Source organism: Ambystoma mexicanum, chromosome 3p, assembly GCF_040938575.1.
Source record: "Ambystoma mexicanum isolate Mex_15411 chromosome 3p, UKY_AmexF1_1, whole genome shotgun sequence".
Taxonomy (NCBI): domain Eukaryota; kingdom Metazoa; phylum Chordata; class Amphibia; order Caudata; family Ambystomatidae; genus Ambystoma; species Ambystoma mexicanum.
The window spans coordinates 279,013,630-279,157,808 of NC_090925.1; the positions used below are offsets into that span (position 1 = coordinate 279,013,630).

At 44.5% G+C, this 144,179-nt stretch overlaps 1 protein-coding gene across 1 annotated transcript; it reads left to right on the forward strand.

Moving 5' to 3' along the window:
• Nucleotides 1-30,485: 30,485 nt before the first annotated feature.
• Nucleotides 30,486-93,107, forward strand: BIRC7 (baculoviral IAP repeat containing 7). Its single transcript, XM_069650785.1, has 8 exons — nucleotides 30,486-30,554; nucleotides 43,527-44,224; nucleotides 52,895-52,994; nucleotides 53,863-53,944; nucleotides 54,442-54,484; nucleotides 86,229-86,519; nucleotides 87,212-87,271; nucleotides 92,465-93,107. Exons 2-8 carry the CDS (start codon nucleotides 43,591-43,593, stop codon nucleotides 92,662-92,664), a joined length of 1,410 nt encoding a protein of 469 aa, XP_069506886.1. The 5' UTR covers nucleotides 30,486-30,554; nucleotides 43,527-43,590; the 3' UTR covers nucleotides 92,665-93,107.
• Nucleotides 93,108-144,179: the final 51,072 nt, after the last annotated feature.

Here is a 144,179-nt window from a genome sequence, read left to right on the forward strand (position 1 = left end):
AGAATATTCAGCGATTTGCATTTGTCTTTGTTGTCGATCCGCAAAAGTTCATGTTGAGCCACGCGATGTTCCTTTGCGGTACAGAGGGTGTTAGATCAGCTTAGAACACAGTGCGCCACAATTCGGAATATGAAACTGTGGTTTAAAAGTAAACAGCAGGATTGTACATTTGGTAAAGTACATTTATTTCACATGAAATGTTTAGTGAATATTCAGCGATTTGCAATTGTCTCTGCTGTCGATCAGCAAAAGTTTATTTTGAGCCACGCGCTGTTCCTTTTGGTTTATGATAAAAGCAGTAAATGGTTGCACTGATAATCGGAAGGTTGGTCCAACAAGGAGGCATTAGACCACCATAATGGTTGGTATGTTGCTTCTAGCCGCTAGTACTGCGTAAGGGCATATTGGTCCTTGGCGATTGTCCCATAAAATGGTGAGGGTCATGAAGTTGCTTACATGGAGCTGCACCTGGCAGTTGAAATATCCATCCGCTGGAGTCTGAAAATCGTGACATTGGCAAAATGGGGCAACATACCTGTTTTACAGCAGGATTGTACATTTGGTAAAGTACATTTATTTCACATGAAATGTTTAGTGAATATTCAGCGATTTGCAATTGTCTCTGCTGTCGATCAGCAAAAGTTTATTTTGAGCCACGCGCTGTTCCTTTTGGTTTATGATAAAAGCAGTAAATGGTCGCACTGATAATCGGAAGGTTGGTCCAACAAGGAGGCATTAGACCACCATAATGGTTGGTATGTTGCTTCTAGCCGCTAGTACTGCGTAAGGGCATATTGGTCCTTGGCGATTGTCCCATAAAATGGTGAGGGTCATGAAGTTGCTTACATGGAGCTGCACCTGGCAGTTGAAATATCCATCCGCTGGAGTCTAAAAATCGTGACATTGGCAAAATGGGGCAACATACCTGTTTTAAAAAACATAAATTAGTCTCACCAGCCGATCTTTATTAAAAATATTCATTTTATTTATTAGGGCGTGAAACTATTTGCTAGCGAAGATAGTGCAACGGAGTATGTTATTAATAAAATAATAATATTTTCACATTTATATAGCGCTAAGAACCGTCAGGTATCTCAGCGCTGCTTATTATTACCCACGGTGTGTGGTGCTCATTTATCGACCACGGAAAGATGAAAGGCTGAGTTTGGCCGTGCCAGGATTCGAACCTGCATTAGCAAGCTGTGCATGGATGTCAAAGTGAAGTGGCACAGCGAGTAGAGCGCTTGACCGGCTACAGACCGGTTAAATTATTTCTATTAACCCACCCTGTGTCGTCTGCCTTTTTCAGAGCCCTCTAAACGACAGGGGATCAATTCGGCGGTGATAGTGCATGGTAGAAAACAATATGTCACATTGAACGAACAAGTACAACTTAACCGGGCTTTAATGCCACGCTATTGTTATTATATTCCGGTATAAAATAATCTAAAGGGTTACTTACATTATAATTGCATTTTCCATTGTCCAAGTGTAGTGCAGTCCCAAAATACAACTCCGCTTGTGCCAACGATCGTTTTCAAAGTGATATAATATACAAAAGTGGTTTCGTTTCAGAAATTTCATCTTTATCGTGTCTTACGTTTTTGCTACACTTCTTCAAAAGAAGTCTTTCAGCACAATCTCTGTCTGTCAAGGTAAAAAAAAAATAGAACCTTATACTGGGAGTCGTGGGCCTCTCTGGGCCGCGGGAAAAAAATGGAAGCAGCTGACCTTCACTGTGAACGAGCATAAATGCTTACTTTGCAACATTCTGTGTAAAGCCATCTGTGAGAACTTGCTATTTACACTACATCTTTGTATATTGTTTGCGTGCTAATAAAAAAAGTTTGTTTAAGGGACGTTATGGTTCCAAGTAAAGCCGAAAAACCCCTGAAATTCGCCAGTTATGGTAAGCTAAGCAACCATAACTCGCGCCACCACCGTGCACTGCTAAGACTAACACCCAGGACATCAAAGATGACATCGCAAATGTCATTGATGACATCACTGATGACATCACATGTGCATTTACTTTTCATGAAATTTGTGTACTAGGGATTTTTATTATAATGTTGCGAAAAAAGTGTCAAGGATCATTGCAATAAATATCATACCGTAATTAGTGCTTTGAATGATGCATTGATATAAATAGCATTGTATTATGGGGTTCTATCTAGTATACTGAGCTACTAATGGAGAAACATAGCATTGTGTGCAGCGTACAAGATGAAAGTATAATATTTGTAATGTTAATATGTTGAATAATGAAATGATAATTGTCCTGAAATGTTCGAAAATAAACAAAATGGGGGTGTTCTGAGGACGTTCTTCGTATTGTGTGACTGCTTAGCTGTATGCAATGAGGGAATGGCACAGAGAGTAAAGTGGAAATGGTAGAAGGGGTGTCGAAGAGTTATGCGGTCCGCGGACACCGCGGCGCTCCGTGGACAGGGCTTGCTTCATCCAGGGTTTTCCAGCAAATCCAACATGGAAAGAAGACTGTACGGATTAGCCAATCAGATGTTGAGGTTGTGGATTTGTGTTGAAAGAGACTGTGTGTGGTGAAGATGGCAGAAGTAGAGAAAGTCAGGGTGTTGGTGCTTGGAGATATGTTTGTGCATGGTTTACAACAGTACGCTCGATGCAGGCATGTTGAAAAGAACTTTGATGTGAAAGGAGTGGAGGTGGTGTGGAGCACTGTGCCTGATTGCAATGTACAGGGAATTGTACAAGTTTATGAGTATATGGCCACGATGAACAGTCCGCATGTGGTAGTTTTGCACTATGGTTCTTTCCATTTGGGCAACGTCAGTGCCCCTACTTTGTTGGCTGATTTGGAACGCTTGGTTCAAGCCGTAATGAAGATCCTTCCAAATGCGAAAGTCATTTTTTCTGGATTACTACCTAGGGCAATATGGGACAATAGTTCCGTTTTTTGTCCTCAGCATAACATTGCTAGGTGTATCATCAACCGAGGCATGTGTGCCTTCATGCTTAGAGCTGGTATGTTCTTCTGTAATAATGAGAATATTGATGCTAATAATACTGTTAATTTTATAGAAGATGGCATCTCTTTATCTTTTACGGGAAATGCCTTTCTATTTTGGAATGTAAGGGTTGCTTTGGAGAAGGTTATGTGAAGATTTTAGGAGTAAAGTAAGAAAAAAAAAACAAGAAAAAAATACAAAATAACAGGTGTCTGTCAAGCATCTGTAAAAAAACAAAAAAAGTCTCTTTTCAGAGCCAACTTCAAAGGGGAAATGGGGCACACTATTTAAATTTACATTCACCACGCTCAGATTCTCGATATGTCCGCGGACATGGCGGTAGTCCGCGGACATCAAAATCACTACGTGGGAGTTCAGTATGTTCTATGTTACATATATATGAAGTCAGGGATATTATGGTTAAGTTGTACTACTAAAAACCTATGAAATTTAGTGAAAAAACTTTGCTAAAGGGACGTTATGGTTAAGTTGCGCTATGAAAAACCTATGAAATTCAGTGAAAAAACTTTGTTAAAGGGACGTTATGGTTAAGTTGTGCTACTAAAGACCTAGGAAAATCAGTGAAAAAACTTTGTTAAAGGGACGTTATGGTTCAAAGTAAAACCGAAAAACCCCTGAAATTCAGCAGTTATGGTAAGATAAGCAACCATAACTCGCACCACCGTGCACTGCTAACACTAACACCCAGGACATCAAAGATGACATCACAAATGTCATTGATGACATCACTGATGACATCACATGGCTGGCTCTCCCTTTTTTTCCTTTACCGACATATCTAAGCCACATAGTTTTCTTCAGTAACAGTCAGGAAGTAAAAATTGAAAAGGTACTATATTTGTAGACTTAGGGTCAAGTCAAATCATATTAAACATATACATAGCGGAAGACACAGGCTTAAAAGAGAGCAATCCTTTCTATGCATGAAGATAATCATTAGGGTTATCAGCACTTTCTCATAGTTTTATTTTTATTACTCTACCTTCCCTGTATATGCTCATATTTGTATACATTATACTCTCTCTCCTTTCCTTTGGGTGCAGTTGCATCATGCGATACACATACATATGGTAAGCAGCAGCTTTGAAATAGAGCAATAGTTTCTCTGCATAAAGACAATCAGTTAGGTTATGAACTCTTTCTGCTACTACTTCTGCTTTTTTGTTTACTTCACTGTCCCTGTATATACTCATATTTGTATGTGTTGTTGTCTGTAATAATTATGTATTAAGTGGATTTTATTATCTACTTATTACATGTTTCACAGTACGCAAAACTCTAATAAGAAAGCAGTTATCATTTCACTATTCAACATGGCAATATTATGAATATGGCACCTTCATCATGTATGCTGCACACACTGCCTATGTTTCTGCACGAGTAGCTTAGTATACTGGATAGAACTTCATAATAGAATGCTATTTATATCAATGCACTAATTAGCTCATGATATTTATCCCAATGATCCTTGACAGTTTTTGGTCAGCATTATAAGAATCCCTTGTACAGAGTTTTTATGAAAAGTAAATGCACATGTGATGTCATCAGTGATGTCATCAATGACATTTGTGATGTCATCTTTGACATCTTTGACCTGGGTGTTAGTCTTAGCAGTGCACGGTGGCGCGAGTTATGGTTGCTTAGCTTACCATAACTGGCGAATTTCAGGGGTTTTTCGGGTTTACTTGGAACCATAACGTCCCTTAAACAAACTTTTTTTATTAGCACGCAAACAATATACAAAGATGTAGTGTAAACCGCGAGTGTTCATAGCTCATTTTTACCTTCCTTGCGATCAAAAATGACACATACTCCGTCCTCTAAGCACCCCACCATTTAGTTTATTTACAAAATGTCAGAACAGCCGTGTTCTCCGCGGACAAATTGAACGCAACAAAAACGTCTAGCACATAAAAAAACAAAACATTGAACCTATCTCATACTCCCCCACCCTCCCCAAACACTCTTACACACCAACACAGGGCACTAAATACAATTTTTTATCCACGTATCACCGTGCTGTACGTGGTCGACGGCGAATACAAGATGGCGGGCGCCACAGAAAATCTGACGCGCTCCACGCCCCATTCCATCCAATCAGCGAACACGTTGCATGTCCGCGGACATGACGCAAGCCCATGGGCCAATCGGGGTGCTGTCCGCGGAGCGAACAGGGAAGTCCGTCCGCGAAGCGAACACAGATATCACTAATTTTTTTGCCTTACATTTTGGTCATTTTTTTTAAAACTACTGGACGGATTTACACCAAATTCGCAAAAGCACGCTTTTGGGACCAAGCCGCCGCTCCTGCCACACATTTGGTGTAAATCCGTCCAGCGGTTCGGGCTGTAGCCGTGTGCAAAGTTTTTCCCATTATGTCTATAGGAAAAAACAAAAGTTTTGGGACCCCCCCTATAACTTGCCCCCCTGGACCAAACCTCTCCAAACTTTGCAAAATAATTCGGAGTGGGCCATATACTTTTTTTGCAAGGTTTGGTGAGGATTCGTCGAGAGGGAGCGAAGTTATAAGCCACCCAAAAAGTGCTCTTCCTATGGAAACACCAACTTAACCATAACTACATGGACGCTACCATGTCCATGTATATATATATATATATATATATATATATATATATATATATATATATATATATATATACCTTTCTTGCTTTCAAACCATCTGTTGTACCTTTCCTGACACACCTATGCCCTTCATATAAGCGCCTGTCTATCCATCCACCTTCACTGGCCGCGACGTGTCTAACCACTCCGAGGTCAAGTCACAAATAGTCCTTCAGCCCCTCAATGACACAAATGGCAACACCCCTGTTGACGAATGTGTTGTAGTTATATATGCCCACATCATATTATTACTACTAATCTACGTTGAAAAATATGGACCCATCTTCTCTCGTGGAGTTGTATAATTACACCTTACTTCAGGCCTTAGAGAAAATTGCACCTTCAAAAATGCGTAAAGCTAAGCCACCAGCTCACTTAAACAAGTGGTTCACTTCTGACTTGAAAGCCCTACGCAGTGCCAAAAGAATCCCAGTAGCAAACCGGAAAAAACATCCTACAGATATGAATAAGGAAAGGTTCATAACTGTCTCTAACAAGTACAAAGCAGCTATCCTACAAACTAAAAGCGACACCTACAATGATAGAATCATGAACGCTAACTCTGGATCTAAAGAGTTATTCACCATCCTCAGGGAACTAGAGTCACCATCACAACCGACAGAATTGTGCACTAAAGGCGCGACCTGGTGCGCAAGTATACAAAAAGCCTTACTTGATCAAATCTCTCTCCTACAAACTAAAATAGAATCTAAAAAACTCAGCCTGCCAATTGGCACTGAATTTACAGACCCACATAACCCACCCACCAAACCTTGTTGTCCATTCGAGTTTGCCCCTGTCACTACACGGGAAGTAGAAGGAATTATAGCTAGCCTAAAACCATCAAGATGCCAACGGTACATCTGTCCGGCAACAGTCATTAAAGAAGCTCCGTTTATCACCTGACTGATAAATGCCTCCTTTGAAACGTGTACGGTCCCTAATTATCTAAAAGATGCTTGGGTCATGCCACTAATTAAAAAAACGAACCTTGTCGCAAACATCCCTACTAACTACAGGGCCTATAACTACAGTACCCTGCTTACTGAAAATCCTGGACAGGGCGGCTTACCTTCAAATTCAAAGCCACCTAGAAGCCAATAACCTTTTAGGGCTTCGACAATCAGGGTTCAGACCAAGACATGCCACAGAATCAGCCGTCATTGGTTGGTAATCTGGCCCTCCTCCTCTTGCTTGATCTATCAGCGGCTTTTGATTTAGTTGATCATGCAATCCTCACCAAACTCCTGCCTTTGGCAGCCTCCTTCTCCACAAATGCCGCTGCATGGATATAATCCTTCCTCACAAATAGGACCATGAGGGTATTCGCACTGACGGCCTCGGCTGAACCTGCCAAAATCTCCTGGGGAGTTGCACAGGGTTCCTGTGTCTCCCCTACATTATATAATATAATATAATATATATTTGTGGCCCAGCCACAAATTCCCAACCACTGATAGGGGGCTGAGGAGTTCAACTGGGCTAATTACCGCATAATAAATAATCTGTGCTCAGTTTATCCTTCTGCATGTAAAGTAGTGGGTTGCAAAATGATGTAGAGAGCATAGAATACTGTGAAGCGCATGCTTCCCTGAGCACAGAATGAGGAGTTATGAAGCGCGGATGTGCACTGCAGTAGTAAAGGCATGTTTTTCTCTTCCCAATCAATCTGATCAATTAATGGCCCGTAGTGTGAGTACCTGGTTCTGTGATGGCAAGGGTAGTACTGGGCGAGAACCTGAGCTTTTGAAGGGAATAGCTTGCATACATGAGATTAATATTCATTGTATTATTTAAATACCACAGTAAATGATAGTGGTATTTCGGCCTATCATGACAATAGCTGACAAAATACTGCAAACGACTATAAACAGGCGTACATTGTTAGTGTTAATGCTTGTTTTCTTTTAGTTCATTCCATAGGACCATTTCAAGGCATCAGAAACCGAATACTTTACTTGTAAATCATTAGATCTCCTGACCAATGAATGTCTCGGAAAAGCTACAAGTGCGATAACAATGTCAATCATAGCTGAGGCTTATATCTATTTGGAATATGTTGCTTTATAGCTATCGATTTATTGTTTTATATTTTGTACTGTCAAAAAGTACCCATACTCTGCATGGGTTCTGTAGACAGACACGATAACACTCATCAATTGTTGAAAATCAATGATCCAGTAGGCCGCAGCTCTGAGTCGCTTATCGCTTGATGTGCTACACTGAGAATGGGCGCGTGTGGCTGGCTGCATACCCCAGAGCAGAAGTGGATGTGAGGCGAGAGTTGGCGTGCTGCAGCATACTGGGACCTTCTGTGCGCTCTCTCCACCTGTCGACACACCCAGGCAAATTGCAGTGTGTTGCGGTGCAAATATCTCAGAAACGGTGCGTGCTAGTGCCGTGAAACATGGTTTGTTTTGTTAAAACATGCTGAGATGCTTAAAATGTGCTTTATTTGGTCCTTCTAGGACCACATTGATGTTTCACTGATTTCAGGCAACCGTCTTATGTGGGAAGGGGCTGAACACCAGGGAAAGGGGTGGGGTGTCCAAATTCCATGTATGCAGTAATGTCCGGAGGGTCCTAACAGGTAACTAGGCAACATTTGGTGCAGATTGGTGGAATGGTGTGGAATTGTAAAAGGAATAAACTAACAGATTTTCTGCTTTATATATAGAGAGATTACATTGTTTTTTTATTTAGGGCTTATGGCTAAGAGCTGTTTAAAATAATTACGGTACAATAAACTATGATGAGTAACAGACATACTCAATGCAGCGCTAAGGCAGGAGAAGAAAGAAGGTGAGGTTTAAGGCGAGAATGAAATATGAGAGCAGAAGAACGAATAAAGAGAGGGAGTTTGTTCTAATGTTTCAGAGCGAAAAGTGAGAGGGAAAGAGAGAAGGACTGTGCACATGGCGATTTGGATACGGCAAGTATGAAGAGGGATGGAGAGCGGAAGGGACGAGAAGGGGAGTGGAATGACAAGTGGGGAAAGATAAGGCAGACCAAGGTCATAGAGGTATTTGTATACCAGACAGAGAAAGTAGAAAAAGGAGACAGGATTCAGAAGAGGAGTGGAGCGCAGATGAAATAGATGCGTCAGTAGAGAGACAGAGCAACAGGAATTTAGGGACTGTAGATATATACTCAGCTAACTACTGTGAGAATAGCAATTTTAAATTACATGAAGGCTTTGAAGTTGAAGGAAAATATCTGTGAATCTGACTTGAATTGAGTATACGATACTAAAAGATATTGTCTCATTTTATCTTTATTTATTGCAATTATTATGTTTTAGTATGTTTTAGTGTTTATATATATTTTTTGGAGTATTGTCTTAAATGTGTTAAAACAAAATTGTGATACTTTTATAGATGTGAAAATGCTGTTAATCTTGTGTTTTATATTTCTTGTTTTTTTTGAAAAGTTGACTTTTTCAACTGTGTCAATAAAAAAAAAAAAAAAAGTATATAGATCGAAGAGGAGCTCATTGGTAAGTAGGAATACTGATAAGCAGGGAGGGACAGTAGAAGAGTTGTGAGAAAACAAAAACAGAGCTCATAATTTTAGTAGCAGTGAGGGAAAGCAAGGGTCGGATTTTCCAGGTATTAAATAGTTGAATCGACAACTACGAGAAGTAGTTGAAATATCAGAGCAAAAGGAAAGAGAACAATCAAAGATGACTCCAAAATTATGAGCAGTATTGTAGTGCAGGGGAAAGGAGTGAGATGCATAGGAGGAGACGGGGGAGATGGAGGAGGATGGTAAGAAAGGAATGTCGGTTTTAGAAGGGTTTAGGTGAAGGTAGTGCGTGTGCATCCGTCGCTGGATTTCAAGTACAGAGGCGGACCAAGAAGAGAGAAGTTTATCACAGCAGTTGGAGAAGAATAGGAAGATTTGGGAACCACTGGCGAAGAATTAAAAAGAGAAGTCAAATTTGGCTTTGATAGCAGAGAGATGTGAGGTATACAGAGGAAATAAAAGAGGGCCCAGAACAGAGCCTCCAGGAGCACCAACTGCAAAGGGAGGGAGGGTGAGTGAGTGCCACCCCAGGAGGCAGAGAAGAAGCAATCAGAAAGATAAGAGAGAACCAGTGTAGAACAGAGCTGGAGAATCCCAAAGCAGAAAGTGTGGTGAAACGAGGAGGCTTATCTACGGTATCAAAAGCGTCAGGAAGAGCACGGAGAATCAGAATGGATGAATGTTTGTATTGGCGTGCATAGGGTAAGGAGTTGCAGGCAGAGTAGTGCAGTTTCAGTAGAGCGCATGGGGTGAAAGCCAGACTGGCAGAGAGGAAGAAGAGTGTTGGCTAAGGTACTCAGAGACTTCAGAATAAATGACACATTCCAGAGGTTTTTATAGGAAAGGAAGAGGGATAGCTAGAGGGAAGGGATGGGTCCAGAGTGTTTTGTATTCAAAATAGGGATGATATGTAGCATGTTAAAATGAAGAGGAAAATTTAAGCGGAGGAGAGGGAAGCAGTTAAAAGCACATTCAAGTAAGGGATAAGTGAAGGAAAGGCATAAGAACAGAGGGAAGAGGGTCACCCGTAGAAGAGGTAGGATGCGCACAGTTAAGAAAGGAGAAGCTGTCAGAATCAGAGAGAGAGAAAGAAAAGAGGATAAAGTTTGATCCTGAGAAGGAGGTGGGCAGTGTTACATGTCTCCCCTGTTGGGAGGCATGGTATCGCCCCCGTGTGCTGCAGTGGTCACGTGGGGAACCACGTGACCAAGATAATAAAGTAAACGAGCCGCTTCCGGCTCGTCAGTCGAGACTCAACTGGCTCCGCGTGTGTGTGTGTCTTTGGGAACACCATGCCGGTGCCCCACCACGTGTGCTGGGCCCAAGGAAGGGGCCCAGCTCCAGGACGGTGCCCCTGCCGGGCAACGCCGTCCGGACGGTGCCCCTGCCGGGCAACGCCGTCCCTGTGTGTTTCCCTGGCCCTGTGAGGCGGGCCAGGATGGCGACCCCGGCCTGGGTGCCCCCAGAGCCGGGGCCGCGGTAAACCGGTTGCCATCCGGCGCATGTGCGGTGCTCCGGTGACCCCGGAGCAGGTGGGATGAACCCCCCACCCCTTGCGATCACAGCGTGAGCGCTGCCTAGTGATGCCTGGTCGGCTGCCACCTGACCATAAAATGGGGCTGCCCGGTGGATCGGAGCAGCCCCCAACAATGGCGACGAGGCGAGGGGCCCCGCGTGCCCCCAAGAAGTTTTGGTGCGGGCCCATCTCCAACGGGGCCCGCGCATGCGACATGGCGTGGCGGGCCCAACACCAGCTGGGCCCGCGAAAAAGGAGGATGGTGTGCTGCCTGCCTGTCCCCTGAGGGTGTCAGGTGAAGCCCGCGGCATCAGCCGCGTGGAGGGAGCGGCTGCAAGGAGTGGCTGCCCCCCCCCCGTGCGAGGGAGGATCTGCGGCATCGACCACTGGGGCGGCTTCCCGCCCCCCATCCGTCCAAGGAGGTGGAGGGACGCGTGAGCAGCCCCCGCTGCAGCAGGGAGAATGCGGGTGGTCACCCGCGAGGGTGAGGGGTGCGGCCCCCCCAAGAAGAAAGGGAGTGGCATCCGCCACAGTGGAGCGCGGAGCAGCCCCCCCCCACCGGTCGGCTGCGGCGATGGGCGCCACATGAAGAGATATGAGGCGGGCCCAATACCAGCTGGGCCCGCCAGGACATTGAGGAGCTCGCTCCGAGGAGCGGGCGGGAGAGATGTGGCGGCTGCGGCAGGAGTAAGGAGGTGAGTCGCCGCCCCCCCCGGGAAAGAGCAGCGAGGTTCGCTGTAAGGAAACAACGGAGTCCCGTGGCGGGTTTCCCACTGTGGAGGAAGGGGGGCGGTGCCTGAACGACCCGGGCCCGCAGCGGTGAAAATGAAAAAAAAAAAAACATGGAAAATGCTCCAACCGGAGCCAAAAGAAAAAAAAGTAAAATGGGCCCACGGATTCCTGCGGAGGCCCTGTTCCAACAAAGAAAAGGGGCGGGCCTATGATCACCGAGCCCATAATGGAAAATGAGAATATGGGTGGCCCATTACCATCTGGGCCTGCGGCAGCTGGATGGAGCAACGGTCGGGAGGGCTGCTGTAGGGCTCGTAACCAGAGGACGCCCCCACAACGCAAGGGGGGGCACAATGTCGGATGATGACAGCCATGCGAGGAGCGCAAGGAGAAGGACAGTGGCCCCCTGGAAAGGACGGCCATGATGGGAGGTCTGCGGGCTTCCGACTACAACAGAAAAAAAAACCTGCCCCAAAAGGGGAAGCATAAGGAGTCGCCTGCTGCCATGGTGCCATCACAGCAGCACCTCAGACTGTGGACTCGGCCGATGTGGCCCCTGGGCTTCCCCAGGTGCGGCTTTGCCAGCCCTCTTGGACTTTGACGTCTGCCCATGAGAGAGAGGAAGTGGGACATAAGGGGCCTGCTGCCAGGGTGCCAGTAGCCCATCACAGGCGCCCTCCAGACAGTGGACTTGGCCGATGTGGCCCCTGGGCCTCCCCAGGTGCGGCTTTTGCCGGCCCTTGAGTGGTGAACTGAACTGTTATGGGTGGCTGCCCACGTATGATGTCGAACTGGTCTCCTGCAGACCTGCAATTGCTTAATATGGACTCAGTAGCCATCTCCAAGAAGACTGGGACCCTGCAGACCCTGGACTTGCTTAAAATGGCCCATTCAAGTGGCGATGTGAAGCTGTGATCCTGCATATTGTGGCCATGCTTTAAATGGTGCCAGGGGGGTCAACAAGGGCGGCATTCAGTAATAGTAAAACCACTCACCCAGGTTAATAAAGGGTGTATTAGTAGAGTGGTTGTAGTGGTAGTAGTGGTGGTTATGGTGGGGCGTTGGGTTTTTTTTTGTTTCATTGTTATGAAAAAGGAGGAGTGTTACATGTCTCCCCTGTTGGGAGGCATGGTATCGCCCAAGTGTGCTGCAGTGGTCACGTGGGGAACCACGTGACCAAGATAATAAAGTAAACGAGCCGCTTCCGGCTCGTCAGTCGAGACTCAACTGACTCCGCGTGTGTGTGTGTCTTTGGGGGCACCATGCGAGTGCCCCACCACGTGTGCTGGGCCCAAGGAAGGGGCCCAGCTCCAGGACGGTGCCCCTGCCGGGCAACGCCGTCCGGACGGTGCCCCTGCAGGGCAACGCCGTCCCTGTGTGTTGCCCTGGCTCTGTGAGGCGGGCCAGGATGGCGACCCCGGCCTGGGTGCCCCCAGAGCCGGGGCCGCGGTAAGCCGGTTGCCATTCGGCCCATGTGCGGTGCTCCGGTGTCCCCGGAGCAGGTGGGATGAACCCCCCACCCCTTGTGATCGCAGCCTGAGCGCTGCCTAGTGATGCCTGGTCGGCTGCCACCCGACCATAACATGGGTCTGCCCGGTGGACCGGAGCAGCCCCCAACAGGCAGGTGGGTGGAGGTGGAGCAGAAAGGCCAGCGAGAGCAGAACGTGATCGAAGGCCCTAGTTAGTGAAACCATTGCACGATTTAAAGAGGGCGGGGAGAGGGTAGGGGAGGGCATGGTCAAGGGAGGAGCTGAGAGCAATCGATCTACAATTTGAAAGAGGCGACGAGGGTGTGATCTTTGCACAACTGTCCAGCCCCTCCTGAACTGCTCAGGTCACCTTTGAGAATAAATTGGCCGGAGCATTTTTTAAAGTAGCGCAAATCAAACTGAGCTCCTTTTATTTGCACTAGATTTTGAGAATCTGGCCCGTAGTCTCTGGGTCCATTGCAAGGTAGGAGGAGCACCAAAATTGCCCATTGCCTAATGCGGCATCCCTCCTGGCTGATATGTGGCTGAAGACTGTGCAGGTTAGAAGGTTCTCTTCGTTCAAAGGCAATGCCCAAAAAGCGTGATGCTCTGCAAGTTAAATTGCTGTCATGAATGTCCGAATAGATTTCACCGCAGCTCTATATTAACTGGTAAATGGTGCCCTCTACTGGTAGTCAGATTATTCCAGGATCCTTAACATGAAATGTATCTGTTATCTTTTCTCTTTTTCATTCAGGGCAAGCGTCAATTTCATTTTGCATTAAAGACCTTGTAGGTGCTGAAATCGTGAGGATATCTGTAAGCAAATGCCCTAATTGTGAAAAAAAAGTTTTCGCCACGTATCTGCTCCCTACTCGCAGGCAAGTTGCATGCACTCCTGTCTGGCCCTGTCAGGCTCTGGACGCCGAGGATCGCGCCTCCACTGCACCTGCACTGTTGCTCCACCCGAGACCGCCAGTAGTCAGCCTGAGGGCCCCACTGCAGCATCCTGGAAGCCTCGACCAAGCAACCTCTGAATAAAATGTACAGGTGCACGCATTACACTGTTTCAGGCTTGTGTGATGCAGGCATTTGATGTGGGGAATACACAGAATGAGGGGCCTTGGAATGCCTACTGCCCTTTTCCTGTGAGCTGTGACTTGTCAGGGAAAAGGGCCATTAGCACTCTCCAATCCACCCGTGTATTCCCCAGCCCGATAATAAAAGATAAGAAATCAAAGAAACAGACTTGGCGAAATACCTGGGCCTGTTAAGTCCGGCTATGGCTTTTACCATCATGGTACTTCAAAGCCCTGGTTAGTGCCAACCTGCAGTGTGCAACAACAACAAAAAACCTTTTGTTAGGTTTTCAAGGGGGCAGACCTCTGGTTTTACACTTTAAAAAAACACCCTTTTCCGTGTTTTTGGGGACGAGGATGCGTACCACAGAGCAGTCTACGTCCCACCACCGGTCCGTACCCGCACCTACCACAAGGTAAGCGATGTTACGTTATGCTGGCTTGTATACCGCTCACCCACATTCGCTATGTAGAGTCCAGCCCCCCTATGTGTGATCTCTGTGCCACATCTAACATCCAGCTCGCACCCTCCATACCCGCGCTATTCCAGCAAAGCCATGCAGTATGCTCGTCATCCACCTCCTCCCCTCAACCAACCCGGCAACCCCCTCCAACCTCATTTCTGCTGCCGTCGCGCTACCATGCCATACCCCTCTTTTCAAAGAAACAATGCACTCATACCCCTTTGACCATAATCGCAGCTCCTTCAAAACATTCCACGTGGCGGCATAGACCTTAAAACTCCCCCCTCGCCAACACGCTTGCTTCCCTCCCACTGTATGAAGCTCCCACAGCTAGGTGCCTTCCTAGTCCGCTCTTCAAATATGCCTACCCATCCCCCGCACCAACTTTAACCTCCCTTCTAAAAAGCACATCCTACCAACTCTCAGTGGCGCTCGACACCAAGGATGTAGTCTCTGCCCCACAGCCTAGTACTTCAAGCTGCTCTAAATCAAGCTGCATCATAGTCACTACCCACGCTTCCATCGCATCTGAGCCAGCCATTTCCAGGCTAGTCTCTGCCGCCACTCTGCAACCCTTTACCTTTACCCATGCTAGAGCCAGCCTCCCCAAGGCCATGCCCTCCAGAATTACTTGCCAAACTCCTAAACACACTGTCTTACCACCCCAACCCATTACCGGTACTAAACACCTCCTGAGACTATGCTCCAGAACCACCCTAGAGCCCACAATTCTCCCAGGGCCTACACATCCCATTGTGGGCACTGCAAGAAATACCAGGCTATCCTGCTCCCCCCATCCCGTTACCCTCTCCCCTACCCACAACTCTCCCCAAATCATCAATCAGGTCTACAGATCCATTTCTCAAGTGTGCACTTATTAACGCACTCTCTCTTGGGGCCCCTGTCATTGACATATGCAACCTGATCTCAGATTTTGACTTTGACATGCTTGCCATTACTGAATCCTGGTGGCATGATGCCTCAGAGCCACTTCTATCCATGGCCATCCCTCCTAGTTATTCAATTTTTAGGACTGACTGCACCAGCGCCTCAGGAGGCGGCATCACACCTAATGCTCCATCCACACTCCTCATTAGGAGCATTGATTCCTCTCAAGTATCCAGGTATGAATCTCTCCTTCTGAAACTTTCCATCATCCCTCAAACCACTTACAACATAATCCTCCTTTACCACCAGCTGAGCGCACTAGGCCAACCTGATTCTGACATCCCACTCATGGTCACTCCTCTAGTCAAACTCTCCACTAAGTTCATCATATTAGGTGACCTCAATCTGGGTTTTAATGATCCCAATGACAGCAAAGCCTCTCGGCTCGTTCAATCATTACAGGACATTAACTTTACACAATTAGGCAACTCTCCTATCCACAGTAAGGGACACACCCTCGACCGGATTTTTGCCAACAACATCTCCCTCCAAATCACCACTATCTTACCTGTGACGTGGTCCGACCACTTTGTCATTGAATTTTCCATCATGCATCCCACTCCCCCCATCTATACTGATCCAGCACCTAGTCCAATCCTTGTCAGTAACACCCGAAAACGTGTGCACGAGTTGCTCATGCCAACCCTTTCCTCCCTTCTCGCTTCATCACCGCCTGCCAACAACTCCCCAGAAGCCCTAGCACACCACTATCACTAGAGTCTCCTCCTTATGATTGATCATCCCCCACTCAAATCTAAAATTCCCAAACTGCAAAAGTCACGAACCCCTGACAAACGCTGAGTCAAGAGATCTTGTGACCGCCTTTACTGAAAAAATCCTTCCCAAACCAACCATGCAAACTTTGTCGTGCCCGCCAAGACCAATAAAAAAGCAGTCTTCTCACACAAAGCCAACTCCTACAACACCAGGATTGCCAACACTAGCTCCGACTCAAAAGAATTGTTCTCCATTCGATGAGAACTAGAGAACCCTGCCAGTCCTAACGATAATCACAAAAAAGTAAAGTGTCCTCAATTAGTGGTCGCCTGCACACCATACAAAGTCAGTCAGTAATTTGTAACAAGTAATAGATGAATTATTCAAATGTAATATCTTGTAGATAAACAAGTCTCTACAGTAGTTGTACACGTGCATTCAATCATAAATGTTTTGCATAATAACATGCATTTATTCTTTAAAGTTTGAGATTTTTAGATAGAAAAATAGTTGAAACAAAAGAATCAACTAAAAAATATACATAGAAATACAAAACAGAGGTCAACGTGTTTCAGGAATTACAATCCCTTCATCTGTGAAAATTCATACAATACAAAGGTTTGTTTCAGTCTTCAAGCTTCAAAATCATCTACAATGCAAACGGAATAATCATGTCAGTTTCATATCACTAACTGTATAATAAATCTAATGAGATAGTATAGGCACTGCCTGTGGATATTGTGGGGTAAATTTACCAGCCAAGCAGAACTCCCCTACATCACCAAACTGCATCTTCAGCAGTTACAAGCAGAATGGCTGTGCTGGCTCGGCTAAGCACTATTCCCTTGCATTAAAACTGCTTTATGCCGTTACAAAAAAAATATAATGGCTGGCCTGTCTTGGCAGAGCACATATGGGGTGAGATGGAACCTGGAACACCCCGAAAATGTCTGCCAGTGTTTTTTTCATGTGAACCAAAGAAAAGAATTCAAAGGCAGCGCTGCTATGCTGCCAGCTATAAACTTCCCAATGAAAAAGAAAATGGTCTGCATTTAAAATGACTGCGCACTGATGCCCTTTCCATCTTTTCAACATTACACAGTTTGGCATCCATGTTCATCCATATTCAGGTGGTACACTAGCAAATGGGGGCATTCCTGACTGAATTGCATGTGGTGTCAAGCAAAATCTGTGAAAGAGCAGAGAACTTGACTCCAGGCCGTATGGCAAGCGTTTTACTTTTTGCAACAAAATATCACAGTCAAACTCTTCACAAGAAGCCCTCTCTCTCTCTTTTCTCATGTCAGTTTTAAAGAACACTTGGTTTGAACAGATTCCTGTATATGAGAAATTGACTAGGGCCATGGAAATGCTCAGAATAAAGATGCAAGGAAAAACCGCATTTGTACAATGACATCCAAGGAAAATTAACCACGTGTAAAATGGTGCTTTTGCCAAGCAAGAAAAAGCCTTTTTGAAAGAGAGATGTTAAAATGATGGCCTGTGCTTGCACAGAAATGTGATGGGAGATGGGGGTTTGCTCTAAATATATGCACGATATTTCTTCCCAAAAAGACTTGGCTTCTGTTTGAAGAAAGGAAAAGATAAATAAATAAATAAAATTACTTTGAGGCCAGCAGAACAGGTTTGGCAGGCCCTGGCATCACAGGACTCTGCCTCCCCTGTGAACAGAATGACCTTCCCCAAATGGACCCACCCCAGGGTACATGAAAGGAACCATGATGGAGAATCTAGCGACCTCGTCAGACAGAGTGGCATTGCTCCAGCATGAGACAATGGACTGCCAGGACACATAGGTGTGAATTCCTGGTGACACATCCCCTCAACACAAACTGAAGGATTTCAAAGGCGAATCCATGGCAACCCTTGGCTAAGCTGACCAAAGCCTGACATTTGGCTGAGGTTGGAAAAGACTGCCCATATTTGGAAGACAAAGCCAGCCCTTTTGATTTAAGAGACTGTTTAGATCATGTAATTTATTTCAGTAATCAAAAGGAACATTAATAGAAAATTATGACCGTTTAAATGCCATGTTTGCACCATGAAAATAAGACATCGCAGGTTTTCCTAGCATGTTGGGGACACAAATGCCAGGAAAATGTCAATTCTGGGGAAAACATACATGGTACAGTTTTGATAATTAATGAGAACATGACCAGGGATAATATGTATACATATTAGGAAATTGTAGCATTTTACGTGAAATATTTTCCATGGAAATGGCAAAAGATTGCCAGAATGACTAAACAGCATCGCACCGTCTTGGGATTTGGGTCAGCATGTTTCTTGTAAAATATGGAATCTGTCTGTATAATTTTCCTGACGGTGACATTTGTAAATATGCGTGTTTTGTCCCATAACTGATTTTGGCATAAGTAACTTTGGTAGAACAAAGCACATTGTAAAGAAACACCCACCATAAAACTGAGACACTTCCTTCAGTCCAATCTGCTTACAGGGAGGAGGCGACATTACAGCCTGACCTATCCAATTTAGAGGTATGTCCAGCTTAGTTCGGCCCACATTGTAAAAATACTGTGATGTCATCTGGCCTATAAAGGTGGAGACATTGAAAGCTCAACACACACAGATTCCAGAAAGACAGACCTTCCAGAAAATCCAACAGGCATTCATTCAAGAAAATCCAGCATCCATAACTCAAATCCAGAGATCCAGATACTCCCCATTCACACTGCAAGATTCCAGATTCCAGTGCCAGGCCAGGGGTAGCTGATAGCAGATCCAGGCAGAACCTCTTAACAGGCTGAACCACTGATTCAGAATTAAAACCCTACAAAATCCCAATAACTCAAGGAGAGCCCAGCTGACACACCTCGCTATCCAGTGACCAGACTAGACCCAGCTGTCCCCATCCAGGAGAGCCCATCGCTGCCAGAAACCTGGTTCACTGTCCAAACTACCCCATTCAAGTGCTTGTTGTGAGTATTTCCCCTACCCGAATAACCACGAACTGCATCCCTTGCTCTGTTACCATGCATTATGGCCCATCCCATAGAAATCCCATAACTTCCCTCGCAAAATCCTTTAAATTGTCAGAATCCTTTGTGAACCCTGTTATTAAGAAAATCTGTAGTAATCTCCATGTGTTAGCGCAATCCCTTCCCAACCTTTTCAGTCCGTTGTATATGTCCTTAGCACTATTTGGAATAAATTAATTAAATTCCCATTTAAAGAGACAAACGGCGTGAGGGGGTTGCAATTGCAAAGTAACCTGTTTCGTGGGCGGTGTGCCTCTTTTTAGCCATTAACATATAGTCTCAGTAAAACTTGTCATTTTCCTTTCAAACCGATTGCCCCTGTGCAACTGCTTTCATTTTAAAAAACGATTTTTCTTTTCCTTGGAAGAATCCCACACCGTCATCCATTCAGAGTTACCCTTTCACTTGCATATCCTCCCTGTGAGGTGTCTTTGTACTTAAGCATAAAAAACGAATTTACGGTTTTGCCTGTTTAGTTGAAATTCCAAAAAGTTTTGCTATTTTAAACCTGTGAAATGAATCAATTGCAAGTTCTCCACGTGTGATTTTGCTGCACTGTGTTTTTCCTTCCAATGTTGATTTCTGAACTGTATGCCCATTGTAAGTACATTGCCTGGTAGTTTGCTAGTTTCCTTGCTTCTTTGATACTGCCATACTCACTTTTGCCTTATTTATTCAACCGCACATGTAAACCAAATATTTAGTAATTCCGAGTGCTATTTTGCCCAATTTCAAGGGTTTTCATATCTGATTCTGCCTCCCATTTAGAGGTGGAAGGTCAGATTTTAATTCTGTTTGTTGCCTAGTATACCTGACCCCTTGGTCCTCCTTTCTACCCACAAACAATTCGGTTAACAGGGGTCTGAGGGAGCATTGCAGGGGGGACCATTAACTGTGGTGCTATCGAAAAAACACAAGAAAAGTAATCTTGATTTTATTCAATTGTGCATTGGGTTTCTTATGTTAAAAGGTCAAACTAAGTGTCTTCTATCAATTTACAGTGTAATTATCACCACACTAGTGATTGCTGCCCTATATTAAATGTGTGTGATTTTCATTGGAAGTAAATATTGTATTATTACACACCGGCCTGGTTCATGGTCCATTGCAACCTGAGGTAGTTGTAAAAGGGGGGGGTGAGACGCAGGGCCGGTCTTTGCGTCAGGCAGCCCAGGCGGCTGCCTGACGTTTGTCAGCCTCTAGGGGGCGCATCACCAGCAGTCCACAGTGCTAGAATACACGTGTAACACGTTTGTTTCCTAACATTATAAAAATGAATGTGCCTGTTCATTTTTATAATGTTAGGAAACAAACGTGTTACACGTGTATTCTACCACTGGCACTGCTGCAAGATGCAGCCTCGGCCCTCAGACAGGGCAGTGCTAGAATACACGTGTAACACGTTAGTTTCCTAACATTATAAAAATGAATGTGCCTGTTCATTTTTATAATGTTAGGAAACGAACGTGTTACATGTGTTTTCTACCACTGGCAGTTTCTAGTCTATTTGGTGCCCAGGGTGAAACATTAGGAATGCGCCCCCCCTGCACTCCATCCCATGCGCTACTCCCACCGCACCCCACACTCCACTCCCGCCACACCCCGCGCACCACTCCCACTGCACCCCACGCACCACTCCCACTGCGCACCATTCCCAAACTGCACCGTTAAGGAACTCCTACCCAAAGTCAAACAGTCTGTCACACAAGGAATGAATTGCCATTTGCAACGGTGGGCCACTTTTTCACTGGTGCCCAAGACAATTTTATGCAGCAGTCCCACTTAGGCTGCAGATAATGAGGACTCGGCACACCAACCAAGAGACTATGACTCTGGCAGAGGATGCAGCATATACAACCAACAAAGAACACAAGATGCTGAAGGGGGTTTGGAGGCAACCTAAGCCAAAAGGGCAATGACAAGGAGACACCTGAACCCAATAAACAATCACTTTAACATTCTTTGAATGGGAATCAAGGGTTATGCTTTGATACAGTAATGTCTTGACTGTTGTAAGGATACATGGACTGGGTTATTTATTTATTCATGCAATGTTTGTCGGGAACCTGCATATTTATTTATTTATGCAATGTGTGTCGGATACATAAATAAACAGGTTCATAGCTTAAAGAATATTTACTCAGCAACACTGGTCAAAACTATTATCCGCATAGTGAAGTAACTCATCACTAGTGCCATGGAAGTGGTTTAAAGTGTAATTGATATATAGTTTGGAAAAGAAGCAGCATGAAAGAAATAGCGCTGCTTTAAACTATTATTTTGGCCATTTTCTGGGCTTTCAGGGACGCACCATGGGCCCAAAAGGGGTCGGGCCCACGGTGCGTCCCTGCAAGGCACGCCCACTCCCCACAGCCCGCCGCACCTCCCCTTCCATCTCAATGCCAGCACGAAACCATTTAGTGACTAATGGGCCACCATTAGCAGTTTCCTTCCGGCATTGTGATGGAAGGGGCTGGTCTTAGCTGCAGTGGGACCTAAAGTGTTTATAATGGTGTGCTTATGCCCCCACCCCAAGTGGAGCAAAAGTGGTCAGAGGGAGCCTCTGACTTCTGTAATGTCACGTAGTACTTTTGTACTATGTGACATTTCAGTTGGAAGGGGCAGCGCCAGCACCTGACCTGCGGAACTTTCCCCATGTCAGTGCGCCACCCCACAAACTGGGGAATCCCATCCCCTCCAGAGGCTCCAAGGACCGGGGCAATTGCGTCCCCTGGGGCTATTGCGCCCCAGGCAGTTGACCACCTCATCCAGGCCAAGAAACGGGCCTGGCCTCGGCCCTCGGGCAGGGCAGGGCAATTGGCAAATAAATTAGCAACATTTGTTACTTTATTACCTTCCCCCGGCCCCGGGTGGCGCCGGCGCTGCTGGCGCCAGCCAGGCCCATGGGCGCACGTGCGGTTTGCCCTCCTCCAGGCTATGGGCGCGCACTGACACTGAAGTGTGGATCGATTGGGGCTGGCTGGTTTTGTCGGCCCCGGCCATTACAGAAAAGAGGAGCAAGTGGGTCACTAAATCCTGAAGTTGTTCCCATCACAAGCACACACTGCCAAGCAGCAGCAGAATCAGCAAATACAAACAGTTTCTGCATCCTGCCCTCACTGATTGGCCTTGTTTCAGGAAACCTGGCAGTAACTACCGCCTGCCGAGGCAAGCACACTTCTTTCCTCCTGCTCCCGTCCTCGTAGGTGAGGCCTATTGCTGCATAGGCATTTTATTTATTTTAAAATGGTATTGCGGAGATGACTGGGCCATCGAAGAACAGCATCTGGAGGCCACAAAGCTAGACACTTTTGTCAAGGCTCAAGTAGTCATGAAAAAGGAAGCGTGCACTGGTGGTGGACTCTCCTGAGAAGATCAAAAGGCCGGTTCTCGGAAGACCTGGGCAGAGTGTCACCGTCAGCAGATCTTAGACAGTTGCACGTTCCAGCTGGGTTGGATTGGTCGGTCCGTTGGCCGGGCCAATATCACTTCAAGGGCGAGGCCCTGGGGGTCGGCACCACGCTTGGGCCGGTTTGGGGGTTACTACGCCCCCCTAGTTCCCGCTCCCGAGCATATTGTTCTTCGATCCCTTTTTCCTGGGCATGCACTGCTGAATTTATGTTAGTGCAAGAGTTTCATACATTTCACTGTTCGCTCAGACTTGTCTTATACTCTTCTTTGTTGTTGTGCTTCTTTTGTTTGGAATAGCAATCACGCTAGTCTAACGAGATAAACAAACACCTACACGAAAGCGCCTTGTGAATGATAGTGTGAAGGATGGATGCAGGCACTGGACCAAAAGCTGAGCGAAGTCTGCACAGCAGCTGGCTTGGGAAAGCGACTCAGCAACTACAGTAGAAACCGTCTCAGTAGACGGTTGGCCCGTCTTCCGTATAATGCAAATACCCAGACTTGTAGGATGCATGCTTCACTTTCTTTGTTCCATTGGGAGCGACATGCTTTAGCATCAATTCATGGCCTTTAAAATACCCTGCACGGTGCAGCTTCCGATCTCCTTTAACACAAACGCTGGGATATGGCCATGACTAGCTAACGCCACATTAATCAAAGCCAGGTCTCTAAACAATGGTTCAAGTGTTGGGGAATCACCTGGTCACACTTTCTGTCGTGTGACCAACCAGTGCTCAAAAGATGTTTCAGAGCGTGGGGCTCTTGATGCCACCCATTTCTGCATTTGATACACCAGCAGCTAAACACACCCTGGGGAGGCAGCTCCTTCTGCATAGTCCATTTCTCTCCCAATCTCGGGACAATGTTCTTTACCATAATGGAGAATGTGAAAAAGCGCAGGGCTGCAAGGCTGGGGGGTGAGGGTGGAGGGCAAAGTGCACTAGGCTTGGGGTATACTGGAGATGATTCCCCTGATACCTGCAGTACTCCCAAGTCTCTTGAAATGAAATTCGTCTATACACTGCACAATGCGCAAGGGCCGCTGTTATTCAAGCAGCACGCGACTAGTCATTTGCAAAAAGTAAACTTAACGAGTCCCAAGAAAAGGTCATCTTCCACCCTTTAAGAATTTGATTGTTTTTGTTTTTATGTTGGGATGGTAGATATCGTTTTTCTTTGCGATCTTACCGTTTCATGGTGCTGTCGGGAGCTAAAATGAGTGATCACGAAGAAAACATTTAAGAATTTGGAGAGTTCACAAGCATGAGCGAAACAAACCCCAATACTCGAACTGCCATTTCTCTGCCGCGGTAATGCACTGCAGTGTGTTTCAATGTAAAGTTCACATTGTAATGTCATAATTTTAGAACGCCACCTCTCCAACATTAACATTGGGAGCTATGTTGAATTGTACATGCATGTTAACTCTCTGCATATGTTTAAAGTAGACTTTACCACTCACATGGAGTAGTGATATTGTTTACGTGTGTCCCTCCTAAATATATTTAACTTCCCGTGAAATATTTGATGCAATACATATTGCATAAATGCATGTATTTTAATGCTGAGATAGACGGGCTTGTACAGCTATCGGTGGGTATGTTGCTGGTGCTTGTTCTTGGAGGTTTGAGTAACACTGTTCAAGACCAGTTCATCACCTTTTAAGAGTGGCTAAAAGTTTGAGGTCATACGAATGACATTAGTGTAGATCTGTAATTGTCGATTCTCTGACCTGAGTCACAGCAGCAAACTGGTCATTGTTACTAAAAATGAAGAGCAAAAGCAGACTAACATAACCAGGCCTGTTCGGGTTTGACCCTCTTATTGCTGTTTTCTGAGGTTCATGAAATTCAGCAGATGCCAGCATTGACAATTTTGTTAACTCATAGTCCCCACTCCCACTGCTCAGCCCATGACACGTGCATGAGATCACAGGTCGGGGGGGGGGGTGCCAACGATGCTTCCCGCCTGGGGTTCAATCTGTTGTAAGACCGGCTCTGGTGAGACGGGTTGGGTGCCTTCTCAAACTGAATTCGTAATAAATAAAGTAAAAGTGTTTTCATTGTGCGCTGCATCCTTGGCCAGTATCAAGAGTCCTGGTCTGGAGTGTGACGCCCCTTTAGATTCCTTAACAATATTACCTGGATTGATTGTCTGAAATTACACACCTGTGTATTGGAGATCATTATGATCCTCTTGATCATTTCCCTGAGGTCTATTCTTGTCTTCAAATCTACAGGGTATATTAATTCAGGATTGCTCTGTTCATTGAGGTCATGATGAGCTCATTAAAAAAAGTTAAAAGGGCCTACCTCTGCTGACCACTCAAGTATGCTAGTCTGATGTGTAGGTGGTTTTCTCTAGAGGATACTGTGTCCACATGTTATAAGGTCTTGGGATAAGATGTTGTCTCTCATCTGTTAGAGTGCCTGCTTACCTCTTCTTAATTATGGAAGCAGGTGGTGTTAGTAAATTAAGAGCGCAGAATTCAGATCTAGAATCTATCGGAATTAATAAATGTGGCTAGTTAAGGCCTTGTTTCCCAATTCAGATGACAAAATCAGGTCCATGTTTAGAGGTTTAGGATTAACTTACCAGCAAATACTAAGGAGTCTGCCAGGATGCCCCTCTAAAGCAAAAGAGTCCACTGTCTTGTGTCCAAACCCATTTCAAACCCTTACACTATAAACTAAACTAAGGAGAAGGGGTGGTCTTCTTGATCCAGAAGAATGGTTCCCTTCTTCTGAACAACTGCCCAAAGTTCACTTCTGGATAATGCAAATGAAATGTTCTTCTCAAAGGGTACACATCAAAGGTCTCAAAAGCTTCCTTGGATTGGTGTTCCAGCAGGACACATAGAAATAAAGTATTGCATCTTCCCAGTGTTAGGGGGATGACTCCTTCCCCCTAACCTTTCTCAGGTTTCTCAGTGGTTTTCCCAATATCAGAACAACTGTCTTCCTTTTGCTGTCATTTTTAGTGTAATTCACAATGCCAAGAGAATGACTGCCTTCTCGTGGCTCCTTTCACAACGTTTGTCAACACCAGGGGGAAATGCCTCCCTTCCCCTGGCCTTTCTCACAATGCTCACAGTGTTCACAGCCCACCTAGTTCACTACCCTACCAGGTACTCTGACTATGAAGATGAGTTTAGAAGCAGATTGTTATTGCATGTGGGCCCCCAAACCTTCTCGTTTCTGCATGGTTAACAATATATGTACCCGGTTCACTATCCTGCCAGGTCTTCTCTTTGTCGGGCTCCAGACCCCTTCGTATTGGTTTCTTTTATCTCAGGCCCCATGCCTCTTGGTATTCACTTTTTTCTCTCGGGTCCCAGACCTATGGCTCTTCCGCTCTGTACTTGGGCAGACCCGACCCAGCAACCCACCAGGTACTGTGATTGTGAAGATGCCTGGTGATGCTGCTTGTTATCGGGTACGGGTCTCTAACTTACTGACTATGGCTTCTTGGCTTTTCGTGGCTCCAAGCAACCACCCCGGCAGTCCAGATACCTGTGGGGGGCTTGCTGGTGATCTCCGGTTGGTTTTGTGCTTCCCTTTCTTTTCGTACGGTTATCTAATGGCCTATCCCCTTGCTTCAGCGTCTCCACCACGTTTCTCGTTCTGCGGCCTGCAGTCCCTCGGGCATAGCATTCCAACGCTCTTGCTCAGCTGAACACCCGCTTCTTCTGTGGCTCTGTTGGCCCTTGTTTGGTGGCTCAACCTCCTGGTAAGCGTCCCAGTCTCTGCTTTCTGACCAACTCTCACTCTATGGCTGCCTCCGAATCGCCCGGTTCCTCCAAGCAGGATCTCTGTCACAGCCATTGTTTCCCTCTTCTCTTTTGAATTAGGTCTGCCCAATCAGAAGTCGGAAAAGACAAGACCGTTCACTCTGGTTTTCATTAGTGCGCTCTATGCTTCTGCACTTCTTCCTCGTACCAGTACTGACCTTGAGGATTCCCAGTGACTCAGTTGGTCTCTCCCTCGTCTCAGTACATAAGGGATACAGGTCCCAGGAGGAGTCCACACTCTTCCTTGTCCCAGTAATTCCAACCTTACTGGTTTTAAGGAAACAGATGGGAACCCTAAGGATGTTGTCGTAGGGGGTTGGTGAAGAATGTGGGTTATGGTAAAATGGGCCATGGGGATAACACGTTCTCGAAAGGTCAACACTAATCCCTTAGGGGGCTTCCTCCCTATGAGATCCACCCGCTAATTACCACTCTGAGTGGGACTATGCAGTCTCACCTCCTTTGCCTCATGGGAAGGGGATCCCCCTATGGGAGAAGGGGCGACATCCAAGGATTCATCACAATTCATTGCCTTTGCACTCCTCAAAGCTGGAATAAGATGAATTAGTGTAATTGCTAACAGGTCAAGAAAATGCTTTCCTATTAGTCATTAAACCTCTTTGCTGCCCAACCTACGTGGATGCCTGGGTGGATATATATACTGTCTGTTTATTGTTGTAAAATAAGCTCTCTGCTAAACAAACAAATACCACGTCCTCCCTATATAGACACAAAAGACAGACATACCTCTGTGTAAAGTTTGAAGAACAAATCTTGAAATTGAACTCTGTGAATTGAGTCGTCTTCATGCAGGTGGCACACGCAAAACAATGCAAAACTAGAGCGCGCCATTTAAAGCCTCACCCCATCTCCATTGACTGCTCTTCAAAACACCAATGAAAATAAATATCCATCAAGCTCACACGATGATGTAATAGTGGTGATTTGCCTAGAACTTATACCACAAACTATAAGGGAGTGAAAGAAAGTGACTGGGAAATAACTGATAGAATCTTGTGACAGTTTGAACCTTTGCACTATCTAATAGGCTCCCTTCAGAGATAACAATTTCAGACATTATCTTATTTCATTTCGGAGGAGTGTGACAGCTTTATTGGCAATGGAAGGAAGGGCTGATGTCTAATTGCTCTTTGCTGGTCTACCTTTTTAAAAACAAGATTTGCAAATACTTCACTTTGATTTGTCAGATTCCCTAATGCATTTTCCATTACATGATTGCAGAGGTGACAACAACTAGCAAGATGATGACAAATGTGGAGCTTTCATTGAAAAGGGAAAATACAGCAGAGAAGAGAGGAGGAAAGAAAGAAGGGAGGAACAAAACGGGAAAAAAGAACAGGGGCCAAGGATGAAAGAAAAGTGAGACAGAAAGGGATGGGTAAAAGGAAAATAGACTGAATGAAAACCTAAAGAGTGACGATGGGTCAGTGATACAGACAAAAGAAGGAAAGATTGAATGCAACAAGGAAAAAAGGAAAGCAGTGAGAATTAATACAAAAAACAATGATCAAAAGAAAGAAATTAATGAACGAACAAATGAATGAAGGAAGAAGAATGGAAAGAAGGCAGAAGGAAAGAAAGTTGGACAGCAGAAAAGGAAAAAAGAAGGAAAAATGGCGTGAAGGAAAGATGGAAAGAAAATGAAAGATTAAATGAAGGAGAGAAGGCAGCAATAAATGGAAAGAAAAATAAATTAATGTATTTATTGTATTTGACGTTTTGTTCAGTGCAGGGTCTCAGGGTTTCTTGCGAGGTTCAAGGGTTGAAAAGGTGGGATGTGAATGTTATCAGGGTAGGATAGACCAAGGAAGTTATGGTGGGTGTAGAGAGGCTTGAAAGGAAACGCTTTCACCTGAAATGTCAAAGTAGGACAGTCCATTTGAGCCAAGTCACACATTCCACAATGCTACCTAAAAGCCATTGCTGGAAGTTCACCTCCACACCTGAGCCATTCCAGCAAAGCATTGTGGGTATACAAATGAGCCCAAACATGAGCCTTTTTCTCCTGGGAAATGGCCTTTGTCTTATAGGGTACTGCTACCTTATACCAAGCCTAATTCACCCAAGACAGACATTTTGTAAAGCTATGAAACAACCACATAACTGTTTTCATGCTTATCAGGCGTCATCAGTGCAGTAGAGCCTTGATAGCGTTTTGGACGGAGCATTGATGCATGTATACAGTACACCAAGTAAGTTATGGTGGGTAGAACGATTAGGACAAACAAGTGGTAGCAAAGACTATGGAGAGGTGGGTTTATGTGTGGGAAAATATGTGCGTTTTATAGACTCTTTCTGACAGTGGTGGTGGAGGGGGCAGTGCAGATGTGAAGAGGTAGGGTGTTCCATGCCCCCAGTGCACAGTGGGTAAATGCATGCTCCGTGTGACTGTTAGTTTGCAGAGTGGAATGCGTAGGAGATGCCGACTTGCTTGCCAGGTGTGTACATGGGTGATGATGGGCTTGAGTTTGTTGTAAACTTAAGTTGGAGTTTTGTGGGAGATGGCTTTGAAAACAATGCAGAGACCTTTGAAGGCAATTCTTTGGGGGACGGGGAGCCAGTGGAGCTGGGCGAGAGCTGGGGTGATTAAGGCGAGAAGGAAAAAATGGAAGAAAGGCAAGCGAGTGAAAACAGCATTGCAAAATATCCTTCAACATTAGCAAATTAGTGAATTACAGAGTTGTATCATTTCACAATAAATGTTTCCTGCTGTCAATTCATTCTTGATAGTTTGCAGCCGCCCCCACAGCTCTCTTCTACAGCAGCAGCGAACAGTCAAGACTATCATTGATACTTAACAGAGCCTCACCAGCGCAGAAGGGAAAGGTCGCTGCTTCAACTGGAGGGCAGCTTTGTGAGACTTTTAAGCATCGTTTTGAAATCTCCTAGTGTCCCCCAAGATGGCGCTGGTGATTAGGGCAACTTTTCATAATAAATGTATTACTTACAGTTCCCATGTTTATTTTCGCTGTCCCCCTTGGAGCTCGCCAATGTGGCAATGGTCTTGGTATTTCAACATTGATCAAAGCAAAGCTGCCTGGACTTCTCTATTAGCCTCGCCCCTACCTTCCCTCCATGAAATCCCTTCCCTTTCTCCTTCTTCCCTGCAGATGAATCCATGTCACAGGGTACCCCAGGCTCCAGTCCTGGCCTTGCAATCCTCCATCAGTTGCATTGTGGAGTTTGTAGTATTGGATGAATAGAATGAAATGGACTAGAGTAAAATTAATGTCCAGGACTGACGCTGACATCGAACCACCCGGGAACGTTGCCTATAGCACTTTGAAGCAGCCCCGATGCTATAGTAGGCGCTATTCATATATACTTTCGTTCAACACACTCTTTACATGACTCCTCTAATTCTGGCATGAAGGTTACTTTTGGGCAATCCTGTTTTGTAGTCAAAGGCGCTCCGAATGCTGGGAAATGTAGGTCGATACTTATAATGGGAACCCTGAAACTATAATTTCCAGAATGCAAAGTTCCGTTACCTAGCTGAAGGTGACATTTATGAAATTGGCCTAGATGACAGCTGTGCACCTGTGGTGGGTGATGGGAGTAATGGCATTTCAATAACATGGTAACCCCATATATAGGGAAAAGGGGTCGAGAGAGTGGTATAACGGCAAGGTTGAGTAGGGTACTCCTACAGTCCTATGTCGCCAAAGCTGGCCTTTCCTTTTACAAAGCATTACAATCTTGGACATTAGTCCAATTGGTTTGACTGAAGTAAACCAAAACGGCAACTTCCGGTATGCCTTAGTTTGGTAAATTACAGAAAATATTGGTGGCAACATAATGCTCCAGCCATAACCGCCCAAAATCCCCTGCATCACGCTCGACACCATTAACCACCCGCTTAGTGCATTTTGCGCTGCACAGTGTCATGGTTCTCAGTATTCCTATGGGCCTACGACGCCCAGAATGCTGAGCGACGTTGGCTACAAAGACAGGACCGAGCTCTCCTGTGGTTGACTCTTTGCCAGTAGGTCCAGCTTTTCAGGGCTGAATATAACACGTGACGGAGACGCCCACACCTTGTTCTGGGGGAGGGGGGGAAGTTTTATGGAATGTTCGCTACTTCCTAGGCCTTCATTTAAGCCCTTCCCGCAGCCTCCTGGATGTTGGCGTTTATGGAGCTGCGCCTTTAAGGCCGGCCAGCCAGCCGGCCACCGTATAAATAGGCCTCTCCTGGGACTCGGGAGTAGTTCCAGAGATTTTTTTGTTGGGAGGTAAGCGGTGCTGGGTTGAGCTCTGCTGATGTTACGCAGGTGGTTACCCGATGTCCTCTGCACGGCGCTTAAGTCCCGTTCGCGCTTGTTTTCAGGCGTAGGCTTATTTGGCTCGTTTAAGCGCCAGCCATGACTTGAGTTACTTGGAACGAGGCCCTTGGAGATGTCCGTTTTGCAGCGGTTTGTGGTGTTCCCCTGTGGGCTCGCCGTGGCAGCTGCTTGTCCTCAGTTTTGGTTCTTGCAGGACTGCTGCTGCAGGGGCGGCCCCAGCCTCCTACCGCGTGTTTTTCCAATGCCAATGGAGAGTAACGGAACCCAATATTGGAAACGAGACAGTGACACACCAGTGCTTTAAAGTGGGGTCGGTTTGCAGGTGCTCGCCAACCCGCCAAGCTAGGAAGGCGGACATTCTGGTAGAGCGATATTAGCGCTGCTCGTTTCGGAGCAGCGCCTCGGGCAACGTAGCTTTTTAGGTGCACCCTGTCAGCAGGCAGTGCGAGTGAGATAACATGTGCCAAGGAGCACACACTCTGGTTAAGCAGTGTGTCTGGGATCCTTTCACATAAACTTGCACTGTGTTAAGCAAGCTTGAATATCCCTACGCAAAAGTTCCATTTTATATCCAACTAGCCGATATCGTGTTGTAAACTTAGCTTTGAAAGGGGACTGTTATTACTGCTCGCTTTCATTGCACAGTAAAAAATTCGTTAGTTGAGTGGAGAGCTGTGTCCAAGCGTACAGCTGAGAACGTTTCAACACATCTCTAATTAAACCTTCAAATATTCTAATGGGCAATGCTAATAAAGAAACGGCTTAGTCATTTCCCCGTCTTTCCATATCATGTACTATACCGGCAAAGTTGCAGGATGATAATACGTTTTAACAGAATGTTGCATGGCATGACGGTAATCGGACACACACCCTGATTCCCGAGTCACCCTTTACATATTTTTGGATGCCCTCTTCAACCTGGAAGGTGCATCGTATGGCAGCTTTAGAGCACAGTTTCATGTTCTGACCCATCAAATCGCCATACATTAAGGGCCACAGTGTCTTGGTGACTCCAGACAGGGGTGCAACCAAACCTACATTTGGGGGGCGGGGGCCTAAGTGGTGGTGGGAGGGGTCACTTCAGAAAGTAGGCAGGGCAAACTTGGATGCTCCGCCCCCACAGTTCTACACCCACACCCCACCCCCCAGGTCTGGTATGGGGACCAACTATCAAATGGTCCATTTTATAGTGCACTATGCAGAGAGGGGCTGGAAAGTAACAGCTTTAAAGTTTTACTGTGTATTCATGTACATTTTCCTGCACAAAGTAAACCTTAACACTGCCAGTTTAGGGAAAGGCTTCCCTCGCCTCTCTGCCTTACAAAATGCCAGTGTGCACATTCAGGATGCACCTATGTTAACATTTTAGGTGGGGGCTAACCCTTCAAATGTTGGGAGAGGTGTTAACTTCAGAGACAGTGGGTGAGTGGCAAACTTGCTTGTGTGGGGGCATCTAACGTCTTAACACATTGTAATGAGACTATTCTATTCTAGTGCAGCTTCGATGTTACAAGCAGTTAACTCTCTCATTTAAGTCTGAAACGCCCACTTAAGGACTGCTGTGAGAAGGAGCTGTCTCCTGCTCTTTCCCCCGCCCCCTTCCAATCACTCTACTGGCATGTAAGTACTAACCGCACATCGCCACTTCAAGTGCCTACAAATGTTTGCATATGAATGCAGTTTTCACAACGAAATGCTTTACGTAACTAAGGTTTCCACAAAGCAATTCAAGTGATCAGACCTCGGGTTCTCCGAATTTCAATCTTCCCAAACCCATTGCAGATCACTCAAGACTCGGGTGCTTCTGACCTGCACCTGCATGTCCACATCGTCACTCCTGAGGCCCGTCGCAATGCCTTTCACACAAAGCTTACATTAGATTGCAAAACTACACCTTCTTACAATAAAAAGTTTGCAAGTGAAAAGGCAGGTTCAAGTAGACTCGGCGCTGCATCCTGTGCCAAGAAAGTTTATTTGTGTTAAAGTGCTGTATTCAGAAAAGTGGTGGAAGTGGAAAAAAGGAACGAGTGGTACACTGCATCCGAAAAGGAGGGAGTGAGATGAGGGTGGGTAGGACTGTGCCGTATGGGGTTTGACCTTTGGTTTGCCATCTACAATGTCTCTTGCTTTGTGGCTAGACAAGACATTGCCTGGAATAATAAACAAGCACTGGCAAAGCAAACATGGGCTTTTGAGCAAGTATGGGATGGGCACTGATCTTATAACCTTGCAATAAGATGGTAGTGGCTGAACAATTAAGTGATTACCTAGGCATATGGTGGCAACTGGCAAATGCCTTTCTAATACCTCAGCCAAAAACTGTTGGCTTTGCGATTGCTTTTTTTTAGGTTCAAAGCAGGTAACATATCTAAATCAAGTGGCTATAAAAGTAAACTTGGTTGGAGCTTTTTTTTATTACACCAGAAGCCATTTACCACTGTAATTAAGCCATTAACTCTCAGCAGACTGCTTAGAAATAACCCTGGAAGCATAATGGTTGATGTTGATGCTTGATAAAGCAAGCTCAAAGAGATCACATCAGGATGTGTTTTGGCAGGGGCAGTAGTGGGTGGGATTGGACATAGGAATTAGCATGGGCAGTCAGTGGGCTGGTAAATGACAAATACAATCAAGCTGTGCACCCCTCCTAATTGTACTCCAGTTCAATAGTTTCAGCTTGAAGCCAACATTTAAAATGGATGAAGTAAAAGTGAACCTCTCTGGTCATTGGCTGCTCTGGTGGACTCCGCTCTGGTCCTTGGCTCCCTTGCAAGTTGGACCTTTCGTCCATCCCTCCTTGGTGCAGGGGTACGCCGCACACTACACTAGGAGAAATATGCGTTTTAATGCATTGTACGGCACACTTTCTGAGAAATTGAATAAAAGGCCAGAGTGTTTGCAGTTTTGTAGGCTAACGGAAATCTAAAAGTCCAATACATGCAAGTCACCAACAGTGCACAGAAACATTAATGCTTTAACAAAAATGCTTTCCTATTAAAAATGCCATGCCACAATGAAAACATGTCCAACTGACTGCACAATGTAGACCAGTCTAGACCCGTAATAATATATTACATTAAACCATGCCAGGCCACACTTGGACATACCTAGACTGGTTGCACCAAAATGCCAGTTGAAGTATTAACACTTAAAATGGTTATTTTATCAGATGCCCAGGAAAAATATACAATGCTGCAGTAAGAAACAGCTAGACTGGCAGAATGCAAATGCCGTCTAAATGAGTTTAGTTTCTTTCTTTAAACTGCGCACCGAACCCTGAAGTAACTGGGCGCCGGAGACTTGGAGCAAGTTACAACAGATTATAGACATACAAGAAAATAACTAAGTGCAAATGACCGGGTTACATGGTGGTTGAGTGGCAAACTCAGGAAAATTGGTTAGTATGTCAGACAGTGGGAGAGTTCTTGTTGGCGAGCTGGGACTTTGTTTTTGCTCTGAAGGTCCAAAAGGATGGTTCTGCTCTAAGGTTCATAGGTATAGCGTTCCAAAGTTTGGCAGCTAGGACCGTGAAGCTGGAGTCGCCTACTCTTATTAGGGAGAATTTAGGGATGGATAGGCATTGAGAATGCAGTGTTCTGGTTGGTCTGGCTGATGTGTTTATTGAACTTGTCTGGCAGGTACTTGGGGGCGTCATTAGAGGCATTTGTGGATAACGAGATATCTAAGGGTGATTCGATCTTGTACAGGGAGCCAATGGGCATCTTATCTGAAGCTGGAGATGAGTGCCGCGGTATACCCGGAACCGCTCTGAGGGCATTATTCTGTAGCCCCTGCAGTTTGTTCGAATTGTGTTCTGTGGTGCCAAGGAAGACTATTGCAGTAGTCAATTTTTGAGAGCTCTGGCTAGTCTAATGCAACTGGAAGGCGAGAGGAAGGCTTTGCAGGCATTCATGAGCTTATTTGTGTAGGCCGTGGAGGAGGCTGTGGGTTTACTTTTTTGAGGAGTCCAAATAAACCCCTAGGGTTTTGATTTCTTTGGCCACTGTGATTAGGTTACCATCTATATTTCAAAAAAGGTAGCAGGCGCTCCTCTCCAGAAAGAACATGGCATGATAACATGTTCTGAGATGAGTTTGCAGCACATGCTTTTTGCTCACTGTACCTTTCACAGGTGGGAAATATCCATTTGCATATCAGTCTTTGTCCCGCCCACATGGGCAGTCCAGCACCGAAATGCTATGGCAACTCCTCTGAACAAGAGTACCGACAGCAACCCCATACACGTGTTTCAGCCTTGTTGGACCTCATCAGTGAGGTGAAGCTGTGCCTCTCTGAGCACAGTGAGCAGGGAGACCACTTCTGGTTGCCCCCAGGTAACTCGGGGTGACCAACCCCAAGTTCCTTGCAAATATTTCAAAAAAGGTAGCAGGCGCTCCTCTCCAGAAAAGAGGCAAAGCTTCACCTCACTGATGGCCCAACAAGGCTGAAACACGTGTATGGGGTTGCTGTCGGTACTCTTGTTCAGAGAGGAATTGCCATAGCATTTCGGTGCTGGACTGCCCATGTGGGCGGGACAAAGACTGATATGCAAATGGATATTTCCCAACTGTGAAAGGTATAGTGAGCAAAAAGCATGTGCTGCACTCTCATCTCAGAACAGGTTATCATGCCATGCTCTTGCTGGAGAGGAGCGCCGGCTACCTTTTTTTGAAACAGGTTACCATCTATGTTGCAAGAAGCATAATGGGGATCCAGTTTGTTTAGCCGTGGTTGGGAGCCGACGAGAAGGAGCTCAGTTTTCTCGTCATTGAGGCATCAGCCATGTTCTGCCATCCAGGCTTGGATCTCCAGGTAGAGGTTGTTCCGTATGGAGTCCTCTTCATAGCAACCTGATGGGGTGATGAGAACCTGGGTATCGTCAGCATAGTTGGTGTATGTGACACCCAGGTTATCAAGGCGGTCGAACAATAGCTTTGTGAAGTTATTGTATAAGGTCGGCGAGACGCACAAACCTTGTGGGACGCCACAAAGGATGGGGATGGGGTGGGCTGAATGAGGTAATTGCACTTAGCAGGGCTGCTTTATCAGAGATCCCAGAGTTTAAAAAGTCAAGCCACACTAAAATTGCTAGACTGGCTGCACCAAATGTCTCTAGCCACTAATACCACATTGCAGACATGGATGACATTACGATTTATCCCACAATTTACCCCCCCCACAGCCCCTCACCCAAACCCCTGAAATCAGCTTCTTGGCCCAGAACTACCTCCACATCTCTTTTTTTCCTTGTCCCAGTGATTACATATGAGGCTCCTTGCCTCTTGTGTAAGTACTGGGATGAGTGGGACTAGGAGTAGAAGATTACAGGTAATTAAGCCAGGCATTACCTCCATGTCCCTCTACCTCATCCCAGTACTTTGACTCGTACACAAGTACTGGGATGAGCGAGTAGGGCTTTGAGTAATGAAGATTACCAAGAAGTAATCACAGGATTAAACAGTAGTGGTGCAACACCCTTGAGCTGTGGGCTACAGCCTTCCCCCACCCCCCGGCCTCCCACTCCCACCTTGACAATTTGGGCTATGTATATTCTACCTGACTGACCTACAGAGCCGTTGCCAGACAGGACACAGATGTTAAATGGCACGTGGGTTTCGCTAATGCCCAGCAATTAGCATTTCACTGTTCGTACCTGCATTCAAATGCATTTCTTTAGGCAATTGAAATCTTGATGTGGGTTTATTACTTGCATGCAAGGGAAGTGAATGGAAGGGTAGAGAGGGGATAGGAGACTGCTTATTCTCACAGCAGTCCTTGGGTGGGTGCTTTCAGACTTAAGGAGAGTTAACTGCTTGTAACATTGAAGCTGTACTAGAATATTCTCATTAGAATGCATAAAGAAGTTGGCTGCCCCACACAAATAAGTTTGCCCCTGCCTGTGAAGTTGGCTCCTCTCCCAACATGTGAAGGGTTGGCACGTGCCCCTGAAATTGTAAGTTTGTGGTGCCTTTGGAATTTAGGTTTCGTTGTGCCCCTGAACACACCCAGCCACCTATACATTTAATTGGCCACCCTTTCACCATACACTCGCATGCATCATGGGAGCCATATTTCTTCAAAAAGAAATAACCATAATGGAAATAATTTCTTTATGAAGGCAGTGACTTTAAAAATAAACTATTTCTTTTTAAACTCGTAGAGCATGGAGGCCTCCAGCCTAGAGGCTTCCATGTCATGGGTTGGGTGAGCCCTCTGACTTCAAAAAGAGTTTCTTTTTGTAGTCCCTGTGCCTTCATAAATTATTTCTGTTATGCTGTAACAGAAATAACTTCTTCATGAAGACAGAAACATTTAGTTCGAGGGGCCCCTCCCAGGACATGTGGTGGGGCACCATAGAGGGTGCAGGGGCCCCCGTTATGGCAGTGTAGCTAGCTACCTGAAACTCGCATAACCACTGGTCCACACAGGTGACAAAATATCTCAAACTCTCACGATACAGAGACATATCTAATAAGATCTGTACACATGTTGTGACAAAGCAATCTTGGCCTGATCCCTCTGCTACTGCATGAGCCCACTACCCTATTACTTGCAGATTCTGAAGCTCCTAGAAAGTGTGAAATTGGCAGATGTTGTGCAATGAGACTCAATATCGTAGCAGTGTGGGGCAGTGCTCTTGACAGCCATAGCAACTTGGTTGGTAGCAAAAGGGAGAACATTTAATGTTGGTTCAACCAGTTGGCCTGCTATACTACAATCTCTGGTGCACTGGCTGGTGAGACTGTCTGCCTGTCAAATCAAATGATACGAGACTGGGGCAGGGGATGGTCAGTGCAGCAATAATACAATTCTGTGACCATATTAGAGCAACTAGCAGAGGAGCACCTGGTTTGGCCCTACACTTCTTTTTTTTTTTTTGGTAAGGGCATAAACGTTAGTTGTCACTTATAAGCACTCCATGGGCTAAACAGCAAAGCAGGGACTTTAACCTTCTGTGCAATTTAGGCACGGCCACCTTCTTCCATGCTTTACTTCGAGCAACTATTTAAGTTGAGTGTCCAGGCCTACAATAATACTGTCCAATAGAGTTTACTTGCAAAATACACAAATTGCATAGTAAAGCATCATGCCAACATGTAAATTCTTATAGCGGCATGTTGGGCCAAAATAATATTGGTGTAATTTTCCACATTCTGAATGGGGAAAACTAGAAGATGCAACATATTTACCCACTTTTTCAGCGCTTTAAGATGCACACACCTGGCCTTCAGAAAAGCTGGCAAAATTTCACTCCACACCAGAAACACTTGCCTACACCTGCCTAAATGCATAATGTAATGGATTGTTCCTGTAACTAAGTTTAACTAAAAGTGACAGCGCCGCGATGCCTAGGGGTGGCTTTGTGCGCTATACAAATGTAAAAATAAATACATAGTTGTGTAATAAACTCTCTTGGGTTTGGAGACTCGTCACAAACCTCCAGCAATGTGTTTAAGAACATTCAACTAGACATCAAAGCACACATTACTCTTTAGCATTTCAAGCTATTTATGGGTTTGAACAAATATTTCAAGGGTGCTTTATTGTGTTGCTCATTTTAACTGTCAGATTTGCAAGGTGACTGGTGGTCTTTCAGTTGGAAATTCACAATCATGCCGTTGATGACAAGAGACGGGTTGTCTAGTTCGTTACAGCACTGGCTGTATAGTCGGGGACTTGGCTTGTGTTTTTCAGGGGGGCTATGACTCTGGGGAAACGGGCAGTGCTTCATCAGCTGAGCAGATAGATTTGCGTCAGTAAAAAGAAAATGTGTCCAGACGCATGTTCCTGCTCCTTGGAACTGTTACAGGCTTGGCACAGAAGCCCACCCCTTGGGTCACATTTTGAGGTGGGTGGGGTAGCTGGAGCCCGATTAGGTCCTCACGTTGCGCACCTGACTCCAGATATCACTGGTTCCTCCACCCTAACTTGTGACACATTACTGTGCATTTCCTTTAAATCAGCGGTGCTTTGGCATTGCTATGACATCTCAGACAGTGGTGGTTATGACACATGCAGCTCCCTGTTCTGCTACGCCATAGAAAAGCAAGAAACGGACTTTGCACTCCTCAATGTTATCACTGCACTAGAAACTCCTCTGTACCCCTCCATGAAGAGCAACTGTTACTCACTGGATTTGCACAGTCACCTTAACATAATTCCCATGTCTGCGGGTTCAGGTATAAGATCAAGCCCACTGTGCTTCCATATTGAAGCAGACCTGCGGGTGGTACTCAATATAACTACACTTTGAAAAAGTGCCATCATTTGAATGCCAACAATCCATCAGCTTATTACCACTGTGTGGCAGCATTTACCTGGCCATACATTGACACAATAGCAATATGGTAATTGAGCCCGTTTGGTTAATTAGTAGTTAAGCAAGTCTTTAACCCCCAAATCATTTCCAAAATGAAGCGTGTAATTGTCTTCTGATGGTTACCAGACATTTGGTCGAAAAAAATTGGTCGACCAGACAAATGGTCGAACCAATTTGGTGGAAAACCAAATGGTCGAATTTTTTTTTTTTTTTGGGGGGGGGGTTCCTCCATCCCCCTTTTTTTTTTTTTTCCTAAAAAAAACCTTTTTTTAAAAAAACAAAAACCCAAAAAATAAATATATAATTAAAAAAAAATTCGACCGAATGTCATTCGACCAGTTTTAATTCGACCAAATGACTGGAAACCCTTCTGATACCTGATCACCAAGGAAAGTATTCCTCGCCCATTAAAACACTAGATGGTAAAAAGCTAAATCCATGAAATGACCAAACAAAAAAAGCACGCCTCGGCCTTATAGGAACATGGCATAGGTTAAAAAAAGGAAGATCCACGCATAGCGCCCTCACAAATGGCACTGCAAAGCTGAAATTCAGGCCGCAACGCTTGGAGTACAGTACAAATGCAGAGCTTGGCAACACGCACTCGCCTTACCTTTTTCTTTGGATCACTGTGTACGTATTCTATAACATAGCACACTCCATCCAGGGACTTCTTCCACTGACCATGAAGGTGGCGCACAATAAAAACGCCTTGAACCCTGGGCTCTCGGCTTGAGTAGGTCCCAACCCGTATAACACCCATTTTAACAAACACCCTGTGTCACAATGGACTATGAACCAGGCCATTGTGTACAATAGGATATATATATTTTATGATCAAATGCAAAATGAAATAACTAGGCAGCAACCACCAAGTAGTGAAAATACAATTCAAAAGATTCCCACAATAGTTGGTTCCAAATCCTAACAAAATATAGAGAAATCTTTAATGGCAGAATCGGTTAAAAAAAATAACACTCAAGTTGTGCACTCCCCATGCTGTTGCACCAAATTTCAGCTAATTAATTTCTTTATGGATGGAAGGCAGTGGCAAGAAGTCAGGATAAAGAGGGAAACATAGGATTGTAAATTTAGCCCACCACCCCCAGATGGGAGACCAGAAAATAAATTGAAAACCTTTGGAACAAAATGGCATAATCGGATTTCCCTTGTTTCTTGCACAGCAGTTTGCAACTTGATTGAATACCTAGGACAGAAATTTGTGTTGCACTCGAGTGATGAGGAAGCTTACAGTTTAATAACATGACACCAAGGCAATGTGAACACGTGTACGAAAAAGATAGAATGCAAAAGAAACGCACGCGGCAGAATGACGATTCTTTTCTACACAAGGCTTTTGTGACGGGCAGCCATAGAAAAGGGCTGGGATGTCAAAATCCAAAATCTGTTTTCAGGACCAGCAACAGAGTAATTTAATAGATGGGATTCTGATAGAAAGGGGTTACTCTTAATGGGATTACAGTTTGGATTTTTATAGGATAAATGGAAATCGGAATACATGGGCAAATTCGGTATTAACACAGGCTAGTTCTGTTAAGACTATATTTTAATGGCTATAATTATTAAAGAAAGGCACTTGACATGAGGTTGATTTCAAACGTCAACCAGCTCACTGAATCTTATAGGGGAATTAATTGATTTAATTGCATAAATTATGACACTAGGGATTTAACAGACTATGGAAGAACATATCAAAGGAATACACTAACATATACAGGCTAATACAGATTTGTCTATGGAAATGTGAACAGATTATACTGATAATTTGGGATTGTGAATGGGATTTCAATGGGGTGTAAGGGTCAAAAGAGCGGGATATGCAATTTAGGACTGGGCGAGGCCAAAGCATCTGGTCACTAGGACAGCGGGCCCAGAGATCTGGTCACTGGATTGGATGCTGGACAGCTAAGCAAGGTCTGGTCACTGGACAGCTGGATAGGAGCTGGGCAGGGTCTCTGGTCACTGGGTTCTCCTGAATAGGATCAGCTGCCTCTCATCCTTTCTCCCTGGATTCTGGGGTGTCTGGATCTGGATAGCTGGATGTATCTCTGCTTTCCTGGATATTGGAGTCTTGGTTTCAGTGAAATGTCCCTGCCTCCCCCCTGCCCCCTGCATAGCCAAAATGACCATCGGTTTACAATCTGGGGGAGGGGTACTCTGGACTTGCACCTCTTCTGGGATAGGGCAGTCTACCAGGGTTCACGCCCCTCCAGGCTGATTGGAGCAGGGGAAATCATGTGTGTTTGCATTTATGACTTCCCTTTGTCTCCATTTTTGGTAAAATTCAGCTTGAATTCTGAAGCGCAACTTCTATACTACCATAAGAAGTGATGTACAGATTCACAAAGTCACAGGGAATTGGGCAGTCCAGCCGCCGACTCTGTGCGAGGTCGCATCGCTTCTTTGGCACAAATATCTGCCAGTGGCTACACATATTCCCTACATAATTGCGTATCTTTCCACTTAGTTTTATAATTCACCCCAAAATGCATTTTTCATGTCTGTTTCAGTTCCTCAAGTACTAGAAACATGCACTTAGTCTCTTTCTGTGTCTAAAACTCACATGAAAACTCCTTATTCAGGTTTCTGGGAAACATGTCTTATACAAATGTCCTTTATTGTCAATGGGGCAGATTTGTCACAGATGTGGGCGGTGCTACAAACCCCCACAGAAACTCTCTGCCAAGCTTGGTTGGCAACAAAGCTTTTATGATATTTTGCAGTTTTTGACAGTTCCCCCTTCAGAGGGGTGCTGGAGGATATCGCACCTCACTGTCACGCCCAACCCAACTGGCCTCCTTTGTTCCTTTCTGCAGGGATGCTGGCCAGTCTAGTGGGGCAGTGCATTTTCACTTTGGGCTTTTCAGGGGTCCTTGTGGGCTGGTTCCCTTATGGATGCAACTTTTTCCGTGGGAGGCAGGGCATCCTTGTATCAGTGTGTGGGGCAAAACCAGTACTGCAGTTTTTTATTAAAAAAAAAAGTAAACCAGGTCTTGTGGTGGTAAATATAATGTACATTATACAGCAAAACCTATTCCCTCACATTTCTGTGAGCCCAAGGTGTCCTTTAACATTTCACTTTTAAACTGCATTTTCCTGATTTTTAAGAGGGGAAAATTCAGACATGTGTTTCTTTTCATTCCAAATTTACAGCTGCGGTTTCTGCAGACCACCGCTTTATTTCACTTAATCTTCTGAGGAGTTTTGCATATACGGTTGATTTATGGACTCAGAAGGATGCTATACAGTATTTCTGTGATATTGACCTGAGAAAAAGAAACGCCACGTTTTCTTTCATTCACTGCAAGTTTGCGTGTGTTGGTTCACAGTAAAATAAAACAAAAGCTGTGAATGAAAAATAGCATTCTCTGCTCAAGTACTTGCAGTTCTTGAGTTTTATTGCTTAATTTGTCGTCGGAAGAGAGAAAGCACGCAGGGGTAGATTTCCATGAAGCACCCAACTTTGTGATGTCTTCATGAAACAATTTGCAAAAGCCGTTTTGATGTCAGGAGCAGCTTTAGTCTTCCAAGTACAGAACAGGAAATGTGGTGCCGTTCTGAATGTAGATCATTTTTCTAATTTTAATTTGAAAGTGACACATGCAGAGCCATTCTTTGGGTGGCAATGTTCCATGCTCGCCACACATGTGCCACAGAAAGAAAGCACAGGTGTTTTTGGTGGCATTATTTCCATGCAGTTTTTGGTTTGAAGGAGTTCTAAAATGGGCCTTAAATGTACCCCACAGATGTGGCAGCAAGAAATGGGCAGGGAAATGAAGAAATCGCACACAATGCAGAATGGGTCAAAATGGACCACCAAATAAAAAGCTGGTAAAACAAACTACTGGATTTACATCATGTGCCTGACTGTACATATTTGTTTGGTAAATTCATAGGCAAACGCAGCAACTTTTGAGACTTAGTGGTCTGGGGGGCTGACCGGCAAACTATAGACCATATGATCTTGCAAGCTGATTGGGCACTGCCGTTTTGCTAAACCAAGTGACTAATCCGCTTGCAGGAATAGGTACAGCTGTGACTTTGGTCTGCAGCTCGATCGTCCTGCAGAGAAAATCAAAGGCCCTTGGTACCGGTACTCCGGTAGCCCTGTAAGTATACATTTTGAGAAGTGCCGGAACTGAGGGCTGGATAGTGGCAGCCCATTAGAGGCACTACATAAAATCATCCAAATAACATGGCACTGACTCCTTAAAATGGTGTGTATTGCTATCCTCATTAAGAATTGTTGACGTGTTTCTTTTTTTTTTTGTTTTGTCGGTAATCCGTGATGATAAAATGCGACCTCTTGGGACATGCCTATTTCGTTGGTGCACTTTTCTCAGTTGTGTAGGACAATTTGAATGTAATGTTTCATTTTGAAAGTCATCACTACGCCAGGAGCGTGTTTGTCCCATCCACCCCCGCCACTGCCCGTGTTAGCCATCATAGATGTTGCTCTGTATCTGCGTCACTTTTAACATAGGACCGTTTGTTAGGACTTCACCTCAAATTGCATGTTTCACTGTCATTTGAATCTTCTGTGTTGGATTGTGGGCTTATTTGTATTTTTCTTTCCACAGCTGTTACTTTCTGCTCTACAGACGCATTGGCTGTCAGAGGTGTCTTGGAAGAGTTCCCAGCATCATGAGTTACTTCAGCTCACGTCAACCGGCTGCTCTGCTGGGTGCTAGGCGCAGGTCCTCTAGTTCCAGCCGCTTGCCTGGGTCCCCCTTGGACAACCTTGCCCCACAGTGTTCCCCAGCTGCACGCAGGAGCGCTCTCCTGCGTAGTGATGAGAGCCAGCATGCCCGCAGATGGAGCGGCGAGACGAGGAAAGATGGCATTTGGAGCCAAGAAGATCGATTGAAGAGTGAGCAGCACAGGCTGAGGACCTTCACCCATTGGCCCTCCTCTGCGTCCGTCGCGCCCAGAGATCTGGCCCGGTCTGGATTCTTCTACCGGGGACCAGGTGACCGTGTCCAGTGTTTCTCCTGTGGTGGTTCCTTCAGAGGCTGGGTCGGTGGGCTCTCCCCCATGGCCGTGCATCGAAGGCTCTTCCCAGAGTGCCCTTTTGTATCCAGCAAGGAAGTGGGCAACAGTTGCCCGCATTCAGACAGCATGGAGGGTCTACAGCAGAATGAGACCGAAGATGCCCAGCTCAACAACGCGGCTCACCCAGGAATGAAACTGATGTGGTCTCGTCTGACCTCCTTCCACTGCTGGCCGAATTCCAAGGTGCAGCCTGAGAAGCTTTCTGAGGCTGGCTTTTTCTATACAGGTGAGTGCCACACCTGTGGGCGGCATGGCATTGGAGATTTCAATAACTAGCAGATATCCAGCCCCTGCTAAGCTTCATCTAACTGAAGCCACTCGCTCCATAGGCCCACTGGCCCCATGTTGTTAACTGTGTAAGGGAAATTAATGAAGCAGAACCATGACCCAGCATGTGGCCAATCATTGTCTTGAATGCTTTCTAGACGGTGCAATGATCATCACATTAGCAGATCTCATAGCTGTGAAGTTCAGGAACCTGAGTTGTAATTCATTGCCTATTAAGCAATTCGGTAAGTAATTGAGCTGTGTGAGTTTTCAACATCACAACGCAAATTAATAAACATTTACATCTTGGAATACGCACTGCCAGGCTTTCCAAATCAATCCCTGCTCCATAAAAGGACACCAATGTGACGGGTGTAGCCCAGCTGGTGAAACTGTGTTCTGCGCCTAGTGTGCTGAGCAGAGGCGTTGCTGGGGGGCAGGGGGCTTAAGGGGCTATAGCCCTGGGACTTTTGGTTGTAGCCCCAGATAGAATCTCAAAGTCTACAATCAAAAGGCTAGCTAGCCCAGAGTCCTGACAATCCCAACATTAGTGTAGCCCCAGATCTCTTCCAGACCTAGCAACACCCCTGGTGCTGAGGGCACCATGGATGCAGGTTTGTCTCTCCTTTTGATCTGCAGGGTGGGCCCTGAAGGAGACATTGTGGGCACTGTGGGTGGCGGATAGAGGTTGAGGGAGAGGGCACTGCTTTCCCCAGCAAAGGCTGAGGAAGCTTAGTTCTTTAAGTTGCGATAAGTGAAATGAAAAGCTTTCACCTAGCAACATGCTTGAGTACTGGTACTCTTTCAGTACTCAAATGCTCAAAAATAAGTGCATGTCAGAGGTGGCCGAGGCCCGAGCTGAAACGGGGGCTCCAGCCCGACCCTCACTTAGGGCTGGTACCCCACATGCCATGGGCGAACCATGGCTGCCCACCACACCCATCGGGCGAGAAACAGAACGGAAGTTATAAAGAAAACAAAACAAATACTGCTTGCTGGGCCCACACACTAGCAGCCAGGCACTTCCTTTCCCACCCCCCCCACACAGGATTGGCTGGGGGCAGAACAGGGGTCACCAGACCCTCTTAAAGGGCGGATGGGAGAGGCAATTGCCCTTTTTCTTATCCGTTCTTTGAGGTGGTTTCTGGCTTCATGTGGCTGGGCAGTGCAGGAGATCGGGTTACATTTCACCACTTGAGCCCCATGCCTTCCTCACTTCCTGCCCTAGCTCACGTGCCTTCATTAAGTTTCTTTCCTTTCCAGGTCAATTTTGCCAGCGCCATTGCAGTCTGGGAAGCGGGGGTTGCAGCTGTGCGGGCAGTAAATGCAAACTAAGCTGAGAAATTGATGGCCCTTGTTTTGTGCAGATTTTGGCCACGCCACTGCAGTCCCCTCTTGGGAAGCAGCAGCAGCACAGGCAACATTAATCCACAAGAAGGAAATAAAATAAATGGGAAGCCGGGTGCCTGGAGGGCAGCTGGGCCAGTATTTCAATATTGCCCGCACAGCTGCAGCCCCCACTTCCCAGACTGCAACGGCACTGGCAAAATGGACCGGCATGGGCGGGTTACTACTTGCATGTCAAGGGAGTAACTGGAAGGGTTGGGAGTGGGCGGGGCGGGGGCAGGCGACTGCTCATTCTCACAGCAGTCCTCAAGTGTGTGCTTCAGACATGAAGGAGAGGAGTAACTGCTTGCAACATTGAAGCTGCAGCAGACTAGTCTCATTAGAATGTGTTAAGAAGTTGGATGCCCCCCACATGAGTAAATGTGCATCTCCCCAAGGCCATATAATCCATATGGCCACGCTCCTGGCTCGGGTGTGGTGGGCTCCTCTAGCCAGTAACCCTAACCCCCAGCCCCCCCCGGCTAGACCCTACCCATGCATTCCCTAGCTCACCCAGGTCTAGTGCAGGTACTGAGGGTCGGTTAGGACCAGCCCATATGTCCTGACCTCTTAACTGAGTGGTGGTTCCTGATTCCTTGTGGTGTTTGCAGGAACCACTTTTACTTGCTGGCTTCGCTTCCTTCCCTGATGGGGGCATATATCAGTTTGTGGAAGGGAATCTTACTCTAGTTACCAATAGGATAGCAACAGAAGTTGTTTTCCACACAATCCCTTAAATCTCAGTTGGTTGCTATTTAATGGCAGGGTAGTGTAAGAGGATTCAATTCAACACTACAGCTAAGTCAATGCCTAGTCTGGGATACTGAATGGAAACCCTTATTGATATATCTTTATGTCCAGTTCATGCGTTCTGGATGACTACCCCTATATAATATCCCTCTCTTGGAATCCCCCTGACCCCACTGAGCCAAGAACTAGTTCTGTTTTGCAAGTTTAAACGGTTTATTTGATAATTTAAATAATATATATATATATATATATATATATATATATCACACTTTAAAATAAATTAATAATTGAACATCACACTTAATCTGAGCAGTAATCAATAATGGATAGTCCGGCACTAGCACACTTCTTTATAATCAATGATGAGTGGTTATAGGATGGATACGATAGCAACAATACTTTTATGGTTTCAAATGGATGCAATGTGGAATGAAATGCAGTACAGAAAATAACTTGATAGGAAATGTAATCACTTTCTTGGACAATTCACCCCCCCTTTTATGCACTGTAAGGAGATGAAGATGAGACAGTTCTTAGGAATGCAATCAAATAGAATTCAGTTCAATTCCCCCCCAGCAGCTTATACAACAGGAGTTTTGAAACACAGGCAAAATGCTTTGAATATGGTGACAATGCAGTGAGAAATATGCTGAAAATGGTTTTAATTCCCTTTAGGAGGTTCAGGGTGAGTGAAATATACTTGGGATGAGTTCAGGCTCACTTTAGCAAGGATCTAGGAGTAACTAGCAGGTTAAACGAATTTTTGGCAAAGGAAAGCAATGAAGCTGCTGTTTTCACACGTGGCTGGATTTTTAACCAAATTGCAAATCGCGGTTCTAGGCTTGTTGGAAAGGTAAGATTCTAAGCTTTCAGAGTAAAGTTAAACCAAGTTCCTAGCCCAAACGGTTCCAGAGATACGGACGATTAGATAAAGGTAGTTTTTGGGATTTGAAATTTTAAAAGTTCAAGGCGACAGGTTACAGCTTGCAGCTAGAAATTGACAAGTGACAGCTTTGCAAATGACAGGTGACAGTTAGGAGGCAGTTCTGGTTAGATTAAAATAGATTGAATTATATTATTTTAACTAAGAGATTGGTTCTGCTAGGTACTCACAATATATTTAGAAATAGGCCTCGCCACAGATCTGGTCAGGTTTTGGACTGGACTCCGGTCTGGTCTCGGCACTTCACAGTGATCTGGGTGCGCTCTGCTCTGCTGGTCTAGCCTCTCTGGATTCGGGATACTGCTCTCTGGCAAATGGCAAGAGTTCTTGCAAAGAATTCAAACAGCTCGCCTGGCTGTGAATAGTTGCAATGATTTGAGGCCTGCTAAAGAGGGATTTAGCTAGTAGTTGACCTCTCTGCTACAAATTCTGAAGTAAAGTCTTGGTCTCTGAAGGTGGGTAGATTGAAGTCTGTGTTGGCTCTCTGGAGGTTGATGGAGGTAAAGTATGGATTTTCCCGGCAGAGCGTCCCGCAGCAGATGGAATAAAATGTCTCCATCTGTCCTGACTGTCTGCTTTTATGTGTTTTGAAAGTGGGTGGAGAGGCTAGCTTTCTAGGCTCTACCCCTCTCCACTTGTCATTGGCCACTTCCTCCTCTTCCCCTTGATTGGGGGGAATGAAATGAAGTGTCATCATGATGAGGTCTGTTTATGATACAGAGAACCCACCCCTGTCAACTTTACACACAATCTATATTTGACCTAAAGACATATTTCATAGATAGTGGTTTGAAATTACATACACACATCATGCATTTACTGATGGTAGCCCCTGTTCCAATTCTGTCGTTTCTAGGAGCTTGGGTTCAAAAATGGCAACATATTTTACTTTTTGGTCAGGTTACCAATATTGGATTTGTCCCCGCATTTACACAAATGTTCGCAAAGCATGTGGGCATTAGGTGGTGGAGTGTCAGATTTTTAACATACATACATTTAGAGTAATATCTTCTTTTCCGCTAAAAACCCCCCTGAACATACCACCGGGTCCTAACACGTCTTCAAATGTGCACAGAAAAATCACAAGAATAATATTACTTATAAAATTTTCACAAGTCCGCTCTATGAATGATCCATCTTTTTAGATTTATGTTCTGGCCCCAAAGGGGTGTGGTTTCCCCCAGCACAAGGTTGAATTTCTGTTTTTTCCAGTTCTGCCAAGCCAGCTTGCTCTCACAGGCAGTGCTCCTCCCCTTTCCTTCCAGGAGGAAGCCACTTTTACGACACCCCCAATAAAACATTTGCCTGAGTCAGGACAGGGCTTTGTTCAATTTCCTGCAGAGCCCAGGTAATTCAATTAGAGAAGTGTCATATCCCTTTTGGTGGGAACAGCAAAAGGCAGCTAGGCCTGGGAACACAGCTGTTGTGCAAGTCTCAACTCCTGTCGGGGGTAGCTGGTGGGCAAAATTCCCTCTTTTAAGCCAGGCCTCAGCTAAATGTCTCTTTGGCTGCCAGTTTTCCTGTCCAAATCTAACTTCCAATTTTTACGCATGCAGCTAGAATGCTGATTCTAAGTTTAAAACTATGACATTTAAACAATTGCAACCTATGTGACACTCAAAAGTAGGTCACTCATTTCTTTTAAACATTTTCGATTTTTGGTAGTTTTAAATCCAGTTTCAGTTAGGCTGCTGCAGACCTGCAGAGCTCAGCCAGTCTTGTTATGAACATTCAAGTCACTTCAGAATATAACTTTACATTGTATCCAACTCTCAGTAAGTCTTTTTTTGGCCTGCTTTGGGTTCATTTATTCAGTTTTACACAAAAGTCTGGTGGTTTTAAAACGCCGGCTTTCTGATAGTGGCGAGTACTGGTAATGCAACAAAGAAAATGAATTCCCCACAGTTCTAGGTTGCTTTTGGCAATCAGCATTGCCATTCCCAATGTTTTCAGGCTACTGTGTGGGTAGTCCAATGGTGGTTTTAGGCAGTGCCCTTCTGTGCCCATAACATCGGCAAAAATGGGTGGCAGCCTATTCTTCATGCATTTCCCTGGGCATTTTCTGGGAAGCTCTGGCCATCACTATGTTTTCAATGCCAGTACTGCACAGTTTTTGAGGTAGGGCTCGGATGCTTGGGTAAAAACATCCCACAGTAGGTATTTGACAATTTAGCAGTTGCAACTCCTTCTGTGACTGGGTGGTGCTGGGTTCCTTGCTAGTAGGCACGTGGCCCTGTGAAATCAGGTGGCTGCCAAGAAAATCCAAACTTACTTGTTTGGTATTGCAGAGCACAAAGTCCTGAACCTTGGTGCTTCTTGTGTAGGGGCTATCGTTATACACGTTGATGGCACTTGTCGTGTTACGGATTGCTTTCTAGACCTGTAGGTACGGCTCTATCAACCTTGTCATCCAGTGGCTGTCCTAAGAGTTCTGTTACTTGGCAGTAAAAAACCTAATTAACCTAGAAGTATATGGTCGGGATAGATATGTATCTAATTTAGCCCGAGAGTGTTTCTGCACTCAGTTGCCTGTAAGCATTTTATAAAGTGACCATCTGAGCGCCAGATGGTTTTTGCAGTGCTGGGGATTTCATCACTCTTTGCCAACCTCATCCACCCTGTGGATTCACAATACTCTTGATCCCTGAAACACTTGCACATCAGCGATCTTTGGGTTTTCTAGGACGTTTCAATGGTGTAATTGGGGGTAGGGGAATACCTCTGAACTGGGTGATCTCCAGCCCTTTAAGTTGAGTAGCAATACCCTTGAGATGGATGGGGATGCAGACTTTATTCATATATCAATCAAAATGGAATGCTTTTAATATCCATTATCTAAAACTGGTAGTACAGCAGATATCTACAGACATCTCAGCGCAAATTCTCTCAATTCATCTTAGAAAAAAGCATCCTTTTATAACCTGAATTTGTCAGATGACGTTTAACCTTCATGTTACGAACGTCATCCTATGTGGCAAACTATAAAAACCTATTGAAGAAAGTGATAGGAATATCTAAGTATATGTTCTGTACTAGAATGGGACACTAGGTGAAAGTGATAGGATTCTGTATCAGGTGGGGCTTCTAATCCCTCCCTTCAAAATGGCCACTATGAGCGTGACTAAATATACAATGTCCCATTAGTTCTACAAATATAGGACGATTACGTGGTCCCCTACAATTGGTTGGCACTCTAACCTCTGTGGTGCTGGTGAGCTCATCTTAACCATTGCTTCCCACCAATTGGCATATACATCTATCGCCACAGTGGTCTGCTGTTAATTAGGAATTTGAACTTGTCCTTTGGAGTGTTTGTGCTCCAGAGAATTCAGGGAGTGAAGGCGTGCTCTGCCCTCATGCGTAGGTGTGGTAGTTAATGTTTCTCCAATTTAATCCTTCCAGGTAAAAACAATGATTTCGAGCCTCTAGTGTATTAAATACTATTTTTCTGATAGACCTCTGACGTCTTCCTTGTTTTGTTCATACCTTCTGAACATGTTTTGTTCTTTCAAATGACTTGTATCCAATGTCAGCTCACCACAGCCTGATAAAACGTTGGCTTCTTGGACTCATCCAGCCTCACCTTTCCGAGATTCACTTGCAATTTTTAACTGCGACACACTGGAAAAGAGGCCTTCCTTTTCTAGTCAAGCTCTGCTATAACATGTAGTAAACATCCATCCTTTATTTTTCATGTAGACCTATATGTTGGCGCTCACCGGATAAAGCTAGCCTCAAGAATACTGTCTGCTTGTGTTTCTTTGCATCTGTACACATGTAAACTGGCTTGATGTCTTCATCAGTTCTGTGGCATAAGCTTCTTCACCTTGATCCCAAGATGTCACTTATCCTTGATGATTTCTTGATGCATTATAGAAAATCTGCACTCTCGTCTCTGCATCTTTTCTATCTACGTCGGCTTGAGACGTCACCATTCGTCTTGGCCATTCATTTTCTCTGCTGCTTCCGGAATTTCTTTCAAATGGCCATGTTTTCGCGTATGCAGGTATGGTTTTCCCAATGGGAACCTTGCTTCAGGATTCTCCTTGGTAACAGTATATTTTCACTGGTACCGAACACACTCTGGTTCCCAACATATAGGCAATATGGGTGACGTGGTTGAGGTGGGGGTACGTGGCTCCTTCTCTGCATCTTTATTGGACATGATACATCGTAGCTCAAAGTGCAGCTTTTGTGCTGAGCAAGAAGGAGTGGAGCCTTGCTCAGTGGGCTGAAACATTGAGGTAAGGCCAGATCATATTAAAGCTGATTTGGTCTTGCGCATAAAAACATGAATTCACATGATTGGGGGCAGTCAAATGATTCGCTTTGCAGAGAAATGTTTACATCCAATATTGGCCAACGCAGTTGGTGCTAGTTTATCGACCTCGGATGGATGAAGGGCTGAGTTGGTCTTGCTGGGATTTGGAACTACAGATCGCATCAGTGAGTGTTCAACTAAGCTATCTTGCCAACAAAATCCCAAATAAAGTTTATTAGATTTTCATAGAACTGAGAACCTATAGTGATTATTTCTATCACGCTCGTACACAAGTGTTTCAGAGCGCGACAATGCAAGGCAGCGGAACGGGAGAATAAAACCGCGATCTTACTCGGCCCAGTGACATTGAGCATGCATAAGTGCATGGGAGGGTAAAGGTGCATGGAAGGTTGAAGTGGCAAGTGTGAAGGAGACCCAGATAAATATTAAATGTAGGCAACACACAATGGTAGTGCAGCCAGCATTTTGCAAGTGCTAGGTTTAAGGCAGCAGACAGGGTAGGTCTGATAAGTTCAGGAAGGAAAGGAGGGCGGGGGGCTGTAATGGGTACAGATACAGACCCCACTGCAAGGGGTGGCAGGGTGAGCAGGTACCTGGGCCCGGGTGGCCAGGTGCACGGTGCCAAGACAACAGATCAGCTGGGGAGAGGGGGAGCAAAGGCAGAAGAAAAGAGGAAGGTCTTGAGGTGCTTCTGGAACCGGAGATGGTTCTCAGGTTTTATAGTGGCAGGGAGGCTGTTCCAGAGGGAGGCCCCAGCAGAAGACAGATCTACCCCAAGCTCGTTTCTTTGAAAAACGACTGACCCTGAGGGAGTTGGAGGTAGAGGAGTGAAGAGCTCGAGAGGGGAGGTATTTGCAGAGGGATAGCTGAAGGTATTTTGGACCCAGGCCCCAGAAAGCCTTGTGGACAATGCAGAGGGTTTTGAATTTAGTCCTTGCATCCACTGGGAGCCAATGGCGAGATTTCAGAGCTGGAGAGAGATGATCCCAGGGCTTGAGGCTGAGGACAAGTCTCGGAGTCCTGTTCTGGATTAGTTGCAGGAGAGTAGAGACGGGTAGATTTAGAAGGAGGCTGTTACAATAGTCCAACCTAGAGAACCAGAGCTTGGATACCATGAGCTTCTGGGGAAGGAGGAAAGGCAGAGTTGACAAGTAAAAGGTTCATTCTTGTGTGTATGCACCAAATACCAGGAGTTGATGGGATATACAAGTGGAGGTGTTGACAGCAGGTAAGGGTCTTCCTGATGGCCATATACTGCTGTCTTGCAGGTCGGAAGGATTGCCCAAAGTGCTTCTACTGCAATGGAGAGTGCTTCAACTGCGAGAAGGGCGACGATCCCTGGTTGGAGCATGCAAGGTTTTTCCCCAGGTAAGTGAGCCATTGTCGTGAAGAACAGTTTGTGGTCTCCCAACGCTTCATTTTCTGGTCACTTTCACACCCCACTTGGCTGCACCTTATTAAGGACGTACGCACTTTGGTGGTTTGGGCCCTAATAGCTTGCCTAATGCTTTACTTTGGTACCTCCACACATATGGCTCCTGTTCCTACGGGCTATTTCTGGGTGTTTGCACTGAAGAGGCTGCTGTTCCTTATCTGGTCACCACAGCAGGCCACCCTGTTGGAGAGATTTGGAAGGTTTTTTTGCAACTGAGATTTGCCAAAGAATTGGCACTGAGGCTGGAGGCCTGGGTAGATGCAGCATCCTTGGTTTAGTGGCAGGTGGTTCTCTGGCTATATTGTAACAGCTGATCTTAAACGTGTCTACAGATTTATTTGGCGTATCCTCCCAGGCTTCCGCATTTGGGGTAAGTGCCTTGGATTAAGGTGCTATATGAAACAATAAAAATACAATAATGTATGGATGAGACTGACTGTGTGCATGCCTGCACAAGGGTTGATCCATGGTAGGACTCGCCCAAGGATACTGAATGACATTGCATTTGAGTGGCAATGTATAGGTGGGGCACTTACTGTTGGCGCACGTTTCCATCTGTCTGATGTGTGGAAGGTGCAACAAGGTTGCACCTACAAGGTCCAATCCACTCACCCTTCGGTTTTCTGTAAGGATCATTCTCCCTCAGCTTTCATGGTTGGCTAAGATTCTGGCTCCATGATTGCCTACTGATCATGTGGCTTCTGTAACAACACCCCTGCAGTAGTGCTGCGTAGCCCACGTACTGGACTGCATGGAAACTCATTCTTTTTGCCGTTTTTTTTTTTTTCCCCCGGTACAAAGGTGTGAGTTTTTGAAGCAGAGTATGGGACCGGATTACATCTGTGCTGTGCAGCAGCAGTTTTCTACTGATCTGGAGGACCAGGTAAGTTGCTTGCAAGTTTACTAGTTGGTGTTTGAAAGTAACTGACTTGATTGCATGCACTGCACTCTAGCACCTTGACAGAACCGTTTTGAGGATGGAATGGGCTTTGAAGCTCATTTCTAGCCAATTGGTGGTAATAGTTCCACAATACCACTACTCTAAGGGTGAAGGTCTTTCAAATGTCTCTGAACAGTTGATTTTTGCTTCTAAGCTGAGAAATTCTAAAGGTTTCAACAAAACCAGTTCAGATCTTGGTTCTACTAGACCTGTGAAGAGTGCTTGGTCAATGCTAATGGGATATCTAGTCCCACCAGGCCAATCCACTGGTCTGTAGTCTTCTGCCACATGTGATGGCCTAGGAGGATTTATTTCATAATATTGGTTAGTTTGTGTTCTGTAAAGACTGACTCTGAGTTGAGCATCTTGGAGCAAAGTTGGCGAAGTTACTGGGACTGTTCAAAAGACTGCTTAACCTGTGACCATACCATATTTTTCAGATGGACCTGCTGCATACTGAGAGGCTTACCAGGCCACGCCAAGGTCAGTTCGAGTTCTGCATTGTGGGTGTCAGTGGGGACCATTGTGCTTGCTGCTTTGGGTGGTGTGGGGGTGTGGGAAGTTTGCAGTCTCTGGATTCTGAAGTGAGACTAAGGCGAGAACATAGTAGGACGTGACTTTCACATCAAGAATATGTATGCATTTTGATGGCGCAGTAGGTGTAGGGGCATGGGAGTGTGGAGAGGATGGTTGCTGGAAGACTAGTATTCAAACTGTCTGTATGCCTGTGCTCCAATGCAATGTCTTAATTTTGAATATTACATTTTTGTTCAAATGCACTGACTTGCAAGTGTTCCCCAGTATCCATGCTCACTGAATCAAAACCTGTTATGAGTTACATGGTATGATGTTCACATGCACAACAATAACTAATTGGCAGTTTTTAATGGCAAAAGCGATCACTTTAATGTGATACGTTCTCCCACACAGGCTGCTGCAGTGTATACAAATGAAACCTAGTTCACATGATTTGCTGGCAATCCGCTGTGGCCAGATGGCCCCAACTTAATACATATAAAGTAAATGCCCTTGAACAATGAATTTTGAACATCAATGGTATTTCTCAATTATAGAGCTGCATTGAAAAGGCTGAACTGGGGGTTTTCCCCAGCCCTTTAAGATGAGGTAGCAATTCCCTAGAGATGGCTGGGCGATGCAGAAATTATTCAAACATCAATAATCCAAACGATTCAGATGGTTGGGAAAAGGATAACTGTTTTAATATCAATTATCTAAAACTGGGAGTATAATGGTGTGGGTGCGATTTCTCGCCGTCACCATAACCAGTACAAGAGGGACCCTATAAAAACTCAAACAGAAAAGAGTTGAGTAAACATTGCTTTATTAACACACAAGCATTCGCGAATGGGCCACAAGTTCAACCGTCTCGCAAAGCAAGTCGTCAAAGTGCCGCCCTTTCCCCTGCACATCGTGGTCCTTTTATACCCATCTGTTTTACATTGTCATACATTGCTGCACATAGATTATGTCCACCACAAGGCGGTTCCTCCCAGTCATGACTTTGCATCAACGGTCAACAGTTCAACATCTGCTATTGTGGTTTCCTGTTATCTGTTATTCGCTCTCTCTCGTGCCCCTCTGTGTCCTTATCTCTGTGCACGAGGCTGTGCTTACTCATTCCTTCCCCCCACCCAGTTAGACTCCGCTCATTTCGACACACATGGACCAAGCACAATCCTTCTGCAAAACAAGCTCTTGTCAGGTTAAACAGGCCTCTGTCTAATTTACAATTACTATCCCTATATGGACATTCTCAACAACTCATGCTAGTCTCGGCATCTGCAAGTATCGCCATCAAAAGGAAAGCCTCTTTTCTTTTATAAACGCACATGCATTTAGCGCACATAGTGAAAAATACAAAACTCCAAGTGTGAGCACAATATTACACATGCGGGCTCACCTTCAATCCACCCTTTTGCTCACACTTGAGCATCAATCTAAACAGTCCTAGCATAAGCAGATGACAGGAAAGCAACATCACATACTGTATGTACCATAATCTTCTCCAGGCCTCCCATGTCAAACAATTCCTGTTGTACATGGCTTTTATCCATTGGATTTAGGCGCGTTATGCTGGAAGAACACATGGAAACACAGCACGACACACATACCGGGAAGCATTGGATGCAGAGACAAATTCCTACAACTATTGCCGCTAGAACCAGTATGGGCGTAAGGAGCTGCCTACTATCGAGCATACAAAAAATAAGATTTTGTTCCTTGTGGTGCAAAGTGGTGTTTTCTCTTACCTTCTGTGTTTGGGGAGCATACATTTATCTGCTCAGGGATTAAACCAGCATATACGGGTGCAGACATAATTCAGTATGGGGCTCAATTATAGGTACGTATGTGTATCAGATGCAACCTAGCGATCTAGCTGTATCCCCTATTTAAAGCACCAGTGTCCTTATTTCTCTAATAGTGGTAGGTCTCACTGAAAACCTTCATCCGATCTGTCCCACGTCTCGTAGTGCCTGTCCCAGGAGGGGAACGCCGGAGGCCCTTCAGGCTACAAGCCCGTCGTCTTCAGTAAGGCACAATTCTGCTAAAACCAACAAGAGTCCAAATGTTCATCTCCCTAATGATCAAAGTTCAAAACTGTGTCCTTACACGTTGCTTGGCACATACACGTCACGGGATCGGAGGCGATGGGCACACCTGTCACTGGCATCTGGCAGTACACTTGCAACCTGCGTTTGTCGGTTCCTTTTTCTGGAGGAATCAATAGTGGCAGCGTCTTCTTAATATGATTTGCGTGGTACCAGTGTGGTTTGCCATCAACTTTTACCGCAGTTTGTGTTGCGAGGAGAACCTGAAACGGGCCCCTCCATCTGGGTTGCAGTCTGCTGGTGCGATCGAAGGCTTTTATAACAACCCAGTCACCGGGCTGCACGTCGTGACCTTCTATCAGAGGAGATGGAGCTACTGCGTTCACCTGTGCATTAATAGAAATCAGTCTATTAGTTAACCCAATACAATACTGTTGTAATGCAGGCCATGCTTGCTCAGACAATCTCTTAGGTGATATGGGGGTCCCAATACTTGGTGGGCGCCCCATAACAATTTCGAAAGGAGATAAACCATGTGTACGCTTAGGCATAGTACGCATACTCAATAATGCAATAGGCAATGCATCCGGCCATTTCAGTCCCGTTTCAGCACAAGCCTTTGCCAGTTTGTTCTTCAGTACCTTATTTGTGCCCTCTATATCTCATCACCAAACAGTAGGAATGTTTATTTACAGGCTCCAGCTGTATAAAGTCCATATACACCACCTCAAAAGGGCAGGTGGGTAACTTACTGTGGCCCGCCGGGGCTGGTACACCTTTCCCCACATTGTATAGAACACATATTTCACATTGTTTTGCCCATTGACGACAATACATTCCCAATCTTTTGTTGTACCACACAACACTCAAAACTTCTTCCATAGTCCTTGCGTTAACGTGAGTTGGACCATGAGCCACACTCACTATCACAGGTAAGTATGCGTCAGGTAGTACCCAAGTATTCGTATTGGTATGTGCCCATAGCCCATCTACCGTCTCCTCGTATTGATCATCCTTGTGCCAAGATAGTCTTTCTTCAATGGTTGCATCTGCTTGGATTCCCTTTACGCGCTCCTTCGTCCATTCCATAGTCACATCCCTCCCCACTATGAGCTGTCGGGCTTCCCACTGAGTGTCCCTTGTGGCAGCTAGTTTAGCCATCTGGTCAGCCAAAGAATTTCCCTGCGTGACATAATCCAGTGTTTTTTTTATGCGCTGAGCACTTCACTACGGCCACCATTTTGGGCAGCGTAAGGGCTTGCAATCAATCGGGCATGTTTAATAGTATCACCTTGGGAGGTTAAAAACCCACGCTCTCCCCAGAGTTTACCAAAACTGGAAACCACCCCGTGCGCGTAGGCTGAATCAGTATAAATTGTCACTTTCATACCGCTGCTTAACACCAATGCTCTCATTAGCGCAATCAATTCTGCTGCCTGGGCCGATTTTTCACACACTTTCCCACTCTCAATCAACCGTTCCCCTGTAGTTACTGCATACCCTGCTGTTGTCTTCCCATTTGGCAGTTTGAAACAGGAACCATCACAGAATAATATACCCTCATTATCAACCAGCGGGGTGTCTTGCAGGTCTGCTCTACCCTTAGTGTGTTCTTCCATTTGGATCACACAATCATGCCTAATGTCATCAGGTGAGGTGGGCAAAGGAAGCAGTGTCGCTGGATTCAAAGTGTTACACCGTTCAATTTTTACATTACTGGCAAACAGGATCATCTCATACTGTGAGTCTAGCTGTAGTCAAATGCTGTGTATGCACTCTATTCAGAAGAACATCTACCGTATGTGGAACCTTTACTGTTACTTCACTCCCTAGGATGATACCTGCACTTTGTTTTAGGGCTGTCGCTGCTGCAGCTACTGCTCTCATGCATGGGGGTAGGCCTCGAGCTACTGAGTCCAGAGTGCTAGAAAAATATGCACATGGTCTCTGTTTACCCCCTTGTTCCTGTGTCAAGACTGACACAGCGCAACCTTCCTGTTCATCAACAAAAAGGCAAAATCTTAGTATAATCGGGTGTGCCTAAGGCCGGTGCGTGGCATAGAACATCTTTCATAGCTGTCAGGGCTTTTTCCATCTCAGGTGTCCATTCCAATGGGCCGTTTTCTTTTAAGGCTTTTAGCATGGGCTGGATCAATACAGAGAATTCAGGAATCCAGTGCCTACAGTAGGATAAAACACCAATTATCCTTCGGAGACCCTTTGCCGTGTCTGGACCTTTTATGGACTGTATCAAAGCAATGCGATCAGTAGACAGGGTTCGCCCCTCTTCGGACAGCTCAAAGCCTAAATAATGGACCTTTTGTTTTACATACTGCATTTTGGCTAGGGCTACCTTGTGCTTATTCTCTGCTAAGTGCATTAGCACCAATCTGGTCACATAATGGCATTCCTCTTCGGCGGCTGCACATAATAGCAAATCATCAACATATTGTATCAGCAGTGTTAGAGGGTAGGGCTAGGTTATCCATCTGTGTTTTTAGTGCTTGGCTGAATATGGCGGGACTTTCTGTATATCCCTGCGGGGCTCTAGTAAATCGATACTGTATCTCGAAGAGTGAAACTAAACAGGTACCTGCTTTCTTCGGCAATAGGAATGCTGAAGAAGGCATTTTTCAAATCAATTACCGTAAACCATTTCGCTGTTTTGGGAATTAAAGTGAGTACACTTGAAATATTAGGGACAACTGGATATCTGGGTTCTACTATTGTTTATTTCTCTCAAATCAATAATAAAACGATAGGGTACGGCTTCATCACCTTTCTTGTGTACTGGAAGGATCGGAGAGTTACAAGGGCTATCATTTGTTGGCTCTACCACCCCTAACGTATCATGTCCTGTACTATTTGATAGAGTGCCTGCTCTCCCTCGTGTGATATGCGATATTGTTTTATCCTGGGCAACCTGGCACCGGGCTTTAGTTTGATTACTACTGGGGAAACATCCAACACTCCTACATCATTCCCATGAGTGGCCCATAGTTCATTCGGGATGTCTTGGAGTTCCGGGGGCAGGGTTTGCATTACTCCTATCATACTCCTAGGTTTGCTTATGGTCATTCTCACCCCCTGGGGGGAGCAATATATTGTGGCCCCTAGTGTCTTTAATACATCAATACCTAACAAGTTTTCTGGGCAGTGATTGGTCAATAGCCACCCATTCTCCCATTTTACCCCATGAAGTTCCGCCTCTACTATTTCACTTACAGGAGTCTTTATTGGATTTCCCCCAAATCCAACTGATACCTTGCTTTTATCCGATAATGGGACAGCGGGGACAGCTCTGATATTCACGGAACTGTTTCCAGCTCCCGTGTCTACCAGACATCTCAAGTTTCGGTGGTGGCCGATCCTAATAGAGGCATAAGGCCCCCTTTGGTCTATAGGAACCTGCACCACTCCCGCTATCTCATTCCGGCATCCTCAGGACATATCGCTTGTGTTATCCTGAAAATCATCGTTCTAGTATACCCCTTCTCCACATTCTTCACCCTGGCATACACCTTGTACTTGTGTCGTTTGTCGTGGCTGATACAGTAGATTGGGGGGAGGCGGGGCCGGCCAGGGAACATCCCCTCTTGCTTGTCCGTCAAAGGCATTGGGTTGAGGAGGTTTAAACATTCTATTGTCTTGGTTGCCGTACCCACCAGTCCCATTTCCTGGGGCAAATGTTGTCTGTGAAGGGGGCCGTACGGCCCTTCCTCTCCCACCACTCTGGGGACACTGGGATTTCCAGTGTCCGGGTCTCTTGCAGAAGGCACATACATCTTGGGGTAGCCCATCCCTCCTCCCATATAGCGCACCTCCTTGCACTGTACCTCTACCTGTCCCTTGGCCCCCTATCATGTTGCTACTATAGCCCTGTGACGGGCCATTATTATTGTAGTTATACCTGCCTTGGGGCCCTTGATGCAACTGTTGCATCAACAGTTTGGTTTTTAAATCCTTCTCTTGTCGTGCCTTTTGTTGTCCCTTCACTCTTTCCCCTCTTTCGTAATACCTAGCCATTTCGAGGAGATCCCGGGGGTTTCTTGTCATCCATGTACTTTCTGCCCTCCTAATTTTCTCCTGAATTGGCCCATGGAGCCCCTCTACAAAGTTTGTGGCAAAGTACCGTTGGCCCGTTTCAGACCCTATCTCTAGCCCACTGTGCGCTTTGAATGCTGCTTCATAACGCAGAAAGTACTGTGCTACTTCCTCACTTGCACCCTGTATCACAGCGGACAGTTTCTCCACATTCACATCAAATGGGGGTAACACCTTTTCTAGAGCCCTCAGGACTGCCATGCCATGCCCCCTTAGGGGTTCAGGATATTCCTCATGCAGTTCTATTTTTGCTCGCATCCATTACATCTTTCCATTTTATTGTTTCATTGTCTTTGGCACGAAAGGGGGTCCATATTTTTTCTGGGACAATGGCTAACAATATGTTATCTACATCCTCTATGGTAAATAACCCTGGTCTGAATAACTTTCCTACTTCTTTGTAGAATCCTGCCGGGTCTATACAGGGATCGGGGATGGACTTGGTGATATGCATTAATTCAATTCGGGATAAAGGGACATACACATAGGTGCGCATCATGTTACCAGTGGCTGCCTCTATGGTGGGTTGGCACTCTCTCATTGGCATTAATAGTAACTTTTCCGTATTTGTTTGTTCACTCACAGGGGCCTGCGCTGGTGGCGAAACAGAGGATTGATGACTAAGAGCTTTCTCTTTTATTATTTTATAATCTTTTAATAGTTTCTCCACCTTAGCCATCCTCCATTCTTCCGCCCCTGAATCATCCACTCTTATATTAGATAGCAGTTTCTTATCCAATTCCGTCCTAATCCTATTCCACTGGGACACATATCTAGGCTCCTTTTCCTCTTCTATATCATCCACCCTAATAAGATATTTAATTACGTTTACTTGTATAGGCCAGCCAAGGCCCTCCATCAGACTCACCAGGGTGGACATGGACTGCGAGTGTATGGATGCTATCATACGATTAGCTACGTTTTGGCCCGCCTGGGCTGCATCTTTGAGTTTAGCCTCTCTTTCCCTCACCTCTCTTTCCCATGCCCTCTTTTCCTTCTCCCATTCAACACCGCCCCTTATGACTTCCGCTATTATGTCGGACATACATCCCCATAACTGAACACTGGACGCAGTCACTGGTAGTAACGCGACAGCGTCCTGATATGCTGAGGGCAGATCCGCAGTACTCTGTCCTCTCAATTTACAGTTGCCCTCATAAAAGGTATATAGTTTAGTGGCCACTGTCCTAAATTCCAAAGGTGTCAAACGCCCCAATTGGTCCCGTAGGCTGTCATTGAGGGGTGTGCCATACAGCCCGGTCATAAGGATTTGCAAGTCTCCATCTCTATCCTTTTCTACAGTAGTCGTTCTCCTATGGTCTATCAACCTATCTGGGTCTCCATACTTCATTGGGAATTCCACCCTTTCACCCTCACTGTCTGCCGGTGGAGCTGTAGCTCCTGGAAACAAGTCAGTCGTTTGTTCTGCTTCTAGCCCTATCACATCTTCATATCGAGGCACCGGCACGGCAGGATACATACCCCCACTGTTCTTAATCATCATATGTCTATCCAACTGATCTAGCCTCTCACCCTTCTTTTATCTCTAGATCATGTAATTTTTGATTTACCGTTCTCTTCTGCTCCTTTGCTTTTTGTTTATTCTGAGTATTGCGCCTGCGCATTGCTTCTACCCTCCATAGTCGTATAGCCTCAAACTGTGCGGGTCTAACCCGTCTTTTTACTAACTCTATTTCTATTTTGGATATGCGGTCTATGTCAAAGGACCCGGTATCTGGCCAATTATGTTCAATCGAATCTTTTGTATATTCAGACCACTCCCTTAAAAACAATGTCGAGTTCAATCCATGTTTAATCAACATATCAAATGCAGGGGTTCCTTCAAGGGGGGCATAGTGTCTCTTGCCTATACCTCCCTTGTGGGAAGCCGTTTGACCCATCTTGGCGGTATACCGCAATTGCCTAAAACACTCACCTTTCCCAAATATGCACCTATTGGCTAACAATAATAATACATCCTCCTGGCGTATCTAACATATCATTTCAACATTACTTCTTCATAGACGGACTTACCACCGTCCTCTTCACAAACCCTGAATCATTATTTCCTTATTCCATCATGCATCCGTCCATACCACTTATCTTAAGGGTCCCGCCAGAGTGTTCCGGACCCGAAGGGCGACAGCCTGCTGTTGCACCGCCGACGGAGCCGGAAAAACAAGGATGACGCGTTGGTTGCAATCAAAGGTGCGGATTCAGTTGTTGGGGCCCCGTGATCAATTCCTTCTCTGGTTCCACCGCGGCGTTCCTCACCCAGTGACGGACTGTCGCTCCTTCGCATCCCACTTCTGACACCAAAATTGTGGGTGCGATTTCTCGCCGTCACCATAACCAGTACAAGTGGGACCCTATAAAAACTCAAACAGGAAAGAGTTGAGTAAACATTGCTTTATTAACACACAAGCATTCGCGAATGTGCCACAAGTTCAACCGTCTCGCAAAGCAAGTCGTCAAAGTGCCGCCCTTTCCCCTGCACATCGTGGTCCTTTTATACCCATCTGTTTTACATTGTCATATATTGCTGCACATAGATTATGTCCACCACAAGGCGGTTCCTCCCAGTCATGACTTTGCATCAACGGTCAACAGTTCAACATCTGCTATTGTGGTTTCCTGTTATCTGTTATTCGCTCTCTCTCGTGCCCCTCTGTGTCCTTATCTCTGTGCACGAGGCTGTGCTTACTCATTCCTTCCCCCCACCCAGTTAGACTCAGCTCATTTCGACACACATGGACCAAGCACAATCCTTCTGCAAAACAAGCTCTTGTCAGGTTAAACAGGCCTCTGTCTAATTTACAATTACTATCCCTATATGGACATTCAACAACTCATGCTAGTCTCGGCATCTGCAAGTATCGCCATCAAAAGGAAAGCCTCTTTTCTTTTATAAACGCACATGCATTTAGCGCACATAGTGAAAAATACAAAACTCCAAGTGTGAGCACAATAAGCAGACGTCTCAATGCATCTTGAAAAAAAGCTTGCTTATATAACAAATCGTTATGTGATGTTAACCCACATACTACTAACGTCATCCTATGTGGCAAACTACAAAAACCTAGTGGCAAGTGTGATGGGGCCTAAGAATCATCTAAGTATACAATCCATACTCATCTAGGGCAGTGGAATATGTGATTTGCTACTTAATCTCAGGTGGGGCAACTAAGCCCTTCCCTTAAATCTGTCACTATGAACATCGCTAAATATACAACATCCCATTGGCTACGCAACTATAGGACCCTTGATCCCTATAATTGGTTGACTTCTAACCTCCATTACCTTCCCACCTATGAATAGCAGCATGCAGGCTGAGGGTCCAGGTGCTGGTGAGCTCGTTTTAACCATAGCTTCCGACCAATTAGCATATTCGTCCATCCCCCTCCGAGGTCTGCTGTCAATTAGGCCTTTGAACTCTGCCTTGGAAACGTTCCTTGCTCTGGAGAATTCGGGCAAGTGAAGGCACGCTCTGCCCTTGTGCGTAGATGTGACCACCATGCTCGTCCAACTTCTCCACATGTGACTGAAATTGAGCTTCTAGTGTATTAAAATACTATTTTCTTAGACGTCTGACTTCTTGTTTTTGTCCATGTCTCCTGAACAGTAGCTTCATTCTTTCACACGATTTGTATCCAATGTCAGCTCACTCAGCCTGATATGGCCTTTGCTTCTTGGCTCATCCAGCCTCCTTTCTGAGAATCGCTTTTAATTCACTTGTTTTCTAACTGGAAAAGCGGCCTTTCTTCTGCTCAGCTCTGCTCTTGCACGCAGTGGAAACATCCATTCTTTACCGACTCCAATTTTATCTATTCACTATAAAGCTAGCCCCAGGAATGCTTTGTCTGCTTGCGTTTCTTTGCATGTATACATGTAAAACAGTTTGATAGGAATCTTGTAGCATAAACTTCATCTTGATCCCAAAAATTTCTCTCATCCTCAATACCTTCTTGATGCCTTATATCTGCACTCTGCATCTCTTCTATGCACGTCAGTCTTGCTTCGTGTGACGTCACCATTCATCTTTGCAATTCATTTGTCCTGTTTAAAAGGACCATCGTACTGTCGTATGCAGGTAATGGTTTCCTATCTCCTAGGTATCGTTATTTTCACTAGTATCACACCGTGTCTCACACTCTGGCATCCAACATATAGACGCTATGGGTGAGGTGGTTGAGGCGGGGGTACTTGGCTCCTTCTCTACAAGTCAATGCCATATAGACTAGGTTGGCAGTAACGTATGGGAGGGGAATCATACACTTGCCTAGACAGCATTTCCCCTGCCTTGTCATGAAACTAGATCTATCCAGTTTACTAAAGATCTGATCTAGGTTATTTGACAGGGAACTGGCTTGGAAAACCTCTGCAACATGTTAAGCAGTTTCTTAAGTGAGTGGCTGCGCACACCGCTGCCTGAGTGGGCAGAGTACATGCTGGATCGCATGAGTTGGCAGGCACAGCTGAACAGGACTCCTGGCTGGCTTTGGGAAGAATAAGCAGCAGCTACTTACCAGAGCAGAGATATGGTTTCTGGTCTCAAATAGCCAGGGTTCCCTTTTAATATATTAGTTTGTGGCAAAATATTGTTTCCACGATCACTAAATTGGCTTTTTCTAATGTCTGGAGAAACAGTGAGCCATGGTTTGTTTTGAAATGGTGTTTATGATGTGCTAAATAACTAATGTAACTTCAAAGCTCTTGGCTTGTCTGCAGGTTGGTGTATCGTGCCCCTGCTCTGGGTATGAAGACCATAGTCTTGAAAAGGATGGGAGAAACTGACGTGTACGATGCAGGGGATGGGTGATGTACAGGGGGGTGAGGTGCTATGTGGCACCAAAAAGATGGCCCATCGATTAGGAATGCAAAGGTATGCTCTAGCTTAGAATGAAATGGGGGGGGGGGAGATATGTGCAGAAGGTTGGAGCAATAGGTGGCTCTAGGTCCCTCTAGAAAGAATTTGCAACTGCCAATCCAGGGGAACAGATGCAGCCCTGTATACTCTTGAGAAAGGTGAATGGAGTTGAACAAAAGGGTAGGACAAGCTACTATATATCTGTTGAACCATTTTAGGAGTGGGGGGTGCGGGGGGATTGTGAGCCTGGCCTTCATTAAGCGGTGATAGCAGTGGATTGCATATAATGGCCAGAGTGCAGCTGCTGTAGATTTTGCATGGGGGGGCTTTTGTATTGCTTGACATGCTGCATGCTACTATACTTGTGCACTGCATTAAATCGTTGTCCAAGGTTTATTGCACATCTTCAGAGTGTGAACATTATGGAGCCTATGGAAGTATAATCTGAGTAAGAGTGAAGCAGGTTTGACCCTGGTAGAGAGTTGGGCTGGGCTAAATGCTGCGTGGTTGCTGGTCCATATATAATGGACTATTTTCTAGTGGAGCTGCAGATGTGCGTAAACAGCTGCCTGGGCAATGGACTGTTTAGGGTTAGGGATAAGGGGGTCGAGTGTAGGGTTTTCTTAAATGGAGTTGGTGGCAGGGATGGCATGCCAATCCTGTTTAAATAACTTTTTTTTACTGTGGATTGTATTGGATGGTTGTACACATTGATTGTAGCTTTTGCATTCTGAATAAAGGGCAGAAGAGTAGGATGCAAACTATATTGAACTACATAATTGCATATATTGGTGGCTGCTTAGTCGAATTTCGTATTTTTGAGAAATGGCTTTACAAGAGGAGAAATAACGGAGTGCATATTTTGTGTGTTTTCCAGTATGCACTATTGCAAGTATAAATGCTTGTTTTAACTAACCACAGAGCAGTTGAATTTTAACTTTGCAAATGTGTACAAGGGTAGTACATGTTTCCTAGATTTTCTGGGGGGGTACATCTGCTACAATATTACAGTATACCTTTTGCTGGATTGGAGGTAGTAAGTGCATCTCTCTGGGCTATGCATCGGGTATAGTATGAAATTCTAATCCAAGTAGGGCATACTGTCTGCCTCTGCGGTGGCGGTTAGGCTTTGGCAATCGTGCGTTGCTGGGTGCGCATTGACAACAGTGGCAAAATGTATCCTGGAACACTAGAACCTGGACAGTTGCTGTGAAGCATCTGCTCCAGTCCACACCAGCATGTCTGCAGGCCTACTAGTTCACCTCATACATGAAGGGTATGAAGGAGATTGGATGAGCAGAAAAGGTTGCTCCCTCTGTTTGCTGATTTCAACAGTTCCTCGCTTAATAGCCAAGTGTTATTCCCTTCATGGTTCAGCGCAAGCACTGGTAGCGCAGCTAGCAATGCACGACCTCTGCACAGGTCTACTTGCTGAGTAGTCTGCCTGCGAGGTGCAAGGCAATTTGATTGCTTTCTAGAAGCCTTCATCTGGAAACCAGTACCTCTGATCAAAAACCACTTAGTGTACACAGCCCCTCTCAAACTATCCAGACCCACCCCAATATACAGAGGAAGTTGCCAACAATGGTCTATAAAATGCAATTGGCTAGTCTACAAAGAAAAGTAGCCTGCCTGTAACCTCACTGGCTTAACATGAATCCTTAATATAATTTGAATTAGTCAGCCAGTATACTTCCTTTTTTTTTTTTTTTCATCAAGCAGTTCGTTTTTTGAATTACAGAATGCATTTTTATTTTCTCCAACACTCTTGTCAGAGGTACTAAATGTGCATTCAATTGCAGTTTCTCTTGTGCTAGATTTTCTTACACAATTGACACATTGGTGGCCAAAGAACCTCAGACATACATAATATATATTTAAGTTGTATTATTTATGGTACAGCTGACATCTAGTGTTTGCAAAACAAACTAGGGAGGTGCAATAATCTAAAGGCTTGGTTTAGGGAAGCTGCTTTCATTTCGGAGAGCATGGCCTAGCGGTTTATTATAAATTGCAGAAACATGATAAAGGGATTAACTACAACCCGCAACTAATGTGCAATTTGATTGGATGTTAAACGGGATCCTCTCTTTGCACAAGTTGTTAGAGGTTTAAATGGTCATTTTAAATTGGTGATGGAAATCAATCGCTCACCTGACTAGAATGATGGGCTTCTTTCTTTTACATAATTATGGCTTCCACAAGTCAAATGTTTAATCCTCTAAACTAAAGCATTAACAGTTCACAATTCCAGCTTCAAAAACATGGTTCCTTTGGGCCACTGTCCACCAATGTGTTGTCTTGTAGAAAAATGCTATCCCAGTAAGTCGGGCATCCTTGTTGTGGCATTGCCAGAGCAAGGTGAATTTTGTTCAGAGAAATGTTCTATTTACTTCCAGTCCCACCCCCTCTACAGTAAACCTACGGGGAAAAGTAAAATGCAAAAGTGTTTGCAACCCCACTGGTGACTCCTCAGAATACTGTAAGGCATAGAACAAACATGATTTCCCCCCGCACCCCCCGCCCCCCTCACATCTCGGGCAACTTACTCCCAGTCGGCTACACCCACAAGTCTCTGCTTCCAATCCATCTATGGGAAGCTGGTCCTTTATTATGCTAAATATGCTTCACGCTTCCTCTGGACCGGCCATATGGAGTCTCATCATTTGAAGGTTTTTTTTTTTCAACTTCAGCACTTGTCCAGTCTGACGGGGTTCTCCAGTCTACAGAGTTTCCAAAATCCCAGAGCTCTCCTTACTTCTGTGGGTTTGGTGTTAATGTCTACATTTTCCTCCAATCGTGTATTTAATGGGGTCATCCTATTTAGACCTATGACAAGGGATGTTCCTGTTCAATTTTGGATTTAAACTTGGAAAAATGTCCATCATACAACGATGAGAAACGCAGGCGCGCGCACACATGGGGAGAAGGCATAGGTCACTGCTATTCTGAAATGCTAATGAGGGTGATAAGAAAAGGTTAGACAAAAAACTTGTAACACAAAATACATTTTCATACAGAATTAATAATTTCACAAGTTGCATCAAATTTGTCATTAGAAACCAATGTAGACAGCCACATGAAAAAGAAGCAGAAAATAAGTGTTGTGGCGTTTCATAAATTCACGATGCGTTTGGATACATCTTCAGTTGACTGCAGGCTGTCTCCCCAGGGTGACGAATCTTGCAACTAAATTCGGTAAATTCCGAGTGTTGCACCTTTAACCTTTCTCCAGGATAACTCCTTGATGCCACCCCACTGTTATAAAAGTTACTCTGAAAACAAAACCGAAGATTTCCTAGTGGGGCTGCATCAGGGGATTCCCTTGATAGGGCGCGCTTAGTGGAGCAACCCTTGGCCAACTAGTAATTTTCAATTTAATTGTATGGAAAAATCTATAATTTTATATCCAATCATGTTGTGAATTTACAAGACGTCGCAGCAACTATTTTCTGTTTATATATGGACTGTCTACATTGAGACTGTTTCTAATGACATTGTCATGGATTAGTTAAGTTTTACTTTGCACTTGTGATGTGAATTATTTCTGTATAAAAAAATATCTACTTACAATTGAGGATATATACATAATTTGTTTTTTATTACCTAATACACTACATTTTGCATATTTAGTTGCACAGCATTTTAGAATGGTTCTGCACTTTACAATGTGGGATTTCTTCCCCCCTATGTGCCTGGGTTTCTTGTTCGATGGGCATTTTATTCTAATCCCATGCACCTTAAACCAATGAGCGACAGTTTTTACTCTATCCATGTTGGATTTAAAGCCATGTCTTTCGATAGAAAGAGATGCATGGTTGGTGTACTGGTAAACGCGGATATGGGCCCTGTAGCATGAGCTATATTATGTAGCTTATAGGTGTGTGGTTTCTTGAGTTGGGCTTCCCCAAGTCATAGCTTTCTACATGTGTAGTAGATCAAATCGTTGTAAAGTATAGGCAAAATTGGGGTTGGGGTATAATGCAATCTATGTCTGTTTTTCATTTTTTAAATTCTACTCATGGGGGCGGGGGTCCCATTTCAGCATATGCCTTATTGGAGGCAAGGTTCTTTTCCAAGCCATCGATTACATATTTTGTGGCTGATCTAGATTTCAGAAAAGGTCAACGTGATGTGGAACTTGTACTGTCATCTATCTGGAAAAAACAGATCTCGCATCAGAGTGTGAGAGGTCACGTAATGCTTCTTACAGTCCCACGAAGTCCAATTGATTTTTGGCATGTGTAATTAAATTTTTCCAAGTGCCTCTTTATTGCTGTGGATGCTGCCAATTTAATGGATATTCGTTATGTACTGCGCAAGCTTCCACAACATCACAAAAATCAAAGGGTTAAACATTTCCACAGCTGTTTATTAAAATAAAAAACCCACATAGCTTAAGGTAAACATGATATTCACAAAATAACCTACAAAAAATCGATGGGAAATCCTGGGGAAGGAATGTTCTACGTCTGTTCATGCCCTGACAAGAAAACAGTTGAAGCTTTCTGAGCAGCTTTGTCATGGCTTCAAATGTTTGAAGTGGGGATGAGCCATAATCCTCAAATAGTGTTCAGTTGGAGGCAGCAGATGGTACGCCTCCTGAGGAGAGGACGTGTACATCAGGCATTTCTTTTGGAGTTCGATGTATGCCAGTTCCTTGTGAAGCTCTTGAGTGGTAGAATTCCCTTGGTGTAGAGGATCCTCTCCTGGGACACCTGGGAGCCAGGTGTCTTCTCTTCAAGGGCCATCTGGATTTTAGATTTCATGATTGGGTGGCAAATGGTTTCTCATATCCAAAAGCCTCCCTCCCCCACCCAATACCAAGGAATACCTATTTTTGTATGTACCCTTTCTTAGTTTACAAACATCAGTCATAAATACTGCATTAGGTAGAAGCCAGGGTGTGCTCGAGGGCTCCTACTAGTTTTATGCAAGGAGAATCTAGATAAAGGATTCATTATGAAATTGCTGGATTTGTATTGCTTTGATTCTCAATTTTATATTGAGATTTAATAAAGCGTGAACTAAGGCCCAAAGGCATCTAGGTGCTGTTTAGGAAATGTGTTGGCGCATTCAGCTAATTATCATACTTTGCGTGTACGATGGGTTTCTGTGGTGCTGGAAGAGCTAGAAACCTATATGGCGTGCAAGCTCCAGGCTCTGAAATTGCTGAGTCGTCTGGGGTAAGCAAGTGGGGGGTGGGGAGGAATAATATTTATCTTGTTTTGGCTAAAATTAGTAAAGGTGGGATGCTACATGTGGCTATTCCGAATGGCATAAGTCCTGCAGTAATCCCATAGATCAGTAATTTGTGTTTCTGCCCCAATCCTTCCTTGTGACTGCAGGGGACACTAATGCAACCCGTGTCCCCTACTCCACTTGTATGGTATAATGGATTCAGCAAGTGCCATGTCCTTTCGCAAGGGGGATACTCTCACAGAAAGATGAGAGAATCCACCTTGGATGAAAAGATGGCACAGGAAGGTCATGGAGCAAGGTATAGAGGGAACAATGCCTGAATTGGTTTATCAGAGCCCACCTTTGCCATTGTCTTCGAGTCTAAGGATTTCAGTCTGGTTGGGATAAGTGCACTGCAACTGGTGGAGTGAAGCTTTCCTCCCTCCACAGAAGTAGGGTGCTGTACCTCTGTTAGGAAGTATAGCCCAGAGCTTTTTTATTATTTTTTTTTTACTTGACTGGCTTAAATGGGAGTGTAGGCTCTAGGCTAGATGAATTGCCCAAAATACCTGCCATTTTTATCCACCCTCGAAAGGAAGGTTCAAGGAACTGCCCTGAGGTTTAGTGCTAGTATCCTTTGCCAATTTGGTCTTAGTAGTGGCATTGGCGATCACCCAGGTCACTTCAATCACAAATATTGGCGTCATTGCTCTGAGACAAGTGGGGATATGTACATGGTGGCTTTTTTTTCTCTAACCTATTAGATAAGCTATTATGACTAAATGGAAAAGAAACAGTTTGTTACAAAAAAATTATATGGTTTTGGTTACAATTAGAAACCAATACATGTGCAAAGAACTTTCCTTTGTCGACTGTAACTGCATAAGATGCTGTAGCGCTTGGATGCAAGTACTTGAATGCAAATTGTGCAAAGAGTTAGAACGCATCGCACAATATTCCTGAGGTATATCATTATGGTAAACGGAATGACTTGGTCGGGTAGCCCACCCCCACACACATTGAGTAACGCCCAAATTGCTTGGAAGGCTTGCAACTAGTGTCCGCACCTCCCTTTGCTGACCTTGTCCATGAGGGGTAGAAAGGTATCTGGAGGGGAATGCCTGACTGGCTTGAGGGGCATGTCCCAAGTCTAGCCCCGCCCCCTCCCTTGCCCAAATATCATGCAATGGCCATATAAACAACTTGGAGTAATATGGACACAGTAACTAGAAGTCCAATGCTGATGCTTCCAAAATCAGAGCAACGCTTTCAAGATGGTGAGATTCACTGGGGGTGTGGGAATTGGAACTAAATCTAGTATATGCGCCTAGGAAAGTGTTGTGCCCAATGTGGGTACCCTTACAGATTTCTTTTTTTTTTCTTGAGGGGCCTAACAGAAGGGCCACTTCCTCCTGTATGGAAATTACAGAGCTTTTAAATGTACAAAAACAATGGCCACTCCATGGAACACAGAATTCTCAAATGCGCAAGTCATTTATGTATTGTCCATCTGAAAGACCAACAGATGAACATGGATCCGCACAAAATCTGAAAATGCAATACTAGGTGGATCCTTATGTAGCAAAATCCCATATTGCAGATTACTTGGATTGGAGCCGAATATAGCCTTCTAGACTGACGGGAGGGTCAATATCCCATGATGGCAACAAGTTCCGAGGCGAAGCAAAGGGCCATAACTTGGTCCTGCATCATTATCCCAAATCGACCTCGATTACCCCCAACCTCCCCTCCTGATGTCTTTAAGGCAGTAAGAACATAATGTTGGTAGCAATGCCTGTTAAGGAGCTTTTTTTGAATGACAAATTAATTCAAGAGCTGGGAAGTAAATTGAGTTGGAAAACTAAATGTGTGTTTTGTCTTCATACTTGGTATAGTGGTGGAGTGAGTGCACACCCAAATAGAGGAGATGTTTGAAAATATTATTTTGAAAACCACAAGGAGTGGTGTCGATACTTTTATGAGGTGCAGAGGAGGAAAAGAGGGTTTTGGCACAAAAACCCTATAGCAAATAAGAGCAAGGGAAGAGGACCCAAAGTTCGAGTCCTCCCGTCCCCTGCACACTCTTGGACTACGCAACAAGGGCGTAGATTCTTAAGGATATAGTTGGCAATATTCGTTTTTAAGCACTCTTTAGAGAATTGATTCGACAAAATGTATAACATCAAACGGAGGAACAATGGTTTCTGTATTTTAGGTGTACAGGGATGAAGTGAGCACCTATTTATTTATACATAAAAATGTAGTGAAGACAGGAGAAATTGCATAACAACATTATAATGTCAACATAATCAAAAGTTGATGGAAATTCCACTCTCAATGGCTTGACGCGTTTCGAGGTGATACCTCTTCTTCAGAAGCCTCTGTGGATCTACTGTCTAGTCAAAATGCATTTAGGGGAAAAAAATCAACAGAAGGTATACTTGTAAGTTCGTCAACCAAATAGACAACAAGCAGCATTACTTCATTCAAATTAAGTATCTACATGTAGTGTGCTAAACAATGCAAACATTCAATTTAGTTTGACCAGAGTAACTATCTGGCCATGTTTTTTATAAAATTCAAAACACTGTCTAGTATAATCCCGTGCACTTCTAATGGGAATCCAACCAAATAGAAAATCATTAGAAATCTAAAAATGGAAGCTATAATGAAGGCTTCTAAAATTCAATTCAACAAATGAAACATATTCGATTTTAAGGGCATATTCAACCAGTGTAGGTTTACTGTTAAGCATGGTAAATACAAACTACACACCAAAGAAGGGTTTTTTTCACAAAGAGGATATTTTACATAAAAAAAGTACTAACCTATTGAGGTTTAATGTTGTAGCAGAAAAGCCATCTATGGCGAAAAATAAGTCCAAGTGGACATGCTTGCAGTGCCAAGACCTCGATTTAGGTGTTTTCTTGGTACAGAAAGGTACTTCAATACTTCTGGTAATCTCTGTGGATAGCAATGTTAATGTACGGGTCACTGTGTGTGACTAAATATCTATTCACAAGTACAATAATGCGTTCGTTAGTGAGGAAATGACCATACACCTGCTATAATTTGTGCGGTAGAGCACGCGGGTATGTTGCCGCAGGGTTCAATGTACGGCGGACGTGCAGGATTCCTCTGTGTTGCATCTAACTGCAGGAAGAACGGGTGCAGATAGATCTGGGAACTCGTAAGTGCGAATGCTTTCTGTGGAGGACAGTGTGGTGCTAGTGAGTATTCAAGATCATATGGATCATTGATCACACGGTCAAGAACGTGTACAGTATTCTATACATAGCGCGTACCTGTACAGCCTCTATGTACATCCAGTTGTGCTTCTCTCTGCTCGTTGTTTGCACGGTGCCCATGGAAACGAGGGACCGTGTTCAAACAGCCTAGTATTTGGCGGGCTAGATTCTGGGGGTAGAGATCAACAACAGACTAACCCGATGTTCGAGAAATGTGGCGGCCATCTTTAGCTATGTAAAAGGACCCTGTTAGTAAAGGTGGTTTACGTGTGTGAAATTCTGCAAGTCATCTTCTGACAACATAATCAAAATTCTATTAAGAGTAGCATAAGTTTGAACAATATGATGATAACAGCAGCGGTCGAAAAACAAAGTTATTTTACCAAACATTTTCTACACGTGGTGCTGCTTATGCGTATGGCACTTCTGTATCGTTCGAGTGTATCCAAACATCACAATATGTCCATTTACCAAGGGGTCTCAGCCATTGAAGAACAGTCTTCACGCCACGGTACATATTATACATATTTTAATGCATGTACATTCGCCACTTGTAATATTGAACAAGTAAACAGTGTGCATAACCAAGAATGTGAGGACATCTGGTACCATGTATCAGATTGTCCAGCAAATTAGATAAAGGGATGTAAATGGACATATTGTGATGTTTGGATACACTCGAACGATACAGCAGTGCCATACGCATAAGTAGCACCACGTGTAGAAAATGTTTGGTAAAATAACTTTGTTTTTCGACCGCTGCTGTTATCATATTGTTCAAACTTATGCTACTCTTTTGATTATGTTGTCAGAAGATGACTTGCAGAATTTTACACACGTAAACCACCTTTACTAACAGGGTCCTTTTACATCGCTAAAGATGGCCACCACATTTCTCGAACATCGGGTTAGTCTGTTGATCTCTACCCCCAGAATCTAGCCCGCCAAATACTAGGCTGTTTGAACACGGTCCCTCGTTTCCATGGGCACCGTGCAAACAACGAGCAGAGAAGCACAACTGGATGTACATAGAGGCTGTACAGGTACGCGCTATGTATAGAATACTGTACACGTTCTTGACCGTGTGATCAATGATCCATATGATCTTGAATACTCACTAGCACCACACTGTCCTCCACAGAAAGCATTCGCACTTACGAGTTCCCAGATCTACTGCACCCGTTCTTCCTGCAAAGTTAGATGCAACACAGAGGAATCCTGCACGTCCGCCGTACACTGAACCCTGCGGCAACATACCCGCGTGCTCTACCGCACAAATTATAGCAGGTATATGGTCATTTCCTCACTAACGAACGCATTATTGTACTTGTGAATAGATATTTAGTCACACACAGTGACCCGTACATTAACATTGCTATCCACAGAGATTACCGGAAGTATTGAAGTACCTTTCTGTACCAAGAACACCTAAATCGAGGTCTTGGCACTGCAAGCATGTCCACTTGGACTTATTTTTCGCCATAGATGGCTTTTCTGCTACAACATTAAACCTCAATAGGTTAGTACTTTTTTTATGTAAAATATCCTCTTTGTGAAAAAAACCCTTCTTTGGTGTGTAGTTTGTATTTACCATGCTTAACAGTAAACCTACACTGGTTGAATATGCCCTTAAAATCGAATATGTTTCATTTGTTGAATTGAATTTTAGAAGCCTTCATTATAGCTTCCATTTTTAGATTTCTAATGATATTCTATTTGGTTGGATTCCCATTAGAAGTGCACGGGATTATACTAGACAGTGTTTTGAATTTTATAAAAAACATGGCCAGATAGTTACTCTGGTCAAACTAAATTGAATGTTTGCATTGTTTAGCACACTACATGTAGATACTTAATTTGAATGAAGTAATGCTGCTTGTTGTATATTTGGTTGACGAACTTACAAGTATACCTTCTGTTGATTTTTTTTTCCCTAAATGCATTTTGACTAGACAGTAGATCCACAGAGGCTTCTGAAGAAGAGGTATCCCCTCGAAACGCGTCAAGCCATTGAGAGTGGAATTTCCATCAACTTTTGATTATGTTGACATTATAATGTTATGCAATTTCTCCTGTCTTCACTACATTTTTATGTATAAATAAATAGGTGCTCACTTCATCCCTGTACACCTAAAATACAGAAACCATTGTTCCTCTGTTTGATGTTATACATTTTGTCGAATCAATTCTCTAAAGAGTGCTTAAAAACGAATATTGCTAACTATATCCTTAAGAATCTACGCCCTTGTTGCGTAGTCCAAGAGTGTGCAGGGGACGGGAGGACTCGAACTTTGGGTCCTCTTCCCTTGCTCTTGTCTTCATACTTGGCCCTATTTCAATTGCAAACTCAGTGGCATTATGAGCATGCATTGGGGTCGTGTATATTGTTTCTCTAAGTCCTTTTACTCTTTCTGCATGTGACAAATGTAATGTTGTAGTGTGAGGTTCTCGGAGGAAGTGTATGTATCTTGCATGGAAGTTGCGTTGTTTTCCCATCTGTTTTTTTAAAGTCATAATGTTCAGCGTGCAGTCCATACCAGTAGTTTGGCTGAGAGGATGTGAATAACTAAATCCATGTGTTAAGGGAGGTTATTAAACCAAGACCACACCAGAATGTTAAACAAAGAAGCAACTTTGGAGATATTGAAAATTCTCTCGCCTTACGGGCCTAGATGACATCGATCAAATGATATATCTTGCTAAGGTTCACTTGTGCAGACCTATTGGGAATGAAGTTCCAAGGAAATTACGCTGGTAACCTGCAAGGGGATTTAGTAACCATGTCAACTCCCATGGCGAGCATTGGCATTTTGATTGGGGGATGGATGTGATTAACTAATACTCCCCTGGAATTTACATTTTCGTATTGCATACCAAACGACGTGTAGTTTACGTTTGCATGACCAAAAAGTGCATTTGCGTAATGACATTAATGCATGAAATATAACGTGATGCCAAAATAAACAAGATGCCGCCAATCACGCCAGTAATTACGAAATCGTAGGATCATGAGAATCCTGTCGTAAGATAAGGACACCAAGAATCGTTTTACTGCCTAGGAGGTTTAGCAGTGTCATATTTACAGATTATGCTTTTAGGTCCAATAATTGAGTAAATCGGTTTTTATGCAGACAACAAGGAACAAAAGTATTGAGGAAGCAACTTTAAAGAACTTGCTCCTACTTTTTTAAAGCTACATTTTCTCATAGGGATATCATTCATCATGTTGCCATTTATAGGTTTATTTACTTTGGGATTGGAATGAATACATGTTTTACTGTAAGAAGTGGATCTACTTTTGGAGCAATCCATGGTCCATCTACCCCACTTTAGTAAAGCAATCTGTCTAAGGGGTAAAAAGAAAAATCAACAGTTGGAAGTGACCAATAATTAATTACTTTAAAACCGGAATGAAGGAATCTCATGTTTTGTAGAATATTCCACTAAATAATTCTAGGTCTAGCAGTGTAGAGAATTACGACATGTAACCTTTGCATTATCAGTCAACATTATATTCAAGGGGCAAGCCATCAACTAAGTTATGGACTGAGGAAGATCTGGTGCTATACGAAAATCAACCTGAACTTAGGACTATATTCATTTGTTTCATACCTGATGTGGTTGTCAGTGGAATACTAAAAACGCATGATTGGGTAGTCCGAACGTGACACTCTCTCTACCATAGCTTGCTAGGCATATTACTTTTACTCAACACCATAGTGCTTTTTGCCAGGATGGATCCAAACCAACTGTCCTAACGACTTCAGTGTAAGCAATCGCACCAGGACCAACACACACCGGCCCAACTTCCTAACTCACCACACTTGCTCTCATCCCCAACTGCATTTCCAGACTTATCAGACTCGGATCACGCACTCTAACCATGATCACTAACGCCATTCCGGCACACGCAACCCTCAAACTTCAGACTATGAATGCGCACCAAAGGTGGACTGAACCATCTTCCTCTCAAAAGTTACTCCACCATCCCCAGTACCTTGTCTCCCAACATAAAGACCAAACTCAACCCTGCTGAAACCCAGAAGTCCACATCCAAAACGTCCAAACGGTCATGTCTAAACAAAAATAACACCACTCCACTATATAAATGCGCCCTGCTCAATGTCTGCTCTCTCGCCGCCCATGCTCTTGAAGTCAATGACCTCATCACAAGCCAGGATTTGGATATACTAGCCATCAATGAAACATGGTTACATGATGCAGCTGGCCCAACCGTCTCATTAGCCCTACCCCTAGGTTGCTCTATCCTCAGACAGGATAGACTATCTAAGATAGGAGGGGGGGTAGCCTTGATCTTCAAAGACGCGCTACCTTCTAGGCCCATACCCCACCTATGCGAGGGCAATGCAGTTCGGCCAAATTATATAATCTCCCAAAAACACCATACATATACATGTCTCACACCAATAGACCTTAGATCTCACACCAATAGGCCAACGAGACAATGCCACACTAACCTACTTAGGGTCCCTCGCATCAAGCGAGCTAAAGCAGGTGGAATAAGCTTCCCCTACATCGCACCTAAACTATGGAACGCACTACCTAGCACGCTCAGAGCAGAAACCTCTCTCACCACCTTCCGAAAAAAACTGAAAACCACTTTGTTCAACTAATTCCCCCATCATGTGTATGCTCACCCTCTCCTCTCTCTCCTCCTCACCCACAGCTACACACCTATAACTACTACTTTTCTCTTGCATCCAAGTTATGACCTCTATGTATGTATAACAAGTCATGTTCATATCCGCAAACCTTTCTATTGCAACTAAGTTATGACTTCTCGGTATGTACAAGAAGTCATGTTCATATCTGTAACCAGCGCCACGATGCCCTATGGGCTGCCTGTGCGCTTAACAAATACGAATAAATAAATAAATAAATAAATAAATAAATCTACCGGCCTCCGGGTCTCCCTGCAGACTTTCAAGGTCACATCACCCACTTAATCAGTAATGACATTAAAATAACACTAAAACATTACTCTCAGGCAACCTCACCCTAGGACTCCATGATCCTAATCATAAAGCTGCTACAGCACTCCAAGGACCTTGCAGATCTCAGTTTCTCCCAGAAAAATATGACCCCCCCCCCACCCACTCCAAAGGACGCACCCTTGCTGGGTTTGACCACAACTGACTCCTCCATCACGTCCAATTCAGACTACCCATGGACTGACCACTCAAGCACCAAAACCACCACACAAGCACCTGCTACTCAAGCAACAAGTTCAAAAAAGCTAACCGCAGACAACCTTCGTCCATATCTTGACATCCCATGCTTGGCACCTCCTTTCTCACAAGACCCAAACATCCTAGCGGATATATCAAGGACACCATTACTCACGCAGTCAACACCATTGCCCCAATAGAAGAAAAGAAGGAAATGGTCCTTCCATTCAAACTCGTGGTTCATGGAAGAGCTCCAAACCTTACGTAATAATAAAAGCCAGGCGCAAAAAAACTGGTAGGCTAATCCCTCTGTCGCCACTAAAAGCTTCAAACTATTGCCAGAAAATACAAAGACGCCATTTTCACTACCAAATCTGATGTGTATAATCGCTGGATATTTGATGCCAACTCCCAATCCAAAGATATCTTTAATGAATCTACTGACCCTCCTATCTGCACAGATGAGATCATTAAAGACGAAGCATGGTGCTCTAGCATACGAGCTGCCATGCTAAAAAAAAATAAACCTACTACAAAACAAAATACGAGAACATTACAAACCCTTAATGAACCAGAGCCAGCCAATACAGACCCTGTCAAGCAGCAAAACCACCAACTTCACTAAATTTGCATTTAAAGACATCACAGAAAGAGAAATCTTCGCAATGCAAGGGTGATATATGCCCTCCCAAGATCATCAAAGAGGGTGCAGTGCCTCTTGCCTCACTCATTACTGCTTTCATCAACACATCATTTAAATCGGGCATTGTCCCAGACAGCCTTAAGGAGGCTGTGCATCCCCTCTTAAAAAAATAAAATAAAAAAAAAGCCTACACTAGATCATCCCAACCTAACAAATACTGGCCAATAACTAGTGTCCCGTTTCTGCTCAAAATACTAGACAAGGCCGCTCATAGCCAGATTCAACATTATTTAGAAACCAATTCAATACAGGGGGAAAAAACAGTCCGGATTCCGCATGGGGCACGGAACTGAAGCCGCCCTCTTAGATCTAAAAAAAATCAAAACGCAGATCTTAAAGGCAAGCCTGTCCTACTCCTCTTATTAGACCTCTCGACGGTGTTCGATCTTGTTGACCACTAAAAACCACACACCTCACGCATGATGCACACTTCTGACCAAGCAGCTTCCTGGATCACCGCCTTCCTCGAAAGCAGAGCAATGAACATAGCAAATGCAGCCCCCATCATCATTCACTGTGGCGTCCCACAGGGATCTTGTACTGTCCCTACACTTAACAATCTCTTCACTAAGCCACTATTTGATAAATTGGATGCACTGGGGATCACATACACTAACTATGCTGACGATACCCAAAATGCTCCTTCCTCTATTTGGCTCATACCACAACCCTATGGCAAGGCTACTCCACTATTCAAGCATGGATGGCCTCAAATGGCCTATGCCTCAATGGGGCAAGACTGAGATTCTTATCGTTGGCCAAAAATCCACACTAGCTAAGCTAGACTCTCTATTTCAACATCGACAACTGCATCATCCTAGCCTTTCCTCTGTGAAAACACTAGGTGTCCATGTTGATGCTTCACTCTCTATGAATAAGCAAGTCAGCGCTATTGTCTCTGCCCACAGCACCAAACTCATCAACGCAATGAAACCGTTCCTAACTAAGGACGACTGTATATCAATAGCTAGAGCCACCATAGGGGCCACGCTCGATTATTGTAATGCACTATTAGCTGGCCCCTCCTCTAAACATAAATGGACTCCATCACCCACAACACTCACCCAGAGCAGCTTTAAGCATACCAAAAAGAGACCACATTTCACAAGCAAAAATCTGTTCACTGGCTCCCAGTGAAAGACTATCACATTCAAAATTCTCACAACTGCACACAAATGCATAAACCTTACAGCACCATCCTACCTCTCAGATACACGATCTAGATCCACCTCATCCAGGCCCACCAGAACTTGCTACTCCAACTCACCATCCCTCGCATTAACAGAGCCAAAGCAGGAGGGATAGGCTTCCCATATTTAGCCCCGAAGCTCTGGAATGTGCTCCCCACTGCCCTCAGAGCTGAAACTTCCCTCCCTGCCTTTCGAAAAAACCTCAAAACTGCTCTTTTAACTAACCACTTCTTCTACCGCCCCTTTTGCCTCTTCCTCCTCTACACACTCTCAGAAGTACAAAAGGTTCTAGCACAAAATGTATTACTGTCTGCTGTAACAAGCGACACCATGCTTTTGGGCTTCGGCGCACTCTACAAATGTGACTAAATGCCGAATTTCAATATTGTTAGGAATTTCAATATTTTGTTGTCATCAATTCAGGCTGTTAAGCAATTTTTGGTTACATGCAAATGAATTGAAATGTAACTACACCCTCTTCTTGATGGATCTTTGTTATTCCCATTATGGAATAGTTAATTGGAGCTAGGAGCAATGTTTTCCCTGCTCCTACCATAGCAACTGGGGTAATTGACAGTTATTTTCCAGCGGTGTGTGGCATTGCCGTTTTCTGTGGGTAGTGTAGAAGCTGCGATCGTTACGAAATGTTCACGGCTCTATTTTTCCAGTGGCCCAGGTTGTGAACATGGTAATGGAACTTTTCGCAAATTGGCTGGTAAACTTATTTGAGTGACCGTCCCATAGTGAGTTTGATCAGTATCTATGTAGCATGTGTATTGAGCATCTTATTTGAAACACTTGGCCTCAATTGCTCATATCAACCTTGCAGGTAGTGGCGGTACCCATACTAGAAGAAATATATTTCTTGTGTAGAAACATTTATGTGAATATCTCCTGCCAATCTTTTGGGAAACGCCCGTAAATGTCTCAATCTAGTAGTACATTATCGGCTTCAATTATAGTACCAACTTGTAACCTGGGATGCACCACATCAATGGAGCTGAATATAGACTTCTAGACTGACGGCGGGTCATTACCCCACAATAAGTTATGACCTTGTCCCACCCCTGCACCCCATCCCCTGAGGGCTTTAAGTCAGTAAGAACATAATTTTGGAAGAAATGCATGTTTTGAGCTTTTTGTTGAACTAAATGTTCAACAACTAGGAAGTAAATTGACGGAGTTAGAATTTATTTTTTAATTGAAATAACCACCTTGTCTTCATACTTGCCAGTATTTCAATTGCAAACCGTATTGGGGGTGGTGTACTCCTACATTTGAGCTGTCTACATGTGCCAAATCTCTGAAGAAGTGTCTCTTATCTTGCATGGAAATTGCATTATTTCCCTGTCTCCTTTTTAGGCCATAATGGTCAGCATGCAGTCCATACCAGTAGTTTATGATTGGCTGAGAGGATGTGAATAACTAAATCCATGTGCTAATAGGTTATTAAAACAAGACCACTCCCGAATGTTAATGCTATAGATTTGGAAACTTCCCTCACCTTACAGGCCTACATGACATCGATCAAATGATCTCTTACTAAGGTTAACTTGTACAGTCCGGGGAATGTTCCAAGGAAAATAACAGTTCACCAACAATTAAATTTAGTAACTGTGCCAACTCCCATGGTAAACCTTGGCATTTTGATTGGATAATATTTCCCTATTTTGGATGTGCATAACTAATACTCCCCTGGAATTGAAATGTTCATATTTCCTACCAAACATGTAGTTTACGTTTGCATGACAAAGTTCATGTGTGTAATGACATTACGGATACATGAAATATAACGTGATGCCAAAATAAGCAAGATGCCGCCAAACACGCCAGTAATTACGAAATAAGAGGATCATGAGAATCCTTGTGGGTAAGGAAACCAACCATCCTTTTATTGCCTAGGTTTAGGCTATGGCTCCAACCTATAGTGTTGCATCATAGGGTAGTTTGTTGAACTTTTCTCTCATATGTTCCATAGTTCTCTCCCAACAAGCCGCCAACAAAAGAGGACACGCTGTACTGTGCTCATTGAGTATTCCCCCCCCCCCCCCCCCCCGCAGGTTTATCAAGGTCATAGTTGCACAGATCCTGCTTGTAGACCCAGGAATCGAGATCTTAATGTTTGTATGCAGACAACACAATAAGAATTAAAAGGACCAACGTAAAGAATAAGGAAGCTTTATTTTTTTTTTTTTTTTTAAAGAGCTACAGTTTCTCAGGGACATCACATTCATGTTACCAATGGGTTTATTTACTTTGGGATTGGAATTAATACATATTTTAACTGCAAGAATCTACTTTTTGAGCAATTGGCCATGGTCCCCTACCCCACTTTAGTAGAGCTATCTTGGTATAGAAAAAAGAAAATCGACAGTTGTAAGTGTTGGACATTAAGACCAATAATTCATTCATTTTAAAACCGCAATGAAAGAATCTCATGTTTAGTAGAATACTCCACTAAATGGAAGATGGCTGCAACATATGATTTAGTACTAGGTATAGAAGTGGAGAGAATTACCAAATGCAAACTTTGCATGAACAAAGTCAATTATTTAAACCTTTTTGACCTATTCAAAGTCGTCAACTAGTTCTATGGACTGAGGAAGAACTGGTGCTATGACATTGGTCAATAGCGGTCGACCTCTATCAACCTGTTAACTTGAGACTATATTTGGAAATGACTGGTTGCATACCTGATATGATGTAATAGAATGTCAGTGGAATCCTAAACACACGATTGGTGATTGGGTAGTGTGAACGTGACATGCATGCCACCTTCATGAATTTATTTTGTTGTGGTCGTCAATTGAGGTTGTTTTAAGCAATGGGCTTTTTGATTTGGTTACATGCAAATTAATTAAAATAATGTTCCTTGTAGTTAAACCCATTAAGTTTATAAGAATAGTTGATTAGAGCTAGGAGCAATATTCGCTGCTCCTAAAATAGCGACTGGGGTAATTGGCGTAGTTATTTTCTGTTGGTTTATGTAGCATTGCCGTTTTCTGGGGTTAGTGTAGAAGCTATGGTGGTTATGAAATGGTCACGGCTATGTTTTTCAAGTGGCCCAGGTTGTGAACGCAGTAATGGAACTTTCAGCAAATTGGCTGATGTGACCTCTGGTCATTTGATCAGTATATCTGTAGCATGTTTGTGAATTAAACACTTGGCCTCAAATGTGTATACAAATTGCTCATATCAACCTTTCAGGTAGTGGCAGTACCCATGCTATAAGAAACATATTTTTTGTGCAGAAACATGATCTCCTGCCATCTTTTGAATATTTGTAGTAAATTATCGGCTTCAATTATAGTACCAACTTTCCAGCATCCAACTCTGAAGAACATGGGGATGCACCATGCGCTCAGTTATGCTTCCACACCACAACACTGCTTGATCTAGATCCTGCCATCTACACCTCTGCCACATTCTCACAGCAATTGTCTATCGTCCTCTCCCGCATAGACTATGCCAATTTCCCTTTACCTAGTTACCTCTGCTAATCAACTCCAGGGACCAAAACACCTTAGCTAGGCTCCTACTTGCCCCAGAGAGCACATTGCACCTGCCCTCCTGGTGCTGTACTGGTTACCATTCGACCTTCACAGCCATGTGCATCACCCACCGTGCCCTCCACGACAGGCCCTGAATTCCTTCAACACAAATGTACCAGGAACCAACCCAATAGATCTGTGATTTCCTCATTGTCATTCCCCTCCCTTAAAATCCACTGGAATAAACACTCGCACTCAATTCCACTAAACCTTGCCTTCTGGAAGGACCTCCAGACCTGGCTCTTCCACCTGCAACCCTGACGAACCCTTGCCTAACTAAACTTTACCCTCATGACTACTGGGCAATGGCAGAAGTGGTGCTCCTTGGGTTTTCGTTCTCAGGTGCAAGGTAGAGAAACCCCAGACCATAGTTCTGCGTCACATCGAAAGCAAGGAACTAGCTGAGGCTCCAGGGTATGTATTGCACTAAAGTAGATGGATTTTAACCACAGGCACAGCCACCCACCCGCTACTACAACAGACCACTTCTCTGCGAGTCCCACAACCCGCAATTGGTCTAGCTGAACAGGAGTCTCCTGCACTCACTCCCAACTACCTCACCGTCAACATACCTACATGGGTAGCTAACTGGCCATCCCCACCCAACTTTGTATTGGCTAAAATGCACACCTGCAGTTTATACTTCTGATTTTCTCATACCTTGTACTTCGGTCCCCAAGAGGCCACACCAATGGGATAAAGCCCCTATACAAATGATACATTGCACAACTCCAGTTGGCAGTTTTCAAGCTGCCACATTTCCTGCTTTCTTGTTTGTACATGGAATTTGAGGTCTTGGAATTATGTCTTTAAATCCTGTTGCTTTTTCTCTAGCGGTTCTCCTGCAATGTTATGAATCCCTGTTCATTGCTTTGCTGCTACAATCCAGACTTGTTTCCTCCCTAGCACTAAACAGTTGAACCTTGTGCAGACCCTTGGGACTAGGTGTCTGCCCTGGGCTCTCGTTGGAATGTGGGACACGGTGGCCTGTGGTTCTGATATGTGGAGGATGCAGGGAGCAAGCCTCACTCTAAACCTGACTGAAGTGGATGACCGCTAACCTGGCACCAATTTATTGGATGGTACAGAATGTGCAGGCCTTATAGAACATTAATTACCCAAGGGCATGCTCGAACAGCTCGGCTGGACGAAAATCGATACTTTATTATTTTCATATACTGTGGTCCAATCCCCCTTCCACTGACAACTCGGGCAATCCCTGCCCTTTTCTTGAAGAAACCATATTCTCCTGAGTGTGGTGGAATCCATGAAGTCCCTGTTACGGATGTGGTTAACAAAACCTTTGGATTTACATGGTCCCCTGCTCCCCCCAATATTGCATAATGAGCAATGTGAACCTGGGTGCTGCAACTCGCGTATGGGTCCCACCTTTAGTCATTGAGCTGCTATCACCAGTGCTGCAGCTGCCCTGGGAGCTGGTTTAATCACTGCAGCTTTGGGCATTACTCTGCACTTTTTGTTCCAGGCTGTAACCTCTTTCTAGTGAGTGGTTCACCTTATCCATGCTCTGCAAGTGCTGCCTTAGTGTTTCATTTCGGATTACTGATGCAAGATCAAAGCGATCCTTGTGACTTGCTCAATTCTCCTGTTCTTCCTCCATTAGGTGGCCGTTCCACAAGGACTGCTTTGCATCCTCCACTGAATGTGCAGCTTCCGCGTAGCCGATCGCCTACACCCAAGGCTGCCTCATCCATCACAGTGCCCACTCCCTCTGCCAGTCCTAGTGGGTGCTTGATCTCCTTCCTGCAGTCTTCACTGGTGCACTCCTTCATCCAAGACTTGGTTAAAGAGCTGTCAAATAGTGATGTTTTGCAGGAGACCTCCAGCTCTATGGTGCAGACCATCGACCTGACCATCGAAGAAGGTGCTGCTGGTGGCAAAGTTGTAAACACAGGTATGGCTGCTGCAGTAACGGTAGCAGCCCTTACAGCATTAGGTCGGGTTTGGAGAACGAGGGAGTTGGGGCGTTAGTACGTTTGAGCATTCTGACAGCGTTCAAGGTAACCTTTTTTTCAGATGGTGGGACACTGGCGACCACGTCTTGTTCCTTTCCAAGTTTGGTCACTGGATGCCACAATAGCGCACCACATTCTGGGTGCTTTGCCTGCTTGACTTGTGTATGGATTCTGTACTGTATTGCAAAGCTGAGTGTTTGGTGTGTATGTTGGTATTGTGCACGAAGTTCATGATCGCGGAGTTGAGGTGCAGCACGTTTGGCAAGCATGATCTGTTAGGCAACTCTTGAGCAAGGGATTTTGAGTGTTGGTTTTCCATGATAAAATAGCAGTATTTAAGACCAACATCTTTGACAAGGCTGCAGTAGTGCCTTGTCTTGTGGATATTAATTTGCTGAACCGGAGTTGGAAATTCACAACTTGCTCAAATTCACTCCTGTACGCTAAGGCTACTTTGCACTCCCCTCCTCCTTGCTTTGCCCCCCCCCCCCCCCCACCATGTCCATGTCGCCTTCATGCTGTGCAGTGTAGTCTTATTGGTCCACTGCGGGGAGGTGAGCTATGGCTGGCAGGGATGACAATGGATTACAGAATGCTAATTGAGAGCTTCTCACTGGACTTCTCTTTGCAGCGCCACCGCTGACTTGGAAAGAGGAGAGTGAAGCTGGTGCGGCCATGCCTAGTGCTTCAGGTGAGCTATTTGGGGGTTTGAGCAGCTATTAACTCTCCTCATTGGCGTGAGGAGGGAGAGGATTTGATGAGCAAGAACCGGTGAGTATGCATCAAGGTTGAGTTGACCAGACTTGACCCACAGGAATGATCACAACTTTGACTGTCCAGAACTGGGGTGAGTGGTTCTTGTCAAATCTAACAGTAGCAGACCTGGAAGGGTGCCTTACTATTGGTAAGTTCCATGGTCGTCTTGCAGGCTTCACATTATTTTTATATGATCAGACCACATAAAGATTGTCTATTTGAGGGGGGGGGGGGGTTGGCGCCATAACCTTCAATAGGTGGGGCAAAAGTTGTATGTGGGAATGTTCCTTGCAAAGGAACATGCCGGTTTAGAACGGATGGCATTCCACCCTCATCACTGGGACCACCACTCTGCTTACAGGTTTGTCGCCTGGAAGGATGGTGTGTTGGGGCTGGAATGCAACTTGGTTGTTGCCTTTGAGCCAGTTAAGCAAGACCATGATCTACTTGTACTGCCTTTGCAGAACTGGCTCCAACCCAGTTGCTCACACAACCAGGCCGACCTGTTACTCCCCAACTGCCGGTCTAGGTGCCTAGTAATTGTCGAGGAAGATGGAATATTTTTAATGTGTTGCAGGACTTTAACTTCTAGTGCCACTATTACAGGAAAGTGGGGCAATTCTGCACCTAGTTCCCCTTGCTTGAATACCTAATCTTGCAGGCTAGATGGGGATGGTCAATTCAATGCAGTAGTGACTGATCGCATAAGTGATGCTGGAAATTCTGTCCAAGGATAGATTGGCCAAATGAAGAAACATAAACCTTGCACAAAGGGTGCCCTAAACAAATTTTCTCCAGCGCCCACACGGTAGCTGTCAGACCTGTATTCTAATACCCATACTGCGCCTACATGGTGACCAGAGAGCCGTACGTGAACTGCACTCTTGATGTGAAGAGCAGCATGGTACTGATTGGCACAGTAATGGGCAACAATATGGTCTGGTGAGGTTAAAGATTGCAATTTAGCCTGGACAGCAGACAAACTAGGCATCTGATGGTGCCACCTCGATTTGTGCCACTGCTGTGACAAGGCCACCACTGCGACAGGAGAAGACTGTCCACCACAAAACCTAAGATAAAGGGATCAAGTACTGTATAGGATGCTCGGGTAAAATGTCATCACAATAGACTACTGGTATAGTTACTTCAAAGTAAGGAATCCCCCATGTCTCGGTGAATCAAAATGAAGGTTAGCATGACCCGGAACACTCGTTTGACCTCTTAGGGCCTTGTGTGTTTAATTTTACTGCACCGTTTGACCACTTCCTTACCTTCTGTTACCAATAGCATTCACCATTATACGTTCGACTCTCTTGACAGTCCAGAAATCAAGGAAGGACTCCCAGGCAAATAAGCTGCCAAATTGCAGGATTGCCTTTACACTCAGAAAACCCTCATGTATCCATTATTACGTTGTGAACTAACTTAAAAAAAAAACGCAATTATGAGAGCTGCCTCATCACGTTTGTAGCACCCAATAGGATTGGCATGCACACAGGCTGTCTCAAAACATCCATGCCCCTGCATCTCCTGGCCTGCGCTTGTAGCATCTACTTCCTGCTTTCCTATCCTTATTGTTCATCACTTACGTTTTCTTTCCTCATTTTGCATACCCCTTGCAGGACACAGTATGACCCTCAATGGACAAGCTTAAGTTCTCTGGTAATACTACAGTGATTTGGAACATGAATGGCAGCGTATTAGCTAGTGGGAGGAGTCTGACAATGAGGCACAGGAGGGAGGAGTCTGGGGATGAGACGCAGACACAGGTTTTTTTTTACATTGGCCATAAATGTTTAGTACAAAAACTGGGGTTGGAAAATGTTTCTCTGCACCTACTCTAAGGTATTTCTTACCATAAAATTAAGGGTCTGATGTAAGAAAATCATATTGTCCAAAGTACTGTTCTGGCCCACCTCTCACTAAATTAACTTGCAGGTGAAAAGGGTAGTGTTTGGCCTCCAGTGGTGTATAAATGTTCAGAAAGGAAATGCATGAATGTTCCAGAAGGATGGAGCTCTTTGTTCCAACGAGTGGTTCCCTTATCCTGGATGTCTCTTCACTCTTACTTTCAAGAATATCCGTTCCTTGGGTTTCTCTTGATCAACAACACAATTGGAACAAAACAGCTTGGCTGTTTTATTTGTAGGATACCTAGTGTACTCTCCTGCCAGATTTTCCCTCCTTTTGGCTATTTTTTAACTCTGCCTTTTGCCAGTCATGCTGTATCCCTAGCTGATGTATTTTATACACTGCACGACTTTATCTTGTCCAAGACTCTTATTTGAACACCTTTGCAACTTGCGTGTGCCTGGTATACTTGCCTGCCGGGGCTCTCCTCATATATGCACTGAGCACACTTACAGACTTAATAGTGTCTTCTATTTACTTTGTTCTCTCGTCTCTGCCTGTTATACTATCCTGCCAGGGCTTTCCTTCTAGATATGCAACATCCATTTTCAGTCTCTTCTTTGTCCCATGTGCTGTTGCTTGTTCTTTCTCAACCTCCCTTCAATGTTTGCTTTCAGGAGGATTACCAATATGCCCCGGCTTCCCTTGGGTGGACTCGCTGTCTCTTGACGTGTACAGGTTTCTCGCGGCAAGCCTGCAGCTCTCTGGTGTTCCCTTAATTCTCACTGCTTCTATGCCTGTCATTCCTCTTGCTCTTCTGTTTGGCATCTCTCTGCCTTCAGCCAGTGAGGAGGCTGCCTTTCGGCAACTATAATGCTCTGAAGGTTCTTCCAGCCTGCCCCTTGCCCCACAATTCCCATGTGATCCTCCGTCATCTAGCTGCCCCGGGATCAGGTAGCCATCCCTTGATCATAGAGGTCACTGCTGGGGAAAAGGATTGACCCCATCGTCACGTGAGTTTGTGTTGCTCTCTAACCAGTAAGGCATGCGATGTAGAACAGTTTATGTTAACTGTTATCTTTCTTTACCTTAGAACTGCTATCTGTATGAGACGTGGGCTCTTGAGAGTGATGTAGGAATGTGTTATGGGGCATCCGGATCTATTGTGCAATGGTATGACAGATGCCAGTACGAAACTGTCAACTTCTTTCCATTGAAGCCCCTCCTAACCCAATACAGCATAGTAAATCCTTTTTGTTTGTTTTCCTGATCTTGGGTTTAGAGGTTTTCATTGCTTAGTCTGCTTTCACTGATTGCGATTGCTGCCTGCACAAACCAGACCCCACCCCTTATGTTCTCCAGTGTTTCCAGGGACTCCTTTATTCACTTGGGTAATGTAAAATGTATTTGTGCACATCCTTGGAGTACCTGGATAATTTTGTCACAATAGTATAATGGTCGCTAATTGGCCATGCCCTAAGCGTAGGAATACAGGATTTTTTTTAACCCACCTCTTACTGGTGTATCCCTACTCCCACCAAATGACTATGTACCCGAGAGCCTGGATCCCCGAATATATAACCTGCTTGCAAATATTCGCTGTAGTATTTTACTGGGGGCAGCAGCCATTTTTGATGTGTCTTGCAATTGAGATCGTGGGTTGCGGAGCCATGGTAACCGCCATAGAAGAGCCTCAGAAGTGCAAGCAGTATCTAGGGAAGGAATTTGGCTGCTCTCAGAAGGTAGCTGGCATTGAGGAATTTCTCTGAAGCAACCAAGGATGTCTGTTGCCTGTAGGAACAAATGCATCTGGCTGACCCAGTCTGGTACCCCAACATGACTGGCCACAATGCTTTGTCATGACTATTGTTGGGAGATACAAAGACTACCCAGTTCAACCCCCGGCTTATCCCTTTCTCCAGTCATTTGTGAACATTCAAGCCCTCTACAAGGTAGTGTAGAATATCTTTAAGGAACTGGCTCCAAGTCCTTGGCTTGGTTTTACGGCTTGTTGCTTAATATTGCCAATATATTAGCAAACACATACGGGATCGAGACCTGGGTGAGGCCAATGTATCGTTCATCCTAGCAATCCCTGTGCAAGCTCTGGCTTGCACACCAGGTGCTGCATGGTATGCTCTTGTGAAATGCCTAGCCATCCACCAGTCTAAGACAACTGGTGAGATCTCCTTTTTGTCCTGTTCCCTCCCTCTTAGGATCCGCTGGTAGCAATCCCTTTTTCTTGGGCATCGGGTCAGGCGCTTGGATCACAAACATGGATGGCATGGGTTACACAGTGCACACCGAATTGTGAACTGTTGGGTCTACCTGGTGACTAGCTTTTTTTTCTCTTGGTGCAGTTTTACTCCTCCCTTCCTGCCACAACTTCTAGCTTCTCATTGCTAATTTGCTTGTAAGTGCTTTGCTGGCAGGTGCAAATGTGCATTGAAGCATGGCTCTTCATGGTCCAAGGACTAAGCGAATTGCTGATCACGCCTTACTTGACTTTCCTCTCACTGAATGTTTGGTTTTTTTGACATATTGTGGAGGGTGCACCCCCATTTCTCTTCTCAAACCATGCATATCTTTGTAGGGTACAATGCAGCCACCTTCCTGGTCTTGCTGAAGGTTCGTAACACCCAAGACTGGTGAACCCGCCACTCCCCATATTCAAAACCATGTAGTGGCCGTCACCACATGGCCTGTTGCCTACCTGAAATGAAGCTGGAGGAAAGCCTTACATGCCTTTTTAGTAGTGCACTGCAAAGGTCACAAGTGGGGTCTACCCGCTCACAGTAGTGAACCAAATTGTTTACTCCAGAGCCCCAAGTTATCTGCACTTGGCCTTAGGTTTGTACTGAGCCATTGCTTTCACTCCGCTCCAACCAAGTTTTATTTACCAACGGAAGGCAAATCTGCTGTTCGTGGCATTGCCATGGTTTGCCATAGTTGAACAGGGACTGTTTGAATGCACAGGCTGCTCAGGTCTTGGCCATAAAATCTTGTGAAGGGCACACTACATTTTACTGCTAGCCGCCTTGCCACATGTCCAGCATTATTCATGGCAGATTGGCCTGTAGCCCCCTTGGCAATAACCATGTTTCATAGTTGCTTTTTGAGTGAATTACATTTTAATGAGCTACTATTGGTCTGTAATCCTTTGTTCTTACATGTATTGTGATGAAAGGCCAACTGAATTGCATAAATGTGGGTACTAAATGGAATGTTTCAGGTGCCCTGTTGCCCATGTTTTGCAACTGTCCTTCTTTTCTTTCAGTGGCCCTGGAGAGCACTGAGGAGCAGTTGCGCCGCTTGCAGGAGGAGCGGGTTTGCAAGATCTGCATGGACCAGCCAGTGTGCATGGTCTTCATCCCTTGTGGCCACTTGGCGGTGTGCACAGAGTGTGTCCCTATGTTGACCCATTGCCCCATCTGCAGGGCCATCATCCAGGAGGCTGTCCGCACCTTCACAGCCTAGGCAACTGAGGGGTTTGGGACGTTTCAAGGGAAGATATCACAAAGCCATCACTTCTGTGGACACTTGATATGTGACCTCTTTGCACGTGGGGATTGGAGTGCAGAAACTTCTGGTAGAAGTGGGACATGCGTTTACCACTGGTGGCCGCCTTCTCTGCTGGCAGAATCTTTCAATGTAGTAGTGTTTTTGGGACAAGGGGGGGGGGGGTGTGGAACTGGTTTGTGTAGTGGTGGTAAGGCCTTCCTGATTTGCTGTCCTTTTTGGGGGATGGGCATCGGGCATGGGAAGGGCTTCTAAACTCCTGCATAGTTTTTGCTTCTGGATACCTAGCTTTTAAATGTTAAAAATTTAATTTATGAATAATATATAGCCATGTTTGTGGTATTTATTAATCTTTGCTGTTCTAAGATGCTCTTGTGTTTGTGCAATAAACTTTAAATGTTACCCTGTCCTTCACTTTTACTTAACAATGACGCTTCAGATCAGGCATTTGCTTCTTCTAGCGTTTAGCACAGATGTCGAGTATATGCTCAAACGTTCCTACGACTTTCATACATGTATGGGGAGAAGCTTTTTGCAGGTTCCACCAAGGTGCCAGCTATTAGTGGGGCGGGACACCTAGAGGGAGGAGAGTGGGGAACCACTCTAAGGCTGAAGCAATGTGATGGCTCGGTCCTCAGGTAAGTGGTTGGGCTGATAGGAGGGTATTGTGGGAAAGCTTGTAGGAGGTGCAGTTTAACTGTAAACATGCTTCCTGAGGATGTGTTGGATCATGGGCCTGCTGGGCTGCATCACTGCAGTCTTGCGAATTGATGGTGTAATGAACAGCCAGAGGTTCTTGAGTAAACCGAGGTGGACTGGAGCTACAGTAGACTTCAACGAGGTCCAGTGATGTCATGCAGAATGATTAGCATGGTAGCAGCGGTTGTTGGCCAATGCAATGATGCTATTGACCCTGGAAGGATGGAGGGCCTGTTCCGCCCTATGAGAATCACTTCTGAAGGTGACTGTCTCTACACCCCGTGAGTGTCTGTGTGCCCCCTAACCCCCGTGAGTCTGTACCTCCCTAACCGCCTTTCTACCCCTGACCCCCAGCCATCTTTTCCTTTTCACCACCTTCTTACACCTCAGCCCACTATCTTTCTCGCTCCTCTTACTCTCCCTCCCCCACTTAGCACTTACTCCTATCATTGTTCCCCTGACTTTGATATCAGCTTGCTGTCTCCCCTCCTTGTCTTCTCCTTCCTCCCCCTCCCCTGCTCTATTAATTTGTCACTGACAAATTTGCATCATAGCGTGTCTGTAATTCCCTTTCTCACCTCTTATTTCCCCCCGCCCCCCGCAGCTCACCCTCCCACCCCCTCTTGTTCACCTCCTGCACTACATCAATTGTCGTCAGGCATAGTAATGTTACTGCTTGTTTTGTTCTCCTTCTTTTCCTTTCCCTCTTTGCCTTACTTGTTCTATGCACTTGCACTATCAGAAATGTCGTCGGGCCTATTACGATAGTTATTTTTCACATTCTGTATTGTTTCAAGGACTTTTATTGAATATTACTGTATTTTTACTATGTTCCCTCCCTCCTTGAACCGCTTTGAAACACATTGTGTATAGGCACTATATAAATAATCAATCAATGGGTGTTTTCCATTCGGTGTCCTGCTTCAGCAGATGACTTTTTTAAACCAGTCTTATATCTTTGGTGGGTAATTGTCTGATTTCAATTGTGACCCTACCCTCCAGCATGTGCAGTCCATGGCCCTAGGCAAGATATTCTATGCTATAGGATTTATGCCATGCACTCGTAAAGCATTCTCTATTGGCTTATCTGAAAATAAGAGGGTTGTGGGGTTTGTTGGTGGAAGGAGAGGGAGTGTCTGTAGTGTTAGTGGTTGCAGTTCACTGGTGATGTAGTCAGTTCATCGTTTTTTTTATTTAACCACACTAGCTGGGTGTTGGCCATCTGGTAACCTTGTCAGCCATGGTATAGGCGGTCACATAGATGGGTGAAGTGCAATAGTGATTTCCGGTCTGAGGTTGGGGTTGTTGCTTATCCATGATTTGTGAGGGCCATCTGTGTAGGGGGAGGTTACAGGGGCGGTTGCAGGGGGTGGGGGCCGGGGGTGGGGCGGGTTTACTGAGCCTTGTGAACAACACAGGTGGAGGTTGGGCTGAGGGTGTGGGGACACAGCTGAGGGGGACTAGGCAGGTTTTTGGTTTCTTTCCATCAGGAAGGATTTCCGTTACGATACCATGATTTTGCTTAGCCTCGGCTTTTTCATATTCGTTTGAGGGATGTATGGTTGACTGTATTGAAAGGTCTAGTGTTATCTGGGTTAAGGTGGTGTTGGTGTCTGAATTCATTTTGGGTCATCCATGATGGAAAGGTGAGCTTGGAGTGGTTTTGCGCCTGGTCTAGTAGGTTGGTCCCACAAGGTTTTTAGGTTTCCAGGAGTTTGGATGGGTAAGGGATGTTGTATTGACAGTAGTTGATGGTGTTGTCTGTGTTTGCCATTGGATCTTAACAAAGGGGTTCAATATAGGCCGATTTGACTCCTGGAATTGTTCATGAGTTAGCAGAAATGTTTTTGCTGGAGCATCTTTGCTGAGGATGTTCTTGTAGATGTCTGGTCAAGGGTCTGCTGGGGAACAAGCTTTGCTTTCCTTCATTACTTTGCTAAAGCCCAAGGCTGAGCCACTTGGCAATTTATGGGAGTGTCTTTGATCATTACTCCTATCCTTGTGAAGGGCTTGCTGGGAGTTTCAATTTGTGAGGATATTTCACCAAGACATTCTCCCTATTGTCTTGGGATTCTTTTCACTTCGTTTTGCACAGCACTTGGGCTTTTTTGCTCTCAATTTGCGTTTCATCATATATGACCAGATAGGTTAGGTTTGTGCAACATAAAGGCAAAGAGTGTGAGGTCAAAGAAATGAGCAGGGCTGTTTGGAATATCTTTATTTTTAAAAAGCTGCCATCTATTCTGTTTGTTTTTGCCTGACCCTGACGACCAGCCTTTGCCACTAGTGTCACTTGTCTGTCTCCGTGGGCCAGCGTTACAGTGATTGGTAGATGAGAGGAGGCCAGTGTACTACATAGAATACATACCCAGATCCCTCTCCACTTGGTGCAACCCAAAAATAAATATCTGCCATGGAAAAGGCTGTATGCCTTAAGCATATCGCAAGTCTATTGCTTTATGGTTGTTGCACAGTCAAGGATTTAGTGGTGGCAGGACATGTCTGCCACGGTGCAGGCCCTCGGATCTAGTGGGATAGTGACTTGTCTGGCTCCTGAATGTCTACAGTAAGTGACCTTGACTACAACCCCCGATTCAGACCATAATTCTACCAATGCTGGGTCCTTAGTAAAGGCCCCCCTCATATTACTGCACACCTCGGGTGCCATCTGCTCTTGCTCCAACTGTCCAGCTTCAGCTTCCATTGGGCCTTGCGGTTAATCCCTGTTCTGTTGCTACTGTGAAAGCTGCCAAGATCTTCATCAGTCTCCCCTAGTCAATCTGTACCTAGCCACTGAACCAGCTCTCTCAGTGTTTTGGAATTGAAGACTTTGAGCTCATTACCTCAGCCATTGTGGCACACATGCAAAACTAAGATGCGGTTTTGAAATCCTGACGTTCCTCAGACCTTCGAGAAAGCCTTGCGTCAGTCAGTGAGGGTCAGGCTTGGATTTGCTAAAGAGTGTCCTTAAGCAAAGGGGTTCTGGTGGTGGGAAGGTACAGCACCCTATTTAACATATGGGAGAGTAAACGGTGGTTTAGGTTATGGAGGACAGTTCAGTCTCTGTTAGTGCACCTCTGGCCTACCACTATGGATTCTAGACATGGCGAGTACTCTACTAGCTCTCGATCAATTTCTCTCACTTGGATTTCTTTTAATGGCTTTATGCCTCTACATTTTCTTTTTGTCCTTACAATCTGGAAACCTCTAGTCCCTCACTACGTTTGCTAGTGTGATCTGTTATCCCATGAGTACTTACTAGCATCTTCCTTTATGAGATGTATCTGTGCACTATTCTGGGCATGGGGTGACATGTGTACGGTTCACCAAGTCTTTTGCACTCTGTTAAACATCCCATTACAAAATCATGAGTCCGTCCAGTAAATATTCTTAAATACAATTTGGAAATTGTCTTCATCGTTGGTCACAGGTCATTGCCCTTATTTCATGCTGAGGAACACATTCAACCCCTGCATTTCATTCAACTAAGAAATGTTGGCACCTAGCATGGTTAAACCTCGGAAGCAATGGAGGTTCTGCACAAATCACTTAATGTTTGCTGGCTCACTCCAAGAAGGTGCCTGTCCATGTCACCAACAGAAGCTCATTTTGCCTAGGACCCATTATTTCCTGCATGATGCTTGAACAAATCCCTTTTAGTTAAGATGTTTCTGTGTTATGTTAAAGGTTCTTATACCCTGCACTGTCTCCACCTGTGTGGCCCCTTGGTGATCTGGCAGATCTGCAGAGCAAGGGGGAGTTGGCAGTAGAAGGGGACAACAGAGGTGTGCTGTTTCTGTTAGCAGCTTCGGTTTGTTTGACATTGTTCACTGTAGGTTTTTTTCTTTCTCTCTCCCTTTGGTAGCTGCCATGTGCTGATGGACAAGGGGATGTATCGTCTGTGTTGCTCTGAAATGCATGCATTTTTGTGCTGTAGAGGTATGGTTGTGTTCATTTCAGAGTTTGAGGTGTATGCATAGGGTTTTCTAGTAGGGTTGGTTGGAAGCAGTACCCGATTACCCTCTGTTTTGATTTGACTGTGGCCCATATCCCTTTTCCTGTCGTACATTTTGGTGTATTAGTTAAAATTAATATGTTTGCAGAAGAGTAGATACTCAATAGGGCTATTCAGTGGCAGTACCTCCCCCCCCCACTCCCAGTGTTCAGAGTAGGTGCTGGCCAGATCCCTTCACCTTTAGTATATTTGGGTATACAGTAAATGCCACCCGCACTGGTTCCAGGGGGGTGTTTGAGATGGGGTCTGTTGGCTTGCAGATTGGGTTGAGGGAAAGGTCCTCGTGGGACTGGGAGGTGGTTTCTTAATGTACGCGTTTGTGGCCTTACCCTTTGGCCTGTCTGTGAAGTCTGCACTCTTTGATTTGTCTGCTGGCAGTTTGCGGCTACCTTTGACTGTTCTGCTAGGAACCCCTAGAGTAAAAGCACAGCAGTATATCAAATTAGGGGCCCAGTACTAGTGTGAGACCTACTTCTGGAGCACTTTGACTTGGCACAGCTCTAATGCTAGAGAGACTGGAACCGAACCCTGAGTGGCAGAGAACTGAGAACTGGAGCTAGAGGGGAGACCTAGATATGTAGAAACAGCAGGGGGATAGACACCCAGAAGTGGAACAAAGCAGCTAAGGGCTGATCACCTAGATTTGAAGAGACCCCTAGAACTAGCACGCCTTGCTGTATTCAGGGGGAAGGTGGACCCTACATTCCACACTGAAGCAGGTAAACGCCTAGATTTGAAACACCTGGCGAGTGGGGAACCATACTGAAATCTGAGATGAGTAGTAAATGTAGAACATCTACAATTTTTCTTTTTTTTTTTTACAAAAATCATCCAAAAGGAAAATTCCTCTATTTCTGTATCCCGCCCGTCACAACTCATTTTCTGCTACTTAATATCAACTTCCACCCATGATGGTGTCGACAAAATTTATGACTGAACATGACATATGCACTGAACTCCCGCTTACTATTGGAAACCACCAGTCATCCATATCCATGTTTTTAGGAGCAAACTGACCCAAATGCAGAGTTCAGTCTTTGAGCATATGACATTCTGTGATTAAATGCCTTATCGATTCTATTTCAGACCCACAGTATTTACATACTTTATCCTTCGTGGTCTGATCATGTCTCATTAGTAACATTGCTTTTGTTTTAATGGCATTCAATCGCAATGATGTTGTGACGGGAATTGCAACAAGTATCTTGGCATTATGTTCAATTTGTTCTTGGTAGGGCCAAGTTTTGGGGCAGATGGCAAGCTTTCAAATATTTCAAGATTTTGAATCCACGCCCATTCTTGCAGTCTTCTTTTTGCAATTTGTGGTTGAGCCGTCAGCATCTCACAATATATTTCCGCGGCATGCATAATTGCCTTTAGGTCTTTTGCCCATTTCCAAGTGTTCCCACATAAGGTCGGCTACTATTGGGTACGCTGGTTTGGGATTTGGGTTTATCAACGTTCTTAACAGGGCTAATGACTTCCAAATCACATTTACATAAAGTGCATCTAATGCCAAACCATGTCTGATAACTGATCGATATGTATTTTGGCAGTTTTAATACCCGCTTCCAAAATAGCCCTTCCAATTTAGCCCAAATTCTGTAGTCTGCTTTCCTCCCTGCTTCAGCACCAAAGGTGATGGCCTTTATTACCTTTTTGTAGGTACAACGTCCGTACTGATGTTGGTGTCAATTTTCCATATAGATTGTGAATTCGTGCACCTTGTACAGCTAAGGTTTTGGTTCGATGCACGATATCTTGTACCCAACTCCATTCGCGTATTGATTTGCTGACCATGATGCCCAAGTATCTGATTTCTGTGATGACACCTTTTGCTGATCCAATTTGCATAACTTTTGTTTTGCTGACGTTTATTTTTAACTCATTATGATTCATGTAAAGTTGGAGCTTTGGCAATAGTCGGAGTCCAATCTGTCTTGTCCATCAGGACTAAATCGTTGGCGTACGTTATACAATTGATTTGTTGGCCATTTATCTTAGGAGGAAAACATTTCACTTCACTCAGTGCATTGGCTACGTCGGCAATGAACAATTTGAACAAACATGCAGCAATTGGGCAGCCTTGTTTTACACCCTTTTCCGTCATCATTGATTCAGATAGTTGTCCTTTTTTGTTTGTTCTTATTTGAATTGTTGTCAGCGTATGTACAACCTTTATAGGTTGTAAGACCATCCGGACAATCCCATTTCTCTATTGATTGTATCGATGCTTGGTGCATGTCAATATATGAAGTTTTTTTCCGATGGCATCTAGTTTTAGAATATTTACCAATGTCAAGTTGATTTCGGTCCCTACGCCCTTGGTGAAACCAGTTTGACGACAGTCGGTAATTTTTTTTTCTTGTTTGCCCATGCTGTTCTGTTGTAGAAAATTTGCAAAAATCTTTCCAATTGTAAGTAGGGCAATCGGGCAATAGTTGGTTGGATCAGCCCGATTGCCCTTCTTAAAGATTGGAACTATTATGGCCGTTGTCCAAGAGTGCAGTATTTACTTAAGCTCTGCAAGTCTTGTGAATAGATTAGCGATGAAAATTGACATTCTTGTTTGTTTGATTTTAACATGACACTTGAGATACCGTCTGGCCCTGCCGCACATGCATTTTTCAGCTTTACAATTACATCACATATGTCTTCAGCTGTCTCATTACAATCCCAACACACCGCTGCTGCTCCTTGTATAGGGACGGATGTCACATTATCTTTTGAGAGCACTTTAGTTTTTTTTTCACTTTCAGCAACACCATTGGCCATCATGGCTTGATTTCGAGTGTGGTTATTCATAATGCGCCAAATTTCTCTACAGTTATTGATTTAATAAGGTTCAGCATGGTTTCTCCTTGTTCTTGGTCACGCAAGAAGGCAAAGGCTTTAACCCAATTACGGAATTTCTGCTTTTGTTGTTTGATCAAAAGCAGGGCCTCTGGTCCACCTTGCATTTTCAATTTACATATTTCTTTGAGAGCCGCCTTTCTTTCCTCTTTTACTTTTGTACTCCATTCGTGAGTATGTGTTTTGGTGGGTTTTTTTTTTTTCAGTAAAGAACTTTCTTTTTGACGAGGAAGCAATGCAAGATAATTTAGCGAATCTCCATTCGATTGTTGGAAGTTATTGGTCAGTAGTTGTTTATTACTTCTCCTTAGCCTGTTCTTCCCACCTCCAAATTTTGGTCCATTGTGACAATATCTGTGTTTATGGGCATGAGCAAGTCTAGAACCAAGACATTATGGTTGTTATTTGTTTTCTGGATTATTCTCAGTCTTGCAGTTTTATGCTAAGAATGTTTCGACAACCAGATATAATCCAAGGTTTTCTCATAGCCCATGTTATGCCAGGTCGAATGAGGCGGTATATCGCCCTCCACCTGCCCATTTACTATTGTGCAATCACGTGCCTCCATTTCAGTTTCCCATTTTGGCGCCTCTTGATTTCAGTTTGCCTTTCCTTCCTGGTTTCTTCAGTTCTTTCTCCATTTATATTAAACCAGGTAGTATTCATATCTCCACATGATTATGGTCAAGTCATGATGTTCTTGTAGGTATTTATGATCGTTGTCACTGAAGTCACACATTTTTCTCAATTTATCTTGGCTGGATTCCAGTATACATTAATAGTAAATGCTGTCTTTTAGATGTTTTTGTGGTATCATGTTGCATCAAAGTTCTTAGCACGAATAAGTTTGGATTCTCAACTCAAGCACTTCCCAATGTGTCCCAATTTTTTACCATCGTTATTAATCCTGAAAATGGGCGACCTTGGGCGTTTTTTTTTTTTTTTTTTTTTTTTAACTCGTTCGAATAAACTTGGTTTCATCAGCGTTGTTAGATTTCGTATGAACTTTCTTGAATTGGTAGTCGTTTTATTAGATGCAACATTTTTCCTTTATTTTTTGGTTTGATTAAGGCCTGTCACTTGCATTTTCTGCTTTTAGTTTGTGGCCATTAAGGTTTTAGCTGCTCCAGTAAATACGCCAAGTACATTTTTGTTGCTGAGCAGTGTGCAATGACAGGAGATTGGGGACAGGAGAAAAGGGGCTTTTTCTGGCACCTCGTTGTTGGATTTTTTTTCAGCCTTATCGGCAATTACTGACAGTCTGGTTTCCTGCTCAATAGTTTCTCCTAGAGTATCATTTGTCGCAAGTGGATTTGCACTCAGAATGACCGATGTCACATTTGGCATCAATGGTAGTGAGGTATTATTACTTTTTTAGAGCTTACATCTCTATTTTCTCGCAGAGTGTCGCGATTAAGAGCTCCAGTTTGCTGTTTGTCGTGGAGGCTTCACGAAGCATTTTTCCTGTATATCAATGTTTTGAATGATACGGCTATCCTCAGTATCCACAATGGCCTTTTGTCCCATGATATTAAACAATTGATTCATACACTTGATCATTGTTTCCATTAGTACGATCATTGTTTCCGTTAGCCGTAACTGACATTCTGGAAAAGAAAGTACTATTTCATTCAATCTATTATGCAATATTGTTGCGGTTGCAGCTTCATTATCCAGTCGACCTTCTAGCATGGTATGCAAACTTTCAATTTTTGTTAAATTTTCATTTAGTTTCCCTACCATTGCCCCATTATTTTGTACCACTTCATGTAAGTGTTCATAGAGCTAGGTAAATGGTATGAGTGCCAGTGATGTCGCAGCCAATACATTGGTATGGATCTGAATAGCGGCAGCTGCCGAGAGGTTGGATTTAATAGCAGAAGATACCGCTTTTATGGCAGATGTGCAATCATTTTCATTACTCACGTTACACTGTTGACCTCTCTTTGGACCTCCCTTCTCTGAAACCCCTGCAAGCGCTGGTTGGAATCATTCAAATTGGGCTGTGTCTTTGGAGAAGAAAAATGATACAGGTGCCTTGCTAATAAGAATTCTTCTTTAATGTTGTGAAGGGGCTCATTATCTCGGTTTTTTTACTGCTTTAGTATTTGTGTGGTGTTCGGGGAAATGACCAGGCCCCAAATCCTTATTCTGTGGCAACTCTGCATATTGCATTTGGTCTACTTGGGTTGATTGTACATGTTGTAGTGGACGCCGTCCTTCGACCATGTGCAACTTTTCTGTAGTTGGGACCTGTGGTTTTTTTCCAACATTCACAAAGCTCTCAGCCAGCCCTTCATTATTTCAAAGTCTGCTTTAAGACACTCGGTGAGCCGGGCTTCCTGCCCAGCCAGATCAAGACCAGTGGGATCCATGTTGTCGTCTTTGGTCTGTGCTATTGCCGTTTTTATGTGCAGTTGTGATGTAGTTTTATGCAACTCACTCTTTGCATTGGAAATGGGAATCTTCAATTTTTTTTGTGTCTTTCTTTGTGAGCATGATGGATGTTTTGTTGTTTTTAACTCCATATTAGACTGCTTCTCGATTACGGATGGCTCTGAGACAACTGTTTCCAAGATTAGCATCATTAATTTTATCCGCTTTAGTATCATTGTTAATTGTGAGCACTTCCATCTCCAACAATTCGATGTCGGTTACATCGAATGGCGATTGAAAGGCGGTGATTTACTTCAATAATGTTTGAGTTTTCTTCCATGTTTTTGTCACCAAGCAAGTCCATATTTCCGTCACTATCCATGATGATATTGTAGGCAGCATTTGCTTTATCAGCAGCCTCGCTTGGCCCTGCCTCTGCCTCACCCTGCAGGGCGCTTATGACAGCGTTGGTTAGACCGTCGGCACCATGAGTGATGCTGAATACAAGTTCCGCATTAGTTTCATGCACCTCGCTTGTATCGACGTGTACTACCATAGCATCCTGACTTATGGTATGCAGGTGCTTCATTACAGTATGCACTGGGGAAGATGGGAGGCTTCTTGATGGTGTGTGGGGCAAAGTAACTAGGAGAGAGGTACATTGTGGATGGTCTGGAGTTTGACATCCAGATCTAACGCCCTCATGATCTTCCGTCCCTCTCCTTGCCCAATCATAGCCATCCAGTGACTTGCTTTGCCCCTTCCCCATCTCCTTGAAATTCCAACATGTTTTGATTTACAACAGTCTCGCAAATGCAAGGATTGTTTTAACTTGGAACGTGTCTGTGGGCTGAAATTGGCCATGTAATAATCTTACCTGTGTCTGCGTCAGTGGACTCCTGCTGGTACTCCACAAGATATAAGTTTGTTGGCTCAGTCCAGGGACCGTGTCCTGTTAGCAGATGTGTGCATCCGAGTGTTTTCACCACTCAGAGCCAAACAGCAGCGAAACAGTTCTGGTAAATAAAAGATGCACCGCCCTTTACTCTTGCGGCCCTGGTTTAACGCCGCAAGGGTGATAGTGTCAGCTCTTTCATGTGGCTACAAGTCACGTGATGGAACACGTGACTGCCAGCAGGCTCTGCCCCTCCTGGGAACGAGCGGAATTCAGCACGGGTACTTCGTGACTTCTCAGTGCTGGAGTTGAGACATCAACACAAGCATGTTGCTTATTGCAGAAAACAGTTCACTTTCATGCAGTAATCTACAATTTTACTTACCAGCTTGCTACCATGGGTGTGTTATGTAGGGTAATGAGAGTGGTAGAGTTTTAATGGAGTAACTAATGGCTGCACTCATCACCTGGACCACACTTACCTTATCAGTTGCTGGTGTTTGCCTGACGGCTGTCTTCTCAGTTGAACTGGACTTGCCAGCCCTTTAAGCCGAGTAGCAGTACCCTAGAGATGGCTGGGATGCAGATTTTATTCATATTTCAATAATTGAAACGACTTGGGTAGTTTGGCAAAAGGATAACTGTTTTATTTTTAATTGTCTAAAATGGGCAGCATAACGATCATCAATGAACTCGCTTGATCTGCTTACTCAAAGCATTTTGAAAAAAGTAACTCTTACAGGTTTGTCATCAATGATAATGTGCATACTACCAACGCCTTCCTATGTGGCAAACTACAAAAACATACTGAATGTGGTTGGCTCTCAGTGAGATCATTTAAGTATATGATATATTAGTATGGGACAGGGAGTGGATGTAATTGGCTACTTAACATCAGTTTGGGCACCTAAGCCCTCCCTTAAAAATGACCACTATGAACGTCACTAAATGTATGATGTCCCATTGGTTAAACAACTATAGGACTCTTACGTTGTCCTCTACAATTGGTTGTCTTCTAACCTCGGTCAGTACTTTTCCACTTGCGTCTGGCAGCATGCAGTCTGACCATCGAGGTGGTGGTGAGCTCGCCTTAACACTAGGTTACCCCCCCACCCCCCCAAGTTAGCATACAGATCATCACCTCAATGGTCCACTGTCAATTAGGGCTATGAAGCACGGCCTTGACTTTATTAGCTCTGAGAAATTTAGGGAGTGAAGGCACGGTCTGCCCTTGTGTGTAGGTGTGACCGTCGCGTTCATACAACTTCATCCTTCCACATGACTAGAGGCCATGTAATTGAGCTTCCATTGCATTTAAAATACTAATTTGCAATAGACCTGACGTTCTTGTAATTTTTACTCCTGCCTTCTGAACAGGAGTTCTGTTTCACACGATTTGTATCCAATGTCGGTGTTCTCCGGTTTGATAAGACCTTGGCTTCTTTAGCTCATCCAATTTTGCCTTCTGATGTTCATTTTGTAAATCAAGCTGCTTTCTAACTGTGACACACTGAAAATGAAGCCTTCTTAAAATCCAGCACTGCTATAATGGAAACATCCATCCTTTACTTCATCATCTTGCATATATTGGCGCTTGCTGCATCTATATACTATACTCATGATTTACTTTGTCTGCTTGTGTTTCTTGCATCTATACACGTGTAAAATGACTATCTTCACCAGTTCTGTGGCATAAGTTTCTTCACCTTGATCCCAAGATGTCACTTATCCTCAGTGCTTTCTTGATGCCTTACAGAATATATTCATTCTCTTATGTCTCTGCATCTTCTATACACGTCAGTTCAACTCTGTGTGATGTCACCATTAATTATTGCCATTTATTTGCTCTGCTTCGTCAGGAATCCCATTTAAATGACTGTCCTTCATCCTTGAATGCAAATATGGTTTTCTCAATGGGAACCTAGCCTCTAGGATTCTCTTAGGTATTGGTATCCCCAATGGTACAGCACGATTTTTCATACTGTCTGCTGTTTCAACTGCTCCTTGTATGTGACCTACTTTGATATAAAACATACAGGTGGTACAGGCAATATAGGTGAAGTGGTTGAGGTGGGGGTACTTGGCTCCTCCTCTACACTGGTGAACAGACTGCTGCTACTGCGGGAGTGACCCTTTGCTTTGTGGCCTGCCCTGGGAGTATGACTTTAAGGGCTGTAATGGCCAATCTGGGGACTGGCAGAGCACGAGGGAACACAGCTCCGATCACGAAGTGGGCACAACAAAGGCAAACCAGAACAATTTACGTGACACATATGTAAGAAAAGCCCAGTAACCTGCAAGCAGGCCAGGTGGAGGGGCACAGAACCACGGGCCTTAGCTGATTGTAGCATCAGCTGACATGTGTTGTAAATATAGGCAAAGAATCTGTAAATGTCTAAGGTGGCAAACCTGTAACAACAGTAGCATGTTATTACAATTGTCTTTGTTTTTAATTTTCATATATATAGAACAGCGGTTGTAGGGCTATTCGCTTAGCAAGGTGATGCTGATTCACATTGCTGCCTGAAGGCTACCACTGGAGGCAAGCTATTGCTTATAGGTGAAGATAAGTTTGATGTATGGAAGGCAGTAGCAGTGTTCATGGAACGATTTCTTCCACAATGTCAACGACTTCCGAGAGATTAAACCAAACGCTAGTATAATCGGACCCCAGAGGGAGGATGGCGTTCCAAAATCTCAAGCCCCTAACTAAAGTAAACATGCCTTGGGAAGTAATGGAAAACGATCTTTTAATTTTCGGATCCATTTTGTTTTGTACATTGTTTTCCTTTGCATGCAGTTTTAATGCTTTTAAACTAAGCGTGTTGCCAATTGGTGTGGAATAAAATAAGAGTACGCTTGCCTATGTTGGTTTACATTCTCTATTTTAGGGGCAGGAGCTGGCTTCCGACACTACCTGCAAATCTGATGCATACAGCTTAAATAGCCAGTTTGCCTGAACAAGGAAAGTGTTTGGCCTTTGCAAGTTTAGATCCGGAAGTGGGGGGTAATGGAGGGGGGGGGGGGGGAGTGTCCCTCTTGCATTTGACTTGTATCTGTTTTGGAAACCGCTTAAGCAAGCATTCTGTGACCTTCCATCTTGCTCATTTAGACCAGTCTCGTCTACATGATCTTAAGCAACACTAAAATCCATACTGGCAGAGTAGACTTGAGAAGAGCCAACCCAACCACCCACTGCCTTCCCCACAGGAACTAAATTCTAAATCGGGCCATTCAAACTGGTACCCACATGATTTAGACACTGAGATGGGCAGCTGCCCTGTTATCAAAGCCCTGTCTCATCTTAAGAATTCGAGATGGACGCCTTACGACTAGCATCTAACAATATGATGGGATGACGGTTATTAGGGGTATGTCTAGAGACCTTTTTAGTTGTGCACAGATGTAGGCAATTCTGTGCAACTGATCTGCTTGTACAAGATTTAGAAAAACAGCTTGTGGGGGTCTTTAAGTTTGGCACTTGCTAGTCCATTGAGCTGTGGATCTTTTAAACTAAGAATATTATGCTTTTTTTTTTTCTTTTTTTTTTTCTCTTCTCCCTCCCCACCCCCCCCTAGGAATGTGTCCCAATGGTTGGCTGTCAACGAGGGGAGCAAAATGGGGAGAAAAAGACCCCTTGAGAAATTGGATTGTGCCGGGTTGCTCTTTGGGCATTGCAGTTTAGTCTCTGTAAACAAGGGGTTTATCTCCGACTTCCCCGAGCTTCAAATGACTATCTTGTGAAGCCAGACTTTGTACACTACTCTTATTTTGGCCTTCTTTAGTGAGTAAGAATACCATCTTTTTACAATGCATGTACTACTTTCATCATCCATTGCCCCTCCCCCCCTCCCCCTCCCCCCTTTGACTAATGATTTGGTCAGTAGGATGTTTGTCCTGAGATTTCTGAAAAGGGGTTAATGAATAAAGGGTTCTATGTCGTTTTAATTTCATCTTTCTTTCCTTTGAGGGGGGGGGGGGGGTTGCCTGCCCTACATAATGTGATTCTTTTTTGTTGAGTATTATAAAATGTTTGGAGGGGGGAGGGGTGTGCGTGCGTGTCTCCTCGTGAAGAAAGGAGACAGTATTAACAGGAGGTTCCATTTTGTATGGTGGCAATAGGATCACAGCTACATGAAAGCAGAGTTCCTCAGGAGATCTAGCCACAATATTCAGTTTCTTAAATGTTAGGACATGTCCATGTTGTTTGATTATGGGCTTGCTGGAAGAATGAGTGCAGATATTAAAATAATGTAAAACCAAAATGGTCACTTGGGAAGCAGTTCTCTTTACCTGATAGGATCCGGACATGAATGTGTAGTTATCGTGAAGCTGATGGTGCCCCTAGTCCAAGTAGGCAAACATCTCCAGTTCACCATCATGAAGCCCAATGGCCATATAGAGCTGCTGGAATCCCACTCCTCGTTACAGCAGGCAGAATATCCATGGAAGAATCGAGCCCAGAGACCTTGACTGATCTGGACATCTACAATGCAAAGCATTGCCACTATAGTTGTCTGAGGAGCCTTAACATGATTTTGTAGATGTGGGATTTGACAAGAATTGGATTGTGGTGTTCACTAACTATGAACAGTACTGTATGATGTGATCAACCGTAAAAAAATGAAAATAATGCATGTGTCCCTTGTATATTTGATTACACATGAAATATTTGTTTGATTTTTCTCAGATTAATCTTTTTTTTTGAAGACCACTCTTTGGTGGCTTTTTACTTTGCTTTAAATCCTTACATGGTTATGAGGAAAAATTCCCTCCGCCTCAAGGCCTTGATTCCTAGACACAAAGGTGAGCCCTAGTGAGTAATTAAACCACACCAGTTTTTTTTATTTGTTTTGAGTTCAAAAGAGCTTCTACACACAACAGTTAGTAAATAAGGTTTGCCATCTGGGTGTAGACAAACGTCCCATCTATAGGGTACATGGAAGGGAGAATGGCTCCTTCCCCCCCCCCTCTTTTTGGTAACCCACTTGAGCCAGTACAGCAATAGCTTTTAGTTATTTTGGAGATGTTAAGAGGGTGTGGTGGGTATTTGGCGCTTCACTAAGGTCCTTGGTCACCCTAGTACCTTGTGTTATAACCTACCATGTCTTCATCCTCCTTGGTGTGCACCATATATTCCTTCCTATCTTGTAATGTGGTGGTGTGTGAGGGTATGGTTGAGGTGGTAGCGTTTTGAGTGGTGGTGTAGAATGCTCGTGCTGTTATGGTGTGATCTGATGGAGCTGTGTTGGTGTGTGGAAGTATTGAGTGGTGTGGTGGGATGGTATGGAATGGTGGCTGTATGTGTGGAGTGTTTGTGGTGCAGAGTTAAGTCAGGGTGTTGCTCTTAATAATGGACCCGTTTCTAAGCATTAGACTGTGATGCGAACCTGTGTTACTATGTGTTGTCTTGCTTCCAAGACAAACTTGTTGCCCCTGAACTATATTCATAGGTAGTGGTGTGAAGGATGAGGGGTGTATTGTGGTTGTGTAAAATGGAGTTCTGGTGGTTGGTGATGTGGAAATGGCCGTGGTGTGCAATAGCTGACTGAGAGACGACTGAAAAAGTAGCGTGGGCCATATTCCTCGCCTGGCACTGGACTATTCTGTAGCATGCCTAGAGCAGGGGAGGCAGGGATTAAGGTGTTATTGGGGCGTGGGCTTTGATGCCCCACAAGATTCTGCTCACAACTTTTCTCTGGGCCCAAATTGGGGGAATATAATGTTGCAATGTCTTTTGCCAGCAGAAAGGGGATGGGAGAGCTGGTAAAGACCGTGATTGAGGCTGAGCTCACGAAAGAGGTGACACCTGCTCTGTGCAGCATGGATCCCACCTACACCAAAGGCAGCACACTCTACCTGGTATTCATATCATCACTAGATACCAACAATCTCCCATCTATACAGCTTGACTGATCACGCAGCCATACATATCCAGCACTCCACCAAGGGCAACAAACCAACGAAGATGCTGGAATGCTCAATGAAAAACGTCCCACTGTATTCCTTAGAAGAAAATCATACCATCTGGCTGCTACATTCACGCCTTCATCTGATGGCCACATCTTTCTCAATCAGCACAACTGCACTATACCTGATTACACCAACATCCATGTAACCAAGCCATGTGTAAACAAGAAATCACTGACAGTAAACATGCCAACAAGAAAGGAGCTGGCTAAAAACACTACAATACTACCTCATTACCTAGAAATGCCTCCTCTTAGCCCCCCCAGAAGCCTCATCACCTCAGCCAAAGTGCATTACTTCGCAGCATACATAGCAGGAACCTCCAGCAAGAGCACAACACTCTATCAAGCACTGCATCAGCACCACAGTACCTGAATCCACAAAGGGCTACAATGCAATAAACCTAGTCTTCACAAACCAAATCACTAGGGCCCATTGCCATAATGAAGACCCACCGGTCCTACCACCATGCTATGTCCCAAGATGGCCAGAACTAAAGACCCGATGGTGAAAGAACTAGAAAATGGCCTCAATTCACCTAAGACCACCATGAGAACTAGGTCCTTCTCACCTCTATCCTGTAAAGGATCAAAGGAAATTCTCTCCTCTTTCACACTATCCTTGCCAGACTGCTTCCCTGGCATATTGAAAACGCCCAGGTCCTACTCGAGGAGACCATGGTCTACCCTGATGACCTAGCAAACCACCACTATGATTCAATAGCAAGCTCTTTGTGAAGACTGTTGTAATCCAACTACAAGAAAAGAGTGTCCAACACAAACTAATTCAAGAATACCAGTCTGGCTTCTGCAGCACTGAGGCTGCCCCCATCCAGGTAATCAATGAGGCACTCCTCCTCATCATGGACAATGGAGAGCCATGCCTGCTGGTCTTGCCCTATCTCTCTGCAACATTCTTCCCAGTCAACCACAAAACCCTAATAAGGCCAGAAAACGAGCGTTCTCATGCTATGCACCCACAACCTTCCAGGTCACATCAGGCTGGCTACCTCCTGCGATTCAAGAAAGATCTGAAGACCCGGCTCTTCAAGTAACACTTTACTAGAAAGAGGACCACTTTACTAGAAAGAGGACCCTAGACCAACAAAGTGTTCCACTGTCTTTGAAGTGCTCCATTGATGTCTACCTTGGTTTGCGATATATCATTTGCATACATGTGCCAGGAATAAGAGCACATGAAGGTACATATTGGTGTGTCCAGTGTGAGAAGCCTAATGGTATTCTCCTGTTTACTTTAATCACCATACCCAGTTCCTTCCATCCCAGTCAGAAAATATAAATAAGTGTACAAACTCTCAGAACTACCTGTCCCACAATGCCTCAGATACTGAAAAAGAGAATGGCATGCAGGGAAATGGGAGGAAAGTACCCAGGTTTGAGACTCCGCCCCCCTTCACCTTTTCAAGCCTGAACCCGCTTCTATTTAGTCAGGGGTCACTTACCCTAATTCCCCATGCCCCCCAACCCCCCATCACTGGGATGAAGAATAGCTAACAAAGAGAAGGCAGAGTTCCAATGGGGGACAGCTTACTATGGAGAACTGCCATGTTGTCACCTTAATAATGCCAGGCAATTAATTTTAATCATCCACACCTGACTTCACTTAACCAATATGCAGAGTATAAAAGGTGTCTTTCTAAACAGCATAGTGAGTGAGCTGGGAACCTGTTTCACACTGAGGAGACTGCAAAGCAGAGAACTGCTGGACCAGAAGTAAGGAGCATCATGGCGTGCCAAATTGCTGACCCACTGAGCAAGAGGCTGCAGCACGGCAAGGGACCCGTGCCTCCCAAGAGCTGGAACCAGGCAAAGAACTTGCTACGGACATTGTGTGAACTGTGGGGTTCATTTAAAGGCCCCATACAGCTGCCTTTCATTTGAATGGCAGGATTTTAAACACAAACAAAAACGGCCTGGCCTTTGTTGTTGCTTTTCAAGTAAAATTGAAGAGCCATGTGGAAAGGGGCCTACCTGTCATTACCAATGGATAAGCATAGTTTTAATTTACAAAAGGAGGAATCAAAGAACCCTGTCACGTGGAAAACAGGATTTTTAAACATTGATAACAAAAACGGCCTGCACAGGTGTGTGCAAATAAAAGCTCACTGAAAAATGTCAGGAAAACAAAACCTGATGTGCGGGTTGACAAAAAGCAATATATATTATGTTTCACCGACGAAACTCCTGTGACATTTTGAAAAGCCACTTTGTCTTCATATGAAGTGTGCCCCAGTCAGACCTGTTTGCTAGCTGTGGGAAAAACCTGGAGGCTGGGGTTGGGAGGAGAGAGAAGGGTAACTGTCCAATCCTAATGGCTGGAATTATTGCAGGGTAATTCTCCAAGATTGTAAAAGTGGTGGTGTCATTGCTGCTAAATAAGGAGGACTGCACTAAGACTGGGATAGGTACAGACCGACGAGAGACAGAACATCAGGAAGGCTGCTGAAACTTACCATCTGACTGCTGTAAGGAGCCACCAGAGGAGATTGCTGAGAGTGCATCTGGGTGGAACTGTCTATTTCTAGGAAGACCTCCAAAGCTGACTGGGTCCTATGGAGGAGAGCGGGAGGCAGAGTGTCGTGAGATGCAGCTAGCTTTCTTCTACCTCAAACGGAGGCGTTCTTTGCAAGTCTGCTTGCCTTGAATCCTTTCCCTCTATAGTGGGTGGGAGGGCAAAACTGTGACGATTCTTAGCCTATTTAACCAAAAATATTAATTTAATTTATTCCCCATTTTGCAGAACACTACTGGGTGAATTTTGTTAAAAATCAAAATTAACAAAGCTCACTTCCCAGTGTGGGCTGAAAACTGTGGCCTATAATTTAATTGGGTAATCCTTGTTGTCCAGTTGACCCTGACTTCTGTAAGGAAGAGGGGTATCTTTGTTCTTAAATCAGTCCAACCTTTTTATCCAGCTTCCCCAACACAGGCCTTTCAGTAAGGGAGGTCTGAAATCCAAAATTCCCCAAAGCATTCCAAGTTTTCTGTCTGATTTCCCAACATAGACCAAACCAATGTGGGGGTTAGGGGGGGGGGTAATGGGGTCTGAAAAATAAACCTATAAATCACCCTGTGCTTAATTTAAACCAAAAGTGTGGGCAAAATCATAATTACCAATCATGAAATCCTACTGCTAGCCTTTTAAGCTTGCAGGAAAATCAGAATTGCACAACATTACATGAAAAGTGCCTTTGTCATTGATCGATGTAATTATTTTGTGAAGTGAAATTAGAAGGTGAAGAATTGTTTGTTCTTTTTAACTCGCCTTTCTGATTTGTTTATGCTGAGAGAAGTTGATTGGATTGTGTTGTGCCACAGATGGTGGTGTTTGACATTTTTGTGTTAATTTCTATTGCTTTTTAAATACATACCAATATATTTCCCGTACACTGGCCTTGTTCTTGGCTCATTGTTAGCTCAGGGTAGAAGGATCCAAGGGGCATGATATGTGTCTCAGATGGGGCTAAAAAAGAATCTGTTAAACAGTTTGATGCATAACAACTTGATCGGGGAGTGAAGGAAGTCCCTGTGTTGAGGGTGGCTTCTCAATAAACCATTACAGAGCAAGTGCTCATTCCCCTGCGGTAAAGGGAGCCCAGTCATCTGAGGGGCCGCGAGAGTGAGCCCTGATCCCAATGCTGGTTAGTAAATTGTTACAGTGCCATGATGCAGCCAGTGAGTGTCCAAATGTCAGAGGAGCCAAGTACATTGCTACCAAGGAAAGGGCATGTGAGAGTAAAATTTCTGAAAGCCAAGTAAGAGAAAGAACAGTATACAAAGAAGCTGATTCAGGGAAATTGTGCGCCAAAAAAACAGGGATTTTTGTGCCATTCTGCCCGCAAATCCCCATTTGTTAAACAGGGATTTGTGGGCAGAATGGTTTTCCATGAATCAGCGTGAAAGTGTGCAGAAGCAGTGCATTCTGGAACTGAAAGTATAAAGTATGTGAATATAAGGAAAAGGAAAGAGAATCTAAAAGTGATGCAGTATAAAGAGAAAGCGGCAAGAACAAATCCTTATGGGACTTGTGGTCTGAAAGTGCAAACTAAAAGTACCAGACACACAAGCCAGAGCTAGGATATCAGGGGGGGGGGGGGAGTGCGGGGGGCAGGGGGGGTCCCGCAAAAGGCTGGGGAAAATATACCGTGCATTTTCAAAAATCCCTGATATTAGGAAGTAAGAAGGGCACCTTGAACTTTGAGTCAAAGTGGTCCTGCGGTGGTCTGTAAGAAAGCCACGCACACATTTGAAAGACTTTGACATCCGAAAAAGGGGTCCAAGCCAGATTGAGGGAGACCCGAAGTATACTAAGCTTGGGGAAGGGAGCCCCCCCCCTTGCAAATTTGTGTTGAACTTTATTGTGAGAGGTCTGAGCCCGGCAGAGGGGGACCTATGAGCACTGTGTGGTAAAAGGTCTGAGCCCGGCAGGGGGCGACCTTTGTGAATGTTTTGGTTGAAACATTATTTTGGAAGTCAGAGAAAGAAACTTTAACGTGGAAGGCCAGGCAAGCCTTGATCCACGGTACTGTACTGTAAACTGAGCCATAGTGTCATCCTGCCTACAAGGATCGCCTTACCCCGTGAGGCCTAACGTGGGGAGGAGAGGTGGTTAAGCCACATTATCATTTGAACACTGATTTTTCCTTTACATACATTTCCCCTTTATACACGTTTTGTACAAGAGTTATGGCAGGCATTAGGTTTTGGTAGCATAGGCCATTTTGGTTTGACGGCCTCTAGCAGGACTGTGTTTTCTTTATTTTGATGGTAGAGATTACTCCCATTTTAGTGTTGGGGCAAGTTAGGAGTTTTCCAACCCCACAAATATTAAATAAAGGTTTTGAAAATGTATTTCGTTCTACACCAGGAACAAAGATCGGACCACTGTGCACCAAAACAGAAAATAACCTAATTTTGAGGACCGCTTCGGGTTGGCCCAATTAATGTAAACTCCCTGTACATTGGTTCCAATTATCTTTTCTGTTCACTGCCACCAGTTTCCATGCCAACCTGATATTATGTTTTCCAGCACCCCTCTCTTTCGTCTGCATAGCAAAGGTTTGCCACATATGGTGGTGCTTGGTGCTACCAAAATACATGCAAACCAATAGTGTGGGAAATCGTTGGGGCTTGTCCTATTGCCTTGATTGGCCCAGAACCTTTGTGGCGCAGATGTTTGCACAGGGCCTTTAAGAGGTTTGGTTAGTCTTGCTCACTGGTGAGGTGAAAAAATAGATTGTCTACCAGAAAATTTCAACTTTGTGAATTGATTCTTTTGCAGACCTGCTGAAATGCTACAATACAATTTCATTCTTTTTCCAACCCAGGGTCCTTGACCTCCCTGTGGGATTGGGGAACAACGATGACCTCCACCCTGTAAAGTGGGAAATGCCATCATGGGGGCATTCCTACATCTGAGTCCCCTCAGCGTCAAACTTTATGGGAAATCGGCTTAGTCAGTGGCTATGTGACAATGCAGATTCAATGTCGCAGGTGCATGCACAGATGTGGTTGTCAATATGGACAAATAGGTTTTATCACAGAGGCACCATAAGTAGCATTTTTTATAAAGGAGCTTTAGGACAATAGTGGAATTCATTTGTAGCAATATATACATAAACATGCAGCAAGGTAGTGAAATATATAAACATGTAACCAAATCCTTAAACCCACGTGCAACAGAACATTTGCATTTTTTGTTGCAGCATAGGTAGTGTACTTTTTAATATATTAGATTGTAGGATTGAAACATGCACCATTGGAGGATGTGTTGAAACAGTATTCGCTGCCATTGATTAGTGTGAGCAATAGAACAGCCATCTGGGATAAGACCATGGTGTTAGGCTGCAGAATCCATTGCCACGTTGATAAGCTGCTTTTCTAAACACCCTAAAAACCCTTGTTAATAAAATGTTGTTTTGTAGTAGGCATAAGTAGTTTATGGCCAGGATGTTCTGGTATGTAAGGCAGAGAGTTATCTCAATTGTAGCAAAGGAAATGGCTCCTATTGTTTAAAACTCACTCCAGACATGCAGGCGTCATCAAGGCTGAAAGCAAATGAATACATAAAAGATACAAGGACACAATATAATATTGTTGCTGATTTGTAGGATTTACTGTGTTTTTCTCTTGGTAATTCAAACAAATGTTCAAATTCAGCCTCTGCAGTGGGTAGCCAGTCATAATGTCGAATGCAAAAAGTCGAATCCAAAAATGTTGGGAAAAAAAAATGTTAAAACTTGATTGTGTTTTTTTTTATTTGTATGTTTTTTTGGCTTTAGCTAGTAAAAATAAACGGGGGGCTGGAGGGGTGGGAAACCCCCCCCCATTAAAAAAAAAAAAAAAAATCGAATTAGTTTTTTCCGACATTTTTGCATTCGACTTTTTTGAATTCGACTTATTCACTATAAACCTCTGCAGTGTCTCCTTTTAGTATGGCCATTCAGCAAAAAGATAGCACCAAGGATTGGATTTGTTGGTTTAGAGTTTGTGTTCAGACTTGGGTGGCGTGACGCAAAGGTGCATGTTAAAAAGAACAGAAGTGCTCAATTAGAATGTTCTGGGCTTCTGCAACATATCTGTACTCCCTATTACCCACATTATGATTGGTCAGATCTTGGTGGGACACAAAGGTTCAAAGTTATCTAATAGATTCATGGTCCAATTAATATAGACCATCTTTGTCAAATGTCTTGTACAGGCCAACCAAGGAGAATATGGTCTGCATATAAAATGAGGCTGAATAGGAGTAGAGCCTCCCTTTCTCTGGTGATAGATGGGTGAAAATGTAATTTCGGGCATGTGTCCCACCATCCTGTCCAATATTGTAAAAGTGAGCAGTATTGTTCATTGAGGCGGCCAGGCTACCCTTATAGGCAGGTACATTAGCACACATTTATTTAGGAAAACGCAAAAAATAAAGGAATGCTTACATTGCACACAACATACATGATATAGAATGCAGCTTCCTCTGACATAAGAAATATCACCCATACTCTATTGACAATTGGAAAAATATATCATACTAAGTCCCATAGCAATAGCAAAATGATCCATTCCTTTCAAAATGAATGCCACATCATGTATCATAAATGGCTACACGCCTTAAAGCCCCATGAAGATTTAGAAGTGTTCATCAAACAGACAATATAGAGCGGAGTGCAAACTGGGGGAGGGATTGCATTGGGCAGAAGCCAATATGCAGTGATAAAGCTGTTTAAATGGCAGAATAGATGTTTTTTAACAGTGTTGCTTACCAATGAAGCTGGCATAAAATCAGAGAACGCCTAACTAAGGGTGATTAGCCAATAAGAAACTAGGCAGATGGCACACTGTGTCCAAGACATAGACTAAGAAGTTTGAAAGCTATGCATAATTTAAAAAACTACTTTTTCCATTTTTAAGGTTGTGAAATATATCTTGAGGTTTAGTGAAATTTGGAAAAACAACCAGTCGTGATGATTAGCATAAATTAGGTCAGTGCAACAGAAAATAATCCTGTGTTTCAGGAAGTCTTTGTATCCAAAAAAAAAGGCTCTATACGCTTTATGTTTAGAAATGTGACCAATTCCATTATAAGGTTCTTATTAGAACACAACTGATGGAATGTTTTAAAATCTATAAAATTATGATAGATGCAGTGACATATTTTTTCCAGCCTGTGAGACTGGTTTAAACAAGCTGTTCCCAGCCAGCTGCCTGTGTGTCTCTTTCTTGCATGATGTATATTTATTTCCAGGGAAGGCTGACTGTAAGGAGTTATGGCTAGGAATTGGCCTCTTCTCTTTAACAAGGTCATGATTTGTGGGTGGGGATGTCTTGGGGTTTGAAGGTGGATCCACCAATGAGTGTGTACACTGTATTGTGTTAAATAGGGATTTGATGATGTATAGCCAACTACGCTGTTCTAGTTTGTGTAATTTTGACATTTGCCAAATTACGCAAAGTAGCTTTTTTCCACCTTAAAAACGGCATCACTGGATGGCACGTTGATGGTTTTCAGCTTTTTCTGTTTGCTCTGTCCCGGCTGTTCTGAAAATAAAGTGTTTTTAAAAATAAATATTTCTGTCCGCTCCTCTGACGGGAGGCCAAGACTTCCCTGGTAGGTAACAGATTCAAACACAACCTAAGGAAGTTGCATCATTCTAGGCATGGGAATTTCCCCAAATATTTTGTTAGAATACTAACAGCCTTCACTTCGTCCTTTTAAAATTACAAGGGTTTTGTACTTTGTGCATTGTAAGCACGTGTTGATCCAGTCGTAAATCCAGAGCTTTTCTCTAGCCTTTATCGTATTAAGAAGCAGATCTAAATTGATCTCTGCAGACTTCATAAATTCAAAATAATCGTTAACCCATGCTGATAAAGTGAGGTCTTATTCTGACTGAATCGTTTCCTTAAGGAGTGGGAATAAAGAGTTATTTTGTGCCAAGAAGCATTTCCTCAGAAAGGTCAGCGCTATCCACTTAGTCATAATAGATTGCGATCAAAAAGCTCAACTCAAAGCAGTCTTCTCTCTTCAGTTGGTGCGCGCCATCGATTCTTTTGGTTTCTTAAGTTTGGGTCGTTCTGGGACAGCTCCATTTATACATTTGGCGTTCCCATCAAGATACTCCAGCTGTCCAGTGTGGCTGTGTTTCCTTTTGCTGCATGCCTGGCGGTGTTGGGTTTGGCCTGTAGAGGCCAGCTTCCTGTGCGCTCATCCTGATGAGTAGTGTGGGTGCTTTGTTATTGAAAAGGCCTGCGTGATCCCTTGTGGCAAGCAGCTGATGCAGGCGGTGCTGGCAATTGAGAAGGTGGTCTCAGCATAGAGGGCGCTCGCAGGAGGCAGCATTATGTGGAATTTTGTAGTGTATTGAAGAGGATTGAGAGCTCCCTTTTAGTGAAGGGAAATACAATGTTGTGTAGTTTTGCATGTGTAAAAAGATATTAAGATATTAAGGTGCCCCCCGCCCCCCCTCTGCTGTGGGAGATTATGTCATAGTAGAGTACAATTGTGCATTAATGTGGCATAAGTTACAGCTGGAACGGTATTGACGTACGTTGAAGGAACCATGGGCCATGGGGACTCTGCTGGAGCACATGTGTGATACATTTCTGAAGTATAGGGCTAAAATATTAAAGTACCATGCTGAATGGGTCCATGAGACCACAGGCAATATGTTCACACCATGGCAAAGAGAAGGTATGCATGACAGGGTCTTCTTTGAGAATATGTACACCCACTTAGGGGCAAAACGCAAGAGAAAGAAATTGCGAAAAAGGCAGTGTATTAGAATTGTGGAAGGTATTTGAGGAGAAGGTAGATACCCCAGATGAAGAGGAGGCTAACAAAATTAACGAGGAGAAAATAGCACAGGTGCAGCCTTTGGCCCTGCCGGCACCTGCTCCCCCACCCGTAAGCGAGGAAAAGGCATTGCTGCCAGCCCTACCCCCTTATGGGACATATCCCGTGCAGCCCGCAACAGGCTATACTAATCCCCAACGTGTATCTACATCGGACGAGAAGAAAGGACAGTCAAAGGAATTAGTAACAGCATCCCGTGGGCAGGAGTGAAGTGCCCTAGGTAGTGCAGTTCTTTCAGGAGTTCTTTGGGTTCATTTTTAAGGAGGGCGGGGTGTCGCCAGATCCGAAGAAGGTCCAAGACATTAAGGCAGCGAAAGCACCTGAGTCGGTAACGGAGGTGAGGAGTTTCCTAGGGATGGTCACGTACTGTGGGCGTTTCATCCAGAATCTGGCTGCAAGGTCGGAACCTCTTCGGGCGCTCACTAAGAAGGATACGCTGTGGCACTGGGGCCCCCTGGAACAAGCTGCCTTCGAAGACATCAAAGGTGCTCTCACCATGGAGGACACTATGGCATTCTTCGACCCAGCGCTGGAGTCGGAAATTGTGGTCGATGCGAGCCCTTTCGGGCTGGGTGCTGTGTTGACCCAAATAGACATCACGGGGACCATTCGACCGGTGGCGTATGCCAGCAAGGCTCTCACAGACACGGAACAGAGATACTCCCAAATTGAACGGGAGGCTTTGGCGGTGTTATGGGGCTGCCGCCACTTCCGGCTCTACGTGTTGGGGCACCCGGTGACCGTGGTCACAGACCATAAACCACTGATTCCAATACTGGCAGGGTCCTCATCTAAACCCCCGGCAAGAATCGAGAGATGGATGCTTGCCCTACTTGAATACTCCGTCACCCTTGTCTACAGACCGGGAGCCAACAATGGGCGGACTACTTATCCCGCCATCCTGGAGCGAGTGGGGGAGAGGGGTATGATACCTGTGAAGAGGAAGCGGACAGTCATATAAGCATGGTTGTGGAGGCGGCAACACCAAATGCGATGTCCATAGAGGAACTGGAGGTGGCAGCAGCAGGAGATGAGTGTTTTCAGATATTGAAACAATCGATGCACAACGGATCCTGGAAGTCCATTCTGGAGGCAGTGGCCGGACGCACACCAGAAGCTAGAGCATCGCTGGAACAGTTGTGGAAGGTCAAGGAAGAGTTATCATTCTCTAACTCCGGGCTGCTGCTCCGGGGGGACCGCATTGTTGTTCCACAATCAAAGGTCCTCGAGGTGATCAGTCTCGCCCACCACGGACACCAAGGGGCCGCCAAGACCAAGGCGCGACTCCGCTCGAAGGTTTGGTTTCCCGAACTGGAGAGAAAGGTCGACGAGTTCGTGGCAGCATGTGTGTGGTGTCAAGCGGCCTCCCCTCTCCAACGGGAGCCTGCCATCGAGGCCATGCCTAGGGGCACGAGGCCGTGGGAGATCGTTCATGCGGACTTTGGCTCGACGTCAGTGGGGACTCATTTCCTGGTGATAATAGATGAATACTCCAGATATCCAGAGGTTGAGTTTGTGGAGTCCGTGGCATTCGAGCATGTGGTGATCGCTGTTGAGAAGATCTTTGCGGCCCATGGTTTTCCACACACACTCTGTTCCGACAATGGTTCGCCGTTTCAAAGCGAGAGATTCTCTGAGCTGATGGAGAGCTGTGGAGTACATCATAGGAAGGTGTCCCCACTGTGGCCCCGGGCAAATGGAGATGCCGAGAGACTGATGCGGACGTTGAATAAAACATTCCGAATTGCTCAGGGACAAGGCCAATCCCTACAGCGGGCCCTTTATCAATTTCTCCGTGTGTACCGTACCACTCCACATGCCGCCACCGGAGTGGCCCCGGCGGAGGTGCTGTTCCGGAGATGCCCCCGAGGACTGCTGCCGGAAGTGGGGGACAGGGAACCAGGGGTCATTGATGATCAGCGAGTTGAGGTTCAGAGACGGCTTTGGATTGAGCAGGAAAATCTTCGACGGGGCCTTCAACCTCAGAGGCTTGAACCAGGGGATGAGGTTCTGATCAGGAATAGACATCCCCAGGGCAAACTCTCACTACCCTACGAACCCGAACCATTGGATGTGGTGGCGGTGAAAGGTTCTATGGTCACGGCCTCTGATGGCAGGTCGGCCGTCACCCGGAACGTCAGCTTCTTCAAGAAGTTGGGGGATTCGCGAACTGAAACCCCCCCTGAACCTGATCCTCCCTACACATCGTTCAACGACAGCTTCCAGGACGAGGTGCCGGAGTCTCCCCTCCGAGGTGAAGCAACCGATGGACATCGATTGCCGGAGGTAGGCCGGAGGTACCCCCAGCGATCTGGGCGTGGGAAGCCCGCCTACCTCAGTGACTATGTTGTTGGACATATGGCCAGTGAGTTTGGGGATCCTAATGGGGGTGGCTGCAATTAAAGGGGTTCTGCTCTTCTGGGTGTGCAGTGAAGTTTTCATAAGTGTGGTTATTGGGTTAATAAAGTTGAAAGGTTTGTGTTGTTTGTTGATCCTCCCGGAAAAGGAGGAGTGTGGCGTTGCCCGATGACGGGCGAACGCAGCGGCGTGACACGTCACGCCACCGCGTGCTGTTTAAATAAAAGGGGGCGTTCCCGGCCGCATCAGAGCGACCGGGAAGCCCGAACTAGCAACACTGTGTCTCCGTGTGCTATGTGTGGCGGGGCTTGCGGGACCGCATCGGGGGCGCCGATAGAGCCCCCCAACAGTCATGAGAGAGGTAGAGGAGGAGTTCATCAGGGGAAAGAGGAACAGCAGGGTGCGATGATGCAAACTGGTAAGAGGACAGCAGCACACAACCAGTGGAGGATCTGGAAATACCACCCTTGGAGATCCTGGGGAGGGAGTAAAAGGTAGTAGATGAGGATTCAATATGTTGCGAGGAAAGGACAGATGATGAAGGAGAAGGGGAGTAATTTCTTGATTATGCGGAGATGGCGTCAGGTGTGTCGCCATATAGAAAGAAGCTTAGGAAATTACCCGGCTGAATAGTGTAAAAGGAAGGTAAAATGGGGCAGCCCCAGAACTTTCCATTCTTAAAAAAGGGCTGAGGGGGGGCCACAGTATGTCCCCAGGCCAAATGTGGACAGGGAAAATGTAATAAACGGCTTGCCAGCGCTCACTGCAGGTGTGGGCAAGCAGATTTATGTGTTAGAAAAAAACAAGTAAGACTTTAGCTCTGGGAGATATGAAGAGCTTATTTGCCTCCTTATTAGGGGATCAGGCAGACGCTCTTTGACAAAAGGTAGGGTACATACAGGTAACACTGAATGGCAAGGAGCAGGACAGAGCACCATTCAATAAATGTAGAGCACACATGTGGAAGACCATTATACCCAGACACATCCAACTTGCAAGAAATGTTTGCTTGATCATTGTGTCCAGATGAGGACTATGCTACATTCAACAAATACAGGAGATGTGACCTTAGAAAAAGGACAATGCTTTGATGTGAATGTCCCATTTATCAGATTTTGATTAGAGGTCTTCCCACAGACTGAGCTTGGAAAACGGGTGGGGACACAAACAAAGGTCTGGGCAGAGATGCTGACAATAATAGTACACCATTGCAGATTAAAACAGGATAGGGAAAAGAAGAAAGGGATTGAAGCACAGAAAGTGGAGGCTAAATTAGTGCCGAAGAAGTGGACTAATTATAGCATGGTGGGTGCAATAATAACAGGCATACCTGATGGACAACATACTAACAACACCACAAATATCACAGAAAGGCTTTCTCCCACCACTACCACAGACTGGGTTTCTTCTGCAAGTTCCACAGACTGGTTCTCTTAAAGCAAGTTCCACAGATTGGGTGGGATGACTACACAGATACCTCAAGTAGGATGGTCCCGCAGATAGCACAAGGAGGATTTGTACTGTAGGTCTAACCGGGAGGATATTTTCAGCCAGGAGGATATTTTTAGCAAGGAAGGGGGTGAGGGGATTTCCAAAGAGGAAGGGGGTTCAGATGTGGATATGGGGGAATGAGACCAAGGTTTGGGGAACAGTGTTAAATTTGTGGAATGATATGACACTTTGCGAAACAATGCAGGAGCAGAAATCAAGCAGCATATGGCACTGTAGGCATTCTTCTGTTTTATCCCGCAGAAACACAGATGCCACAAGTACAATCACAGCAGCAGGCCCAACAGCTGATGGTGTACCAGACACTGCAGTATTCACAGCCCCAGGCACAGATGCAACAAGTTCAACCTATATCTTACCCGAACACACAAAATGTACAGCAGCAGCAGCAGCAAACGCAGACTTCAATCAGTGCAAAGCACCACACAGCAACTGTCAAAATCAAATCCCTTACGTACACTGGAAGACACACCTACACAGGCATCTGCTCCGCAATGGAGTGCCAATTTATGACCACATGGCACAGTACTACATTACACAAGAGTAACAGTACTGGGGGGGGTGAGGGCAGCACCTTTTTTTCCTTTTCCAGGCACTAATACACATCCATAACGGGACGGCCCACAGAGGGTGTCTGAGGTGCCTAGTCCTTTCAGTAACCACAGACCTGCAAGAGGAACTACAGGTGGCAGTGAACATAGGTGGCAGAAATGTATCATTCTTGGACAACCCAGGAGCTACCCATGTATTAGGGAAGGAAGAATTCCTATGCCGAACAAAGTGATGACCATGCAGGGTTTTTCTGGGGCTGTTATATCGGTTTCTTTTACAGAAGACTTACCTTTTGTTATAGGCCCACACAAAATTGTAGCACCTTTATTATTTTCTAAGGTTGCTCCGATCAACATATTGGGCAGAGATATAATGAGCAAATTGAACATGACCACATCAATTTCTAACAAGAGGCATGGGTGTTTGACCCCTAGCATGTGTACTCCACATTGATTTGTGCAACACTACTTTCCTTTTCTGCTCAGTGTCTTGTGGGGGGCACCCTTTTACCCAGAGCTATTCCTCTGTGGGATGCAGGTATCGCTAGGATGGGTACCCAGGATAAAAGACAATACATTTTGATGATTGACATAATTTCTATTATACAGGTAGATACCACATGGCATCAGGACTAGGTTATTTTACATGATGTAGATGGGGACGGCATACTATTTTGTGTATTGACCGGACACAGCAATGGTCCAATCTCATTGAGTAGCTATTTGCATATGATGACAATGCAGGAGAACTTGTGTTTCAAATATGTATTCCTTGTCAGGTGACCTTTGAGCATAGTGAGGTTCCTCTGAAAGTGCTCCTTTCAAAGACAATACCAGGATATTTACAACAAGATTGGGGTAACGTGCCCAAGGAATGATGGACCACTGGCACACATGATGTGGGCCTTCTGAAGGGAATGGGTGCAGTGCCCATCAATTTGAGGTCTTGGGCCATATTGCCCCAGTTAAAGCAATATCCTGTGTCAAGGGAGGCAGATCAGGGAATATATGCTATCATTCTGGCATTATGATGGCAGGGCATCATACAGATATCGGAACCGCCAGGTAACACGGCTGTGCATCCTGTGAATAAATCAAAAGGGGGTGTTGGAGGATGGTTCAGGATCTTTTCCCTTGAACAACATTGTGGAGGTGGAGTTTCCGGTAGTACCAAATCAGCAACGGTTCTGTGTGACATTCCCACAGGAGCAGTGTATTTTAAAGTACTTGACCTTAAAAATGCATTTTTCGCAATACTGTTGCACCCATACTCTTGGTTTCTCACTGCGCTTACTTATCGCAGAATGAGGTTTCAACATACTTGTTTATCACAAAGCTATTGTGAATCCCTCAGTGTTTTTACCAGAGCATTGAAGATGGATTTAGGAAATGTGCAGCCATTGAGTAGAGTGATACAATACATTGATGATCTTCTGGTGTGTAGTACCACTGAAGAGCAATGTAGGGAGTATTCAATAATGCTTCTGACACTCCAAGCACAGAAAGGGGTACATGGAAAAATGACAGTACTATCAGGAGGCAGTGGTGTATTTAGGGCAGATAATATCAGCAGAAGGAAGAAAGCTAATCCAGAAAGGTCATTAGTGGTGCAGAATACACCACAGCCAGTGAAGATGCAATTATTGCCGTCCTTGGATTTTCGATTTTTCCATCTACACCAAGCTGCATCTACAGGGGATAAAGGAACACAGAAACTGAAAGGTCCTACAAAAATGGACAGATGAAATGTGCATTTCATTCATGAAATTAAAATTAGCACTGAGTAATGCACCAGTGTAACCAACCTCAGATTATACCAAGCAGTTTATTTTCTATTCCTCATTACAATGGCCAAGTAATGACAACAGTATTTACACAAAAATATCACAAGGACACATGCCTTTGGCTTACTACAGTGGCCTTTTTGACCCAGTGAGACAGGGACATTTCCCATGTGAATAACAATGGGGGTCCTAGGAGACTCTCTGCCAGACATGAGTCCTGGTTACAAGAGGCTTACCCAGAGTCTTTAGCTCACTATCTTTCACAGAGGAGAAATATCCCAAACATATTGGTCTTTGTCCTGCATGCAGCCTTACTTTCTAGATTGCCCTTCCCTTCAGATTTGGTAGTCGTTAAGAGCGCCGCCCGTACTAACTGTACAGACTTCATTTCCTGGGGCAACGACATAGCAGATGGGCAAACAAGGAAGCAGCATATTTACCACATGTCACAGAACAGGTCCCCACATTTACAAATATACCACGACAACAGGTACAACTAGCTGACCCATATAATGATCTATCTGTGACTCAAAAAATAGAATTGCAAGGCTGTGCCCCAAATGAAAAGGTGTAATGGAATAAATGTATGGACTGACTAAATTTGGATACACCATTATGCCAAAACAATTACTAAAACTTGCCCTTGAACAATTGCATTTCCCTGTGCATGTGACCAAGGAAAGTATTGCCACTGATATCCAGGCAGAATGGTTCCTGCACAATTGGCAAGAATGTCGAGGAATTTATTACAAACTGTGTCACGTGCCAAAAATACAGCACATGACACACTTTTAAAACAATGTTGCCTCACCCCTCAGGACCCTTTAGACATCTCCATATTGACTATGTGGACATGGGCAACCGGTGTAGTAACTATTTGATCGCTGTGGTGTGTCCATTTTCCCATTGGACTGAGGCTGGCCCCTACATTCATCCTGATGCAAAATCTGCAGTGAAGTTCCATGATAGAGCGGTGTTCCCCCGATGGGGTATTTACAAAGTATTAAGGTCTGATAAGGGGTTGCATTTTTTCAGTGATCTTTTTTAAGAAGTGACTTCCCTACTGGGGACAAGACACAAATGTTGCTCACCTTACCACCGGAGTGCATAAATGGTTTTCTCAAAGAACGCATTGGAAAGCTTTGTTGCACACTTGATAAAACTGGTTATAATGCTTGCTGCTTGTGCTTTTCGCTGTGCGCAACCAGCCTTGTTCTGACCATCATCTTTCCCCACATGAGGTATTGATGGGCAGAAGAATGTTAACACTGCTTCGTGCTGCATGTATCTATTTTTAATGCGCATAGCACAGCTGAGGTATTGAGAAATGAATTTCAAGGGTATCTTAAAGAGCTCACTAATTCTCTGAAGTTCATATCCATACAGATGGTGCCCCTTTGACTGCAGCTGGCATCTTCCTCAATTAACCCAGCAGGAAGACCAAAGTTTTTTGAGAACACCTCAGTTGTATCCTGGTGACAAGATACTGATGCAGAACTTCACCAGGAAATGGAAGGATCCAAGGTTTATCAGCCTTACACTGTAGTGCATGTGACTCGACAGCCGTCATGGTTGTTGGCTGGAAAACTTGGATACACCTCACAGATGTCATTCTGCACAAGGCACCATGTCCCGTCCAGGAGAAGGAAACGGGGGGCAGAGGGAAGCAGTGGTGATTTCAGAATAACATTGTTTTACATCACTGCATCTCTTTTGGCATAAACCATGTTTTTCAATATCTTTGCAGCTGAACATATCTGAAGGAGAAATTATTAATATTATTGTATTGTTATGTTTCTTCTGTTTCTATTACCCTGTCTTCTTTTTTTCATTTTTAAATGGGTTCTATAGAAAGTACAAAGGGTCACTTGATGGTTTTGGAAAATATTAGCATGTCCAGGATGAGACATAAAAGAGATGTGTCTGACACAGATTGGTCCTCTACAAGCGCCAGGGCCGAGCCTTGTACTGAAACTGACATGTGGTATGAACACATGCAAATGGAGGGAAGAGAGGGTGCAGATGATACCTGCTATGCATGCTCGATAATACTGCACACCGCAGGCTACCCCAAGCCATTTGTACAACAAGAAATACCGCCAGACATAAAACATTGCATGATTAATTTGGCCCTATGCCGGTTTAGGTGTTTTTCCCTGGGGAACACAGCTCCGATACAAGAGGGTGATGTGGTACAGGATCGTGACTATTAACGAATGAAGCAAATGGCTTCAAAGTGGGTAGACGGACTCATTGGATGTAGGGTAAATGGTTTGTGAGGGGAAAGAAAGGGAGCAAGTGCTTCAAGTAAACATAAAATGCTACAATGTATAGGATGATTCATTTGTTGACACGGTTTGGAGACAAAAAGAAGCCAGTGCCAATAAATACACTTACCAAGCCTTCTTTATGTTACCGAGTGAAGAGTTTTGAGGACATTGGAGGTAAATACTGTTTGTCAGGTAAGACTTGATCTTCCAAGCCTATGGGGTGGAACTGCAGCCCTGATTGATCATTTTTGGGCCGACAGCACCCATGCCTAGACCCAGCTCCCCCCATATTGGAATGGCATCTGCTCCCTTGTCACCTTACACTCACCTACTCGCGTCATGCCCAAATAAGACATTGTCCCATTTAATGAAATCCAGCCATGAAGGAAGGAAGTGATAAAAATGAAGTACCACATGAACTGCACCAAACACGCCTCTCACGATCGCTGAAGAAAAAACGTACTTTGGGAAAGTGACATTATCGAAACAACAAAAGTGTTACTATCAGACGATACAAAAGAAGTAATTACATCTCTAAAATGTCAGACAGGCTGAATGAAATAATTGAGGAGTTTAAGCTGTTTTTTGAAGACTTGCAACTTTCTTTTCCCTCATTGCTTGCTCCTGGTGTGCAAACTGCAGTGGTTGCAGATAACACGCTGGAAATTAATGAAGTTGGCTAATGGCACTGAAAGAGGGTTGAATGCTATAAAGGGTGGGTTGAGGGCTGTGAGGGTGACCACCCTCCAGAACAGATGTGTTAGATTTGTTGCCGTCCATGGAGGATGGAGTCTGTGCAAAAATAGGGACAGGTTGTTGCAATATGATTCCAGCTAACAATGCTCATAACGGCAGTTTAACTGATGATATTACCATGTTGCACACCCTCAATGTGGCCATGGATGAAGAAACTAGGAGGGTGGACGAAGAGTACTGGTACAGTGCACTTTTTGCCTAGATGCCTAGGTGGTTGAATAATGTTTTTTGAATAATGTTTTTAAAATGTTGGTTCTCATCCCCGTAGTGCTGATCAGTGCATTTTGTGGGTGTGAGATAGTGGTTGGTATGTGTGGCAGGGTTGGAATGAAGGGAAATAATATAATGTCATTGACAATAGCCGGTATTAATGATGATGCCACTCCAGTCTCGGAAACTAGCACAGGGCATAAATAACTAGAGTTACAATGGTATGTTTGGGATGGAGAATATGAATGTCCCATTGCGTGCCCTTCCTTCTCTGCCTCCAGAACCCTCTGACCTTGTTGAGACATGGGTAGATTGTGATTCAGATGGTGATTGCAAATTTTTATTCTGCACCTCGGAAGAATATGCTGAATGTGGGGAAAGTTTGCACGATGTATGTAGAGTGGGGGACCTAAAATAGATTATTATAGTGCATTGGGGGAGGCCCCCCGGTCATTAATAAAATAACGAACGTGGGGAGAGTGATGATGCAGATTCTTCGTCCCAGACGCATATGCAGATATAAGTTGAGGAACCCCCCCCTCACCTGGTACACATTAGGCATTTAGTGGTGACGGGGTTGTCAATATGGACACGTGCAGGTTTTATCGCAGAGGCAACATAGTTGCATTTTCATAACTGAGCTTTAGGACAATAGCAAATTGATTGGTAGCAATATATGGATACATACATTGTGCAGCAAAGTAGTGAAATATATACGTATGTAACCAAATGTTAAACACATACAAAAGAGGGGTGCAGCATAGGTAGTGTATTTTTTGAATGTGTTGATTGTAGGATTGGAACATGCACTATTGTAGGAAGATGTGCTGAAACAGTATTAGCTGTCATTGATTAGTGTAAGCAATAGAACGGCCACCTTGGGACAAGACGATGTTGTTAGGCTGCAGATATGCATTATTGCCATGTTGTCTTTTCTAAACCCACAAAAGCCCTTGTTAATAAGATGTCTTTTTGCAATAGGCATAAGTAGCTTAAAGCAATGATGGTCTGGTATGTAGGTCAGATGTATCTTAATTGTTGCAAAGGAAATCGCCCCTATAATTTGAAACTCAACTCCAGATATGCAGTCATCATCAAGGTTGAAAGCACGTGAATCCATAAAATACAAAGACATGATATAATATAGGTGCCAATTTGTAGGATTTACAGTGCAAGCGCAGCGCTCCCATTGCTGCATGATGTCCTGTTTTTCTCTTGGTAATTCGAATAAAATAGTTTAAATTCAGCCTGAGCAGTGGTGCCTTAGTTTGGCCGTTCCTCAGAAAGATAGCACCAAGGTCAGGATGTGTCAGTTCACAGTTCGTGTTCAGCCACGAGTGATGTGATGCACAGGTGCGGGGTACAAAGAACAAAAGGGCTCAATTAGAATGTTCTGTGCTTCTGCAACATATCTGCACGCACTATTATTTCCCACATTCTGATTGGTTAGGTCTTGGTGGGATGCAAATGTGGAAAGTTATCTAAAGGATTCATGGCCCAATTAATATAGACAGTCTTTGTCAGAAATGTCTGTATGGGCCGACCAATGAGAATATAGTCTGAACATAAAATGAGGTCAGGATATGTGGATGGGAATGTCTAACGGTTTGAAGGTGGATCCACCAATGAGCGGGTAGGATGTACAATGTTCTATAGGGGTTTAATTATGTGTAGCCAATTAGGCTGTTAGATTTTGAGTTTTGTTACATTTGTCAAAATTATGCAAAGTAGAGTTTTTCCACTTTAAAAACTGCAGCCCCAAATGGGCAATTTGAGACAGTGTTCAGTTTTTTCTGTTTACTCTCTCCCGGCTCTTAACGGAAATAAAGCAATCTTCTTTCTGCAATTTGTGTGCTCCATCCTTGAGCTATTTTTTCATCTCTTAATTTTGGGTCGTTCTGGGACAGCTCCACTTCTACAGCTACAAGACTACAAATTGATACTAGTTGTCCCCTCCCTCGTATAGTATAGCTTCCTCCAGGCCTTCTACCTCAACCACCCCATACCACTTTCTCATCATGCTTTTTCTGGCCCTTTGTTTAATAGCAGCATCAGAATACAATGGAACACTATGTCATTGTACCTGGCCCACCATTATTTCTTTTGTGTGGCCAAATAACTTATTCTGGTTTTTCACTGCGGATACATTTCACAAAAAATGGGAGATTGATATGCAGGACAGTGACTGATTAGATTTCTCTCCAAAACTGGTCCTGGGATTTCTGAGGTCTTTTGTATTTAAAGATGTATTGGTTCCCTGATGTGCATACGTGTTGGCATCAGAAGAAACGTGACAGGAAATTACATTACAGATAGTGGCACTGCAATCTTTGAGACTCTGTGGCATCCTGCAAATGACATTACAAACATTTGCCACGAGTAAGCCAAGAGTCAGGCAACTTTGCGTTTCTCAATATAAGAATTGCCGTTATTATCGTTATATATTGACCAACAATATAGTCTTGTAAACCATGACTTAACCATTTTTGTAAGAGCGTACACTGTGAACGGAATCACTTCTGCGGGCTCCAAATTTTAATCCATTTGCCTAGGATCGCACATTTTGTTTACGAAGTGAAACCGATATTTGAGCCGACTCGACAATTTAGCCATTTAAGTACATCCTTTCCCAGCTTTAGTTGTTACAACTATTTGGGGTTTAGGAGCTAAAAGTGCTTGAAAATTGCATAATAAACCAACTTGCCCATATCTATAAATCATTATCACAATCGGGAGGATAGCTCAGCGGCAACGTGCATGCCTTGGAAGCAAGACGACACGAAGCAACACAGGTTGGGTCCGTGCTTAGAAACCTCTGGGTGTTTAAGCGCGTTATAAATACGCAACTAAGACAAAAAAATATAATTACGCAACTAAATAAACAAAACAATTCCTGTAACAGCGCCTCGATACCTGCGGGCTGTGTGAGCGCTTTAAAAATGTAAAAAAATGAAATTCTAGAGCCATTGGGCCTCATTATAAGTTTGCCAGTCCGGGAACTACGGTACCGGTCAGCTTGCCCGTACCGTAGTTCCCGGACCGGTAAACTACGAGTTGTGCTTGCGGGTGCCTTTCTGCCTGGGCAGAGCAGCACCCCCGAGCACAGCATGTCAGATGCACCGGCTTCCCCATTGCTATGGAGCTCAATGGGAATGGGGAAGAATTTTTCCCAGAGCCAAGGAATGGGCAAATACCCGGTCCGGCAAGGCCGTAATGACCCGGTAATTGTCCATTTCTGGCCACCGGAAAAAATAAAATACTGGCGGCAGCCTCGTAATGAGGCCCATTGTGTCAAAAAATGTATGATTCCACAAACCCTGAATATAAAGCTGCAGGTACCCCATAATGCTTATCAATGTGAGTCTAAAACATACTTTGCCTTTAAGTTTTATTTTATTTGCAATGCAAGCCACTTCAGAATGTATACTAAACTTCAAGACATTGGGCCTCATTACATGTTTGCTGGTCCAGTAGCAACGGTGCCGGTAAGCCACTACAAGTCTGCAAGCGGGTGCCTTTCTGCCCGCCAGGTCTGACCTGGCGGGGCGGAAATGCACCTGCTCACAGACCTTGACGGATGGGACTCAAATGGGAATGGGGAGTAATTATTTCCGGCGCCCAGCAATGAGGAATTACCGGGACCGCCGGGCTGTAATGCCCCCGTGAGTCCCCATAGCCGGGTGCCAGAAAAAACACGACCCTGGCGGCAGCTGTGCCGTTTATACCGGCATAGCTACTGCCAGGATCGTAATGAGGCCCATAGAAACATAGTGAAATAAAATGCGTGATAAGGTCACCTGCTTTTAACCATTGTTTCACATGGTATGGAGTGTCCTTTATCATTTATATTCACCCAACCTTTTGTGCTTTTTTATTATTTACACAATTAATAGACATTAGTAATTGCCTATTCACTGCCATGTCTGTATCCAACTAACAGTATTCACTGTTTGAAATGATATTTTGATAAATGTCAAGTAGAAAGTTGACAGGCCCCTGTCCTACCCGGTTGCTCTCTTTGCTTCTAAAACAATGAAAGAAAGGAACTGGAGTGCAGGTCTTTGAGTCTGGGGTTGGAAGTTTGTCTCTGATGGCAGAGGAGAGATGATCCTGCACCCTTAAAGCAACTGTTTGTAGGAAAGAACTGCTTTTGACAGAAATCCAAACTAATGGTACCTTTGAAGGAACTAATTGTATGGATGTCAATGATTAACATTACACTAAGACCGCCAATAAAGAGTATGTACCAAACTACAACAGTCGGCTTCTGGGAGTGCTGATGCCTCCTACAAGAACCCTGTCATTGTCCACTCTTTGACATCACTGGGCACCTGTGAGTTCAAACGCTATATTAACCGGAAATGGAAAATAATGTACCCTGGGCACCCACCTCCTGTTGTGGTGGAGAAGGGCTGTGGCCAGAGTGATGGGGACTGGGCTTGAACTGGAGGCATAGTAGAGTTGTAGTTCAAAACATTTGGAGAGCCGCAGGTTGCAGAACCCTGCATTAGCCCCTCACTGGTGTTTCTGCCGCCATTCGTTCTTAATCACACTTTACTGTGCTTAAAGATGGGGAAGTTTCATTAAGCGCACTTATTCTCCAAAAGACGTTGTAGATTGGGAACTTCAGGCACGTGGAAAACTTGAGAAAGTTCAAGTTGAAAAACTAGGCAGCCATTAAAAAAGTAGCTTGCCCCACACACAGCACATAATATCATACTAGTATTATTATTATTATTATTATTATTAATTAGTAATGGTCAGGGGCCAGTGAAAATGTTGCACCCTAATGGAAAACATTCTGCTGTTAAAATCCTGAGCATTTCCCTATAATCCCTTTGATAAAATATGTTGAAATGTTGCCTTTGGTGTTACTGGTTCAGTGCCCTGAATATTAAATTGGAGTAGCAGACAAACCTAAATAATTTCCAAAATCACAAGATAAGGGCATAGTTAATTGGAGATAGCATAGCAATTGGTGTTGTTTCTTATGCTTGAAATTATTTTCCACGTGGCACATTACCCCTCCAGTATAATAGATTGTTCGGGAAAGAGCTAAAGACCTTCCTCTTCAAGGAATGGCTCCTGCCTAACACCTAGGCCCACACACCCTCCCCTCCTCACCCTACCTACGACTGGGTGATCTTCTCCCCACTGTCTCCTCCCCCGCTTGCTTGTAGATCCCTTGCTGCCAATTGCCACCCGCTCCCTTTTCTGTATTTCCCTCTAAGAGTGTAGCTTCCCCGAAGCTAGGTTCACACTCAATACACCAATAATAACCATGATGGCCCGGACACCTGCTCAGTCAAATAATTACTTTTTAGTCTGTGCTTCTAGATTTCATGCAGTTTGAAATGTCTGGATTAAATGAGAGAGGTGGCATTGGGAGCTATGGAAATTGGACCGGTGGTAGGCAAAAGGCCAGCACTAGGAGTGCAGGGTTTCATGTTTGTTGTTTTGCCTGGTAAGGCCTACTTCCTCCCCCACCACCACTCCTTACCCCAACTAACTGACTCCCCTCTAACATCTCATACTGCCTTGCACTCGCACACAAACCCTCCACAGAAGGACGCCACAGGCCCATCTGTTATCACATCAACATTAACGGAGCCAGAATAAGCTCTCCTATTTATCTTATTGCATTCTTCCAAATCAGCAGATTTGCAGACCCAAACCACTGCATTCTATCAGATCGTGGGCTCTCCCCTGTGATTAACATAGTCCCAAGTTTATCCATACAAAGCAGACTGGCACTCAGTAACTGGGTACTTCGGACCTGCACCCATCAACCAAACAGGTTTTGCATCTGCCTCTCCCACTAATGAGTGCCACACCCATTTTGTCTTACACACCACGGGCAGTGAGGGTGTAACTAATGGCAGAAGGGCACTATACAAGACAATTTTAACCCCAACCCCCGAAAAATCTTTCAGAGAATTTTAAAATAATCCACAGAGGTTCTTGGAATATCAAAATGGAAAAAGCCTTTCCAAAGCCAACATTTTGGGCTTTTGTGTAGACATGGGGAAAGACAGTCACAAGTGTACTGACTAACCATCAGATGATAAAAGCTGTAAAATGGTGTGAGTACCTCAGTATATCATAGGTGTGCCTGATAAATGCACTTCTAATACCCATGCCAAACCTGTTAACCTGGCCAATGCTTGTTTTTTCCACGACCTCAGTAAAATGACATGCATGCTACTTATAAAGAGACCGAAGGCAGGCGTGGTTAAGACCTTTAAATTACACCAGCGCAGCGTTAATTGCTGGAATTAAACCATTACCTCTCTGAAGACTGCCTTATAACAATGCTGGCAGGCACAGCTAAAACAACGTTTGATGTGATTGCTTAATAAAGCTTGCTCGCATAGCTCACGCAAGGCTGTGTTTTGAGTGGTGTGGTGGCAGGGAGTTGGTGGAAATGATCATAGGCAGTCAATGAGTAGACAAATAACCAAACACCAAACTGAGTGTCCCTTCTCACATCGCATATCCCTTCTTGCTGTACTGCAATGCAATAGTTTGGGCGTATAGCTGGCGATTTAGTACAACCTAATAGCTAAAATTAAGAATGAATCTAAAGGAAATATGACTGTGAAAGACCCAGGAGTCTGGGGAACGTACGCAAAAAAAAAAAACTATAAACCCAGTTACTGAAGGAAGGCTAGCAATGCAGAGGCGCTTCATGGTCGCAGAATCATCAATAATGACCCCATACGAGGAGGAGTCCCGAACCACACTAACATTAGATCACTGCCTCGGCTACTCATGGGTATTGAAGTATGTCTACTTGAGCTAATACCTTTCTTCACAGGATTGGAGACATCTATGCATGAGTTCTTTAGGCATATTCCAGCTATGTGCATGCACTCGTCAGGACACCTTGATCAACACTCCCCTGCCCACTTGCAGCCGAGAATTCACAATAGGCAAATGTATACTGCTGCCATATTTGATATTTTAGCCACATACTGGTGTCCCATTGCCGTAGGGTCAGAATGGGACAAACACAAATAGGCCTGGCACCAACAGTAAAGTCAACCCAAATGACAAATCACTGTGAGTGATGTTTCACCACAAACTGTTTGAGTTGTACTAGACAGCAGGTTCACGGCAACCTATGGCGAATCATGGATCTTGATACTCACTGGGGCAATAGCATTGAGGCAAACGTCCTAATGCCCAGTGTATCTATCATCTCATCAAACTGGGCTACATTGGCTCACCAAACTCACCCACACAAGCCAGGTGGACTAGCCTTCCGGGCACTGCATAATTTCCCAATATGCTAGTCTGAGTATTGACCAAGACCAGCATTAAAGCCGCAGTCTGCCAAACCCAATCTTGTGCAAGTCTTACAGAAGGGGATAACCTTCTGATTATAACTAGCATGCTTGTAAAACGTCACCAAACCCTTCCTGACCTAAAGCAACTTGGTAAGTTCTGACACAGTACACTCTCTAATACCACACCTTGCCACGTGTTGTCCAAGATGGACCAAACAGCTGATTAGGGAACACTGGACATTCCAAGTCCCCTTCTACATAATCGCATATAAATTGTGTTTTTTCTTAATGTGATTTCATGAAACTTGAGCAGGGGCTTGAGGCCTTCAGGGAGAGCACTGATTTAGTAACTCCCCATCCTTCCATGCCATGTGCCACTGACAGCACAAGGAGCGTTTTCCAATAGAAATGGTGGTCTTAAGGTCATCCTTTACCTTGGCTCTTTACCTGCTTTCAACTCAAACCAGTACATTTTCTTTGGCAGGTCTTCATAGGCAAAGTGGGCTGTCCCCCAACACTGACATGAGGGAGCAGTCCTTTTTTCTGGATCAAGCCATTACCTGTTGGAGCTTCACCAATATTGGGTCCCTACTGACTGTCCTGCTCTTGGCCCCCTTCTGACGACTTGAGGTCTGCTGTGAAAAGGAGTACCAGTTGCAGATAAGCTTAATATACCCTCCACTGTCGGTGGCAGTAGTTTCCCAGCAGAAGACCTAACTGGGTGAGTGCAGGGTTGGCGAAGGAGGATGTGGGCACATTTCTGGAGCCCTGGGAGATGTTTAGAGTTGAAGGACCTTTGCTGTTTAACATCCAGCCATCAGTATCGCCTCTTCCACTGGAGTTTATTCCAGACCTGGGTGAGTCCTATTTTTGCCAATGGCAGAGCTAGGACCGATTAGTTGAGTACCGACCTCAAGGAGAGAATGGCAAATGGGTATTCAAGAGTAGAAGATGAAAGAACAGACGGAATGATGTAGATAGAAGGACCTAGAAGGAACTGGCTCTGAGGATGAAGGCTCTGTATGTGGGTGTACCTTGGGACAACCATTACAGGGTTGCCAGATGGTTACATTTTTGGATGCCATGTATTCACTCCTGGGTTTTCACTCAGCAAGTAAAGGCATTCTGGGAGCTGGTTTTGTTGTTCTTTTCAATTGCACTATTAAAACGTACTCACTTTATTGTATTTACTTATTTAATTGTTCATTTATAACACGCTTAATACCAGCGTTGTGGTTTGTGAGCACGGTATCGGGATTCGAACCTGTGTAGCGCTGTGTTGTCTTGCTCCCAAGACAAACACGTTGCACCTGGGCTATCCTTCCTCAATACAATAGTTTGTGTAAAGGAGGCCGAGGCCTTGCTCCTATTGCTCTCTTGGAGAGGGTGGTGGGGGCCCTCTTTCCCCTTTAATGTCTACCTTTGCCCTCTCGCATATCTCAACCACTCATTTGGTCTCGCCTTCTATTCTAATGCCGATGACACCTGACGGGCGGAAGACCAAACCTCACATTCGAGAAACTGAGCTACTGCATCACAGCGCCCCATCTATGGAAGAACAATGGTAGACAGAAGTTCTGTGGCCTCAAATATTGTCTTTCTCCATAGAGCCTCCAACCCGCAGGCTGTGCCCGAAGTCTTCAAATTACATTTAAAAAAATTGAATTTCTTCCTTAATATCAAACTCTCCTCAGCCCCTGCTTTTTCAGATCTGCGCCCTAACAAGAATTTGTCTTCCTAATGTTCTTGGCCACGGTGATGGTGATTCATGACCTCCTATCCTCAGGCCCAGACTACTGCAACGGTGCCTACCGAGGCCTCCCCTCCTCGTGTATCTGCAGGTGGCAGGGTTATATGGTGATTCCCTGCAGGCTGCGTTCACCGCTACCCGGCTTCAGGGCCGCAGTGACCCATCATTCTCCTGGGAGCATCCCTTTTCTCTCCGCTTTCAATGCAATGACAGCCCCGCAACCCTGGTTCTCTCTTCCGCCCTCCTACGCAACAGTTCGGAGGGGGACACCCACACCACCTCCGGGCTCCCGAAACACCTCCCATTGTTTATTTATTTATTTATTTACTTTGACATTTGTATAGCGCACCGAACCCTGAGACTTGTGTGCGTTGTGAAATCCATTCATACACAAACACACATGCACCTCACACACATACACATTCCTCTACCCCTCCTGAGCCACCACTGCCTGACCCGCTTTGGCGTTATGCAGTAAGCACATACATTGATCCCTGATAGACGCCATTCGGTGAAAGCAGCCTGTTGGCAGTGATCGAAGTGAGCGGGAACGGCCCCCAACAGTCGGGAGCGGCGTTGCTCTACTTTTATTTTTTTCTGTTTACCATTCCTCCTACTTTTCAAGACCATATTCACCATTCTATCCCGAGGATTTGTCCATTCATGTCCTTGTGCAAGTGTAAACGTGTAATACGAGCCTTAGTTACTAGTCTCTATTGCAATGCCCAGACCGCAACACCTTGTCACATGTTGCACTATGCTTCCACCTACCCTCTCCCCTCCCGGGACCACAGGTTCCACTACTTTTTTTGGTCCACTTCTACCACTTCTACCACTTCCTGTTGGGGAAATTGTAAGCAAGCATATGCAATTAAAGTTCCTGTGCATCACCAGACGCCTTCCACAAACCCTGTCCAGCAAGAAGCCAAATAGTTGGTGAACGGCAATCTCTGAAACTGCTTATAATAACATTACTAATGCCATATACATTGCTGGCAACTATGCCAATGCCTTGAGGATCTTCAGCCAATCTGGCTAATTTGCCAACAGGACTTTGAATTTCGGGGTTTGTAATTTTGCATTAACAGTTATGATTAAGGCCCAAAAAGAAGGACGTTTTCCAAAAAAGAAACACCCGGAGTCTCTGCATGAGACCCTCGATGCATGGTTGCCATCTTTGTATGGAGTAAACACTAAATGCCTACGTGGGAGTACTTGTAACAGATCAAAAGGACGCTCCTATCTAGTACACAAAAAACTCATTTCCCTCATCATAGCTATGATCAGATCAGACAAACACGTTGCACCTGGGCTATCCTTCCTCAATACAATAGTTTGTGTAAAGGAGGCCGAGGCCTTGCTCCTACCCGGCTTCAGGGTCACTGCGGCCCTGAAGCCGGGTAGCGGTGAACGCAGCCTGCAGGGAATCACCATATAACCCTGCCACCTGCAGATACACGAGGCAATAGTCTGGGCCTGAGGATAGGAGGTCATGAATCACCATCACCGTGGCCAAGAACATTAGGAAGACAAATTCTTGTTAGGGCGCAGATCTGAAAAAGCAGGGGCTGAGGAGAGTTTGATATTAAGGAAGAAATTCAATTTTTTTAAATGTAATTTGAAGACTTCGGGCACAGCCTGCGGGTTGGAGGCCCTATGGAGAAAGACAATATTTGAGGCCACAGAACTTCTGTCTACCATTGTTCTTCCATAGATGGGGCGCTGTGATGCAGTAGCTCAGTTTCTCGAATGTGAGGTTTGGTCTTCCGCCCGTCAGGTGTCATCGGCATTAGAATAGAAGGCGAGACCAAATGAGTGGTTGAGATATGCGAGAGGGCAAAGGTAGACATTAAAGGGGAAAGAGGGCCCCCACCACCCTCTCCAAGAGAGCAATAGGAGCAAGGCCTCGGCCTCCTTTACACAAACTATTGTATTGAGGAAGGATAGCCCAGGTGCAACGTGTTTGTCTGATCTGATCATAGCTGTGATGAGGGAAATGAGTTTTTTGTGTACTAGATAGGAGCGTCCTTTTGATCTGTTACAAGTACTCCCACGTAGGCATTTAGTGTTTACTCCATACAAAGATGGCAACCATGCATCGAGGGTCTCATGCAGAGACTCCGGGTGTTTCTTTTTTGGAAAACGTCCTTCTTTTTGGGCCTTAATCATAACTGTTAATGCAAAATTACAAACCCCGAAATTCAAAGTCCTGTTGGCAAATTAGCCAGATTGGCTGAAGATCCTCAAGGCATTGGCATAGTTGCCAGCAATGTATATTGCATTAGTAATGTTATTATAAGCAGTTTCAGAGATTGCCGTTCACCAACTATTTGGACTCTTGCTGGACCGGGTTTGTGGAAGGCGTCTGGTGATGCACAGGAACTTTAATTGCATATGCTTGCTTACAATTTCCCCAACAGGAAGTGGTAGAAGTGGACCAAAAAAAGTAGTGGAACCTGGGGTCCCGGGAGGGGAGAGGGTAGGTGGAAGCATAGTGCAACATGTGACAAGCAAATGAGCAAATAACAAATATTTTAATTATAAAGAAAGTTCTATACGCATCCAAGCTCTGGCCCGTAGGTCCACATCAAAACACTATAATACCAATGGCTAAAAAAGCACTTAACCAAACAACACATTGGGTGGGGGTTAGTATGTGAGGCAGAATTTGTACTCCTAGTTTTGATTTTTCAAACCGATATCTAAAATGTACACACACTACACTGTATTTGTTCGAGGTCTGTGCACAGATCAGTAGTTCAGTTCCAGAACAAACTGTTGACATCTAATTCAGCCACATGTGTTCCACACTCCCAGTTCTTCCTCTGCAGTCGAGCTGTTGTTGCCAGCTAGCGCGTGGTGCTCATGCGTACATCTGCAAATCTAAGTGACTACATTGTCACTACATAAAATGTTGCAAGAAAAATGAGCACATGGCCCTTGGAAACGTGCATCTGTTACTGGATGGCATTACACCAGAATAATTCTGCGGCCAGATAACCAGACAAAGATGGTAAGTTCTTGTTTTATTAGCAATTATCTAAAATGAGGAGTTACAACGAATATCAACGGACGGACGCTCATTCTCTGTGATTTCCATATTAAAAACAATTATACACTCTGTGCGTCAGAATGACGTCACGCTACGTGGCAATAGTGAAAAACCTATCAAGGGTCGGGATTGGTTAAGGGACAGATCTAGATATACAACTATATAGGAGCTAGGTTTGTTATTGGCTATCAAATGTCAGGTGGACAACTTATCCGTACCTTTTCATATGTGTCATTTAAGAAAAATCAGTTACACAGTGTTTCATTGGTTTCTCAAGCTATAAGGTCCTTCGTTATATAGACTAATACAATTGTTTTGGCACGCTTGTGCCATGTTGGAACATTCGGTTCAATTCACCGCACATAAGCCAAAACCCAGGTGTGAGTAGATAGGACATGAAGCTGCCCTAAAACCCAATTAGCCCAACATCTCTCATCACCCATGCCTTCTGCCATGAAATTGTCTTTGTACTTGGCCTTGCAGAGTATTCTTGTCCTAGGAATGCAACAGGAGTATCTGGAACTCCAAGTTCAATCCCTATTTTCAGCCTCCACTCACGTGACAAGAGACTGTGATTCTGCTCATGCTGCAAGCTTTTAAATGGTTTAATGAATTAAGACTTGGCATCTTCTGTGTTGTTTCTTGCACCTTAACTTGAGAAGATTCATCCTCCGAGCACATGTTGCTCTTCATCATAGATAGCTGACCTCGAATTCTCAGTTCCTGACTTCAGGCCAAACAGTCTCCCAATGCAGATCCCAATGCTATTCTACTATGACACAGCCTTTCATTTCTCTTCATAATTCTTTGACTTACTTATTTCATGGTACCAATGTCCAGTTTCTGTACAATGGAGGCTATGCCTGCATTCCATTCACTACTTGTAGCTAGCCTATACGATGACTTGATCTATCTTTTGTTTCAGCATATGTACATTCATTGTACTTCTGATTGCTACAGCACTTTCTACCATGTAATCTTCTTATTTTATACTTTTAAGGTTCACTTGATTCTTTACTTTGTTATTTCTCCTCTATGATTAATACATTGTCTTGATTCAGTATTTCAGGACTTTGTGCAAACTTTCTTATGAGGTAATCAGTCCATTTTCTTAGCTCTTTCTCATTTTCCTTCAGGGATTTCCTCTCCCCGTTAGGCTGTCATTAACTCGAGGGTACATTCAATATGGTTGTCTTAATGGATTCTGCCTTCCAAATACTCACTGCAGTATTGGCACAATAGCTGGTGTTAGACAGTTCATGGTCTCATGTCTCCAATACAGGGGAGATAGCAGGGTAGGATCAACTGAGGATGTGTATGTCTGCTCCTCTACATTCCCCACTCTGGTCGAGTCCTCGACCACCTCCCGAAGTTTTCCTGCTTCTTTGAATCTTCTCTTGAAGAAGGGTTTCTTTGGTAGCCAAATCTTTGTCACCCCCCCTCAGGGTGCCCGTGTTTTTGATGTGTTTCTCCACACTCCAGTTCATGTAATTGCCTTATGCCCTTGGGGTACAGAAGACCCAACGTCCCACATAATTCTTATGATCTCTTGGGTACTGGAATTATGTTCCTTCCAATGCCACAATACTTGGTTTTATGTGGTCTCTAATGGTACTTACAGTCTGCACGTTGTCTTCTGTTTCATCCTTCACATCAATCATGATCTTCATTCCCACTGCTTTCCTTGCTGTTTTCTGGCATTGTCCAATTATTATCCTTATAACACAGAATCCGAACATTGTCATCACCAATATTGCTTCAAGGAACTTGAACACATTTGCCACCTAGTCGGGAATCCATGCAAACAGAAATGAGAACCAATAATAATCTCCAATAGTCTCTGTCTCCTGCTACATTTTCGTGTGCAGTTCTGTCAACATAGTTATAGCATCTGTCAATGTCCCGTTCTCACCATCATGGGATGATATGAAAGTACAGCAAGAAGGCCCAACCTTGGCGCAAACCCCTACTTCCATTGCTGTAATCATGTTGAGGACATGCATGTTTTTGAGGGTCATTAACCTGATGGCCCTCAACTCTTCCTTTATGGCGTTAAATCCTTTTGTAGTGGCATTCATTGTCTGTAACAGCTCCATCAGGTGATCTGAAACCATTTGGCATTCACTACTGCTTGGAGTCCAGGCATAAAGATAGATGCCGTTATCATAGCAGTCTTGCTGAACAACTTGTGCTCATCCGGAATCTCATTGAAAGCTTCTATTGAATTAGCTGAGAAATAATTCTCTCTCTTCATCCAATGGAGTACAATTGACCTTCTTTTTCTCAGGTGCTCATCCACTTTTGGAAATCCCTCAATATTCAGGTCGCTCTGGGGAATCACCAAGGTTGGAGCATGGATGAGTACAATGGAACACACTCCTCCCCAGTTCCTGGACAACTTCATATATGCTTTGGATCCACAAGCCCAATATCGATCCATTGGGACAGCAGTCCCTCTCCTCATTCCTGGGATATCAATTATGTTCTTGCACCCTTTATTCTCTCCAACTCAGACTTTACCTTTGCTTTGAAAGCACATTGTTGCATTAGTCAATGGGACTACAGCCACTGGTCCTGATTCATCATCCACCCATGTCAGTAATTTAGAGTTCTTGGCCCATGACTTTAGGCACTCATCATTCACTTTCCGAGCCTCATGCACAGTTTCCTACCTTAGTAGATGAACTGCACAGGACAGCATCCCATCTTCCCATCCTTTGGTCGTAATCACTCGTCCATAGATTAACAGCTGTGAGCGCTTCCAGCATCCAGGCATTCCAGTCTTTTCAGTTTTGTCAGAGCAGTTCATCCTCTTCAGTTCTTCAATTATTACTCTGCCTTGTCCCCCAGAAGGATACACAAGCATCTTGTCTTTCCATCCATGCTCTTTTTCCATTTGCTTTGTCTTGATGTAATCATTCTGGTATGGGAATGATGTTTTGATTGTCATCGCAGGGTTGCCCAGCATCTTTGGAACTATCCTCTGGTAGTATCTATTGCTAGATGGCTGAGACACTTCACATCATGTGCCGGCATCTTTTTTTAAATTAATGTTCTTACTGTACTCATGGCCTGGAAGGCAAGCAACAGAGGTAAACAAACCAGCCTAGTGGCTGTGACGTATTGTAGAAAAAAGCAATAATGATTGAGCCCTTGTACATTCGTAGTCTAGGTGGGCGGTGAACGCCAGAGGGAAGAAAAAATAAGATACAAAGGGAATGAATTGATCACCCTGCTGTGGGTGTCATGAACACAGCATGAATAGAAAAAGTACTAAAAAGTTGCTTGCCAAAAATAAGAAAGAATGTAAATTGAATGTCCTGGTGTGGAATTTGAGAATACAGCGTAAGGAATAGTGTCCCTGACAGGTGCGGGTCAGGAAGGAGAATTGGGGTGACGATGAAGCATCAGTAGGCATGCGCGCGTGGGTGTGGGGATGCTAGGATCTAAAGCCATAATTGTCAGCAAATGTGGCGTGGCGTGTGACAATACTCCCCAAATGGAGTAAGGGACAGAGGGTTCCTATTCCAGACCGTACTGAGGGGTGATGATTTAAAAGTGTGGCTAGCATGCCTGTGCATACTGGTAAAGGAGAGTTATAAGTGAAATAACTGCTTCATCAGTACTGAGGTAAATTCTCATTTAGGCCATTCTCCATTGTATCTAAACAGTGTATCCATCTTGCTTCATGCATGGCTAGATAGCGGCCAGTGCAAGAGTTTTTGGGATGACATGTTGTCCATAGAGTGTCTATACTCCATATAGTGTGA

Bases quoted from the DNA above. Each gene is read 5' to 3' on its own strand.
- BIRC7 (XM_069650785.1), top strand. From the start codon at position 43,591: ATGAGTTACTTCAGCTCACGTCAACCGGCTGCTCTGCTGGGTGCTAGG. The intron at 54,485-86,228 runs GTCAGTTCGAGT...TTCCTCCATTAG, and splicing joins GCTTACCAGGCCACGCCAAG to GTGGCCGTTCCACAAGGACT. The intron at 86,520-87,211 runs GTATGGCTGCTG...TTCTCTTTGCAG, and splicing joins TGGCAAAGTTGTAAACACAG to CGCCACCGCTGACTTGGAAA.